The 144,179-nt window shown below is 38.1% G+C and overlaps 4 protein-coding genes across 4 annotated transcripts; 2 read left to right on the top strand and 2 right to left on the bottom strand.

Annotated features, from left to right (window-relative positions):
- Positions 1 to 18,192: 18,192 nt before the first annotated feature.
- On the bottom strand, positions 18,193 to 34,101 carry EXO1 (exonuclease 1). The gene is made up of 14 exons (XM_088524165.1): positions 34,086 to 34,101; positions 33,726 to 33,887; positions 32,111 to 32,230; positions 31,179 to 31,302; positions 30,311 to 30,448; positions 29,863 to 30,075; positions 28,650 to 28,837; positions 27,762 to 27,858; positions 25,963 to 26,170; positions 24,702 to 24,957; positions 23,053 to 23,533; positions 22,627 to 22,731; positions 20,127 to 20,320; positions 18,193 to 18,343 (listed from the first exon to the last, which is right to left on the bottom strand). Exons 2-14 carry the CDS (start codon positions 33,884 to 33,886, stop codon positions 18,202 to 18,204), a joined length of 2,427 nt encoding a protein of 808 aa, XP_088380291.1. The 5' UTR covers position 33,887; positions 34,086 to 34,101; the 3' UTR covers positions 18,193 to 18,201.
- A 5,348-nt stretch (positions 34,102 to 39,449) lies between these two features.
- Positions 39,450 to 44,324, top strand: LOC148594743 (uncharacterized). Its single transcript, XM_088524286.1, has 2 exons — positions 39,450 to 39,466; positions 43,286 to 44,324. Exon 2 carries the CDS (start codon positions 43,338 to 43,340, stop codon positions 44,322 to 44,324), a length of 987 nt encoding a protein of 328 aa, XP_088380412.1. The 5' UTR covers positions 39,450 to 39,466; positions 43,286 to 43,337.
- Positions 44,325 to 48,958: 4,634 nt separating this feature from the next.
- On the bottom strand, positions 48,959 to 112,028 carry WDR64 (WD repeat domain 64). Its single transcript, XM_088524285.1, has 28 exons — positions 111,881 to 112,028; positions 111,050 to 111,180; positions 106,450 to 106,552; positions 105,835 to 105,938; positions 102,986 to 103,015; positions 97,118 to 97,225; positions 95,317 to 95,531; positions 94,666 to 94,800; positions 91,857 to 91,936; positions 86,302 to 86,441; positions 72,989 to 73,115; positions 70,660 to 70,808; positions 68,013 to 68,136; positions 65,811 to 65,983; positions 64,917 to 65,093; positions 63,562 to 63,692; positions 60,930 to 61,022; positions 58,718 to 58,793; positions 58,364 to 58,406; positions 57,461 to 57,597; positions 55,348 to 55,453; positions 54,804 to 54,865; positions 54,315 to 54,424; positions 53,340 to 53,528; positions 52,300 to 52,399; positions 50,169 to 50,249; positions 49,960 to 49,993; positions 48,959 to 49,196 (listed from the first exon to the last, which is right to left on the bottom strand). Exons 1-28 carry the CDS (start codon positions 112,026 to 112,028, stop codon positions 49,108 to 49,110), a joined length of 3,195 nt encoding a protein of 1,064 aa, XP_088380411.1. The 3' UTR covers positions 48,959 to 49,107.
- A 10,753-nt stretch (positions 112,029 to 122,781) lies between these two features.
- OPN3 (opsin 3) lies at positions 122,782 to 141,116 on the top strand. Its single transcript, XM_088524284.1, has 4 exons — positions 122,782 to 123,139; positions 136,496 to 136,815; positions 138,290 to 138,541; positions 140,641 to 141,116. The coding sequence occupies exons 1-4, from the start codon at positions 122,782 to 122,784 to the stop codon at positions 140,902 to 140,904; spliced, it is 1,194 nt and encodes a 397-aa protein (XP_088380410.1). The 3' UTR covers positions 140,905 to 141,116.
- Positions 141,117 to 144,179: the final 3,063 nt, after the last annotated feature.

Genomic DNA, 144,179 nt, shown 5'->3' with positions numbered 1-144,179 from the left:
TCAACAGAAGAAGGTATTGAAATGCTGGAAAGCTGTGAAGTGCCCATCATGACGAAGATGAGTCTAAATTAACCCTGTTATGAGGTAGGACTTATGGAGATACTCTCCAGTCCTTTTTTTCTCTTAATTCTTTTTTTTGTTAAAACATATTTGTTTCTTAGGCATGAAGACATTTTTGTTGCTAATGAAAGTTCTCAGATTACAGCGCTGAACCCCATGAACTCGTGTAATCACAATGGAAGGGATGCAGGACTGCATAGGGCATATGGGATTTTCTTATATGTGTATATACATATATATTTCTTTCCTTCCCTAAAGAAAGATAAGCACATGAGATCAGTCTAACACAAGAGAATTTTTGTTCTGAGAAAGCGTCTTCAGTACTGAGAAGCAACGAACAATTCCTGCCATCCCAAACTGAGACTTCAAAGCTGGTGACAGAGGGGTTTAGCTGCCCTAGCCCCACCGATTCACCCTTCCTGCCACGTGCGGCAATAGAGAGGGATTCAGGGGACCAGTCAGCAAAAAAAAAATAATGTTACTTTTCACTTGGAACAGCTGCCCAGTTCAGTTTCTCACTCAAATACCTTTGCGTGTGCATGTGGAGCAGTTGCTCCTAGGAGGTACGTAAGTGTTCATGACATGATGATCTCAGCTCCTTCCATCATGTCCAACCCCTTTGTGTTAAACTGAGGAAACGGCTTTAAAACTGAATCCCAATGCCTATGTGCCAGAGATTACTCACCTAGCCATAAGGAGCTTCCTAGTTCCTTCCCACCTCCCCGTACGGTGATTCATCTGAAACATGGAACCTCTTTATCTGAATTACAAAAATCTTTAAAAAGAAGCACAACTGCAATCAGAATATTATTGGCTGAAATATAGCAGATTCTTAATCTTTTACCTAGCAACATAAAGGGAGTGACTTCATGAACACTACAGGTTATCTAAACTATGTCCATCATTTCCATCACACACACATACACAAACACACACTCACAAAAAAAAAAAAAAAATCTGCAGTGTGGTTAACGTTCTATATCCTATCTCTTTTTTTTTTTTTTAACCAATTTAATATTTCTGCTCCAAGGGAGGTTTTCATCTATTTTCATCTATTATTTGTCATGAAATAGAGCTACCATTGGTCAAGTTTTATTGCTACATGTGTTTGCGTGTGTGTGCACTTTCAAGATACCTAAAATCTCTTTACAGTTCTTAGGCTGATAACGCACAGGTTAACCAAATCCAGCTTTTCTTTACACGTCACCTACTTGTCACACAGAAAAGACACACAGGCTACCTTGCTTTTATGCAGTTACTTTTATAAAATTGCTTTCAAAAAGTTTGTATTGATGCAAAGACATGGGTGCAGTTTTAAAACAGCATGGAGAAGAGAAGATTGCGAGGGGATCAGCTCAATATGTGTAAATACCTGAGGAGAGAATGTAAAAAAGATGGGGTCAAACTCTTCTTGGTCATGGCTAGTGACAAGACAAGGGGTAATGGGTATAAATTAAAGCACAGGAAGTTTCATCTCCACGTGAGGAAGAACTTTGCTGTTAGGGTGGCAGTGCCCTGGAACAGATTGCCCGGAGAGGTTGTGGAGTCTCCTTCTCTGGAGATCTTCCAAACCTGCCTGAATGCCACCCTGCGCCCCGTGGTCCGGGTGTCCCTGCGTGTGCAGGGGGGTTGGACTAGATGATCTCTAGGGGTCCCTTCCAACCTCAACCACTCTGTGATTCTGCAATTCTGTGTGATATGATTTAAATGCATGTTGCTGCTGAAATTGTTAATGCTGGAAACTAACCTGGCAAAATGGCCTCATGGCATGTGATGTTGTCACTGTGCAAGTCCCTGGGGATAGAGAGCCCCCTGGGACAGGGGAAAGGTCTTGGATCACTCAGCTACTCATACAAGAGCATTTTAAGAGCAAGTCAAGTATTATCTCCATATTACAAAAGCCAATATGAATTGTGTAGATACAATCTGACTTTCCCAGGGTCATATGGCAGTTACCGCTGGTGGACTGCCTTTGAGGTGGCACACAATTTTGATACCGTTTAAGGCACTTGACAGCCCCAGAAAACTAGCTGAAAGGTAATACTGAGACAGTATTTTTAAAAAGTAAATAAGTTAGTACTGTGAAGTCAGGCCTTCCAGCCTGCCACCAGTACCTGCATCAAGCACCTGACTGAGAGCTTAAAGGGAGATGAACGCTGATGCTGATAAGAGCTAATATGCTGTTATTGAAATCAGGTCTTGTCAAACAAATTCTTAAGTGAGATTACAGCTTAGGGTTAAACAGGCATTGATATTAACATGTAAGACTTCCATTTTATTCCACAGATGTCTGACTTGGGCCCACACAGCATTTTGACTAAAGAAGCTAAAAAAACACACCAGCCTAGAAGCAGGACTCCATAAACATCTGAAAACAGGGAAATCATCCCCATATTTCTCAGGTGATTATATTTCTATACAGTCTTATATGGCCGTATTACCGGGCCTGTGCTATTAAGCTATTTTACCAATAATCCAGGAGAAAAACAAACACAAATATTCCCCACCATAAACTTATCAGTGACGAAGCCTGCCTGTGTCCCAAAGAACAGAATAGTGATAAAAACTGAAGGGCAGGTCACAGCTACTGGGTGATAGACGACTAGATGAGCGCACGCAGTCGTCTTAGAACAGCCACATGCAAAGTTAAAGATAGGCTCTGTTTGCAGGACATGGGACAAGGCCTCATCTTCCAATAACCATATTTTCCTAGCCACAGCCTAGTTCTCCTTACGTAAGATAGGGAGTTTAGAATAAAGATTAACCTAATAATTGTGGATTAATAAGGTAAAGCTTAGGCAACAAAGTCTTTTTCTAGATCCTCCCTCATATGCCATGCATGCAAGATGGCATTAGTTGAATATTTACCTGATCTGTTACGTTACCCAGGAGATGTCACCTTTCCTAAACTTTTTGTGAAATTTCCAAACCTAATACTAGTTGTTCAAAGCAAAATTTCTTGTGAATATCAAACATAGCACAATAAGAAACAATGTGATTTTGCTTGAAAATATAATCACAAAGCGAAAATATAATCACAAAGGGAAAACAAATCAAAACAAAAAACAGTACATTTGTTTCCAACTAGAAACAAATTTGTCAGATCCAACAATTGGGTCTACTATCAGTGGACCACACATATACGCAAAAAAAAGACTAGTTAAATAACCTTAAATATTACTCTTACAGTGCTTCTCTAAGATTACTTTACCTGCAGATAGTTGTGAGAGATGCCTTCTAAGGCAATCTCTAAGACGTTTTTCTGAGAATCTCCGCTCCAGAAAAGTGAGGTTCAAGGGAAGCCTAATGAGCAAAGCCAAAGTAGCTCTAAGTCCCCAGGTGCTGCAGATGTTCAGGTTACAGGCCAGGCCCTGGATGAAAGCAGAACAGCTGGCTGCTCTAAGTGATGTCTGGCTTCTGCAGTCCTCAAGTACAAATACTTCATCTGTCCTGGGGAAAAGAAAGCAGTGTGCATTTTAATTTTATTTATTTATTTTTTTAAGAAGAAATCTGTAAGTAATGGATTCTCCTGCAACACAACCAGAATAGACCTTTCAATGCTGAATGCCACATCTATTTTTGGAAAAGCAACAAAATGGAGCCAATTGCGTGAGCTCACTGGTTATTCATTTCTTTGAAATAGTTTATCACATTCATCAAAATATACTGCATTACATCACTTCAGAAGTCATCTTTGTTTTCTTTATAATTAAGTTACAGGATTTTTCTTGATGTTCAGACACTTTACTGTGTGAAGTCATTGGAAATCAATTCTCCTTTTACCTGTATAATAGTGTAGTTGTTCAGTGGAGATGACATTCATATCTAGAGGCTGTTTCATAGGTGTTTAAGAAAATCTAGCATATAGAAGACGTCATCTGTTTAGAGCTCCCAGCTCTGTACACACATACTCATCCACATCTAAAATACTTATGTAAAATACAGACAGAGGAGACATCCATTTTCCAATGTTTGAGTACTAGCATTAAAATAAAAAATAATTCACAAATGCTGGCTGCTAAAGAGTGCCAGGATTTCACAACAGATATAAATGTGGGATGCTAAACTTATTTTGTGCTCCTTCTCCTACAGGCACAGCTGAGGAATGCTCAGACCGTAGTTTGAGTTTGACCATACCCATATTAGGACAGCATTAGGTATATGTCTCAATTGCAGAAGCAGTTTTGTAAATTATATTTCAGACAGTGTAGGCTTAGACATATAACTCACTGGACTGACGCATTCTTGTGTGTCACCCATTGACCTGTATTGCACAGAATAAACATGCATCTTTGGGCTTTTACTGAAATGCAACTGTTGTTCAAGAACATTGTTTTATCTCCTAAACTTATATACAAACAAAACTGCCAAGGGCAGTAGAGAGGAGTAAAAAGAGATACATGTTTATTCCTGAGTTAGCGCTAGGTTTGAGTTGAGTTTAATTGGATGGATAGCCCCTGTGCTTCCTTTTACACATGTGTTTTATTCTTTTTTTTTTTTCTTTGTTCTCCTATTTTTTTATGTCAAAACTAAAATACAAGAGAGGTATTTGCCATCATTCTTTTTCAGACCTTCCAAAATGTGAGCAATGATGAATTCATAAAGACCTTCCTTCTTATGAAACAAAGGTTTGGGGTTTGTATATATCCTTTCCCTCTGACCGTACCTGACATATTGCAGAGTGGTCACATTGATTTTGCTACAAGCAAGTTCCAGTACTGATATAATTACCAGGGTGCTTTCAGGATTGTTGCCTCCTGGTTACAGAGAAAGGCTGAGATTCACTTGAGGTACTTGAGTTCGCTTTTTGACTCTGCCCTTGGTTAGGCACCCTCCCAGCCCCAGTCCTTTCCTTTCTCCATTTTTTAAAAATGAGGACAATACTGCTGACTGCTGCTTGACTGAAAGGTCTCTCTATAAAAACTAGACTTCAGTTATCCTCCATGTGATTGTATGCATCATGGTTAGCTTATTCTGCCAGGCAGGTCAATACTCCAAGAGACTTGCAATTCTTAGGAAGGTAAGAAAATACAGCACAGTGCAACACACAAGGTGAAATGTGAGTGCAGTTGGGTAGATTTCTTTGCTGGCACGTCTGAAGAGTTTATGATGAGGGCTCTGTAGAGAAGCCTAGCTCGTTTTTTTTCTCTAATCAGGATGCATTTTTACATTCCAGATAAATGATCCCCTTCTAGATACCAGGCATCTAAAATGATAAACCAGTTAATGTGAATACTACAGATATCATAAACTCTTCTTCACATTGTAAGTGAAACCTCCCACAGTTTCAGTTTAGAAGATCGTAAGTTTCGATCTCTTCCCCCAGTATTTACACCTTGTGAGATTAGTCTTGATGATATGGAAGTTCACACACACGTCTCCTGTGTTGGACAGGAGTCCCCAGTGAATTCATTTTTTATTTGTCTAGGAAAAAATGGAACTGGAGCAGAACGACAAAGCTGAAGAAGATAACTCCAAAACTCAAGATTACCTAAAGATTAATATAAAAAGAAAAAAAAAAATCGGTTTACTGGATAAACATAGGAAAAAATCAGAACAAGAGAAAACTAGGGTTCAGAAATCCCTAAAGCCACATGTCAATTTTGGAAGTATTAAAAGAATAGGAATAGAAAGAGGCCCAGATCTTACATAGAATTAATAATTATAGCTTTAAGCATAACCCAAGATTTCTGTTCAGCAGCTCACACAAAGAAAATTCAATCGAAAATAGAGATTGAACCATTAAATCATTATTCTCGACAGGGTAAGCAAGGATACGAAAGTCCAAAGAAAGATAGAACACTGCCACTTTTAATCTTAACACAAATTATGCTCAGTTTCACCTCAGCATTCAGAAACTAGCATCTCATCATCCCTAATGGGCATGAACAATTGCAGAAATAAGTCCAATAGAATAAAATCATCAAGAGAATCTACGTTTTTTTTTCTTTTTGAATGAGACCAAGAAATTCTAGCTCACATCTTTGTCAGATACTAGCATCTAATTTTGAAATTGGAAACCATACTTAGCCAGAAAGTTTTCCTAAGCCTTTGACTACTCTATTCAGGAAATTTCTTTTAGCAAGTATATTGAATCTCCCTTGCTACGGTATCTTCCTTGATTCTTTTCTTATCTAGCTTATACTTTTGTTGTTGTTGTTTTGCAGTAACATATTTCATAGTTGTAGGCCGCCATCCTATCTTTCCCTACTCTTCTCTAGACTAAACAACACCAAGTCCTTCCACCCTCCCTAACGCTATCTAGACTTATTCTTCTTATACTCTCCTGGATTTTTTCCAGCATGTCCACATATTTTTCTTGAAGGAAAGTGTCCAAAACAGTATGCCAAGCCTTACCTGCCACCTTTCAGAGCTGGTCTACCACATATCTGGACTATTAAATAAATATATATTACTCAGCTTAGCAGAATTCTAGACAGAGGTAGAAAGCTGAATCTAGGAAGAGCTTTGCTTGCAAGGAACATCACAGCCCTGATACCTTCTGAGATACTCACATTATTACAAAGAGTTAGGCCTTACGTAACTTTTTTGTACTTTTCGGTTGAAACACTGTCTCATTAAAGGCAATGAAAACACCATCATTAACTCGGATTTTATCATTAACTTTAAGAACTTAGGGATAGCAATTTATTGTTTACTATTCATAATAGGTCTAGTGGAATAGTTTTTCTTAATGCACTATAAAGACTAACAGGGCAAATATTAAAAAAAATGATAAGCTATTATTACTTCATTTTGTTGCCTTAAATTACATAATACTTGCAAAGAAAATTGGGAGAGATTTTAATGCTTTTTGCCTACTAAAACATATTTTTTCTTTTTTAAGTGATGGTGAAAGTACCAAATAAGAGGATTGTTCTTTGGCAAGAGACAGTAGGAAGGATATCAAACATCAATAAAGGTGTTCTAATTCTCAGGCAACTTGGCTTACGGCTTCTTCTATCAAATATTTCCTCTCTGGAATGGGCAAGTGACCTATGCTGTGTCTCTTCTTCATGAACTATTTCAGAGAAAAAAAAAAAAAATCTTGTTCTTCTCTTAAGGCAAGTCAGCTTTTTTCTGTTTATTGTTGAACAATTTTTTGCATAGAAAGATGAAGACCTTGTCAGTTATCCTCACATTGAAATGGGTTACACCACTGATTTCAGGGCACTCCTAGCTTTTACAGTACAAATATTCTACTTCCTATTTTCTGTTTAGTTTTCTCAAGCCAAATTTCAGTTTGTCTTAAAAGAAAAAAAATAAACACATAGCAGTTATCTTTAAAAATTTAAATACACAGCAGTGTCTATCAAAAGCTAGGTAGATTCCTCCATATTTTACCACATGCCTATATACCAGTGCAGTTTTCACCTATTCACAGAAGAACAATTTTGTATTTTAAACAATTGCTTAACACCCATAAAAGTTTTGGGCAACTCAGATTAAACTTTGGCTGCCACAACTTAAAACAAGCATAGATAAAATATTTCATATTTGGCTGCCATTCTGGTATTTCCTCAGCGGGAAAGCTGCTGCAAGACTCCCCTTCTTTATCCCAACTGCCACAGTTTATTTATATGTTAGATCAACAATTCACCCCCATGTATTTTTAAGCCAACAGTGACAATGATGAAAAAAAATTCATGAATTTTTTTAAAAAGTTATAATCTGTAGTAGTGATTTCCCTGATGTGAATGATGAGTCTTTGATACAGAACACTGAACCCTTTTGTAATTCCCTAGAATTTTTTGTTTATTTTAATCTAATTTACCATTTTATTTTAATATTTATCTCCATGGCAAAAAAATAGTCTCTTGAAATCCACACCTCTTAGTTTCCATTTTAATTCTTTTTTTTTTTTTTTTTTTGCTTTTTAGGTTAGCATCATCATTATCAAAGTGAAATAATAATTTCAAATACACTTATTGAAGCTTTCATCTGCTGTAATGAGGAGAAAGGCTTGAGCCTACAGATTCAGATTTATTCTGCTGTTTAAAATAGAGAGCTGTAATAATCACTAAGAGCCTGTGAGAATAAATGACAAGAAACTTCCATCTCACTAAAGGCTCATCGACTTTTGTGACTCTAAAGAGGACTCTCAGAAAACAGGCCCCAAACACTGAATTTGTTTGTATAGTATCAAGTGCAGTAGACCTTTGACCCCTGGACAATATCTAAGCAACAAAACTAAATGGTTAATAAATAATAAATATTTTGTTTGAAATACTGCATGTAACATCTTGGCAATAGGAAAGTCAATGTTAAATTTTTAATACACATTTATTTTTGACATTGTATTTGAAATATTTCAGAGGAATACAGAAGGGGAGAACACCGGAAGGCACCCAGAATAAGTCATGGAGACAGAACTCTGCCTGATAATGATTTCTGGAGGATGCTGACTGGAGAAGTTCATAGATTCTCAGTCATAAGCAACTTGGTTACAGAGGCTAAGCAGTCTATTGAGTCTATTTCAGCATTTCCTGTGTTCCAGTCCAAGAAGTTTTCCTAGTTCCTAATGAAAGCTCTTCGTGCTCGCTGCCATTTAAAATCATTGCTTTTTATCTTATCTCAATGGACATCAATAAGACTATTTCATTCTCGTTGCTATCTTTCTGCACCTGAATGAATGTGCATTAGGATACACATTTCCTTAGGATGAAGTAGAACTGCCTTGGGCTGCTATAGCACATGACCATACAGACCTGCCATTCAGCTGGCCTGCTGCATCCCCACAACTCTGTTTACTTGTGCAAACTTTTAATTTGTACCAATACCATTTAACAAAGGGCTTTTTTTTTGTATTTAATTCCAGCCATTCCTTTTTATGTAAACATTCTTGATGCATACATACGTATTTCCTTTTATGTAAATATTCTGTATGAAAATATATATGAAAATGTGCGTTCAGTATTGTAACACAAGCAAATTCAGATAGAAATTGTAGAGGAACCAGGTAAAACACACCACCGCTCAGCTACTGCCACCCCTTAGTCTGCAGTCTGTACCGTACTAAGCTGAACCTGATTTTCTCTCTCTGCACACCTGAGCACAGATTAGTTGGTCTGTATGAATTAACTGGACATTTTAGGTCTGTGTAGTTCCATTTCGAGAAGGAGAGTCACACCATACAGAAGATGGCTGGTTGCTATAGAGCACGCAACAGCAGGAATCACACGGTCGAATCCCACGTTTAGCCATGTGGTTCTGACAGGGAGGTTGGCAATGATCCCGTGGAATTCCAGCAGCAGCACCTGCCCGTGACACCTGCTCCAGCCTCCTGGGCATGCACCTTCCCGCTGGAGGAAGGATCACAGGTGCCCAGTTTCACTCAAGTTCGTCTCTCATCATGATGCAGCTCAACACTACGTTCACACTGGGAAAATGGCAGAGACTGCAGCTCTCTAATCCTGGAATACTGAAAATAGAGAGAGTACTTGGCCTTTAGAATAGGTAATTTGAATTAGCAATCAAAACCGGACACAAGGCATTCCAAAACAAAGTTCATCTGCTTTTAGAGCCTAAGTACTGTATTTTGAATCTGAAACTGCTTTGACACGAATTCCTGTCTCTCACAGGAAAGGAAACTGTTCCACCTATGGTAACATTTAACACTTGCAGACTTTGAATTGACAAGAATTCAAAGCTATTCCAAATCAAATCTCTGGAAACAGGTTCTGCTTTCTTTCAAATTTCCCTTTATATGAAATAGTGAAACAGAAGTTTAGTCACTTGATTAGCAGGCTCCAGCTGGGATTTCTAAATGGACATGAGAAGGAATGTGGTCACTGAATTTCATTCCAACTAGCTCTAGGAGACACAGAAATTCCCCTCTAGAATCCTCCTTGGCTATTAATTGCAGACTTGCAAAAGGAAGAGGGGGAGAAGAAAGTCACAAAATATTACTGAGCTACTCTGAAAAATAATGTGGTCAAGCTAATTGAGACCATCTGGAGCAAAAGTACAAAAAAAAAAAAAAAAAAAGGACTAGAGCTCTAAAACTCACCGAAATGAACATTAGACATTAGAGAGTGTAAGGAGGGTGGAGAGTCAGAGTGATGGTCTTTGTGAACAACCCTGTTCATTTACAGAGGAAGAAAAACATAGACTTAGGTCCACAGACATCTGCTTTTCTAAAACTAAGTAGAAGAGAAGCCTTCTGTTTCTACCACAGAATAGTCTCTTCTTGAAAGTTCGGTATGTTTTTTTTTTTCACCTTATTTCTCACCTATCCATCCTTGACTGGATCATAACTGGAGTGATTTTGATAGCAACACAAGGATCATGTCATTGCAGTGGTCATGGTTTGATCCACTGAAATTATGCCAGGCCTTTTCCTCCTACATCTTGGCAGTGCTTAAGAGGTCAGAGGAAAACAATCTACTGAGTCACTGGGTCTGTGGCGCCCTGATCAGGAAACTGAAGATAATAGTCGAGCATTAACGGAGGAGTCAGGTTTACGTTACTTAGAAAGCAAGTAGCATAGTGAAAGCATAAAAAAAAAAAAAAAAAAAAAAAAAAAAAAAAAGGTAAAAAGAAACACCCCTCCACCTCAACCACACTTTCTCTCCAGATAGTGGATAGTATAGAAAAAAAAAAAAAAAGTACTCAAATTGTACAACACAGCAGGTGGTAGACAATTCTCATAGTTCCCAAAAGGTAAAAGATACAAGACTCCTTTTTTTTTAAATCTTTTTTCTTCTGGCTTTATCTATTTTATCTGTTACAATTGTGAAATTTATATAGATGTCAATTGTACACTGATAGATGTAAGTGTTTACCTGCAATCAGTGATTCTGTGAACCCCAGAATATTCACTTCACTGATACACCACAAGTTGCAGTGGTCCCATCCAGACCAAATTCTGCTCTCACATCTGCAAGAAATCACTCAGGAAGGTGTAAAAGAGAAGAGAAGTCAGCCTACTGTGAGCATACATCTTCCAATGGTAAGTCATGGATGATATCATTTCATAACTCTGGCATTGGCAAAATGTGCATCCCAGACACAGGAAACCAAGAGAAAATAAGAAAACCCACAGCAACCTCCAAAATTATATCATTTTTATAGTTTAGTGAGGAGATGGATGTTCTCACTGTGACTGACCTCCAAGAACTAATTCTTTAAGCCAATGAAAATATTAGTTTATTTTCTGAAGTCTCTCATATTCGACACAGGACAATTCAGCTGAGTTTTGATTAATTTTTAGACCATTAACCAATTTTGACTTTGCAAGCAATGCTAGATCAGGAGAACAGTTTCTTTACTGACTACCTTTAAGGAAATAAAACGGTCCTACCTGGTTTCTTGCACATAACATCCTCAATTTTAGAAGTTAGTGCTGTCTATTCTAGAAGCAGTTTAGGAATCTATAATGAAGTCATGTTATTTAGTTGCAAGTGGAATTTTTTAAAAGTGTCCATTGCAATTCAAACGAACGCTGAGGATCAGTGAATATGCTAATAAAAATATTTTAATATACTAAAGTTATGATCAACTAATTTTAAAAAGTTTTGATTGGAGAAAATAAAGAGAGAAGAGAGAGGAACTAGCCAAAATCAATGATTTATTATAATCAGTGCCACATGTGACATCTATAACAGCATCTAGTCTAAGCAAAACACCCTAGCTAAAATGAATAGCTATTTAAATATATACATATATATATATATATGCACACATATATGCTGATGATGCAAGCCTCCTCCCTGGCTGCCACTTGAGCACAAAGCCTCCTAATTCACATGCATTCACTGAATGCCTTGAATGAGCAATTATCAGCTGAAATCATATTTGCCAACTATTGTACTCAAAACTATTTCTAATTGTGGTACAAGATTGGTTTGTATGACAGACAGCATATTTTCCAGTTTGGTCATAAACAAGACAGCTAGGTTGTGCATTTTCAGTCACATGACTTTCTGCACCAAAATCGCTGTTATTGTTAGCATGTACTACCAGCCCATATACAGCACCAGAGCAGACTTGCCACGCTGTTGCAGCAGTTCTGTAAGCAACACGATAATGTCAGTTAACCAAATGAAGAACTCGATACTGCATTCCTGGCTTCCAGATTTTCCTAATCAAAGCACTACGTATCTACACCCAGCAAGTGCATTAATTTGGGCTCAGAAATGTGCCCTCTTTCTCTGATGCACTGTAAAAGTACCTGTCTAATCAAGGGGAAAACCACCCCAAAAATCCAATCACTAACTGGACAATCCTTGCACAATAAATGGGTGGGCAATCTTCAGCTGAATTAATTGTAGGCAAGCAATGCTAGAAGGTGCTGAACTTTCCTGGGATGTTAAGTTTCTAGCCCACAGCTTTCTCCAAATAGCAGGATTCTAAATTGGGGCAACAACATAATACCTGTTATGTAGGAAACACTGCCCTCATTTAAACAGCCAAATCCTTAATACAATGACATCAAAAGGCTCCAGATATTACTTGATTCTATCTTTGTCCATTGAAGAAAATAGTAATCAATTTACTAGATGCTGGCTCTCAATCCATGAGCCACTGGGTAAGAAAATGACGAGAAAGTGGGAAGAGGGAATTATTCTCATGCTGAGAGCGTAAGGGAATCCTAAGCAGACCCTCTGAAATACCCTTCTCCTTCGAGAGGCTGCACTGAGTTACCTTGCGTGTTCTAAGCTTGTGGGGGGCAGGATTCAGTAGTCGCTTTAGTTTCCACTGTGCAGAGCTCATCCCAGCCTTCAATCACACAACTAGAGTAGCATTTCATATTTTGTCATCAGTCCTGATCTACTACTCTTACAGTTATGCAATTTGTACATTAAACATATTTCACATGTATTTATCCTAATTCTTTTGGTTTCTCTTTGAGCTAAATAAATCAGACTAACCCTGTGGATGAAGATCATTCCTCTCCTCTTCTTTGTATGCCAGCGACCCAGCTGCCTGCACAGTAAACACAGAAAACCCACCTGCCAGGACACGGCACTTCCACTGAACATTGGCTCCCTGGTGGCCTGCAAAGTAGGCTCAGTATTAGAGAGTTACAGAGCAAGTAACTTCCTAAATAATCATAGTAGGATGTGGAAACACCTCAACTTCACTGCTGTCTCACCAGCCACAATTTTCAAAGCTCAGCAGACTCATCCCTAAAGCCAAAAGTACAACTGAAACATTTCCTATTCCCACCACACAAATTGCAGAGTGAAGTGCAGGCAATGAAGTAGTTTGCACAGACGACAAACTTCAGTAGACACGCGACTGACTTGAAGATGCTGGTGCACAAAACTCTTCTAATTTACCCACTTTGAAGAGCAGCAGCAAGCGTTTGGGTAAGTATTTCTGAAAAAATGTCCTAGGCCATGCTAAAAAATGACAACCTGAATAATTAACTCCTAAGTACCGTTAAAAGGTAATTTATTATCTCCATATACTATTTGCATTTCTCAGCCTGGATTATTAGGAAAGGAAATCCTCTACTTACCATCTTACCTAAAAATAAGGAAACTAAACAAAACAAACAAAAACAAAACAAATCACATGGCACAGATTTTTTTTAAAGTATCATAGTGCCCTACCTGTTAACTGCAAACCTGCAAGAAAGAAGAAGAAGAAAAAAAAAAAGACAAACAAACAAAAACAAAAAAAATCCCTACCATACACACAGCTCTGGCTTTCTAGATTTCCTGGAAATATTTAAATATTCTAGTTGGTCCTAAATTTAAAAGCTCTCTTAAAAATATGATCACATCACATGTATTTTCAAGTAAAATCCAACTTTTCAGCTTCTACTGACTTAAATTTCTTAACTGTTCTTTGCAAACTGCTAGCTAAGCTTCTAGTAAGAATGTGGTAACAAAATATTTTAAATTGTTGGAAAGTTTACTTAGAAAATGAAAAAAATAGAATTTTATTGGCCAATAACAGTCACTAAATATAGCAGTCTGCATAAAAAGAATTGATGAATTAATCTCACATGTAACCAGCTTTGAACCAATGTGAAAATTTACAGTGAAAAACTAAAGGACAAGTTGTGGGTTTGTTTGTTTGTTTCTACTTTTAAATAAACATAAACAAACTCATAAAAGATGTACTGTAGGAGGAGGTGAGCCATGGTTTTTTCTCTTGCTACCATGGAGGTACTGACACCTTCTAAAAGTATCTGAAAAGGCCAAACAATAGTCTCTAATCTATTTTCAGCTGTGAAGAACTGCCAAAAAAAAGAAATACTTGTTAATTGTATTATTAAATCCAGTTAGTATGAGCTAAACAACAACAAAAAATAGTCACAGTGTTTTTTTTTTTTTTTAAATATTGTAGGGCAGACATTTAATATAGCAAAGAAATAACACAAGCCATCGGATGAAAGACAAACTAGGCTTAAAACTAGAGAGTCATTTGAGCAGTTGTGCTATTGCCAGTGTTGCAATGAATGCTCCATCACTGGGAGTCCTTAAACTACTTTATGTTTTTTGAAAAATAAACTCTGGTTCTTCCTCAGATACTGGACCTGAAACCAGTTAAAGAAAACGCTGCAGGAATTTAGAGCAGTTCCTAACTCCTCTCTTATTTATTTGAATTGAAACAAAGAATAAAACTTCTAATCTTTCCAGTCTTATCCATCTTTAGCAGCACACTCTCCATGTGTCTCAAACCATTTAGAGTGCTCCTGTTCATAGGTATAATTTTAACACCAAAAGTAAAAGGAATTTAAAAAGCCTCCCCAAAACAGGACCTCACATAGACATGTGTCATGTTCCAAATCCAGAATTTTACATCTGTTAGGAGTAAAATTTTGCCTGAAGCACTAGAGTCTGGGGAGAATATGAGCTGTTAGAACAGAAAATAATCCTTTGCACAGGGAAAGCTTCCATGATAAGCATTGCCATTCTACTGACCTAATGTTTCCTACAGCCTCCTAAATGAAGCAGGGAAATATGTATAGTCCTAGTTTCAACTGAAAAGAATTAGAGAACAACAGTAATTTTGAGCTGTCTACTGCGGGAACCCATAAGCTGAACCCAACAATGAAAAATCAAGGAAGAGATCCTGTTCCAACAGGGTGTAACGCTCGTTATTCACCACAGAATGTTATTCTTCCCTCTGGAAAGAAAATAAATTTAAGGACTTATCCTGGATGATCAGAAATCATAAAAAACAGAGTATCCATAAAGCACCCAATTTCATACAGACAGTTGTAAACGTACATCTATTACATTATAGAAGCTATGCAGGACACAGAAGAACTGTCCCAATCATTTTTAATAGGTGCCAATCATTGCACCTGAAATTAATTTAACTGATATTCTTGCAAAGCCTAGCAAAATTTATTCCATGCCGAGATTATGAATTCTGCAAATGTGAAGAGTGTATGGCATTCTCCATACAAAAGGCTCAGACTTTTAAATACCTCTTAAGAATGGAGCTCCTGCATCTCTAATGGAATGTTACCGAAAGACAAAATTTGCAATATAAATAAAAAATATTTACTAAATATTCCTCCGTCATTAGTAGCATAGGAATGCTACCTACGCTTATGGCCTTGCTGTGCAAACAGGTAAAGAGGGGCAATCCTTTCACAAGCATGTCTTTCACTCAAAGCAAATACCAAACAGGCTGTCCGAAGAGAAGCAGAAGTCTTAAGCAATTCCTCAGAAGTATTCAGAGATTTATCTACCCAAGCATGGAAGAATTTAACCACCATCTCATTTCCAACACTATCTCAACCCAACTCCACAGAGCACTTTATATTTTGGTACCAACTCTCCTTTACTGTTTTCTTTGAGGCAAATTCTGCTCTCACAGCTTTCCTTGTCTCGTCCCTGTTGCCTTTAAGTTTTCACTACCCAGGACTACTTTGACGCACGCTCTGCCCTGCATTGCGCTCCCTGCCCACGCTGGGCGATAGCTTTGAGATGCTCTGTGCCACATGGATGAGAAAGTAGGTGCAACTTGCCAAATGTCACTGAGAAAATAAGATGGAGGCCTCTATCTAGCATCTCATCACCTGGAGTTGTTTCCCAGGACTTTAGACATGACTTATTTTTTCCACCTTGTGTCAAATCCTTAATTTCTAAAGCAAATCACCAAGATTTTACAAGAGAGATCACTGAGGCATATATTTGTGAAAGTTGTCCTTTATGGGAACTTAGATCTATCCACCTTGGCAAGAAACGTGGCAATTCAAGAGGAGTACAAGCTATAACTGAAGTCACATAGTGCTTTCGAGATAACAAATTCAGGGATTGTTTTAAGCTTCACTTCCTTCCTTCCTTCTCTCCATCTCTTGCCACCACTTTAAAGCTCTTTGGAAGTCTCTTGAAACCATACTTCTGCAATATTTATCCAAATCTAATGAAACCTTCTGACACTCCCTCACTTCATTTCAATACTCAAACGTACTCAACAACGAAAAAGGCCACAGGGCAGCTATAGGATAGTCATTTCCAGACAAATTCTAGGTTACTGCAGCCAAATGCAAGTCTCTCATCGGTATAAAGTGACCTCTACTGTTCAGAGAGAGATTTCCCTCCTTTTCCTCCCTCCTCCACCAATGATTTTAAATTTAGTACTCTATCGCTTCTACACAAAAGCACTCTAGAAGAAATCATCATACAAAGATAGAAGGACAAAAAACCACCACAGAAATAAAACCAAAAACAAATATATGTATAAATATATATATAATATATAGCTATACTGATAAGAATGCCATGTAATGAAAAAGGAGATGGTAGCTGATCTTTAATGTCAGTGAACAAAGAACTGTCCCAGAGCTTCAGAACCTCAGAATCCAGCGACCTTTTGTTAACAAAAAACTCCAAACCCCACTAATTGCTATATAAAACCTGAATACCATGGTCTCCTGATACCTCAAAGAAACATTATCAGCTAATATCTTAAAAATCCACAACACTGCAAATTGCATAAAAAACGCTCTTTTTGAAATATGACTATTTACAACCTATTCGCAAAGCCCTGTACAACTACATTGATGCACAAGAGAGGAATAAGCATAGTATCAGCTTGCTGTAATGAGAGCCAAGATTCAAGTAGGACTCAGTGGAATTTGGGCAAATTACTTACCTGCTTTCAAGAACACCACTTGATTTCGGTGATTAGAGACTGATACTCATTCTCTGCTTCTGAATATTTGTAGAATATTTATAGATTAGAATATTTATAGATTAGATCACTGTTAGTAGAATCAACTTTTCCAGGCTAGATTCATAATTTTAATAACAAGCTATTATATAATACCATCTGTCTTGTAAGAACTCTTTAAAATCCTATTGATAGAATATTAATTATATGCATTATTATCTATTAACATATGCACAGAATTAGAATATTAAAAAGCATGTTCTGCTGAAAGAACAGAGATATGCCCAAGGGTGTTGTTTCCTTCCTACCTACTCATTCCACATACCCTCATAACCTCCCACTTTAAAATTCCTGCTTTCTAACTAAACTCTCTCTCTTCATGTCCAAAGTCTCCCTCTCCTAGGACTTCTTTTTTCCTCCTCTATTTTTTTTATGCTTGTGCCCTGTAGAAGAAAATAGAAAGCTAGCGGTTGAGAGAGAATCATAGAATCATAGAATGCTTAGGGTTGGAAGGGACCTCTAGAGATCATCTAGGATCTTACCTTAAAAAAATAAAATGTTACAAAAGTGCAGGAAGAATAAAGAAGACAGGAAGAGCCACCTACAGTTTTTCTTGTGTGTTGGAGATGGTCTCGGAGACAGAAGATCATTTTCCTGCCCCTTTTTTTCCCCTCCTCTTGGACTTGATAACTCCTTAACAGTTAAAATATTTTAAAAACTTATTTTAGTGTTGTTATGCAAAGGCAAAGCCATTTTAATGAAAGTTGTTTCACAAATAAACTTATATAAAACTGTCAGGAGCAACTTAGAAAAAAGTTTGGATAGAAGATTAGTATAGGACTTGGAATGAGAGAATGCAGGCATCAGAAGGTTTTTATTCCAGGTCATACAAAACTGTACTTTTGGTTCACAGTTTCATAAAAAAAGAGACAAATAAGTCAGTCTAAAATATACAGGTGATTTTCAAAGCATCTTTTCTACACTGATGAGAGATACGGAAGGTAAATTTTGATACTGATTAAAATACAGCCTATTGTTCCAATAGCTGCACACAGTTCATTGGAAAATAGCTCTCTGAATATGACTACGTTCAAGATGATTGAAGATTTCTTCCTCTGTTTCTGGAGTGAGCTGAATGTTATCTTTGATTGGAGACAACGGGTCTGACTTTTTACAGGATGGAAGTCTTTCATAATCTCTGCACACACAGACACACAAAAAAAAAAACAAAAAACCCCCCAGGAATATGTCAGTTTTATGTTTCTAATCACAGACCTGTAAGAATGCATGGGTTAAAACTGAACAAAACCCCCCACCTAACAACCCACTCCTCTGCATAAGCCCCAAATAGACTTCATGATGGTGAGTTCCAAACCCAGCTTCGCTAGTGCTAAATAACTTGGAAAATTACTTCAACTCCGTTCCAGTTGTCCTGTGAACAACTGGGAGCTAATAGCTTTGCATCAGAAATGCAGGAGGTGGGGACTGCACAGCAGAACACTCAGAGCTAAGCGAGACTTTGCAATAGGAAAAATCCTTTTGTGAAACCAATCAAGGAAAAAATCCCCTAAGAGCTAATTAGCAACTACATTAATTATGTAAAAATAAGTATATTCAACAATCATAGTGCAGCAAAAATTGGATGGATTTGCTCCCATCATTGTTGGGAGAAAAACCTTGCAGGCATCGGCAGAGAAAAGGAATGTGGTACCAACTCCCCTCTGTCCTGTCTGCCTGTGCTTGCATGAATCAAAACACATGGGTGGCCTCCTTCTGCACAACCCTGCTCAGGCACTCCTAACTTGACACCAAGAGAGAGAGATACTCAAACACTGTTACTTGCTCTTTGAAAGGGCTTTTCTCTGAGAAAGCTTTGCCACCATGTACTTTCACTCGAGCCCAAGTAGAAGCAGTGTAAGTTAAAATACATATACACGTATTTCTTTGAAATAAAAAGCAGATCATTGGCTAACTTGAAGTTTTCTGAAAAATTCTTCAAGGTTTAAACTTGAAGGATTATCTGTACGCACAATAGTAAACAATGGCATTTTATGATATGCAAAAAGATCTCTCAAAGACTTTAGCTAACAAATATTCCATCAATTAATTCTCATTTCTGGAAGCAGAACATATCCGATAATCTGTCACCCACAAATGTGGAAAGCATGTAAATTCAAAAAAAAAATCTTGTATGCAATGTAAAAATGTAATGACAATCATTTTTATATGAATTATGTTAAAAATAAATACTTAAATATATTTTAGCTGAGAGTATTTCCTGGTTAGAAAGATAAAAGTAACTAGAAGGGAGGAGTATATTTGTCACAAAACATATTTGGTTATGTCAAACAATGAAAAAAGTGAAATTCCTTATGATATTAAAGAAGGGTATGCAGAAAAAATGATATTTAAGGCTGTTAGTTGTGCGCAGGAAACATGTAAAGAACCTGCTTTGAAATAGACCCTATTTACAGGGTGCTCGTATTCGTCAGGCCAGATAGAGTAATTCAGTAATTTGGTACTTAGCTAAATTATGTAAAGATCTATTTTCAACACAGTTGGGGCCTGTACAGACTAGTTTAATATTTTAGGGATAAAAGTGTTTTAGAGTAGCGCTGACAGTGGGAAAATGGGACATTATGTGAACAGCCTCATCGCTTTCACAGGGCAACTCAGCACAGCACACAACACGGAAAACGCAAAACTAAGCTATTAGTTAAGAGGCTCTTCCAGCTCACAGGAATTAAAGTTTAAATTATATATATAAAAAGAGATCACAAAGTTTTTCTTTCTCTGCGAAGGGAAAACTCTGTTTTGTGTTCATCTTTTTTCCCTAAACTGGTACGGAAGGAATAGTAAGGAAAGGGGAAAAACCCAGCTGCACTTCCCAGATCAGACAAAGAAGGAGGGAGGAAGCAATGGGGAGGGGTGACGGAGAGGAAGAAGCAAATAGCTTAATACAAGAGGTTAAAGCAACTCACCTTTTAAACTGGAAGTTCTTCCAGAGCTCACTAATGGTGGCTTGCAGTCCCACCTTATTTTCAATATCACAGAGATTTCTCTTCTGCACAGGTGATAGTTTCTTGCTTAATCCACTTACTTTAGCTGGTATCAGTGGCTTAAGCTTTGTCACAATACGTGACCCTACAGAACTGGATTTGCGTAAACCAGGAACCTGCGGGATTTTAATATTACATCAGAAACTGGCTAAAGTGACAAACTGCAAGTAACAGAAATGCTGCTGCTGGAAAGCATACGATGAAAAATAAATTTCTATAATAAGTAAGAACTGCTACATCAGTTTCCGTGTGTCATTGCAATCAGAGGTGATTATAAAAGCACTTGTCTCTTGAAAGTAATTTTTTAATCTCTTGAATATTTTTCCTCATTTGTTCATGTGATGGAGTACAATAAAGCAAACTTCAGTGTCAGTTTCCAAATATTTTAGAGAAGCTGCTATGGCACAAAGGACTCCATTTTTCCAAAATCTAAACAGAATCAAGAAAATACCAGTACTGTCACCTGAAGGATCAGTCACCCGGATCTCTGTCTGGAACTTCTTATCAAGCAATATCTTTCTGGAAGCCAAAGCAGTTGCAAACAGACTTCTAGAAGGGCAACCAGTCTTAAATTTGAAGACATCAACTGAAGCAAAACACACTGATTCACTAAATTTATTCCAGCTATTAACTATCTCTACAACTAAAAATGTCTGACAATTTGCATAGCGGTTTCCCAGCACTGCATGTTTGACATCGACAAGCACACAAAAGTATTCCGAGATGACTTAATCCCCGTAATTAATCTAGCCAGTGTGATTTTTATACTTCATGCTCTCATCCCTAACCCGACTCTCCCTAGAGTCTTATAGGGTCAGCATCAGACTAACTGGCATATAGCTGCCCAGATCAATATTCTCGCCCCTTCCAATACCGATATATGACGGATGCCTTCTTGCCTCTGGAATTTCTTCCTGAAATTTCTTCCTTTTTCCTTTTTGCCCCCAGCCACACACATTCAGTGCTGACTATTTGCTCCCATGGTTTCTCTGGTGCCAGAATTAAGAGAACTCGTGAGTCTGGGTAGGCTGAGTTATGTATCATAACTGAGTTGTATATATGCCATCTGAGTTATGATATAGCCAAGGCACTTGCTGCTGTTGCCAAGTTAGTTTAGCCAGACGACTTCCCTGGTCCAGCCTGTCAGGAGTATTACTGCCGGCACGTGAAGGATTCCCAGGGGATGCATGGCCAAAGAAGTAACTGTGCAGGATCCTCCCGCCAGCAGCCCCTTTAAGCAAACCCTGTTTTTACAACCCTTTGTTGCTGGTGGATTTTCAGCGCATTTGTATACTCTGAAGAGCCCCAAGCATCCTGAAGATTTGTTTATATAAGATGCCTACGTTGCCTTCATATTGTTTATTCCCCCATGTTTCATATGTACTTTCACCCAAAATACATTTGAGGTGAGAAATTATTTTTAAACCAAAATGTATTAAACAAATTCTTAAATAGGAAGTCATACAGTTCTGAACGAACACTTTGACTTCATTTCATTGCCTAGTCTTGTTGAGGAGCACTACACAAAATGTAGTTCTAATGAAAAAGCAGACTTGCATATAGGTAGCAATAGTTCAGTTATTAAAGAATAAAGTTAGAAATTCCAGCTTCTTAACATGAAAGTTAAAACAACCAGAAGAGGTCACTATTGTTCTATAGCACACACAGAGTTCTATTCTGACAAAAAAGCTTTAGCTTTTTAAGCTTCCTCCTCTTAAACCAAGCTAGCAAGGGCATCCGTGCAAGGAATAGGCAATAGGAATACTCCTTTAGGTATGAATCTTTTAGCCAGTACAAGGAAGTCAGAGGACTCCATATGTTAAGGCCTTAGAAGTTTGGTGAATTGGACAGATTGTTAGAGCTCTTACCAATGTCACAGTGACAGGGAACACGACATGAGTTTAGCCACTCTTAGACATCTAAGAAAGCACGTAGAAGACAGGCCCTACCCACAGGAAGGGGGGTCTGACTAAGAGGTGAGCTCTGAAGAAAACAGACAGCTCTTCCATGCAGCTCTAGTGCCTAACAAAGCTAGCAACTTAAATGAAAGACTGATTAAAACTGTTCTCATTTTAGAAGTTTAAATGCCGTTTCTCCATTCAAAGAGGAAAAGACAGCAAAACTGGTGGAGAAAAATTAAAAGACGTTTTTGGCTTTAGCTTTACTTCATGAATTGACATTGAACATACAAAATCCCAAAGCAATTTGCAACCTTGCCAGCCATAGGGGGCTAAGGTCCATCTTGGTTTCGAAGCAGATGGCAAGAAAGAAAATTACTTTCCTGTTCAACATATGCACATGCTTAAAAATTTTCCACTGTAAGTTTAGAGCGAAGTAGCATACTAAACAAAACCAAAGAAAACACAAATACTGATTTTCATTGTTCAGTAGATCTCGGACTTAGTATTAAAGGAAATCTTACCTTGGTCTTTGGAAGCATATTCTTCTTCTCGATGTGTACAGCAGAAAATATCGGAGAGTTCTGAGTGCACGGACTATCAGCTGGCTTCAGACTGAAGTCAGATTCCTTCATCAAGGAAAAAAGAAGTCAATTGATTTTAAAACAGTTTATACAATATAATTTTATATATTTATAACACAGTATTCTCAATATTTCTGTAAGCATATCCAAGAAGAATGAGAACAAAAGTTAGGCTACCAGTTTTGATGTAATCCTTTTTTTTTTTTTCCTCCAGTCTTTCCACTGCTGTCAGTAGAAACTGGAAGGCTTGATTTTAAGCTAGTAAATCAATTCATGCTACACAGCTATATTAAACACAGCTATGTTTTGTTAGAAGTTCTATTATCTGCAGGATATCATTTTAACATCATTTTATCATTTTCTTACTTCTGCAGGCGAATTGTTAGATACTGGTGACATTTCTGAAGACTCCAAACTGCTTTCTGAGAGCTTGCAAGACACCTGAGACTGTGAGGAACATTCCAGGTCTGCTATAGGAGAAGATTCTTCATCTGATTCACCACATGGTGCCCCACTATCTGTTTGCATCTTATTTATCTTATCTTCCTGGGATGCCACGTAGTTGCCCTGCTGCTGGGGGAGCTGCTGTGACAATGCGGTATGAGATGGACCAGGGTTTGCTGAACCATTTTCAAAGCTGCCAGACCACTGGAAACAACTTTTCTGTGTTTCTCCAGGAAGGGATAGGGTAGTCTGTGGAGGTTTTTCAGTTTCTGAAAACTGAGAAACATTTTCTACTACATGTTTTATTTCATCTTTCTGGCAATCCCTCTCCACATTTTGAGAGAATTGGCCATCATCTGTCTTTGATCGAAAATCAAGTGTATCTGTAGCATTGCAGAAAAACCTAAAAAAAAAAAAAAAAAAAAGCAAAGTATGATATACGTGAAGGCAAGAGAGAAGAAAGTGCGAGTATTTCATCTCCAAAATCCAATAATAGTTTTGTACCCATCAGATAGATTTTTGAACTACTCTTGCAGACACAAATTGTTTTGACAATGGCCAAGCCACTAAGGTCTTAATCCTCTAGACTGTCATGGAGGCATTTAACTTTAAAACAAAATAACAGCAAAGCCATTTTATATTTCAATATATGGGAAAACCATCGGTAAATACTAGCATTGTCAGTCAATGGCTGATGTAAGTTTTTCACTGAAAAACAGAAGTATCTAGGAATCCTACAGAATGCAAGGGTGGATTCATTAATTGTCAAAAAACTATATTGCTATGGAACCCTTCAGTGTTCTCAGCAAGGAAAATAACATTACAGCAGCAGCCCCTAGGAGCAATTACGAGAAAGTTTTTTTTATGAAACCGTGCACTGCTTTGCAGAAAATGCAACCATCACTGACAACTCTTAATTTCTGATGCAGCATAACCCACTCTCAGCTTTCACTTGTACCTTCCTGAGCTAAACAACATCAAAGATTTTCCAGGAAAATGATAGCTCTCAAAAGACTTCTAATATTCAGGATGCTTATGATAAAAAGTATACTACAGAAGACATAGTAGTGTAATAATAATTTGTAAAACTAAATTAACTAGTTGTGGCCATAACATCCTGCTTCCCAAAGTGCTGATTGCAGACATCAAGTGCAAAAATTGAATGAAATGGGTTAAGAAAAAGAAAATAGATATTTGGCATACTGTATGACCACGGTTTGGCTTTACCAGAAACAAGCTTTATCTGACTTTGGCAGGTTTTGTTTAAGTGTTGCATTTTCACAAATATCCACAAGTAAACAAACTCAGCAACAGCTCAGTAATATAACCTTAGTCAGTGCAAAGCTCGTGCTTACGAGGAGAAATGATTGACCTCAGGGAAAACAAAGCAAAACCCAAGCTTAAATTGTTAAATCACAAGATAAAATATCACCTAAATTGTTTTGCAAATTATTTGTTGCCCCATCGTATACTTTTATACTATAAACCACTAGTGAAAATAAATTATTGCACACTCACTATGATATATTTAATATTATCTTGGTACTTAGAAGAAAGTGGTGCAAACATACCTGCTTCTTGTTCCTGGAACAACAACTGCATCTCGCTCTTTGTTTTTTCTTTGCAGAAAGGAAGCAAATTTATTTCTAACTCCGGGCAGGGAGTTGGAGCTTTCCTTACTGACAGGAGTCTCTGAGGACTCGATGCTTTGCATTGCAGAGACAGATTTTTGTGGTTCACAATCTTCAACACTCTCCTTCCTGGCTTTTTTGGCTTTTGAAAATGAATATTGGCTCAGCAGGTCTCCATCTGAGAGTTCTTCTAAATCTAAGGAAGATTCAGACATCAAGGTAGAAGTATGCGCTAGACTTACTGGTCATGAAAGAACTGAATATTTCATGCTTATCCTCACAGGCTTAAAAATATTAGTAGGATCTAATAGGGACATTCTAAATGTTACAGCTCAAATCTTTAACACAATTCTTTTCTAGTACATAGCCTGAAAGTTACTTTCTATGAAGAGGTAGGTCAAGTGAAAACATAACAGATCAGAATTAAAAAGACAGAAAAAAAAAAAAGTGCAGAATCATGTTGCAACACTTTGAAAGCAAACTTAAATTTGAAGCATAAAAAAAATAGTAAATTAAATATTACTTTTGATAAATCAAGGACTAGGAATATACCAAAAACATCAAAGGCAAAAAAGGAAACCTGGTAGCTTAGTCAGAAAGAGAGGAAGCAGAGAAAGTGCTTATCAGATAGAACATAATATGAACAAAGAAATGCCCCTTATATTAGAAGCCTACATGTTATTGCAGCACATAATTTAGGTCACGTAGCAGATGCAGGATAGCACATAGATCTTGAGATCTATTAGATCTATTAGATCTCAAGAAAGTCAGACTGAGGAGTACCAGGCATGGGACACACGCAGCAGAAGAGTACAGAAAATATTTTTCAAAATTTGTCTGTCCAAGTCTTATTCTATAGAGGATAGACTATTTTTGATTCTTCACAAGCCATTGCAAAATAGGTATCAAAACCAAAAAATTCTAAAAATAGAACAAATTATATTAAAAATATCCACCATCAAAAAGGATAAGTTTTCATAACCAACAAAAGAAAGTAAACAAACATTGCTGTAAGTTTGCTGACAAACATGAAGTTGTTACATAGGCTTTAATCGTGGCTCTGCAGCCTTGCAGCTTGTTGAGAACAGATACATAAAGACACAGATGAGAGGTTTAGAAGCCTAACTCTATTTCTATTAAGTCAAAGACAAGCGCTTTCCCATTGCCCTCTTCGATGTTAATTCTCTTTAGACAAACATACCGTTTCTTGGCCGTTTTGCTGAGAGCTCTTTGCCTGAAAATTTCAGCCCTTTGATACTAATTATCTTCTCGGTGCCTTTGGTTGTTACTTTCTCTGGCAAATGCATTTTGTGAGGAACAGTATCTGTATTACTGCCAAATCTGTAGTCTCTACTCCAAATACTATTTTTTTGGCTAGAAACATCGTCACTCCAGCCACGACTTCTCCGCTGTGTAAGCTACAGATGAAATAAAGGCAAGACATCAGTTGAACTATTTTGCCTTCTACCTAGTTTCACATATTAGCATGTAAGGACATTTTTGCATTTGCACAATAAGGGCTGATACAACTACTCAACATGAACGTTTTCTTCTACTTCCCACATTTCTTGTGCTTTCCATACAAATTACTTCTGCCATGAGTTTATTCCAATAAAACTGGTAATCCCAGACAAGTTTAAAACTTTAATTTTTATCTCTTCAAAGCCCCCTAATTCGGAGAAATACTTTCTTCAGCTATATACAAGAACTGAATAAACCCAGTCACTTTTTTTTGTTTATATTTAGTTATTTCTGTAAATAGTCTTAAGTACTTTTCAAGAAAGTCTGAACATAAACAAAACATCAAAAGGCAAGTGACTTGAAAAATAACGTTTTTACTTGCGCAGAGAAATATGTTTTTGTAAGCCACAGGTCACCTATTTTACAGTAATCCTCTTTGGATATGTAGATACCAACACTCAGCTAAGATATGTCAGTTCAAGTCTTTTATTAAAGGAAGGGAAGGAAAAAAAAAATACCCCAAGCCTCATATTATATCATGTAAGTATCTCAATATTTTTTTTCCAACACTGGAAAAAGAAAAAATAAAGGACCTTCAAACCGATGTAGAAGAATTTAATTGAAGATTTAATTCTACAAATCCCCAATCTATGTGGTGCACCTGATACACTTGAAAACATTGTTTCCTCATATTTGGTCAAAAGAGATCAGAATTACTCTAATGACTACCAAATTATTTATTTCTGTTCATCACCTGCATGCAAAGAGCCCTTCCTTGGGGCTCGAAGACTACTTGGGTCACAGTGCTTAACTGCTTACATTTCTAAGAAACTGCAGAGAATTTAAAGCAAAGTGAAAAGCTATAAGAACCAGGATTTAAATGCTACTATACTCAGTCTTGTCCTGTTGTCAAAATTAACACAGCAATCCAAAGACCAACATCCCTTATTTCAGTTAATATGCAGAACTATAGCTATGGAAGCAATTAAAAGGCAGGTATAATAAAAACTCTGATAGTAACTGATTCTAAAAGCTCACCCTTGTATTTACATTTTTCAGTATCCTTTAAATGACAATTAAAAAAAGTTTTATTGATTATATCTGTCAGGAGCTTACTTAAAAATACAGTTTTTGAATTCCTTTGGGACAATTCACTTAATGTGCAATCGTTTTCCTGGACAAGAGCTTGCAGAACTGCCAGAATGAAACCTCATCTGGCATTCTCTCTTTAATAAGCCAAAAATTCACAATCTTTTAAAAGGCATTTCAATTAATACTTAGAGAGTCTTAAAGATGCTGCAAAATTTAATAGGCTAGGTGTCACATATTTCAGGACACAAGAATGCTTTTTTAAGTATTAATTCTTTACTCATGATCAGAATAAAAAGTTTTTACCTTGGGTTTATCTCTGATCTTCTTTATATTTATTTGTAGGTATACAATTGCCAATTTACTTTAGGAGAATATGTAGCAATGTTTTCCTATAAACCTTTCAGATATGTCATGTCTTGCTATATTATTTTAGAAAAAAAAACCTACCTGGGCAGTGTCAGGATTATAATCATCAATTTGTTCCATTGTGTTGATATCAACATTACCAATAGCAATTTGAAGAGCAGTGACATCACCAAAATGTCTGTATCCATCATGTTAAAGGAAAATATCTGATTACAGACTAAATTGCAAGAACAGCTTGAAAATGTCATTTCCCATTTTTGGGTGAAAAGGCACCACTAGAATATCAACCAAAAGAAGAGATGCATACTACTACTCATGGAGTGAGAATTACAATGGAATAAGAATTATACTAGATTTGTAGGATTTGGCATATCACAGAAGTTTCATGGAAAATTTCAGTCATCAGCAGGAAGATGTACCCTCTTTCTCCTTCCTAGCTTGTGAAAATGCCATAGCTTGAAAAACATAGAGACAAGTGTCTATTTCAATAGTCCTCTCTCTTTCTTCATTTTGCTTGTCTTCCATGCTGATATTAGGCTACACAAACATGTGAGAATATTACATGTTCTACTGGAAAAAGTTCTGGTAAAAAAAAAAAAAAAAAAAAAAAAAAACAAACAAACAGGGAGTGCTTAGGTTAAGCAATGAGCTGAGCGCCGACTGTAAGAATCAAACTGGCTGAGATCACGACATATACGATGTAGCCATAAATTTTAAAAGTTTTAAAATAATTCGGTAGTTATATAACCTGCACTTGAAAGGTTGTTTTCTAAAAATAAACAAGTATTTCTACTTAAGTGGTAGTTCTTTTGTATTATTCTGTTCCACCTACCTTTTTTAAAATGAATTGGAAAGGACTTTCTAGTCTGCAGGAAAGCCAAATTTTAACCAATAACAGAGATGAACAGGGTAAAGCACTACAGCTGCTCACCCATATTTTCCCCTATTATTTTAATACAGAAAGGATACCGTCCTGCATAAATTAGTGTTTCTGGATCAATATCATCATCATAGGCATTCAGAGGAACTAGTTTTCTGTTGACTGGATCAAAAACCAACTGATAAAGGAACGTATTATTAGCTCGTGTAAAACCTTTTATGTATTCTTCTGATACTGTTATATTCATCTTCAAGTACTGACCCATTTTCTTAATAACCTGTTCAAGGACAAAAGATACACTTAATTGCTGTAATTGTTGCATGTAAACAGATAAAAAACAATACTTCGCCTGTCTTCAGAAGCCTCACTCCAAAATCTTCAGATTTTTAATCATACAAAATTTGCTTTTAGCAGAATATACAGAAGAGTAGGAATACACAACAGCATTTCCAGAAAAGCAACATAAAAACTTGACTTTTTTGTTTAATTCTTAAGCATTTTTGTCATAAATCTTAACCATTTGTCATATGATGCAGAATGTGCATCCTGTCAGGGGCAGAGAAAGTAGAAAGGGAAGAGAAGTCCTGTGCATTATTTTCCCACCTTCAAATTGTTTAATATCACATCAGTAGTATAATTCAACTATTCACATGGAGTTTTTGCACAACAAATAAATACAAAATCTGAATAGAAATAAGGAGCATCTGCTTTTGATGAATAAGCCTGTTATACTGCGGGACACAGTGTGCCCTCTTCTCAAAATAAGGCACTAGTTGCTAAAAGATCAGTTGTATTTCAGCAATGTGCCCTACCTCCAAGTCAATTTACTTCTCTCAGAAGTAGAAATTCTGACTGGCACTGTTGGACTAGTTTTTACTTTTTGACTCATGACTTTCTAACACTTGCATAGTAATTGTCATGTGATTCATCACTGCTAAGTGATAATCTTTTCAAATAATGCAATCTTGGAGCTTTGCTTAAAGTTAGCTAAAAATATGGGTAGAATGAAAAAAAAAGTTTTTCTTTTTACTTTCATGGATTCTAACTGAACTTATTGGGTTGGAGGGTTAATTGCTTACCTACTTCAGTATATTTTATTAAGCATATAATAACTTCAACATGTGGATAAGTTTAGCTCAGCAACTTTCTCAAGCACAGTAAAATACAAAAAAAAAAAAGTTTTCCCCGCTTCAAGGAGATGCTAAAAATTGTTCAGATGTTTTCAAATAAAATGTTAATGTCACATAGATAAATAGATAGACGCTCCTAAAAAGGCAATACACCAGGCTGAATGAAGATTACCTTTATAATATCTGGGTTGTTAGCTAGCTTGAGTAACTTGCATGCTTTAGCTAACCCAATCCCATGAATTGATGGGAGGTAGTCACAGCCAGAGAGAATGCACATGTAGCGGAATTTCTCTTCTGTAAACACATTTCCAAGCTGCTTGCAGTTTCCTAGTCGAGATTGATCTATTTCTAGTCCATTCCCAAACTTGTCAATTTTCAGAAACACCTGGAAAAAAGTAAAAACGATCATTTTCACCCACACTTAAAACTCCTTTTTTCATTTATGCACGTTAATTTGCTGCACTTTGCAGAGGCTACTTCACAGAGGCTGTCACTCTTCCCCATTTTCCTTATTTATTGGAAAAGAGTAAATCCATCTATGACAAAGCATTTAGCAACTGTGAAATCTGCTTTTAAGATATCAATAGGAGGTAGGGGACATTTGTATTTTTTTTTCATACCTTTTTACATCCAAAAGCTAAAAGATCAGAATCTTCTGTAATTATGGCTTGAACCATGCCAGTCTTATTAAGATAAGCCAACTGAGCATCAGCTTCGTAAGGAGCAACAATACAATCAATTCCTTGGGCTCGTGCAGCCTGCATATGACCAAGAAGCATAAAAACTTTATTTTTTAAAAAACTGTTATCTTAAGACATGTGGAAAGAACTTCTACCTCAAAACAGTTCAACTTAATTTTGTGGTGAAAAGCACAGAGTTTATCAAAAAGGTTAATAAGGTTCCCCTTAAACAACTTCATATTCATGGCCAAAAGTTTGTAGCAGTGTAAATCTACAAATATTTTCTTACAAAAAACACCTTTTCTGTGCTAGTCTAAATCTATAGACACTGCATCTGACTACAATTGCCAGCTTCAGAATCCTGTCAGTTATACGCTGAACAAAGAAAATCACACTGGAACAAATGTAATTTTGTATTTTCAGAGACCCTATGACAGCAGCAGAAAGATAGGGAAGAACTGCTGGAAGAGCTTTTAAGCAGCCAGTAATCTTTCTACAGTCTATTCTCAGGAACCACCTTATGGAAGAGAAGGTGCTGCATTTTATTTTTCAATGGGGTAACTCCAGAAGATATTTAAAAAGTGAGTTTATGGTTTTATTTGGCAAGTGATCATCATTTACACAATTGGGCATAACAAATCTGTAGAAAAGTTGACTTTAGTGAACCGTGCTTAACATAATTCATGGTGAGCAATACATTTTTAAGTTAAGCAAGTGGAGACAATGCTACTTTTTCAAGGAGTAAAGAAAGGAATCCTACTTACTGCATATTTTCTTAAAACTGTCGATCTGAACATTAGCAACTTACTTTAATAACTTCACGAGCCATATCATGGGTAACATTGACACTGCGCCCAAAACATTCCCTAGCTTCTGACAGTTTTCCCTCACGAAGTAGCTGTTTCCCCTTCAGAAGATTGGCTTGACGCTTCCTGCGGGATTAACAAAAATAAAGAAAAGAAAGTGTTTAACCAGCGAGCACTTCAAACACTTCACAAACTTGTTCTACTACTGCCTAATACTCCAAATATAAGAATAACTGTAAATCCAGAAAAAGGCTTGGACGGGCATGTTGAAATAGATAATCAGAAAAGAATGACAATTCAGGAAAAGAAATCAGCAATGAAAAAAAGAGATGTGTATTCTCAGGATAGAGGAAAAGAGATTTAAATTAATCTGGGAGCATTTGACATCAAATATTGGCTTGGGGGTAAAAAGGCATTATTTACCTCATTTTAAATATCAGAAATTGTTCTGACTGAAGAAGACATGTCTCATGAGATTTATAAATAAAAACCACTTTAATAAAAAAATCAGCAGACAGCTTCATGAGATGTCCCATTGTAAATGAGTCCTATACCAAAGGAGATGGTGTTAAATTAACTATAATGAGAAGAAATATTCTTTGTGTCCAGAAAAGACACAAGAGCTCAGAGAAAGAAGAGGATCATGAGGACATGTCAGCTGAAAACCTTTAACTCTACACATTACAGGAACTAATGCTCAGAGCTTTACTTCCTTCCTCTTCCTTTCATTTGAGAAGTACTGTTCTATTTTTGGAATAAAACCTCTAAGAACAGTCTGAATGATTTAAATGTAAATGAAATAACACAGCAGTACATTGTAAGAAAGTTTAACAAAGATTATTGCCTCACTGAAGCTTTGAGTTTTTCAACATTTTGAAATTGAGTTGAGGTGTTAAACACGCTGCCTTGCAAATTAATACATTTCAGTACTTACTCTCTACGGGCCTTTTCCACTTCCTTTTTAGAAGGTAGGGTGCATCCATCAAACACCAAAATTGGCTTAATTCCAAATGACAGGAGCATATCAACAAGTTTCATGCAGAAAGTTACATAACTGTATTGGCAACAATAAAAAGAAGTGTTTAGCAGTAATATTTATTTTTGAAGTCTGTTGCATACGCTCTATTTGCAGGAAGGACAAATGGGACATATTATGAGGTGCTGACTCCAGCAGCACAAAAAGAATTAAAAATGAATTATTATTAAGAAGGAAATGTTTCATTTCTGAATTCAAATATTTGACACCCTTCTACACAAGATGAAATAAGAACAAGTAGAATTCAGTTGGACTTTGCTACACAGCTTAGGAATCAAAGTTTCTTTCAAAAGCCAAAATGTTCATTTTCATTAAAAAAAAAGAAACAAGAGCTCATGTCATTTTTTAAAACTTACACAAGCCTCACCTAAGCTCTAGAGCTGGAAGTGAAATACGACCACAGTTTGTGTTCATATCCATCCCAAAATAACAATATTGTTAAGTGAAATTATAGAATGAGTTAGAGAAAAGGAAAATACTGTTACTAAAAAATATCATAAATCGATTATGCAAGGCACAATATGTAGAGCCCTGTGTATCAGGGCTTTGTGCTTTGTGGCACAGCAGTATACACAGGCTAGCATTAGGTACAAAGCAGTTGCTACAAATATTGCATTTGGAACATGGGAGCTTTGGCTACGGAATCTCAGCAGAGAGATTAGGTTATCATTGGGATAGTGACATACTGGGGGAAAAAAAAAAGCCTGCAAACCGCTGGTGGGTTAATGGGAAAAAAAAGATAGTGTAGACTTCTCCAGCAATTTCTTGAACATCTTCTTTGCACAGTTGGCAATTTGTTTATTTAGTCAATACATTCATTTCCAAACAGCACAAGACCTAGAAGAATGAATGCAGAGACAACAGCTAACACATGGGAGGGACGGAGGGACGGAGGGACGGAGGGACGGAGGGAAGGAGGGACGGAGGGAAGGAGGGACGGAGGGAAGGAGGGACGGAGGGAAGGAGGGACGGAGGGAAGGAGGGACGGAGGGAAGGAGGGACGGAGGGAAGGAGGGACGGAGGGAAGGAGGGACGGAGGGACGGAGGGACGGAGGGACGGAGGGACGGAGGGAAGGAGGGACGGAGGGAAGGAGGGACGGAGGGAAGGAGGGACGGAGGGACGGAGGGACGGAGGGAAGGAGGGACGGAGGGAAGGAGGGACGGAGGGAAGGAGGGACGGAGGGAAGGAGGGACGGAGGGACGGAGGGACGGAGGGACGGAGGGACGGAGGGACGGAGGGACGGAGGGAAGGAGGGACGGAGGGACGGAGGGAAGGAGGGACGGAGGGAAGGAGGGACGGAGGGAAGGAGGGACGGAGGGAAGGAGGGACGGAGGGAAGGAGGGACGGAGGGAAGGAGGGACGGAGGGAAGGAGGGACGGAGGGACGGAGGGACGGAGGGACGGAGGGAAGGAGGGACGGAGGGAAGGAGGGACGGAGGGACGGAGGGACGGAGGGACGTTCAAGCAAACAAAGCCGCGATCCGCCGCGGGCCCGGGCCCCGGCGCCACTCACAGGTCGGTGGGCTCTCCCCGCGCCAGCCGCTCGGCGCACGCGTACGCTCCTTTGTGCAGCCAGCAGTAGGTGTCCACGGCCACCGCCTGCCCGCGGTACTTCCGCACGTGGCAGGGCTCGGCGGCCTCCTTGAGGAAGGGCAGCAGCCCCGCGATCCCCATCCTGCGCCGGCAGAGGAGCGCGTGAGCCCCGCGCCAGGCCGCGGAGGCGCCCGGGCCCGGCCCGGCTCCCCCCGCCGCCCGAGCGGGGCGCCGCGACCCCGCAACCGCCCCCGCCAACGGCCGCCGGGCGCCCTCCCTCCCCAGGGATAACGGGTCTGGGGGGAGCAGGGTCGCCCCGCCGCGGTGACCGCGCCCCTACCTCGCTCCGGGGAAGGGGAGGCGGCGGCAGCGCCCGCTCCGTCTGGCCCGGCCCGGCGCGGCTCGGCTCGGGCGCGGGGCGCGTTCAAGCCGCGCGCGCTCCGGCCCTGGCCCCGCCCCCGCCCGGCGGACTACGAGTCCCGGGAGGCGCCGCGCGGCGCGGCCGGGGCGGGGCGGGGGCTTCTCCCGGGTGGAGGCGGTGCCGGCGCCGGAAGGAGGCGGTGGCGGCCGTGGCCGGCGGAGCGGAGGAGGGAGGAGGGAGGAGGGAGGAGGGAGGAGGGAGGAGGGAGGAGGGAGGAGGGAGGAGGGAGGAGGGAGGAGGGAGGAGAGAGCCGGGGCGGCGGCCTTGGGGGGTGAAGGGGCCTGAGAGGATCGCGCTGCTCCCCGCCCAGCGCAAGGGCTGAAACGGCGCCGCGGCCGGGAAGCGCCGCGTGCCACCGGCTGGCTCAGCCCTGCTGTCTCGGCAGCGCATGGAAAGAATAAAATCCCGTTCCCTTGTGGCTAATACGTGCCTTTTTGTGTCGTGTTTGTGTCCGCAGGGCCCCATGGTGCAAATTCGCTATAACCACTAACCCTCATGGTCAGCATCCTGGAAGAGGGTGTCATCACTGTACTTAGCATTTATTTTCAGTTCTTTCTGTCCGGGCTGGCTGGTCACATCTGTACCCTGGTAGTTTTTCTGGCGGTTGTGAACTAGATAAAGAAAACAGGACCTCCCACACGACTGAATATGTTTGGTGCTTATCACAGTGCTTACATGTAAAGAAGCCAAACACCTGTATGTAAAAATTCTGGAGATCTAAGTAGAGATAAGAACAGGGAACATAAATGTCACTTCTGTACTCTTGTCAGTAAAGAATGATAAACTGTGAGCCCTTTCTGAAATTACTCTTCATAGTGATGACTTCAGGGAGTTGATCAGTCTATCCCAGCAACGTATCCATGACATGCTGCAAAGGCAGGTATATGTAATAATGGACATAAAAACTATAAATGTTAAAATGTATTGGAATCAAAAGGTGCCATCGGATTTTGGATGCTACAAACTGTTGGATGCACCTCACCCAGTGGCACAGGGAGAGTGGGAATAGGTCACGGGCTGCAAAGGCAGAGGTGAGGGATAGATGTGGTAGCAGTGAAGGCCTGGGGCTAATGTAAGCATTTGTGCCCAAAGTATTTACATGTTTTTGTAATTATTTATATTTTTAAAAGCCCTGAATGTCCATACAGAAATTTGAAGTGGTGCACAAAAGACTTTTTAAAAACAGTCTGCACAAAATAGAGGTACTAGTAACACTTCTGTTGTGCAGATCTAGTTATATGTCATGAATGGGATCAAGTGCAACTTAACTGCTGTTAGTGAGCTCCCTGTTTGACACATAAGCCACAGGAAACTGCAATTTGGTAACCAGCTGCAGGCACCACAGACTAAGAGAACAAGGGATCATTACAAGGCCAACCTTAATAGTAACACACACACTGCAACCTAGAGGAGTCCCAGGTTGATCTTTGTTCTGATTTTTCTTACCCTCACGACATCCAGTCTTTCCTAATGAGAAACGTGGTAAATAATGGTAAGAGATAAAGAAAGACAGCAAAGGAGAGACTATGCATGCAGTACTAGATTATGCAAAATTTTATTCTCTCTGCAAAAACCTGCATGGCTATTTTATTTTTTGAGCTAGTGTTCAGATCAGCTTGGAGGCTCCTGGAATGGATGCATGTTTCTAGCTGCAAGTATTGGGGTCATTGGACCAGAGGGCTTGCCAGCACTCTAGAACAGATTTATCACTGCACTGCAATAAAAATTATTTATTTTCTGAAATAATAATTTGAAAAAGCATTAACTTTAACTGCTTTATTCAGCTGCTGCTAGTAGAGGTCTGGCAAGCTGGTGATTGAATCCTGACTAGACACACGTTGTCTCCATTTTAAAAGAGATGGAGAAACCTTGACCCTGGCTTGAAGGGAAAACGTGATAGGGATGCAGAAGGATCAAACAGTGCTTTCCTTAATTGAAATTTCACATAGGTTGAAATTTTGGTTCATTTGTAGTTACAGGCAGGAAATCAGTCATTCCTGTGTATAAGACCATTCCTAAGCAACATGAAAATCTGTGAACTGAATATACAGTTTTCCTTGTTTCTATCCATACGGTAGATGTCCATTTCGACCTCATGAAGTAGCATTTAATTCCCCATTTCCCACCACAAGTAGAAACTATCAGACTGGCTCATCCTCAGGTGACGGATCGATGGATCCTCAGGCTTCTGACAGAGCCAGCCTGCTGTGGGAATGAAGAAAACAGGAATAATACCAGCCTGGGGCTGGCCAAAGCACACTGCCTTCCCCGCATGAGGGCCTCTGCCAGTCGAGTTAACCACAACACAAGCCAACCTGAGGTCTTTGCTGGAAAGATTTCAAGCTAGAACTGAGAAGTAGAATGTGTGGAATAAAATGATGAGCAATTGACTAGACTTTTTACTTTGAAACATGTTATAAAGTTTCTTTTTCTTGTTAGTTAGCAAGAAGTTATGCTTGCTTTAGTTGAAAATAAAATTAACAGTGAAAATTATATCTAGGATGATATCTACCAGACAAGAGTTTGTTTTATGGTTTGCCAGTGTGAAGTCTGTATAGTTATTTCAATATTTTGGTTTTGTTACATGGATGACTCAGTCAGCAGGGCAAAAAAACAATGTTTCCAAACAGTGGACAACCTTGATTTAAAACCAAATTTTGAAAAAGAAGTATATTTGAATTATACCTTCTTAAGAAAAGTGTGTGTGTGCTGAAAAATGCATAGAAATAATTTAGTGAGAGTGACAACATAAGCGGTCTTAAAGCTAAAAATGTTCATTAAATTCCTCCTCACTTTCTTTTCCACTCCATGATTCTGTCTGTATTTGACATGCTCCAGAAGTTTTAAATTCAATTGCAATTACAATTCCATTTGAATTATGATCATTTCTCTTAAAGAATGTTTTTTTACATCAGTTCTGATATTTCTCGTTCCCTCAAACTGTTCTGTTCATGGTGAAAACAATAACCAAAGTAGACAATATAATATATCAGTATCATTTAAAATGTCATGTGCAATTCAATTACATCTGCTTTTGACCATTTTGTGTAGATTACATTAAAAATAGTTGTAAGGTAAACCTCAGACTCAGAAGCACCGGAGCCAAGGAACATTAATGAAAGAAAGCCAGAAACACAGAATTATTGTCCAGCTCAGGTTTTCCTCTCCAGTTCCTCATTCCTGATAGCTTGGAATTGAAGATGTGACATGATTTATGTCAAATCTTTGAAAGCTGGAAGTAGATTTTACAGTAGATTTATGAGGCATCTGAGATCATCACACTCATACAACCTGATCCCTGTGTTTTGGGTCTTTTACAAATAAATGATGCAAAGTTGTTCACCTTTTTAGATTTTCCCCTAAACATCTCCAAGTATATTTGTTGTATCTATTAACATTCAGTTTATAACAAATGGCTTTAATGAAATTATCTGTGACATCTTTCATTATGTTTCATAATTTCTGTGAAATGTGAAGTTACATACAACAAGTTAAAGGATTTGTTTTTTTCAGAGTTATTTTGACTAATATAGGCAAGAGATACAGCTCTTCAAGCTCAACAATGTCTCCTGGAAGGAAGAGGTAAGATTATAATATCGTGAGTTATTTAAAGAACAGTAAAATATGTAAGTATAAGCATGTAAATATGTTGTGCAAGCATACACCTTTCCTTTAACGAACAATGGAGCATACCTGTATAATTTCCTGAAATACCAGCTGAAGCCTGGAAGCATCGTGTCCCTATAGTTAGGAACAACATGATGTATTGTTTTCTGTAATATGTACAAACTTTTCTTTAACAAGTACCTTGTGTGCCTGGAGGATTTCATAAATCAGAAATGACTGTACTCAATCCCTATCATGTTTAACTTCCTTGAGCAGTTTCGTAATAGTGACTGGCAGAATACCTTACGAATAGATCTGGAAAAACGAAGTAGGAGCAGAAACATCCCAGTCATTTCATTTTAACTTCAAGTTGACAGTATTCTGCACTATAAATGAGAAATGACATTCTCTTGGAGAAGACAGTAGAAGCTATTCTTACACTGAGCTGCTAATAAGCTGTTTATATCCTAAAAGAATTTTGGAAACAGGAGCTAAATTATCATCCCCTTTCTTTTTTTGAGACTACTGGGATTACCAGGTACATTTTTGCTTTTGTTTTTCTCCAGGTTGCATTGGTTAAATTCCTCCTCCAATTCATCAGGTCGGCTGTGATTCTGACTGTATAAATTGCAATTTGAAACTTTCTGCTACAGATAGATGTCAGGGAAATAAATGTGTGGAAAAACAATCACAGGTGTTTAAAGTAGGGTATCTAGCTGGTAGCTCGAGTTTCTCTGTCATTCAGATATCCTGATAAATATATCATAGGCGATTCTTAGATATTTGAGGGCAGTTTGCATTTATGAGTACAGGACACAACTTAAATGCAAGAGTGCATCACTTTTCCTACAGAAGAGCAAACTGAAGCCTACAGGGCAGGCATTTCTCATGACAGTAAGATTTCAGTAAGATCACAGAAAGATTTCAACAGCTGAGATTGTACTGGAACTCCACTGTTACATGCCTCTCTCCTCTCTGCCAATCAGTTTCTCTGGACAAGCACCAAAGCTGATCAGAGGAAGATTTTGCTAAATTTTGAGAGCCTATGTAGGGAATCTGCTATTCCTTGGACAAGTACAGCAGCAGTAGCTGGTGTGAATAATGTGATCTTTAAGTTTTGGATGGCTTTGTATTGTCATAGCTTCATACTGAATTTGGTGACATCAGGGTGCGGTTATGCTGAAATCATTAGCATTTCTACCAGAACCATTCCACTTCTGGAGCCCAAGACCTTTATGTCTCTTCCCTTGTTTATGAAGATGCTCCTGTTTATGGAGATGCTCCCTTGCTACCACAGATAGTGACTGTAATTCTCTACACCTGCAGGGCTCTTGCAGCACAAGCAGAAGCAGGACAGTTCCCACTTGGTGAATTTGCACAGGAATGACTCCCTGCCTTTGGCTCTGAGAATTGGCATGGGAGCAGCCGCAGCTCAGACAGGGAGGCTACACAGCTTCCTCACTGCTCCCTTGGCATATTCATATTTCATTCACCGAACTAAAATGAATAGTCAAAGTCTCAGTGGAATCTCAGTAGAGTCTCTTTATAACTAAAAAAGACCCCTGTAGATTCCCGACAGAAAGGATAGCTGGCCAAATGAGCTAAATGACTCTAGAGGTACCTTTTTCTCAACACAGACTATAGACAAGGAATGGGCTCACTGGACTTAGACAACTAATCTTTGCACAGCTAAGGTAAAGCAAAATTAATTTTGTCCCACTATGCACCACAATGGACTAGGACTTCTTATAGACTTTTAGGAAATTTCCTTCCTTACAGAAAGTTTTCTGGAATTGTCTTCATGATATAGATTAAAGTACTCAAAATCTTGCACTTTGCTGAAGCTCCCAGTCAGATCATCAGCTATCATGGTAACTTAATGACAAAGACCAGAAAATAGTATTACCAGGTTCCTGGTTTATATTATTTTTTACCCAGAATTTCAAGGAATTCCTTACTGTACTTATTTTAGTATCAGCACTTGATAACTTTCGATAACTTCTACTTCAGAGTATGACTGTCAGTTCATGTCAGTTCATTAAATTGATTTAATAAATTTTTTAGAAAAGCAAAATTTGATTACTGTCCGGTAGGTGGCAGTGTTACATTTGCTGCACCCTTGATCTGCCCTTTTATCGAACCTTGCATTTACAGACAGTGGATTTTCACTTTTCACTTTTTTTTTTTTTTTAAAGCTCACCTAAAAAGAGGAGCTTGAATACATATGCACAAGCAAACTCATATACACACACATACTTACAGGAAGTATAGAGGAAGATATCCTTAAAACTATATTTAGTTGCACAGGAAATGCTTTTCGAAAGGTCTTCATATGAATATACCTCACTGTTAGTAAAGTCATTACAAACCTGGATTATATACTTAATATTTTAAGTGCTATATTCTTTAGTCAGTCCAGGCTGAGAGCAAGATTTGAGTGGTATCTCACTTAGGAGCTAGGTCTGTAAAACTCCTTTTGCTATTCAGATCTCTGTCACTACTAGAAAACAGAAGAGAAGCCACATTAATTTCCTGTGTTACAACTGTGTGTACCTTGATTTCCAGAGGGTTAGCATCTCCAGTTCCCAACTGTTTCCAACAGGGCAAACCCAGTTCTTACAATCACATTCCAGTGAAGATAAGTGTGAGTACAATTCTGCCATCTCCTTCCTGTGCAAAGGATAATATACTTGCCTGAAATATTTGGTAAGATATGTAACCATTAGCTTCTTCCTGAGAATGTGGTAATTAATAAATAACACACACACACACATATACATACATATAAAATCCAGAAGTGTGTATCTATAAATCTATCTATATTTATATCTATATTATATAAAGATAGCTGTCATATAATACCTTGTGAAACTTTTTTTCATTCAACTGAAAAGGAACAAAAAACTAGTTAAGCAATGTTTGAAGTGAATTGGTTGAGGTTGAGGTTGAATTGAAGTGAGTGGTTGAGTGAGTTGAAGTGAGTGAGTTGAAGTTGAAGTGAGTGAGTATTGAAGTGAGTGGTTGAGGTTGGAAGGGGCCATTAGAGATCATCTAGTTCAACACCTTGGCTCAAGCAGGGTCACCTACAGCACACGGCCCAGTATTGTATCCAGACAACTGTTGAATATCTCCAAGGAAGGAGGCTCTACAGCTTCTCTGGTCAACCTGTTCTGGTGCTCAATCACCCTCACAGTAAAGTTGTTTTTCCTCATGTTCAGATGGAACTTCTTGTGTTTTAGGTTTTATACCCATCCTTTTTACATCCTCCTTTTCAGATACCTATATACATTGATAAGATCCCCCATCAGTCTTCTCTTCTGCAGGTTGAACAGGTCCAGCTCTCTCAGCCTGTCCTCATAAGAGAGGTGCAATCATCTTAGTTGCCCTCTGCTGGACTCCATGTACCTTTTGTACTGAGGAGCCCAACTGGACACAGTATTCCAGACGTGGCCTCACCAGGACTGAATGGAGCGGGAGCATCCCCTCCCTCAACCTCCTAGCAATGCTCTTCCTAATGCAACCCAGGATACCACTGGTCTTCTTGACCACAGGGACACGTTGGTGGCTCATGGTCTGCTTGTCCAACAGGACTCCTAGGTGCTTGGATGATACCTGCAGTGTATCCATTGTTTCCGGCAAATTCGTTTGTATTTCTGTGTGTTTGCACTGAATGGGGAGAGTCTTTGCACAAAACACATTTCTGTGGTAAAGCACCATAAAATCTGACCTTCTCTATAACATACTCTTGCAGAAACCCAAGAGTCTCGGCATCCTCAGAAGGTTTGTGTGAAATAATAAATGCAAATAATAAAAATCATGCTATTTGCTGTGTTCAATGCCAAGATGTCTACAGAAAAACCTTAAACACAGGAGGGTGTTTGCCCAGAAGCGTTGGTAAATCTCCATCTCTGGAGATATTCAAAGCTCAGCTGGACAATGTCCTGAGCAAACTGAGTTGGCTCTGCCCTAAACAGGCCATTGGACGTGATGACCCCCAGCGGTTCCTGCATATCTGCCTTATTTTATGATTCTATATGTGATATGTCTTAATAGAAACATAACCAATTATGCAGTTTGTGAGTTATATACAGCTCTGTCTCCAAATATCTTTAAAAGATGGTCGGGCAGTTTTAACAGACTGATTTAATCATTAACAAGAAATTGCAAAAAGACAAGCAAACTATCACAAATGACAAGAAACATTTGTCAGGGGGTGGGAAAGAAACAGCTGTGTCATCATATTTAAGCCAGAGCCCTGAGGCAAAGGAAACCCAAGTCCTTCTGGGGCAGCTGAACCTGCGAGTGGCTGCTGTTGATTTATTTAATGTAGTGCCGGGCCCCACGCTACCTGAGGTAAGTTGTTCCGAAGCTCCACAGGCAGCCTGTGGTGTGTCTCATGCACAGCCTGTACTGACAAAAGGGCATTTGAACAGTTCTTGCAAACAAGCCTTTGTGTCAACGCTTCTGCTCATGTGGTGAGCTAGCAGGGAAAGGCCTGTATTTTAGGCTAGCCTGGAGAAGCAGGAACTATGTGGGAGCTTGGATAAAAGCTATTTTAAACCTGAAGCTCAAGTAATGGGGATGTGAAAGGCATGAAGATGCTTCTGGAAAGCCTAAAGGTTGATCATGCCCTGTGGGAAAACTGCAGAGCTGATTTCCAGGCAGCTGATTCAGCCAACAAACTTTGAGACCCCAAAACCAGAGGAGAGACGCAGGCTTTTCACACACAGACTCCTCAGTGTGGAGCAGCCCTGTGGATCAAGGTTGTCTTTAAAATCCAGCAGGATGTTGATGTCTGGCCTCACAGAGCAGAAGGATTTTTTTTTTTCAGCATTATTGGATGAAATTGTCCTCTTAGAGTAGAAAACTAATCAAATGTGTTTGGCACTCACTGTGCTTGCTGGTACGAGGAAAATCAGTTTAGGTCTCCATTTCCCTCAGTCCTACTTCCATTTTCTTTGAAAACCATAATACTAGAGTTTTGTTACTACTTTGTGAGTAGCTTGCATACCAGCAGGTACAGAAGCGCTGACTTCATTTATGCAGATGGATAGGTGGGGCAGTAAACAAGCTGGGATAAAGTAAATTGGCTCTTGTACAGGAGACAATCACCTGTGAAGAAGCAGCTTCCAGGCAGCTCCCTGCCCTGCCACATGCTGTCCTGGTTGTGAGAGCCTGTAAGAGGGGTTACAGCAGGGAGCAGAGAGAAACCACCCTTCAGGCTGTCCTTACGGCAGCATTGCGAGGATAGGGGCTAAGGTAGCTCCCTTCCCAGCTCCTTTAGGTTTGAAGACAAACACCTTACAGATTTGTAACACTGCGTTAGCTCTGTATAGCTTCACTAAGCACTAAGTTCATGTTTTTGCTGCTCATGTAAGTACTTCTCTTCTTTGCACTACATGGAGTTAAATTAAAATAGGTTAATCAATAACGGTGCTCAGCATCAGCTCAGCACTCTCATATCTATTTGCAACTGTAAATCCTCTAAAAATCTGTCTTTTGCTTTTGTGTAGGTACTGAGATATTTCATATTGCTGAGTTCTCCAGTGGAAAGCAGAAAACAAAATGTATCTGTTCTTCCTGTGCATTTTATATTTGCCTTTGAAACCCACTGACACTGAGGAGATTATTTTTGGTCAAAATAATTTTATAGAGTATCAAGTGGGCAACATGAGCATGATTCTTTCTGTCCCACATGGTGGGTCAATGGAACCTGAAGACATCCCTGATCGAGATGCTGGCTGTTGGGACGCAAAGACATCCTCTTGTATTTTCTCTCATGACTGCCCCTCTGGAAGCATTCAAGATTTTAATAAGTGCAAGGTACTTACCAATCAAGACAGGTATACCATAGAGGTGGCTCAAGCCCTTGCTGAAGAAATCAGCAAAATAACTGACGGCTTTTATCCCCATATCATTGTAAACCATCTCCAGAGATTCAAGATGGATGCAAACAGGGAAAAAGAAGAAGCCACTTTTGGAGTTCCCCAAGCAGAAAAGGCCTGGGAGGAATACATGGGATTTTTAAGCAATGCAAAATCACAGATGACTGGGGGCCTGATTCTGGATATCCATGGACAAGCACATCCTGAACAGTGGATAGAACTAGGTTACACACTTTCAAAAACTTCCCTCAACTTGGGAGTGTTTTCTGCATCAAATTCCTCTGTTAGACATCTGGCCGATCAGCTTGTCAATGTGTCTTTTGAGACTTTGCTCATGGGGAACAGAAGTTTGGGCAGCTACATTGAAGAACAAAATAAGAGTTACATCTGTGTACCTTCTCCATCCAATCCTAGTCCTAACAGTGGTAACTATTATAGTGGTGGATACATCACAAAGACTTTTGGCTCCCGTACTTCTGGCACTACTGATGCCATTCAGATTGAACTACCCCAGTGGGTTAGGGCAGCTGAAGAACGTCCCAAATTTTGTAAAGCACTAGCACATGCCATAATGAAATTCTGGCAAGCTAACTACTGCAACCAGTACAGCCATGAGGTTCTGCCTGGAAAGAGGATGTCTTTACTGAAGTTGCTTTCTGCAAAATAGCAGTGATCTGGAACAACAGAAGAACCAATACAGCTGGAACATTTATACCTGCAATTGCTTATGGATACTAAAGAAAGATGCTAACCTGCAAAGAAATACAGGAGCATCAACAGACAGAGGAAATCCACAGCTATTACCAACAAACCAGATAACAAACAACTTTGTACTAGATCCAACAGTTAAGAGACTGCCTGAAGATGCGTGCGTATCTCTGGAAATACCACATCTGATATGCTTCTCTGTTCTCAGTTTCTTTCCAGTAGCAACCCTGGTTCTGTAGGATACAATAAACAACTATGCTTATCCTAAACAATTCTGTGTGTTGCAGTGCATTAATACATTATCTACTCACTAAAATGGACTGTCTCTGCTTTTCCTGAGACACTTTGGGGGAAAAAAAGTCAACTGGATAATATGACTGTGTAAAATATTTGGAACTGGGAGCAATTTTTATTTGGTATTTATAAAGCACTAGGATTTGGAGCTCTTCAAGGAAATAATGACACACAATCTGAATTACTTCATGGTTCCCTCCTGAGAGCTTGTACACTGGCTACGTTCAGCATAGGATTGAATACTTAATTTGTTACAGGGAAATATATTACATTAGAGATGTAGCATTCTGCACAGTGAAGAATAAGGTGCCAAGAGTAGAAATGAGTACAAATCAAGTCTTGGAAAATATATACATTTCATAAGGAAAGCCAAAGACAGCTACTAGCAACACTGAAAACAGTGTAACTAGAAAATGAGGATATACAAAGTTCTAGCAGGATACAGGATAAAGAGAAGAATGACTCACTGTCTATTGTAGAGAGTATTCATAAACTGTAATAAAGTGAGATGATCTTACAGTCAGAGTTAATACTTTTGTTCCAACCGTAAGTAGGGGCAATAACAAAAAGAACCTCTTACACAATTTTAAGATATCACACATGGATTTTTTATAGGCGCTCTCTGAACCCAGACTGTTCATTTTTAATGAATCTCTGAGGACGAGGTAGGCTTCAGTAACTGGAAGAAACCTGATGTGACTGTCTTTCAAAGGAAAACAGGACTCAGGGAATTGCAGGAATATTAGCTTTTGTATGTTACTGGTAAATCCTGGGAAGGATGAAGAAGATGCAAATAGTAAATAGTTAACAGATTGTGGTTTATCTGCTGTCACTTGGTTTGTCAGACAAATTTGGTCATATCAAACCTGATAATTATCAGCTGGTTAGGGCGAAAAAACACCAGAAAAAAAGATACTGAACTTTTTCTCCACAGAACAGTGGAGCTGTTCTGCTCCACTTCACCAGTTACATGGATTACTCTGTGTATTACTAAGGTGATGCACTTGAGAAACAACTTGTACCTTTAGCCACAGGAAGATGACAGGAGCTCTCCAATATGTGTCATGCCATGTCAGAGAGTGGGACGCTGTTTGGGAATGCTGAAATGCTAGAAGGAAGATGGGAAGTCATGATAGATAATTAATCGAACATAAGCTCAGCCCATACTCTTCGAGCTAAGAAAATGGACATACTCTTTGAAATCATAAGCAAGGAACTAACAAGCAAAAAACAAAGGGCATTTTAACTCTGTTTTTTATCTGTTATAGGACTGTGAGTATAAAATTGAGTTCTGAGGCAGACACTTCAGAAAAGATACCTGCTGTGAGAGAAAGATCTCAGAAAGTTATATAATCATTAAAGTAAAAAAGTAAACAGAGCCTGATCATTCTGCAATTTCTTATACATATACATAAAATATATGTATATCAGTAATCCGTAAGGCGTTTTTTTAGTGCTTCAAGAAGCAGCATGCTTGTTATCTTTAATACTGAAAACCTTCTTTATCCACAGCAGCAGTACAGCATTCATGCAAGCATCGGTTTACATCTGTATCCCTTAAAGCTGATTTGGTCACTTGAAGAGGCCCAGGAATCAGGCGCTGCTCCATTCCAAACTGGCACTTGCTCATTCTTGATGGGAGAAGTATGCAACAAGGTTGTCATTTAAAGGAGTCTACCCCAGGTTATCATCCTTAGTAGTAACACTGAAGAACACCGCAGATGTATATTATCATCTGCGATACAGCGTTTACTGGGCCAGGAACGGAAGATCTGCATATGTTTTGGTAAGCAGTCTCTGTGACTGCCTCAGCGGAGCCTTTTCACAGCCTCAGATCTCCTCAGAGCATTTCCCTTTGGTAGTTTGAGTGTCTCCTTGCTCAGTGTATTTGAATTTATAACTATTATACTGAAGTCTCACCAAGCACGGCATGGGCAGCCCTAGTATCACAGCAAGTCTAAGGCTTCTTCTAAGCGACTCGAGCATCATGATATCATAATTTAGGTCACAAAGGACCCAAAGGATCTCTGAAAATCACCAAATTCAGTGCCCTTCTCAAAATAGGTCCAATAGGATTCAGTTGCTCAGGCCTGCGTCCAGTTAAGTCTTGAACTCCTTCAAGGACAGAGATTCCACAGCCATTCTGGGCAACAATATTTGACTAGCCTCAGGGTAAAAAAAACAGACTAAAAACCTAATACCTAATCATAATATTCCATATTCCAACTTGAGTCTGTTACCTCCTGTCCTACCACATCTCGAAGAAGACACTATCTCCATCTTCTTTGCATCCTCCTCCTCTCAGGTAGTTGTAGAAACCAATGAGGTCTCCCCTCACCCTTCTCTTCTCTAAGCTGGACTGGACAAGTTCTCACCACCTCATCTTATGCATCATGTTCTTAAGTCCCCTGACCCTTTGGGCGGCCCTCTGTCTAGCATGCCAATATCCTTCTTGTGCTGGGGAACACAAAACTGAACACAGTACTCCAGGTGCAGTCTTACAAGTGCCAAATCATTTCACTGGATATGCTGGCAATATTCTTACTAATGCAGCCCAGGCTGCATCTGGCCTTCTTTGCTGCAAGGGCATATGTTCAACTTGTTCACAAGGACCCTCAGACCCCCTTCTGCAGAGCTGCTTCCTATGTTTTAATGGATTTGCTAGAAGCAAACATTCCCTAGATGTTAGTCTATGCCATCTGTGAAGTCTAACAAATGTCCCCTCTGTCCTTGGAACGGAAAATAATAGATATTCAGGATACTAAAAGAACTGGTATGTGAATTAAACGGTGTTGCTGAAGTTCTAAAAACAGAGCAATTCAGAACAGAAATAGCACCTGCCTGAATGCTTGTGACTATTACTTTCAGTACATGCAATTTTCCTTGACTGCAGTAACTGCAGATACTTGGAGGATTTCACATGGCAGAAAAAAAAAGCAGCCAAAGGTGCTGAATGGGACCACAATTGTTGCTGGTGTCTGACTATGTCTTGTGATTCTTTTCTTAAACAAATGCAATTGCTGCAAAACACAAGACAACATTTAGTTGCAAAAATAACATTTACTAATATAAATAACTACTAACTGAACACCACACTTCTTGTCATAGGTATTTCTTTCTTAGGGAAGAAGCATTAGAGAAGACAGAAAAAAGATTTTCAAACTTTTTCCATCCTTTGCTTATTTAGGAAGAAAAAGACACATTTTTTTTTTCTGGTCCCTTAGTGCAATACATTTGTAATCTATATTACAAATATATTCTAGTTGCCTCTTGTCCTATCACTGTGCACCTCTGAGAAGAGTCTGGCTGTGTCATCTTATACTCAAGTGAGTATATGAAGTCCTGCAACAGGGAGCTTAGAACTGGACACAGTACTATAGATACTCAAATATGTTGATGCAGATTTCACATGCTAGCAGGTATGGTTTCTGGCAACAACTATGTCATGGGAAACTTTTTTTTTGACTTGAGTGTATCAAAGCATACCTCTCTACCAAAACCTTGTAGATCAACACATGTTGGTCCTTACCTATAAGAGTTCATGTGTAGAATTCCTTTTGATCCAAATTTTTTAGTGGTAATTTCCCATTTGGATTAAAAAGTCCATGGCAAAGTAGCCAGAAAGAATAGACAAAAATTCTGGGGAATTTCTCTCCTGAAGTTTCATAAACTGTCTTCTTGCAGGTAACTGGCTTTGGGAAGTCACTAAGTGTATTTATATATGTATATGTATGTATATGTATATGTATGTATATGTATATACATGTATTTATAGTGTCATCCAGAACTACCCCTTCCTGCAGTTTCTCCTGGATCTAGACTGTCCTTCTGAGCAGAAAATGCATAATGTGTTTTGTTGAAAGATGTCACTTGTTCCTGCTCTGTGCATTCCTGCAAATATGGGGACAGAAGGCAGATTGCTCCAGTAAGCCCCTCCACATTTAATATCCCAAACAGATTTTTTCCACATTCTTTTGGTGGCCTGTCAAGCATACTTAACAAAAAAATCTAAATGTATTCAAGAAGAAGACATTTGTCTTCCCGGCCCATGTCCAAGGACACCAGAGCTCGTGAAACATGAAGAAAGGTTAGAGCAGTAGCTCTGGAATAACATTTCTTATTCATTAGAGAAGTCTGCATGGCTAGCAAGACAAGCATTTTTGCAGGCTTATAAATCTGAATCTTTAAGTAGTTAATAGGAGCAAGATGCTTTTCTTTCTTATTAAACAAAATTGTTAAAAAAGAGCTGTTGTGTGAGTATCTTTTGTTATAACATACATAAGCCTTATTAGATTTTTTTTTTCTGCACGAAAGACTGGAATATAGGTAAACAGTCATGTTCTGCATGTTGTGCTTACTAATGAAATGTTAAATATGAGATAAAAAATCAGGAAAATTTTTGAAAAGAGGAAACTGCTAATCTACTTGCCTGAAGAGGGATATTATGTTTATTTATCTTGATGCTGTTCTTCAATGAGCTCTGGCTCCATTTTCCATTCAGTGCGACTGGAGCTTTCAGTGTTGTTCCACTCATAACCTTAACAAAACAAATTATGAAATTTCATGACATAATGGTTCAAGTATATAACCGTTTTGTAACAATACAGACAACAACTGTTTTTCATGTATGTATCCCACAGCAAAGAATAAAGTCTGATCTCCTTTTACTGTAAATCCACTGCAGTGCCATTCATGGCTTCAGTTCAGTTGCTCCCAATTTGCCAAGGCACAAGACCCCTGCATTTTGCTTTTTTTCTTCGAGGAAGAACAAAACACAGATTTCCAAGACACATTAATGGCAGAAGAATATCGTATGTGCTGATTATTTGAACGCTAACAGGATATAATAAATCCTGAGTTCTCTTTCATTGGGTTATTATGAATGAGATACTCTGCTTCTACTCTGCTGCTTACACAAGCACTGTCACATACTTTTGAATATATAGTATCCTATTCATCCTGCCTGTCTTCAACATCTAAAAATTAGAAATCTCATCCAAGCTAACCATCCAGATTCTCTCTATAGGGAGAAATCAGAACCTCTGCAAGGGGTGATTCTTTCCATTCTATAATAGGCAGGGTACTCTAAGCTGTGGATGTGCTGATCTATTTCCATGGCAGGAACCTAAAATCCCAGCTAGACTGTTCACAATAAATCATATCAATATCATAAATGATATGCACTTACAGTAACCAAAACTTTGGGCAGTTAAGAATCAATATTCTTTGGACTGAAAAGAGTAAGCAAAAAGGTAATGATACGTAGTTCAGCAGAATAAGTAAATGGTTGCAGTACTCACTGGGTAGAATACTCTCTTCAGCTGGGCTTCCCAGCTATTGCCAAAAGGGGAATGGAGTTGGGTAGGTAGCAACACAAGCCATGTCAAAAAAACAAATTGAGCAGCAGAGAGTTAACAGTAGAAAGTCAAAGCATGTGACTTTAAACATTTGCTAATGCTAATGGCGTTTGCTTTATCAATGCCACTGCTAAAGATAGACTTGTGTTTACCTCATATATAGGAATAGATCCAAACACCACACCAGCCTCTTTTTTTCCAGTCTTGAAACTTTCCAAAGGTTGTCTAAGAATCTGAACACAGGAAAAAAAAGTCAGTTCATTACTAGCTAAAAATTAATTCAGAAATGTTGACAAATATTACTTCTATTATTGAACTATATGATAACACTCATGTTATCTGAAGAAATGTATGTATTATGTATGTAAATGATTATGTAGAGAGATTGAGGTTTATGCACAGGTTTCCTTTGTATCACATAAAGACTGGAAAATTTTAATCAAAAATTAGAAGGGGATCAGTCTTCTGCTATAAAAAATGTGCAATTAGCAAAATTTAAACTTTCCAAGGAACACAAAATCAAGGTAGTTAATAGCAAAATGATTTTTATCACCTATGTTGCATCTAGTTTTAAACACTTGCATAGGTTTGTCAACTATTAGCACCTTGCATAAGCTCAATATAGGAATCACTTTCAGGGAACTTGTCAGATTTGGTGGATGCATGCTGTTAGAGGACAGTGGAGTCTAGCCAAGGATAATAGAGTAGACACTCCTTTGCAGATGACAACTTCATCTTAGGGCAGTCAGTCATTCTCTTGGGCTATGCAAATCAAGAATGCTTCAGTTCATGCTTCAGCTGCCAGTTAGGAAAGAAATAGATGAATTAAAAGGCATTTCTGCTGTAAGGTGTAGAAAACCTTGAAGCTGTGAAAATTCTTCAAATACTTTGATAGTTCATTCATTCTCACATGAAATAGGAGACTTAATAAGGTAATAGGTACCTGCCCTTATAGACAGGGCAGGAAAGGTAACTGTCCTAAGATGATGTAGCAATGCTTTCACCTGGGAGGGCAATTCATAATCCACTGCAAGCAAAAAAAAAAAAAAAAAAAAAAAAAAACTCCTCAAGCATTAAATACTGCAAAGAATTCTTGTTTTCATCAATGCTGTAAATACAAGTTTTGTCGGAAACAGTACATTGTAAAGAAATTTTCTAGTTAATTTTTTTTCACATTCATTCTAAATACACAGCTGAGTGTACTGCAATATTTTAAGAAACACCACATCTTCTGTAATGTAAAACATTCCTCAGTGAACCCATCGCAGTTTCTGTCAGTTTTGAGCATGCTGGCTTCAGCATGATATGCCAACTGAATTACACTGAATTAGTGAGATGCTCCAGATATTTACAGAGCTACCGAAAATCACACCTCTAGGCAGAACTACAAACTAAAGTCTATGGATTTGTTCCTCTTTAAGGGAAATGGAAGCAAATCAATCCTTTTTTGTTGTTGTTTTCTCATTGACAGCCTAATCAGAAAGGAATCCACCACTAATGTGTCTGAACATGCAAGTATTTTGTATTCTGATGTTTTCAGTGAGTCCTCTTTTCAAATGACTAGGAAAAGTAAAACCTGAAGTACAACCCAACTCTACTGACTTTCCCCACAGTGTGCTGAACCACCTCATTTTACCAGAAGAACACGGAGAGAAGTAACCTGTCACACAGAGTAATATCTTTTGCTGACTGTTTGGCCTTTATCTTGTCTCATTAGGCTAACATACTGGGATATAAAGAAGTCTCATAGTAATGCAAAGTTTAGGTGAGGATGTTAATTCACCCCCATCACTTTGTTGGTCACGGGGGAATAATGGTTGGGAAGGTGTTAAGGGAAGTTTTTTGGCAAGCAGCCACAGGATTAGTATTTTTTATTTTTTCTTTTCTTGTTCAACTTCCACAAAGAAGCCTTGTTTGAATCCATGACTTCTGAATGCTAAGCCAGGTGAAAAAAAAAAAAAAGAGCTGCACCATTTTTCAGTCAGAGCTTTAGGAGCCGTACCATTAATCAGTTAGCGCTGTAGAAAATATTTGTAGCGACACCTGAACGGACTCAGAACCCCCTGAAGTCCAGTTTCATGGGAACCCTGAAAAAACTGTTGCATATAACCAGGGATCCATTGATGTTATCATATTTTCACATTTCCAACAGCTAAGCCTATGGTATTTAGAATTTCTGTTGGAGGATATGTTCTAGCTTTTTCTTGAATGAGAAGGACATAGAGGATTATTATGGTTGTTTCCTAGTATGTTGCATAGAACTGATGCATATATATCAGTAACCTTTGGAGAAGCCAAAGCTCTGAAAAACTTGAAGTCCTGAAGTATATCTTCATGTTCAGGCTTATTTAAAACCAAAGATGATCTGGTCAGTGACTTCCACCTGTAAAAAAGACAGAAGACAACAGAAAAAAATCATCCCATCAAAACGTCAATATCCAAAAGTGAACACATACACATTCATATCTGGCTTTAAAATAAAATTATTTTAAAGTATAAAATATTCCTTAAAACATAATTTATATTAGGAGTTTCATAGGTGTCATGAAGAGCTTCACTAACATCTCATCAATCCAGATACTGGCTTGTCAACTGTAGGAGGCTGGATATGTTAACTTAAGAAATACTAGTTATTACAACTGAGTACTAACTTGCTCAATGTCTAATAATGACTCTTAACATTTTTATCAGTTCTGACTACAGTTCCTCTATACCACCTTCATAACACAGTTTCCTCTGTTCATATACCTAGCTTCCAAAGTTGATCACAAGACAAAAAGATCTAGAGGAGAGTGTCTATTGGTGCAGCTTAACACGGTTTCATTTATAGTCAGAAAAAATACGTCACATCAGACAAGCTAAAGACGTGGAAACTATGGTGAAAAATTTAGATCCTTTTTCTGCATAGCACTGCTGAAATTTTTCAGTAGGTCACCTGAGTCACTAAGACTATTAACTAGAAGGCTTTTCATTAAAAATTTGGAAGTGCCATTATCAACTTGTGGAAACACAATGAAAACAGGCTCCTAACCTGAACATATACATATACATATACATATACAACGCAGTCTAATTAAGCTAAAATTTGGGGCAATTATCTAGCCATCACTATTACTATAGTCAAATCCTGATCATTACCCAATCCATAACAACTAAGAGATTTCTCCAAAGTTCATAAAATCATTACAAAAGGGTTATACTTCATAATTAATAGGAAATATTGATGTTTTTCTGACCAACAGGTTGACAGGTGTTTTGTGAAATCTAATATTTTCAGATATGTTCCACAAATCACACACGTATGTAAATATTTGAAATCTTACTTTTCCCTGTCCAGTATTAGAGGATATTCAGATTTCTTCTTCTTTTCCATGTATTTGCTTTCCTCTTTAATTATTGTTGGAAATTTATTAATATCACAAGGCAAAATCAGCTCACTGATCTCTGATAATTCAAACTTCCTGGGCTGTCCAAAGTAACCAAGATAGTATCCATTCGTGGCATGCCAGAGCCTACATACAGAGTAGAAGCAGTGTCAAAGGAGAGAAGAGAAAAATGGATACTTTTAGAAGTGAAAAAAAAGAAATCTCTCTATTTGATAAAGTTCCACAGAACTGCTCCAGAGTACAGTATGTGAGCCATAAAACATTATCAACTGAAACTGAAGTTGAATGTTAAAATGTAACTTGAGAGTAGAAAAAAATCAAAAGGATGTTGTAAAAATCGGAAAACAAGCAAACAGGTCAGTTCTATAATTAATAAATAGAAGAGTAGAGACACAAACATCCTGAACTGTCCTGCAATAAGTTGCTGCCACCACAGCAGGATGCTCTGTATCAGAAATTCCTGAGTGTTACTGATTGCCAAAAACATCCTAAAATATCTCTTCAAATCTACTTGCTAGCCAAGAACGAACTGCGCAGTTGTCTATAAAGCAACTTTAGGCTGAAATTATTTACTTTGCCAGACAAAATATTTAGAAAACGTGCTAACTTAACAGGTTTTGAAATCTAAAACTGAATCAGGCAGAGCAGGAGCTTATTTCCAAGGGCTTGTTAGTCATGCATTCAAAATCAACTCACTGAAAGAAAATGACAGTTTATAAGAGGTGTAACTTCCTGGGAAGAGTAGGAATGTTTCCTTAAAAAATCAGTTCTTACATGTGCAGGAAACAAAGTTTACCCAATGTTATATCTTATTTAAGTTCTGAGTTATACGTAAGTCCAGTAAGAACAGGAACTTTGGAGACAGTTCAATTCACTGGACACAACAGTAAGAAATAGTAGCAATTTTTGTACCTGACTGAACCATCAATAGATGCAGTCGCTACCACATTTTTCTCTTCTTCATGAAATAAATCAACCACTTTGGTAGAGTGTGCCCTCCAGCAGAGCTCCTCCTTTACTTGCTGAGGGGGAAAAACACCACAACCACATTTCAGGCAGTCGTGTGTGCTACCACATTTACTATCCGAGTAGGTTATTAAAAGAGATAAAATAATACATCTGCAAACAGGTTGCAGGTGGCATATGGCAGAAACACTGTTTGGGGGATGTGGATAGATTTTTTAAATAGCCTCTTTCAACACAATGGAATAATTCTAGCAGCACTTTAAGTACATTTTTCTGTTTTTTCACAGGACCAAGTTATTATGCCAAGCAGAAGATATGACCTTTATGGGCAGGAAACATTTTAAGGCCCTCTAGAGCTCTGCATCCATTTTTCACTATTTGTCTTACCAGAACAGAATACTGGTCAGGTTAAGAAAATGTAAATTTTTTCCTTACATTTTTACTGTCCTGTAGATCTTTGAAGAATGAGCCAATGCTCCAGCGCATAATATAACCTTCTGTTTAAGACAGGAAAAAGCAAAGCATGAACAGATTTCATTAGTGCTATATAAACTATTAGTGCAGATAAACTCTTGGATTTTCTGCCAGATGAAAGCCAAATTCAGTGTGAAATTAATAGTTGGACAATGAGCAGAGACCACTAGTGCTTTCCTTCCTGATATTGCTGTGCACTTTTGAGGCCATTACTGTGCAGTATATGCACATCAGTGACTGAAATGTGTCTCTCGGTACAGCCATAGCAGCAGTTTTTAGTTATGGGAACCTGTTCTCAGGGATGTGAAAATGTTATTATCATTAAGCTTTAACCTACTATCCATGCATACAGAAAACATTCTTCTTGATTATTTTAATGATGGCTTTGATAGAGAAAGGATGGCAGTCTTAGTACCTTCTCTTCTGTATTTCTGGCACATTTACAAAATAATCTTTTGTGGTCCTATAAACTGTCTTGACAAGAATGACTGACGTATTCACTCACCTTTACTGCCTGCCAGAAGAATGTTAGTAGAGATATCTGTGCACAGTGCTGTCAGAGAAACTGAAGGATATTTCGAAAAGGGCAAAATTTCTTTCAGCAAGTTTCCCTAAAATACAGTAATTAAATAAACACACATAACATCTTTATAACATCTGCAGGAAAAAAAAAAAACAGTGTAGTAGCTGAATGTTGTTAAATATACGCAGCCTTATCCAACCCATTCAGAAAGTTGCTGGAGAGTTTTTTCTATAATCTACTGAATGACTAAGATAACTGGAGTGTACTCTGTTAGATTGCCATCTTTTTTACATCAATATCACAGACTGTTTCACTTTAGAGCCAATCCACAGCTCATGTGCACCCATCCCTACGTCCCTGGTCACTTCTCATTTGCTATGAAATATCATCACTATGTATCACATTTGCTACTGAAATGTCTGTTCTTCCTTCAAACAGACCCATAACGCCTCCTTCACCTCCTTGTTATATACTCAAAAGGACCTTCTCCCTTTCTATTCCTTCAGTCTTTGGTGGAGGTGAGGAAGAATATCTTGCCGATAAGTAGACTCTTGCCTGGCATCCAAGAGATGATGATGGTGACTTTGACGTACCAATAATGAAGACAACAAAACCAAACATATTTCACACTTACTGTACTTGTGAAGATTTATTATTGTATTCTATTTCTGCATAAAATGTTTCTGAAAGTTTCTCCCTATGACTTGCCTTTGCTGGTATACGTTTTAAAGCCTGATGTGGCTGAGGTATGATGATCACTGTCTACTGTGGTAGCCCATATTATCTGACCATATCATGGTACTCCATTCTCTTTCTGTATTACTTTTTTCTTTCTTGTTTAGAGTGATGCTTTCTGGAGCTGAGCCTGAGGTGATAACAATACCTAAGCCATTGGCAGCCTATTGAGTGACTGACTTTACAGTCTGAATGAACCTACAGGTCCCATGCGTCATGATAATATTATTTTCTGATTGTAACTCTGTTAGTCTCATTTGACTAGCTGACTTGCGCAATGCTGCACTCATCACAGCATCAGGATAATTGAAGTTGGAAGGCAAGTCTGGAGATCACATAGTATGATCATGCTTCTCAAAGCAAAGTCAGGCTGAGCAGGTTGTTCAGGATCATGTCCAGTTGGCTTTGAATATTCCCAAGAATGGAAACTCCACACACCCTTACACCCTTATAATAAAAAAAGTTTTCTTACATTCAAACTGAATTTCCTGTATTTCAGTTTGCGCCCATTGCCTCTTGTCCTGTTACTGGATGCCACAGAGAAGTCTGGCTCAGTCGTCTTTACTCCCTCCCATTGGTATTTACACACAGTGATAAGGTCTCCTCAAGCCATCTCTTCTTGAGGCTGCACATTCTGAGCTTTCTTAGCCTCTCTTCATATGACAGATGTTTCAATACCTTAATCACCTCTGAGGCCCTTCAACCCTTTGCTGGACTTGAATGGACCACTCTGGATGTGGAGGTAGAGAAACACCTCCCCCGACATGCTGGTCTTCCTAATGCAGTCTGGGATACTGTCATCCTTTGTGGTGCTGTCACAACTTGTTGTACTTCAGAACCCACGGATCATTTTCTGCCAAGCTGCTTTCCGACTGACCAGTCCCCAGCATGTACTGGTACATGGAGTTACTCTTCCCCAGATGCAGATGCAGGTCATCATTGATTATCATTACAGGGGACAGGGTGCATTATGTCCAAATAGTTTCTGAGAAAGTTTGCTAGCTAGACATATTTCTCCTGTCCTAAAAGCAGGATACGACACCTTGCCTATCAACCCCCTTAGAAAGTAAATGAAATGGGTGAAAATTTGACTATTGGAGTTTACACAGACACTAGACACAACTCTACAGTCAGTTTTTCCATAATTGTTCCTTGTCATGTGTTTCCTCATTTTTCATTTGTCATTACTCTCTACCACAGTTGAAAAAGCAGAAGTAATTTGTGCTCATGGAAGAACTATGAACCAGAAAATGCAAGCTATTGCAAGTTACTGCTAGTTACTGGAAAGCATGTTACAAAAACTGGCAGAATTACCTTCTCCTTTTATCCAATCTCATCCCAAAGCCATTCAGATAGCTACCTGAATACTCCATAAGTAGATACAGCCATTTTCATGAGCAGAAGCCAGTACTGGTGAGTATCCCATTACAGCTTTGGAGAATAATACGTTCTTCTCCCAGTGCTGCACATTCTGATAGGCTGTTGTGTCTTTTTCTGCTTTGGAACACAAATGGCAATACATGATCTCAACACATTTCTTTTTTGCACTGGTTTCCAATATACAAAAATTACATGATAGGAAAAAGCAACTTTGGAAAGAAACTTCCTTTGCAGGATGACATCACTTTCAAAATGTGTTACAGATATGTAAACTGAAAAGAAATGAGAACAGTCTCCATGATCACATCTAAACTATCCATCACTATTCCCCCATGAGGTGGAGAAACCTTATTCATAGCATAGCAACAGATTTTACAAAAGCTGACACACCAATGAGAATGGAAGAGCTATGCAGGACAGTGCATGACACTTTATATACATAGATAGATACATATATATATGCATATACATATATATAGAGAGAAGACTTTTCCTTTTAAATTTCCATTTGATTTTGAAGATTTTTTTCTGAGAAGTCATTCATTCATACTTGACTTAAGCTCACTCTTGGTTTACCATTTCACTAATTAACTGCTCAAATGTTTATGTGAAAGGAGATGCTGTATAATTGGTGGTCCCAATTGCAGCATCACATCTACTTAGCAAAATCAGTATTTGAGCCTTTGGAAAGCCTGCATTTTGGGCTGGCTTTTGGGAAATAACTGGAGGTAAGCAAAAGGCAGAGAGGTGTGTCATCCACATGCCAACTACTCTCCTGGTTATTGAAAAGCTCAAAAGAAGTTTGCCAGGCAAATTGGCCGTTAATATAGCAGAACAATCATGGGTCAGCAACAAAGAGAATGAAAACAATGTATTTCCATACCTGTTGCTTCTTGAGTATTAGTTTCATCACTTTTTATATTTTCCTAAAAGCAAGGAATAAAATGTAACAGAATTAGAAAATGGAACTGATGTGTGATGAGAATAGTTACTCATCTGAAATTCCTTGTAGCCATTCTACTTCGTAGAGAGATGGCTGCTTGACAGATATTCCCCATCTCGTTCCTACTCCACGATTAGAAGAACAAAGTTAATTCCTGGGTTATCCTTGACCTCTAGTTTTCTGCAAGGCTATATGGAGGTGTTTTTTTTTTTAATAACTTACTGGATTTGAAAATAAGAACAAAAGAGAAATTTGCTTTGGGTGCTACAGAATCAATGAAGCCACTACAGTTACCTTATTTAGATTTTCTGGTCCTGGAATGACATCACTCCCTACAGTATCAGTAGTAGAGGACAGGGAATCAATTTTCCTGTGTGAAAAAACAACATTCAGAGAGAGATGGCTAACAGTACAAAATACAGTATTAGAGATCACTAGCATTCTTGAAAGTACTGTTTGCTATCTGGAAATCAACACTGTCCGGTGTAATAAAGCATAATAAGTAATGAGGCAAGATTTGCTTATGACACAGTCACCCTATCCTGTCAGAACTTCAATCCACAGTAAATCAAAACATTGGTTTTCATGCTGCTATAAAATGAAAGGGGAAAAAGGCAGCACTTGCTCATGACTCGTTCCATTTAATTTTATGCAGTACTTTGTTCCGCAAATAGCTTTCCATTAATTTAACTTCCTTTCAATTTTTTACAACAGTGCTCAGAAAAGGGAAAGAAAAGGGGGAGAAAATCAAGGAAAGAAAGGAGGATGTGTTTTGCAATGTTTGCATTTTTAAGTCAGTAAAAATTCTAACAGGCAACAGACAACTTACACTGACATTACAATTGTTCTGTTTTTGACAAGACTATCTGAATAACTGGGATAACGTGAAGAATACACAAAAAGTATGCAGCCAATAGGCTGCCACACAGGTCTGCATAGGTGGTTCTGATTTTTTAGTTTTTCAGTGCTTGATTTTACAAACTTGCTAACATTCTTTAACCTATGTGTATGAGGGATAACCATCAAATTCTCTCAGATATCTTTACAGAACATACAAAATACAAATATGTATGATTCAAAGTCATTGCAGGAACTACGTGCTTACACACTATCAGATTTTTTTCCTGATCTATAAAAAATCTATTTGGGAATCATAATTACTGCATTTAAGTTACCTAGCGCTTTTTAAATTAATCATTAAGTTGTAACGGCAAAAAGCAGATCTAAGAACTAAGCGACAAAGTCACATTTAAGGGTGACCTTAAGGCATATTTCCATATATGAGGGATACTCTAGTCCTGTTAACCATCTTAGCAGCTCTCTGCTGAACTCACTCCAGCAACTCCATGTCCCTCTTGTACTGAAGATACTCCAGATGTGGCCTCACCAGAAGTAGGTAGAGGAAGAGGCTCACTTCCCTCAGTCTGCTGGCAACACTCCTCCTAACACAGCCCAGGACACCACTGGCCTTCTTGGCCACAAGGGTACATGGCAGGCTCATGATCTGCTTGTTGTCCAACAGGACTCCCAGCTCCTTCTCAGCAGAGCTGCTTTCCAGCAGGTCAATCCCCAATCTGTGCTGGTAAAGGGGCTATTCCTGCCCAGGCGCAGGAACCCACACTTGCCTTTGTTGAACTTCACAAGGTTCCCTTCTGCCCATCTGTCCAGGCCCCTCTGAAAGGCAGCAGAGCCCTCTGTTGTATTGGTTACTCCTCACAGCTTGGTACCACCAGCAAAGGCTGAGGGTGCACTCTCTCCCTTCATCCCAGTGATTGATGAGTAAGTTGAAGAATACTGGACCGTATTGATCGCAGTATTGACCGCAGTGGACAGCAGTACCTACACAACTCCAACTAGACTCTGCATTATTGATCACAACCCTTCGAGCTCTGCCTTCCAGCCAATTCTCAGTTCACCTCACTGCCTGCTCATCTATCCCACACTTCCTGAGATTGCCTTAAAAGGGCATCATCTTTGGCTGAAATTCTACTCCCTGTGCAACACCTCCAGCATACACTAGCCTCTAGCTTGATTTGAGACTTCAGGCTGCACACTCAATTCCCTCTGTTTGAATTGTAATGACTTGAGGACTGTACCAGATTTGAAAAAAAGAAAAAAAAAAAAAACCTGCTGCCACAGAGGACTCAAAGAGTTAACTCACAGAAGCAGGAGTCAAAGAAGTTACAGCACACAGGAGATCTAAAAACAGACAAAAGTTGGCTTCATCTGGAACAGAACTGAGACTTTGGAAGTCACTTTGATCATAACAGGATAGCTTAGTGGAGTGGTTAAAAAAACATAATATGCACTGATAAACATATCAAAACATCAAGAATGAGAAAACTAATTACCTGCTTGGACTTAACAATGAATTGATTAGATACAAAAATAAAAACAAAACTTCAATTTTAAACAGCTGTCTTGGATAAAAATTAGATTAGTTTTATACAGCAAAATTACAAATGAATGCCCCATCCTTGGTAAAAGACACAATGCATACAGTTACCCAGAGAAGAAAGCACAGGGAACAAGGAACAACAGAGCATTGACTCCAGATGTTTGAGGGACTGAAGCCTGGCTGTCTTCATTAATTTTATACCTGAAAATACAGAAAAAAAGTAAAAATTTATAAAAGCAAAATATCTCACAATGAAGTTATAGCTAAGTTAATATTAGAAAAAACATCTTGTTCCTGGATTTCAATACAGTCATAAAACTCCTGGGCATAATACCCTGCTTGCAAAGTATTGACCTCCCTTTCTTCCATCCACATGAACTGGCCTCCAGGTATATGGGGAGGCAAAAGCAAGTGAAGAGGGGATAGCACCAGAACTGCAGCTGAGCTTTTATTTACTGTTGTGCAGATATATTCAGCTCACTTTTTTACAGGCATGTCAACACATGAAGGATGTTGAGAAACTTGGGTAGTGCATCTAAATCTTGACTTCAGATGGTCTTGAAAAGGCCTGTGTTCCATATCCAGCCTCTCCACTCAGTCTAACCTAACATGTTGTCATTGTTCACGTTCCTGATTTGGCAACTTACTCCAGAGGGGAATTTCTGGAATTATCCTGCACCATTTTGTCCCTTTCTGTGAACTGTTGTATTTTCTGAAGCATCTTATGTACAACTAGGAGAAGATAGAAAGATCATTACCAGATTTTCAAAATCATTTCCAGATTTTTCCATGTTGGACATGAGACTTGTGGCTTTCTTGTTGCTGACAGTTTTGAACTTAAAACTAATATCAAAATGAATACTAATACTAACTAATACTAAAAACTAATACCAATGCTGACACTGGAATGCACATCTTCCATCTGCCAAAGAACTGCCATGCATTATGACGAACCAATGGTATGGATCTTTCTTACACTACCCTGTATCCCACAGCCTTGTAGGCTCAAAACCATCCAGATGTAAGTAGGAACTGAGCCTACCTATGTCTCAGAAGAACTAAGAACTACCTTAGTCTTCTTGAGTTGCGAGGACTCTCAACATTTCCTCTTTCTTCCAAGTGACTGACAGCTAAACATTTCAAGTTGAAGTAAACATTTCTCCTAGATGATTTTTGTACTCTTTTAAAGTGAAGGAAATGAAATAAATTTTCAACTTGTGCCAGTCTAAAACACCTCTCCTCAGTTTGATTGCCCAAAAGCCAATCTAACCAATGAGTTTTATATTAATTACTAATGGTCTTGTTAAAAGTTTTTGCTAGAACCTGGAAAAATTGGTCAGAGGTTATTTCTAATTGGTGATCTGATCTAGGCAGTAAGCCAAATGGAAACATAGCCAGCTGTGGCTCAACAAAATGCCTCTATTCCTTAGTGGGTAGAATATGAGAAGGTAAGGTAAAACATTACTCAAAGCTCTTGTTGTATCTCTCCCCAGTTCCTTCACATTGCCTGAATTTCCCTAAGTTATCTTTGAGAAAGAATATCTATTTCAAAGGGAAATTATCTTCATCAGACTTGAAGAATAAGAAGACATTTAAAATGTGCAAGGCACAACAGAGGCTCAACCACAAATATAGGTCAAGGAGAAAAACAGAGAATTGGAGAAAGGCACAGTAATATTAGAATAGTACAAAGGTTAAAAAAACAGAACAGAGGATAACACAAAAATAGTAATCCCGAAAAAACTAGCTGTTGCAAAAACAGTACTTTCCTCTGCAAAAGAATTTAATCTCTTTCATTTAAGACAGAGCAGACTGTGCAGTTTTTCACTGGTCATATCTTTTTATTTTCTTGTTGCTTATTGAATCATCCCTTTTTCTCCTTTGACATCTTACTCTTCCAGGCTGTCAGTGATGGCTGTCCTTCCCCTTCACCTCTTGGAATGAAATGTCTTTCCATTACTCCATCTTTCTCACTTTCAAGTACAAAATGACTGCTTAATCCCACAGCCCTATCTCAATAGACTATGACACTCTTTTTTCTGTTTGTCTGCTTTAAAAAAAAAAAATGTTAATGCCTTTATCACCCAAAAATCGAGGTTAAGGGATCTTCTAATGGAAAGACAGCTGAATTTCCCATCAGAAATTACATCTAAATATAATTAAATCCCGATCTGAAGGCCAGAAGCAATGACTGTTAATAGTTTAGCAGGCACTTCAATCCCTATTTTCAGTGGATGGCTGGGATATTCAGCTACACATCTATAAAAGGCATCTCCTTACTACTGAGGGAAGGATCTGACTAAACTTCTCTAGCCAAACACAAACAGTGGATCTAGCAAACAGCCTATCCAATGCAGTGTCAAGGCATATTGAAACATCCAAAATGACGTGGTTCCACAGCTCTGTAGCAGCCACTAATCAATGACAGAGAGACTAAGGGACAGTTTCCTCAGTGATGGTGTTGAATTATATCAAAACCCTATTCTTGATTACATCACCCCTTCCACAAATGGCCAGCATACTGACTAGAAGAATCATCTTGAAGGAGGGAGGTGGTGCAGCAGATAATTTGCTATTTTTAATCCTACTTCTCAGTCACCCTTGACAGATGGGTCACACATCAGGAATGACACTTTTAGTAGAGAATGCTGAAAACTGTCTTAGAATATACAATATGTTGTTTGAAAGGTTAAGAGTGAAATACTGGAGATCAAAATGCCTCCATGAAAATACTACTTACAGACATCTGACAGAGGCAGCTTCAAAGTCCCACAAAATTATTGCACCGTTTGCATTTCCTGTAGCTATCAAACTGCATCCTTCTACTTTTAACACATCAAAGCACTTCATTTCCCTGGAATGTACAAAATTCTACAAAAGCATTAAAAGGAGTTTTAGTATCAGTAATGCAGACACTAGAGAATTAAATGTTTTAGCTGTTTATTTAATGGATACATTGACAGTATCTATGAGAGCCATAATTTCAAAACATTTTATTCTAAAGCTACTGTATTTCAAAACATTTTATTCAAATACTACTGTATTTGAGACATCCAGCAGCATCAGGAGGAAGCAGTGAATGTTCAGTGAGTTGAAGACTCACTGCTGCTGAGGATGGAAGCCAACTCAACACATTGTCAAGGGAGGTTTGCTGCTTGCTGAGGGCTCAGATGATCTCCAGGACACTGCAAAGAGGCTGATAAGGTTCATCTGGCCCTCAGACCTGCCTCTCTGCTTCTCTTCCATGTGGGTGCCAATGACAGTGCTAGAGGAGTCCCCACATGAATCAAATGTGACTGCATGACTCTGAGGGTAATGGTCAAGGGCATGGGGGGCCAGATGGCATTCTCCTCAATCCTGCCAGTAAGGAGGAAGAGTTTGAGGAGGAGTAGACAGGTTCTTTACGTCAAAAACTGTTTGGACACCTGGCGTCAGCAAACTTTTTTTTGTTCTTTTGACTGTGGGAGCCTTTTTGAGGATTGAAGACTCCTAGAAAGATATAGAATCCACATGATGAAGTAGGCAAATCATCTTTGCCAACAGGCTGGCCAACTTGTCAAGGACACGAGAAACACGTACCCTGAGTGGAGAAGGATTACCCTAGGAGATATGTTAACATATAAAAGTCCATGGGCTCTAATGCACATATGAGTGCTGAGAAAGCTGGTTGATATCATTATGAGGCCACTCTCAATTTGAAAGGTGATGGTGTTTGTGAAAGATTTCTGAGGACTAGAAGAAAGCAGATGTCATTTCTGTCTTCAAGAAGCTATAGGCCTGTTGGCTTTACCTTGGACCCTGAGATGGAGATGGAGCAAGTACCTGGAAACTATTTTGAGGCAAATGAAGGACAGGAAGGTTAATAGGAATAGTCAGCAAGGATTTATGAAATAGAAATGGAAATGCCTGACCAATCTAATAGTCCTTTATGACTACTCTCTGATGACTAGTTCATTGCATAAGGGAGATCAATGGACTAGATTTTAATTAAGTATTAAGAACTGTTGTTAAAACATGCATTTCTCAGTTGCATAGTAAGCCTTTTACTTTCTGATCTTTTCTAAAAAAAATGTTGAATTTTGAAGTGTTTCTCACCTCTTTTTCACTGCTTAGAGAATTGGTGTCAGGCAGCGGCTGAATGTCTGGAAAAAAATCATGTGTTTGTAAGTCATCAGGCTTCAGTGACAGAGACAAAACTGGATTTTTCAGTGGAAATGCCACAGCCTCAGGAAGCTCCCATGTTACATTTAGATGTGTTTGACTTTCATTACCCTATTAAAGTAAAAGTAAAAAATCTGTATGTACTACGCCAAACTACAAAAAAAATTACATACTTCACCCAGCATATGCCTAGAGTGCAAATGGAAGTACCAGTTAGAGATATTTCAGGTCCTTTTGAATTACCTGCTGGTATATTAGAAGTTGACTAGCTGGGGAGTTCGGAGTTTTTCATTGTTTGCAGTTTAGCTACCCACTTAACCTGAGTTTTCACTTCAGTTACAGCTGCTTGGTTTATTAATTTTTGTAATCTCCAATTCACAGTTAGCATACCAGCAAAGCTGGTGATTTTCCCACTTGTGTAAAAAGATCAAGGTCTTTGGTTCACCATGGTTCTCAGTTACTGATCTTTCCCCATTGTGCCTAGAGTTAGCAGGAGTCTGTCCAGCAAACAGAGATTTATTTAACACCTGTGACAATGTATTCAGAAATTGAATCAAGAAAAGCTCAATCACAAAAAATGTGCATGTCCTGTTATACGAAAGAAATGCATGGAAAGAAATAATCATCAGAATGTTGAAAAAGAGCAACAGATTCAGAAGCATATTAATACTTAGCCAGAAATGCAGAAAACTGATGATATGCAGAAAATGGATTGTCAGTTTTTCTACCGACTAAGGAAAATAAAGTCTGTTTACCTTTGAAATTGGGAGCTACCAAATGAAATTAGAAAAAACCCACATATGTATATATGTACATATGAAAAAAAACCTGAATGATTTTCATCTTCCCACTCTGCTCCAAAACAAGAAGCACATGTTTGCTCTGACCAGCTTTCAGATAAACTACTTGAAGCAGATGATGTCTCTCCTCTTTGCTGTGCTCAGCCAAAGGCAAGGCTTTCATTTCCTGCCCGCTTCCAAAATCCCAGACTTTCACTGTTCCTAGATAGGGATAAAGAAGATGTATGAAAGTGAATGAACTATGAAGAATAATACATTTCAAACTCAGAAACTTCAAATGGATCAGACAAGGAGAGAGAGGAAAAAAATATGAACCAGTTGAATGTTCAGAGCTAGGTCATTCATGTTTTAAAAGTAATATTTTTGTGTATGTGTTTCTTAGGAAAGCACACTTAGGGAGGCAAACTTTACCAGAAAACACCTTTGCTGCTAGCCCTACTACTTTTTCATCTTTTTTCCAAATTTGTTTTATGTTGCAGCCCAGGATGGAAGTCCACTATCTCATTTTTGTTTCTGGACTAAAGCCATCAGAGAATAAGTGGTCGGCAGGAACAGTGTGACCCAGATCACTAGACCTATCTCACATTGCTACTGAGGAGAAAGACCGGAACATTATTTAAGTGAAGCAGTTAAAGCACTCAGTTTCTGTCATGGTCTTAAGACTCATGAGGGACGCATTCTCTGCTCTTAAGCATAAATAAAACATATTAGTCACCATGCGGTGTGGAAAAGACTCCCTCTGTGTGAGGGAACTTTCATATACTTCATATATTTTAATACTTCAGGTGAGCATTCCTGAACATTTAAATGTGAGAAGAAATCAAGAATTATTCATCCATGTTAACAGATAACAAAATTATTTAAGTTTGCAGCAAAGTGCAGTGTAGTACTTGTGAATAAACTGGAAAGGTTTTGTCACATTACCTAAAATTAATCCGTCCTAAATAACACAGGGGAAACATATATATATATATATACACTCTACTGTTCATTGTTTGCAAGACACTATTAAATTCCCCTCAGACACTATAAAATCCAGAAAATGACTTTTCTCCAGTATCTTAATACAAAATTACTGAAATATCTTTCTGTCTTTCCACCTTGGCTAGTTCCATATAACTATTTTTTAAAAATTGAAAAAAAAAGAAGTCCTTTGTCTTATAAATGTCACTATATTCATTATGTACCCATTGTAACCAGATCTATTTTATATGAACACCATTTTAAACTAAAATGGAAACTGTGGCTCAGTATGGCAAAGAATGAAACAGTGCATAGTGACTAATGTCAGTGCGGTATTTTTGAAATGACAAACATTTAACTTTGAAGGGCAGACCCATTTTGGCATATTTTACATTCCTTTTAATGCAACTTTCTTGAGCTACAGGGTTATAAAATGCTAATGAAAACAATATGAAAAATAACTGAACTGTAGTCTTATGAATTTATGAAAGCTGAGTTAAATCATCTCAGGCAGAAAAGTGAGTTTTAGTAAGACCACATAGGGATGCTGAGAGCCCAAAATATGCCATCATTACTAGAGTTAATATTGTAATGATGGCATATTTTACTCTATTAGAGATAATATTGTATACCCAGTGTAAGGGATTATCAAATGTTTTCTAATGTAAAGTTAGCAAAGAAAATTCATATATATGGATTATTTTCCTTAGGAAAAGAAGGAAATACTTTTTACAGCTCAATTTACATTGAATTATCTAAGTGTTATTATTCTGGAAAGATTGCAGAGCTCTAAGTTTTTTAGAGCTTGCATAACAAAGGTGGATGCTCATAGCTATTGTGCACAGTTTAATCCTAGACATTTTGGAATAATTATTAAAATTTCTCTGAATTTTTCTGCAGAGAGATTTCTCTGCAGAATCTGGAGTCATCCAGCTACACTGGTACCCATTTATAGCTCAAAGTTCTTATGAGGAAACACTTTTTCAGATCAAGAGCTATGCAGTACTAGAGTTCAAGCAGCCTAAAATCACCTTTCAATGAATCACCTATCAAAAGAATACACAAACAAGATCAAAAGAAATCACCTCTTTCTCCCCAGACGTAAAGCTTTGTGTTCCTTTCTCTGCCTACTTCCTCTCCATTTTGAAGGATAACCAAAAATCACTCCCATCACTTAGAGCGCTTCAACTAAAGTTTTCGGACTGCTCATACTGTACATAATTTTAAATGACATTAATGAAGAGGTGGTAATTATTAATTGCTTTACCATCACATGCTCCAGTAGCAAAATGAAAACCTTTTTCTTCAATGGCTGCACAGGTTACTTCAATATTCAGCCCATGTGCATCTTCAATCTGATATATTTGATACCCTGTTTCTAGTTCCCACACCTAAAAAAAAAAAAGATTTTAATTATTTGAACTCCATCTTTCAAAAAAAATATCACACAGTCTATTCCTGTGTAATTGCAGAAAGAGGAATACTTCCAAAGGCAAATTTTCACATGCCATGAAAAAGACTCTCTGATAGTTCATCAGATTCACTATCACAATACTATGCTAGTTCACTGAAATGATTGTGTCATTTCTCTGAAAATGTTCCATTCTGCAGTGAAGTCACTGCAGCATGGAGAGGCCTATTTGACATGCTAGGAGAAAGACTGCTGTTAAGTCAGAGAGGTTGATTAAAAATACGAATATTTGCAATGCAAAGATCAAGGAAATCTATCTAGAAAGAATGGTTAGGTCTATAATTTTTATGCTGAATATCCAAATGGGACTCTTCATAAGTATTTGGTCTGAAAGTGTAGGAATTACTGTATCTGACTATTATCTAAGTCTTTTTAGATTTTAAACAGTGTCTCTTAATGAAATACCAGGACAAAGTAGGTCCCTGTAAAGGAATAGCTGGAATTTAACTGTAATGAAGTAGCTACAATATCAGATGCACTGTTTGGATCTGATTTTCTATATCACTGAATGGCCATAATTATTTTGCAATTGTAATGTTTTTGTAGGTACCATGTAATCTTCTGTATGGAAGAGAAGATTTACAGTGAGAAATAATATCTTCATTAGGTGTAGAAAATACACAAACATTTACAGAAACAAGCCTTTCTTCAAAGGAATGGCATAGATCACCAGCTGGCCCCAAAATGGATACTGACCCTATCTACATCTTGCCACGTAAGTCCATCAGCAATTAATGACTAGTGCAGATCTTTAGTACCCTGCTAATCAGTGTCAAACTATTAATGACACCAGGAATGATTGGTTGTGTTTGCTGTAAGTCTTCTGACACTTGTGTGGTGACTTTTTCAGTTGATTCAAATGTAACTAGCAGAATTAATAGGCATACCCATTTTTTTTTCATGAATGTTTCAGTACAAATAAATATAGCCAGAGAATGCATTTCTAGTTTGGCATGGTGGGAAGAGACTGAAGAAGCTGGAGGAAATGGATGATGATAATAAGAATATGAAAGTGTTTCGACACAGTTCACATTTTGATATGGAAGAACAAACACTCGTGAGCAACACATTTTTACGGTCATTATCATTATGTGTCTAATAGCCCACCAAAATCAATGGGTACTAGATATCTAGGAGTTCTCTGAATATCTATTGAGTGACTAAGTTCATTTCTAGAACAGTGTCCAAACAATTGTCCAAACTGAGGCAGGATGAAATGAAATTAATAAATTGAAATGAATGGATATTAAATGAATGGATAATCCTGAAGCCAAATCCCTGAAATGTATTTAAGTTTTTAGCTTTTATTTACTTGAATGGGAACTAGAGACCTACAAATGCTTGTGATCTATATATAAGTGTTTTAAAAAACTGCATTTCACTCATTTCCTCTATTTCAAAAGCCTCACAAGTTCTTCTGAACAAAGTCTGTAGACAGGGAATAGGCGTGAGCTGTAATAAGGAGTAACAACTGAGAGAGGTTTCTTTTGCTTTCTTTTTCTTGCTATTTGGCTATTCTTTTTAACATTTTAAACATTTATCTTAGGACCGAAAATCCCAAAGGCTCAGGAAAATGTGTTCTAAGAAACCATTTGTAAGAGAAAAGGATCTACAGAAGGTCAGCAGATTGGCTGCAAGAACTGCTAGCCAAATAGATTCAGAAAAAAAAAGAATAGGAAACACAGCAGAAGGATGAAACTCAGGCTGTGTAGGTTAGGCACATGCATGTTTTACATGAACTCTCCAATTTTAGTCAAGGAATCTTTTTTTTTGGAGAGCAGAATCTTTTACATTATCCCGTTTATACAAAAGTGGATTTATTTGGTTGGTTGGTTGGTTTTGCATTATAATGATTCAAAGAGTGTTTTACATACACATGCATATTCCACTGAGTTGGCTGGGACTTAAGCACTTACTGAACTGTAAAGAGATGCTTGCCAGATACACCTTCTGAACTGAGGAATAATATGTTTCCATAAATTATTGACTGCGTGTGCAGTTTGTCATCATGGATTTAAAATTTCACTCTGTAGATACCATACAGTCAGTGGACTTTGACTGCTTCTGTTACACTTGCAAGAATCCATTGCAGTAAGATGTGAAGTGTACCAAAACGCAGCTAGAGGAAATAAAACCCCTAGTAAATCAACCAAATCCAGGGCCTCCAAAACCTACTGCATCTGACTGGGGCTTACAGTGATAAAAGAAGCTAATTGTGTCAATACAGTTTTCTAAGAGAAATAATGATGTAGAAGCCAAATAGCTTCAAGACTTCGTGGCATCTTGGCTTATCACTTCCCCGAAGAATGAGAGCATAAAAGAGCCACAAAACCGACGCTTTGAAAAATAAACAACAATCACTCTTACTTAATTTCCCAACAACTTACATGCAGTGAAAATAGCTGAAACTTTTTAAGTTTAATAGTTGACAATTTACACTCACCTTCAATATTGATTCAGAGCAGACAGTGAGAATTTGGTGAAAAGCCCTGTTGTAAACCAGAACATTGATGCTTTTCTCATGTGTCTGTGGAACTTGTTTTGTATCTTGAATCACATGAGTCAATGGATAAATATCAATGACAGATGAACCTGCACATGGTGAGAGGACTGAGAATACATGCATTTTATATAAAGTACCAGTTATATTCCATGGATACAGAAAGGCTTTATATAAGCCATAAGGTTCATCTAAGTTCTTCCAAACAGCATAAGGAATTTCTGCTGTTTATCGAGTATATCTGTTCCATAAAACAGAAAATGTTCACACACGTTCCCCAGCAAGGCACCAGTTAAAAAACTCTGAAGTATTCCGTGCCTTAAACCACCATGTTTCCACCTTTATGGGACTGATACCCTGACTCAAAACGCCATTAGGAGCTGTAAATCCCCTAGTCCCAGTGTGCCTTGGAGTGGAATGGAAGGAACGCAAATATGAGGCTCTGACTGGCAGATACCTCACTAAAAACAATTCTGCCATCCAAATTCTTAGAGATAAAGCAATTCTATCAGCAGGCAATAAAGGCTTTTCAGTAGCTTCCTTTATACAGCACTGCGGGTCTGAATAGCATTTGCAGATACCGTCCAGTGGTCTCTGACCAAGGAAAGAAAAGAAGGCAGACGGGGCAGACAGGACAAAGGAAAGAACAAGGTTTCCATAACAGAGGCTCACAAGCCGGCCTCCTATTTCCATTCTGAAATACTGCACTTCTACCAGCAGAGGAGCAGCAGTCAGCAGCACATCTGTAGCGAAGGAGGAATTTGCATAATACTTGGCACGAGCCCAGGCATACAGGCCAGCTTGGAAAAAGACGCAGAAGGATTGCTGTGGTAATATGCAAACGAAGCATGAAGGTTAGCCGAAATCATCCATAAGCACCGTCTCTTGTGATTTATGAATGTAGTAGCCTAATTGAAAATCTCCTCTGGAAAGTCAGGTACATCACTATGAGGATTAATTCTCCCACATATAGCCTCAGTCTCTGACTTCTTCAGGGACAAGGAGACATTCATTTAGCCTTTCAATGGAATCATTAACAGAGTCCAGGCCCAGATTTTTGGAGATATTTGGGCACTGATCCAATCAGTGTTTATAAGGGCATAGTCACCTAATTTTCACAAGGATTTAGCTATGTAAAATAACTACATTACTGAGTTCTCACTGATGTAAAGTTGAACTGAAAATGCTACCTGTATCTTAGATCAATTAATTATCCTTAAAAATTGGTCTGATTAGTACTCTGGGCATTTTTAAGTAAGACCAACTGGTTGAAGTTCCTTATGGTCTGCTCTACTGAGCAAATCTTGAATTTGTTTAATATTTTGTGGTTTGGAGTCCAAAGCATATTCAGGCTTCTAAAGCTGGGGTTTATTGGCAAACTGCGTTTTTCAGATCACTGAAAAAAAATGTTCATCTTCTCAGATCTGACAAGCTTTGTGCTTTTATTCCTGAAACAGGACAGAAAAATTTCTCTTCAAAGACAATGACCTTATTTGCCTGGTATATCTCAGGCCTCTATGGCCCCAGGAGGAGACGTTTAAAACTCGTGACTTGGGGGTGTCGGTGACTACTTCTCTGTGGCAGACAAACCTTGCCAGTCTCCAGATTCTCTGCCTTAGACCTAGAAGATTACAGTGACTTAGAATACAGCCAGAAAAAAATGAAATCAACTACTAAGTTCTAGGCCATTAGAGCTTCCAGGCTCCCTGCAGCAGATTCAAGAGGCAGAGCACAGAAATTGTAGGATGAGCTCCTGCAATACTTAATTTCTGATAAGTCTTACAGTGCAGCTATGCTGAAACTACAGATTGTGGGGTTCTCTCTAACTACTCAGTTAAACAAAGTGCTTGAACCCACCTCCAAGGGCTATGTAGAGAGCTGCTTTAATATCCAAACGGGCCAAAGGGAGGGAGTGGGAGGTGAGGCCAAGGAAGATCAGTAGTTGAGTAGCTTTTCACAAATGACAAGGCTGCAGAAGGGCATGTGTAGCTTAGTTTTTCTTAAGAGGCTCACCTTGGCTTCAGGGAAGAATTTCTTATTTATTTTGGTTTTTGCTTTTAGATTTCTTGATAAATATTTTCATGCATAATTGCCCTTCGAAACTAGCACCATGTATAGCAAGAATGACTTCAAAATGACCTTAGCATGCGCTAATACTCTTCCCAAATTTGGTGCACCCGTATACCTTCTTCCTATCCTCAACTTCAGTAGCCATAAAGGAAGCTAAATTCAACCATGGGGATGCATTCACACATTATCTGCAGCAACATACCTGTGATAAGTGTGTGGTGGTTATTGTCAAATACCATGGCAAAGATCTCTGTTTCTCCAGGGCTCTCCTGATTATCATGGAAGACCTGTAGCAGTGTTAGGGTCTGTATATCCCACACTCTAAAAATCTAGAGAGAGAGAAAGGAAAAGTCTAGTACTATAACACGATTGGATTTTCAACTACTTTTGAAAGGGAATATAGCCTTCATTCAAAATCATGCAGTTATGTGTGGTACTTCCCCAGAGCAGCAAACAGAGGCATCTTCACTCCCATTTTACTGAGGCACAAAAAGGCTGAGTTTCTCATAAATTGACAAGTCCACAAAAGAATCACACTTCCTGAGAATCAGCTCTACTCCGTAATGGCAAGATGACTCCATTGTCTCCTGCTTCTTTGGCATGTACAATTAAATGAAAATATTTCAAAAGCTTGTATTTTGAATTGGTCCATTGAACAGAGCATACACTATTTGAACTACTGGCAATATAAAAGTTATTTTCTGAAGCCTCCAGATTAGGAATTTCTGAAATCTTTGACTGACAGCAGCTGCTGGAGCAAATCAGGAACAGGACATATTGCAGAAGAATGATTTCTATGTCCACATAGTTCTTGGTGTTCTCCATAAGCAACTACAACCAACCACAATGAGGGTAGTATCCTATAAGGAAAACAATGCTCAATATGTTTGTTCTTACTTCCAGTTCCAACAGAGAACACAAAAGTTGTCTCAAACTCTAGAACTTACTGATAAGTATGTTATGTTATATGTTAGTAACACACATTTATCCCAATCAAAACTGGCACTGTAGGTGCTGTAGGTTTGCTGTTCAAATGGTTTTGAATCTTGCAACAAACCATGATGTAATTTCCCAGATTCCAAGGTTTTTAGTGTGGTAAATTTTCTGTCAAGATAATCTTATGCTCTCACAAGTTATTATCATCACCAATACCTTCCATGTGCAACTCTCACTCAGTTACCAAAACTGTGGTGAATTTTGTATGGACATTTCTGCAAGTTATTTGTAATTTTTCATCTATGTTTTTAAAAGTGCAAGGCTGCACTCTGTTTTTAATGCACAGACACATGCTGTTCTGTGCTCCCATCAATACTGGACCCATCAATGCTGGGAGTGTTCAGGGCTTTGACAAAGGTGCTTGAAGCTTTGGATGAAATATTCTGTAAAATGTTAGTCTACAAAACACGTCAGCACAAACCACAGCAAATATTCAACTGAATTTAGTGGCTTAGCTGTGTCTCAACCAGAAGTAGACCATAAATGCTACTGCTTGCTGTGCTATAGTCCCTGGAGATCTTCCTCTCTCAGCTGTTGCTTATTCATTGTGACCTATCATTCAACTGATAATGCAGTGGATTTTAAAGATGATCTTGAAGCAATTAGTCAACTTCCAGCTTCATAGTCCTGGCCAGGAGGCAGGAAGCAACCAGCCAGCCATGAGCAGGCCTGGGCTTCTGTTTCTCCAAGAGAACAATAATTTTTGGAGTTATGATAAGGTAAATAAATATCAGGACATATCACAGAAGAATGATTTATATGCACACATAGTTCTTAGTGCTCTCCATAAGCAACTACTACCAACCACAATGGATTTTGTTTTATCAAAGCAGTAAAAAGAGCAAGGAATTTCATAGCACACATGAACAAAATTCAGAACTATGCTTTGCTGCTTGATCTGCCATTATTTTCAGCACCATATTAAGAAAATGCAGGCACTTAAAGAGACAGATCTTTTCTTTTCGTCCTTTTCTAGTCTGTGGGTGCAGGATGGAGATACTAAACGAGTCACTCTTTCACATGAGTAACTTCAACACAAGGCCTCACCAGCATGACCGTGAGATATAATGTCACTGCTGTTCATCTGCATCAACACACATGGCTGTGCATGAATTCATGCAAAAAGAGTGGCAATGACAGGAATGCTTGTTTTGAACTTAGGAGGTGACTAGTGGGAGTTGCCTCAGGAATATTACATTAATAGTTACTTTATTGTTCTATTTATTTACAGAAGAATATCTGATGGCAGCCTGACTAATTCCAGGAATCCCTGAAACCCTCTGAAAAGATATTCCTTATGGTGAAATACTTCTAGACTGTGTCTTCTGAAACTTGCAGACTGTATTCAAGCAAACAAAACACAATAGGAAAGAGTGGGGGTGCAAAAAGGAGCTTCAACTACTTTTGGAAGCAGCTTTTTTCTTTTTTTTCCAGTTGTCTCTAACTAGCACAAAAAGCTGGTCTACAGTTACAGTAAGTATCTCTACAGCAAGTAGAGATCCTCATGAGGAGATCATTGTGGACTAAAGATAGCCAGTGGTTGTCAATCAAAAAAAAATCTTTTTGATTAAAATTATTAGTAGTAAAGAATAATAAAAAAGTGACCTTAAAACACTTCTCTAAAGAAAATATGTCAAAAACTCTCAAGAGAATTAAATATTTCTTTTTAATGATTGCAAATTCTCACATCTCTGTCAGTATTTTTTATGTGTTAGGGAATGTTTTTTTCGTGAAATGGACTGGCGAGTTCCCTCAGTTTTATAGATGAATGATTCTGCAAAGCTTTAAAACAGCTGTATGAAAAAAGAACTTCTGCAGGATTCACCAAAATCCAGCAACAATTAAAGCTGATTTTAGACTCACATGCTTAGTTATTCTGCCCCGGTTTACTATACTGTTCAACTCTCAAAACGCCATCAAGGGCTCCATGTTCCACATATAAAAAGTTACAAATTCATCCAGAAGGTCTGAGTCCTTAAAGACAAAAATTGCAAGACATAGCAGAGATCAAACAGCAGTTCTGTTTAATAGAGAAATTATCTGCAGAGAGTGCAGTTGCATGTCTTGTGATCCCTTAAGGTGATCCTGTGAGGTATGACAACTCCCTGTAATTATTAGAAGACTTAAGGACAAATTGATGTCAATGGGATTAGCTGTGAGGCTAAAGCAAGGAGGATTTAGCTCTAAGCATATTAATGCAATGTAGTGTAGCAGCTGGCACTACTGCTACTACATCATGAGACAAAAATTTGATGATCAAGACTGTGCATATTTCAAATAACTTTTTCAAATAGTATAGTAATAAGCCTACAAGATATGTATCGGGTTCTATACCATGACTGAACATGTATAAAGGCTTTAGTCTGCTCGGTCTTTAAAGACCTTAATGTCACTGGCATTAAAAGAGCTACAAGATGAGCTACAAGCTACAATGCAAAGATGAAGTGACCCTCAACAGCTTCTGTGGAGCAGTTTCAGTAGGAGTCAGATGCTTTTTAGGAGATAAGCAGGAGGCTAAAAGTGGAGGAAATGACTGCCCATGAACATCTGCATCAGAAGTGCTTGAAAAGCAGTCAACTTCTTCCTATCAGTCTTCAGGCAGTCTTTGAATGTGATGACTGTGCATTTCTCACACTTTAGACATGGCATTTGAAGTAATTTTCAGGTATATAGCTCTTCATTTACATGTTGAAGCTCCCGTATTTCTTCCTTGCTCAGTAGAAAATTCAGTCTGGTCGAAACACTATATATATAGGAATCAGCATGGGCTGAGTAAAGATATAGGTCTGTTTCGGTCTGTAGCAAATACATATTATTTAATATAGTAATCCTCAAATACTTGATCAAATACAGAATAGCTACTGGATCATTTTAGACATTTACGCTGAGAAAAAAAAATTTCCAAAGACACCTCAGTATAGTAATATTTCCCCCAAGCACTCCAGCTACCCACCGTCTGTATGCATGAGTGTTTGTTATAAGAAATGTAGACCACAGAGAAATAAATTATAAGTATGAACTAGAAAAGTATATTTTTAATTAGTTCTTATCCATCTTACATTTTGGACTTTTTATTTGCAGACTATCTAAGGGACTAGGTAATCTGAATAAAGGAAAGGAGGGCAGAAAATAACAAAATTGATTAAGTTACATTAAAAGCCCAAAGAAGAATATTCAATGTTCTTGAAGGATCATGTAACAAAAGAAGAGAATAAAATTCTTAATTTCTAGAAAAAGCAAAAAAAAACAGAAGAATATCTCTTAATAAGAACTCAGCAGCAAGGGAAGGATTAACTTCGACTTGCAAAGTAGCATGTAAAGAAATATATCTGATAAATATGTGGCCACATAATTTCTGTGAAAGGATGACTGAAGCAGATTTCCCAAATGCCTTTTGTTCAAATTATCTTGATTAAATTTAATGATGCTGATATACAGTACACTTCAGTAACAGCCCCGATTAGTAATGGTTTGACATAAGTTAAACATTGTGCTTCCAGCTCATCTGGCCTCATTTTTAAGGAAGACCACTGACTGCATTATAAATGCATCCTGAAAAAATGTAATTTGATTTCAAAATAGGTTAGATAAACAACCATATTAACCCATACAGATGTTAATACAATCACCTATTCAATTCTGAGCAGGTAAGAAACATTTATGACTCCCAGCTAGAATACCTCAAAACAAGCTTGCTATCCAGGAGACCTGGAGAGAAAGGACTGAGACAGATAGCATTAAGGTTTGAGTAAATTTGCAAAAGATAGAAAATGCAAAAATTAATGACATATCTTAACCTCCCTCTGTGCTCTCAGAAACCCATTTTCTGGTTTTCATCAATGGGTTTAATTAGACAAGTTCAGCTAGGTTCAGTAAGTTCTGTCCATGGGTTCAGTAAGGATAAGAAACATATCTAACAGCATCAACTTATTATGGACAGATTTCAATATAGAAGCGTTTGTGTGCTTAAAACAAGATGTCTGCACAGGATTTTCATGAAATTCTGAATCAAATAAAACTCTGCATGCCCCACAACAGAAATGCAAGAAATCAACTATTTATTGCACTTCTCTACTAACATGTGTACATATATGCATCCCTCTTTTGGTATTAGCTGTCAGAAGTGTCATTACCTTGAAAAAGAGAAAGGTCAAAGAACATTCTCTCCACTGATCTGAACCATGGCTCTGTAATGTTTATAAACAATATTGCATAGTGTTTTAAAGGATGGGAAACTACTCCTTACCTTTGCCCCCTCTGATGAGCAAACAAAACTGCAATTGATTTCAGGCATTCAAGCCCATAGATCAGATCTTGCTCACCTGACTTTCAAGCAGCCTCATTCAACCAAACCATCACTGGAGTAGTTCAGTAAAAGACATGGAATCACTAGTGCAGCAAATTTTGGCTTGCTGACTTCCATCAACAACTCAGGTAAGCAAAACTGGAAGTTTTAACATCCACTGTTCTAGTCATGAATAAGAAACTCCACCAGGCAGGTTGTTGCTGCCTTTCAGCCCTTGAAGCCTCTACATGGAATGTGCAGTCTGGCCTCTGCCACTGGCCTTAACCTTTTTGTTTCAATAGAGCATTTTGTAATAAAATTTATCTCTCAGATAATGATCTTCCTCCTACCACATCTCAGGATTTACATCCCTTATCCCTATGATTGTTCGTTATCTGAGTGGTTCCTGAATGCACTTGACGATCTCTGTAATATGAAAAACAAGTAAATAAACAAATGTAGGGGACAGCTCCAAGCTGCAGGAGGAGAATAATGAGCAAAGTAACCATCGCGAGAAAGGGGCAATGAAGGCCCCAGATGTCAGGAAGGAGGGAAAGCTCTTGTCTAGCCTGGGGTGTCAGTTCAGTTTTCCTTTATTTCTCATTGAAAATTGCTCTCACCTTGCATTCCCTAGAACTAATGGTCCATGTTTTGGAAAATAAATTTCTTCCTATACCCACCTGCAATATATGCCTGTTCCTGAAAACATGAGGGACTGAGCTACAGCAGCCCATGAGGCAACTGCAGCAAAGAACCACAGACTGTACCAAGGGCAGGAGCCTTGCCAGGGCAGAGAGGGAAATTTACTTATGGTCAGGCATCCCCATGAATAGAGTTTCTGGACAGACTTTCAAAACTTTTCTGAAACTTCTCATAATCTTTGCTTCTGGAAACTAAATTTTATGGGAACCTCTCTTTGCTCTTCTTGTTCCTCTCTCAAGCTTCTGATAGACTAGTAAGATGCAAATACATTCCAGAATCCAAGCTCAAATGATGGCATGTATTTTTCCTCTAAGTATTGTCCAGTCCACCTGGATTGTCATTGAAGTCTATGGGTGATATCTGATAGACTTACAGGCTAAAGGACTGAGACTGTTTCTTTAAAAAAGGCCAGCAATTTCTATTCAATTAAAGCATTGATATTTGTAGAAAAACACTGTAGTACTGAGAGAAACCACTCAGATCAAGGACCTTTGTACAGGACATTCTTACAATACCAGGCACTTATTAAAATTCCTTGGATTTTTGCTTTAAAGCATTTTACATATTATTAATATCAAAAATGAATGCTATTCACAAAACATACCAAAGCAGACTGATTACCAGACTGACTAGTTGAATTTCTTAAAGACACACAGGAAGAATATGCTGGCTAACTTGATACTAACTTGATACTAACTTAACTACTAATTAGTCCCCAAGAATATAGTTTACATTATATCTTAAAAGCTATCTACCCAAGATAAAGTCTACCTATTCTTTAAAGAGTCATATGTAAAGGAATATAGAAAATTACATGTTGCTGAGTAGGAAATAAACATTTCTCATTCAAAGCAAGATAATTAGCATGTTACATTACCTTAATCTCCGTTACAATTATATTTTGATTACAAGGAATATTTTCAGATTTTTCACATCATAATTTTTAATTTATGTTCATGGACTAAGGTGTAATGGGAATAGTGCTAAGCCAATCTCCCAAATCTTTATTAGTTACACTCTGAAGAATATCCATAGTCTTAAAGTTTTTGTTTGTTGGTAATTACTTACTCAAATTCCAAGACCTCTTCCCTGCTAAAACATATAAAATCTATTTAAAGAGTGAAAAGAGAGAAATCTACTATCATTCCAACTACACTGGAGGAAAAAATATCCCCAGAATTATAGTCATCAATAGACAGATAACTTCAAATCACTTTTAAAATTATTTTGGGGTTACATGGAAGAGGACATAATCATTTCCCTGAAGTTAAGAGATGATGGACTAATTCACCCAGCTATATTTGTGCTTAATGGGTATCATCTCAGTTGTGTGGAAGACACAGTTCCAGGAAAACAGTAGACATAAAAAATTGGTGAGAAAAAAAATATGTCTTTTTATTGTCAGGAACAATTTCAACATCAGACACTGCTTCGAGTTCCCTCTCAGGAGTATATAACATCCCAATTCTGCTATCAAAAAGTATCTTTAGCTGAAACCACCCTCATAACATTCTTAGGCATGGAGACATAAAGAGTATTATGAAGGAAAATAAAGATGCAAAGCTTTTTGTTTGCATTATTTCTTAGTATTATTATTGAAGATACTTCTAGGATACCCAAATATTGCTATACTGAGGGTTTGTTAACAGTACTTAGAACAGAGGCATCTATTTTTCATAAAACACAGTGAAACTACTCCCTTTAATACAGAATTATGCTTTATAATAGAGTAGCCTAAACCAGAACACTCAACTAAAACTGGAATATAATGCATAGGATTTGTAGTATCTATTGAATATTTCTCCATATTAAAAATAGAAATAGATGCAAAAACATCCTAAAACTTCAGGTTCCATGGTTCTCCTTTAGCCATTCATAAGCTGCCTTGCTACAGATCCCAATTAGTGAGCTGGAACCATACTGTAGAAAGCATTTGTGTTTTATGAAAACAAACAAACGTTATAGAGTAATGCATAAAAGAACAGCCTAGAGGATATGGGAAGTCCTTTCATTTTACTCAGAATCTACAAGAGCTCAAATGAGTACTGGCTGCAGTTCTTGTCCATGCATTTAAGAAATTATATGGATGAAGTGGAAGAAATAGAGGGAGAAAAAATAGAAACTGTCAGAGATCTAAAATCATGACCTATAAGGAAAGAACTGTAGTCATTCAACCTTCAAAAGAAAAGAGAAACAAGTTAACAGTTTCCAAATAAAGTAAGAGAAAGGAATAAACTATTCCCTGCAAAGAGAAATGGAACAAGCTGTTCTCTGAATTCACTGTGGCTAGTACAAGAAGAATTGGACTTAAAATTACAGCTCAGGAAATTCAGGCAAAACATTAGGAAAAGTTGCTGATTTTTTTTTTTCACTGGAAAAAAGTTTTTTTACACTGGAAATAATGGAACGCTGGGAAAGATCATTTAAAGAGTATATGGTGCCTATTTACTGAGGATCATTTAGGTTAGATAAACATCTTTCAGGAATGATGCAAGTGTAGCTGATGCTACAGGGGTATAGAAAATAGGTTATATGATCTCCTAGGGTCCCTTCTAGACTTAAACTTTCTCTTTGATTCTTAGTTTGCCCTGTTAAAAAAAAAAGTAAAATGGCTTAATAGTATTTTTAGATAATTAAACTACTGAGAATAATGTCCACTTTCCTGGTCTTAGTATGGATGCTTATCTTTTTAAATAGATCATTTGTGTATCATTCATTTCTCAAATCCTCTAAAGAACAGCTAAAAATAGTGAGACATCCATCTGCTGTATTATAAAAGTTTTTTCTTCATACTGTTCTTCTATGACATAAAAAATTCCCTTCTTTATCTTGCCCTTGCCTCTCCTCACTGGAATCTATGGTCAACCACCTGTGCAACTATAACAGTCTCATTACAATCACTTATTTCAGAAAATAAGGACAATTTTTGCCTGGTGAGAATTAAGATACCGGCTTTGACTGGGAAGAAGCTCCTATTGTCATTCACATCTCATCAGTTCTCAAAGGAAATGGAAAAATTCTGCTCACAGAAATTTACAGCATTTCTGAGAGGTCTAGACAGTACAAGAAGTAACTTGCATTTAAGGTTTCTAATGCTTCTGAAATCCACACAGGTGTCCAGCCCATAAAATTAAGCAAAGAAAACTTTACTACTTTCTGAACAAAAGATCCACGGGAATTAACTTTGGCAAATGGAGCAAAATATTGATTAAAAACCACAATGTTTTTGTCTAGTTTTATATACTATTATAAAAGAAAATCTACTAGAATACTGAGAGTATTTGACTTAGCTTTGCTGTCTGATGTCAGTGAGCTCATTGACTTTAGAGAGAACAAGGACACTTTCATGTTGATTTTTAGTAAAATGACCTGAAGTCAGACAAAAGGGGTTTCAATATTAAAACTTTTTATGAGTTAAATTGTTATTCTGTGAACAATAACAATTGTCAACATAAGAGCATATCAGGATCAAAGAAAACTCATTATATTCCTGCATCAAAAGCAAATGAGGTTCAGCATGAAGTAGCCTCTGTACTAAAAAAAGAAAAATTAATTTTCAAGGTGTTTATTTTTTTTTCTGGACCAATTTCACTGCCTATTCCCTTCTAAAGCATTCACAATATATCCTTAGACTTTTATCAAAATACTTCTCTTCCTGAAAAAAAAAGAGCTATCTTCATTTTTAAAGTGAGCTATCTAAAAGGTTAGCTATCAGGATACAGCAGAAGGCACTTTAAAATTCCATGTAAATGGATGCGCTTCTCTAAACACGTTTTCTAAATATACCTTTTTAAAAAGAAAATCATCCTTGATCTAAAATATGATACTATTTTTCTTTCAACAAGTAAAGATGAGAAGTCATTTGTCTATGAAATATAGGAAGCTTCAGACCTCATGAGGGAGGTAGCGATTTTCTTCCTTTTTGGTAAAGCAATTTTGTCACTCAAAATTATATTCCAACTACTGTTTTATTAATTCATTCTTCCTGGGGGTGACCCTACCTACACGGTGAATATTAGCATCTTATTTTTATAATATTATATGAGCCTTGCCTACTCTAAGTAGACCCCACTGCATGTAGTGTTTGTTGCATGAGGACACAGATACATTAATCATTCTTTGCCTTCTTCACCATAAGTTTACATACTACCTCTAGCTAATAGCAATCTAGTATTTTTAAAATGCTTGGTGAAATCTTGGCCTCACTCATATGGCAACAAAATTGATTTTTTTCCAGTGAGTCCAAAAGAGCACTCTTGGAGTTGGTGGACATGCTGAATTTCATGCAGAATTCTACATATTTAATTTGTAAGTGGTTGTAAAAGGATACATATATATAGGATACATTAAAATTACACAAGAGTGTAGGTTAATCTGAACTGTGAGTCAGATTTAACTCATCCAATTTTAGTCATATGGGTTTGGTGGAAAGAAACAGAAACATCTATAGGCTGATTTCTTCTCCCTCCTAACTGAGGGCCAAGTAAGGGGCCCTAGAGTTATGTATCTCTTTTCATTATTCATAGGGGGAGCTTTACCACTAGGTAAGAATGAATGCCTAACCTAAAGTTAGGGTGAGATAGACTTCTTTCTGTGCATGTATGTATCCTTTCCTGAATAACAGAGTATTAAACTTGGAAGTGACAGGGAAAACCCCACAGTCTTTCTTCTGTCAAAGAAGAAAGGTTAAGGAATTGTCAAAAAACGTTAAGGAACAGAGATTTCCTTAGTGCACTGGGCTTAAGCTTGCCTTTTAGATGTAGTTTAGAAGCTAGGCATTTTTTGCAACATAAAAATCTTTATACTAAGTCAAGAAAAAAATTTAAAATAGTTCAAGAAAAATAGCCAGAAAAAACCAAAATTAGTCTGAGCCTTCAAATGTGGCAATGTAACAAGATTTTAGGTTATATTTAATTGGAGAATATCCAGAAAATATTTTAATTTAATTTTTCCAAGTATTTCTCTAGTTGTGCTACGTCATCAAAGGTGAAGCAAAATCTGTTGAACACAAAAAAAGATTTTTTTCCCTTGGCTGCAACTCTTCCTTGGAAATACTCTTTTTTTTTTTTTTTAACCTTTCAGTCATATATAGGCTCTCCCTGTTACACCTTCTACACTACAGCTATTGAAAGATGAAAACGTAATAGAGAAACTTTTTTGATTTCCCTTTTGCTAGGTAGCTTAAAAAGCAAGTTGGCCTCAGTTACTTTGTAGGAAACAAAGGATGTTTTTAACTTATGTTGAAAGTTTTCTGAGAGGCTATGCACTTTTGTATAGTATTTTTCTATATGGACAAGGACAAATGTGTTTTAACTGTATTGGAAGCAGGCACATTATAGAAGACCTTTCTTCACATAAATCATCTATAAATTGTAAATTGCTTGAGGCTCAGAGAGATACCTACTTTATTAATAAAGTCCTCTAGTCTTTCCTGTGAGGGCTTCTTTTTTCTTTTAGTTTTCAATTATGACCACAAAATACACCTGACTTTTAAAAGCTTCATCATTTATCAGATTTTTAATTTGTTATTGTCATATCTCTTTTTTTCTTTTTATGTTTTAATATCCGCCTTATAACTAACAGTGCTGCCTAAAGACACATAGCTAGCTTTCAATTAGAACATACCTTCACAGATTCAGTTTCATGTACAACTGTTGTTACTGATGCCGTTTATAGTTAAGATCAGATATGAGCAAGCATGTACTTGTAAAATAGATTTTGTTTCCTTCTTAAGCTAGCCTCTTGCATCATAGGCAGGCCCAGCAAGGTACTCAAAAGATCTTATGATCATTTATCTACCCCGGGCTCTTCATTCATAATAATTTTTCTATAAATATCTTTAGGTATGTTCATTCCCCTTAAGTCATGTTTAATGTCTTATGCTATTTTTTCCTATATGCACAGCTTGTAGGCTATCTGTCAAAAACCTCCTTAATTCAGCAGCAATGTACGCCTGCAGGGAAAGTGCAGGTAAGGATTTATGGGAGGGAGAGGGGGCTCCAGGATGATCTGCAGATGTGAGACTTAGGACTTCTTTTCAGATAGTAGCACTTTTAGCAGGGTGTAGGCTATTTTAAAAATACAGGTAAAGACATGAAAGTATAATCCTTATTAGCAACAAAAGGAGCAGTTGTAAGCAATTATGGGCAGAGGAGCAGAAGCAACACATTACATAGAGTTTTATAACACTCCCTACAAAACAAAAAGCGGGAAACCTTTTATCTTGAGACAGATAGTTATCTCAGTAGACTGATTTTTTTTGTGAACTGCACATATCTATAAAAACACTCTCTTCTTTCCCACAGTTCTCAGTCTTCTGTTTGCTAGACTATACATATTTATCTCTTTCTACCTCACGTTTGAGACTTCTGATCTGAAATGCTTCCTGTTTGCCCTCCTATTTCACTAAATGCAGTGCCTGAAACAGCTCGCCACAGTTTCTATATCTTTCTACAGCTCACTTTGTATATACTGTAAGCTATACATCTGTTGATACCTCCCTGTATTGCACTTGCCTTTTCACTCCAGGATCTGACTGACTCATTCTAATGCTCCACTGCAATCCTCGGTAACCCTCAGGTTCTTCCCTTGCAGCACTGTTGCTTAGAGAGTTTTGTTCAACATAGGCTCGTTCAGCTATGTCTTACATCTAAATATATAACTTATTAGGTCCTTATTGCCTTATAAGGGACAATTCACTTTTTCCATACATTGTATCTCCAATTTTAATGAGCATTGGGAATTCTAATACTTCTGCCCACTGTCTGCAACCCTTTTCCAGTTCAGGTCAACTGGTTCATTTAGTATGCATACTCTCTAATCCATCATTGTAGATGTTAATGAAAATATTGAATAATACTGCATATTGAAAATATTGCATAGGACCATTCTTGGAAGAGCCCCACAGCCTTTAAGAACTCTTCCTTTGGCTACTTTTCTACCGGGTTTTGCAATTTTTCATAGAAGTTTTTATTCTCTCCCAGGTAGATTCAATTTGCCAAATACAATAAATCATTGATGTCAAGATTCCACCAATGAAATAAAAGAAACACATTCATTTCCAGAAGAACCTTGTGGCACTTTTGGAACACATTTTATTATTGATTTTATTAATTTTCTTGTTCATGGACAAAGTTTCGAATTAGTAAACATCGTAGTAGACATTGTTCCTACACAGGTCAAGACTTGAACATGGTCTATAGAATGGTCAGTGTAAGAAAAACTCCCCTATGGATTTAGTAGGATGACAGGGATAAAGAAGAGTAGATGAACCTGTAGGAAGTTACAGATAATCACTACTGAATGAGTAATTCATGTACATTATGGCTTAATTTTGAGATATCAAAGTAACACAGAAATTATCAGAATGTTAATATCTGCTATTCATATTCTTTTTTAATGAAATCAACAGATAAACAGTGAGATTAGGACCAGACACCAACTCAGGTAATAACTTGAGTTGTAAATCAAGTGCACATTGCTACAAGCATTGGCACATTGATTTTCATGAAGTCAAGGGCAAAGCATCTTACCTTTGCAGAGGAAAGGCTGATGACATGCTGATCTTTTTCATTTGTTACGATTTCCACGACACTATGTAGGTGTCCTGATAACTTTCCTATAGGCTTAGTATTAATGTTAGGATGCCATATACGAAGGAGTCTATCATCACCTGACAGAAAAAAATATTTTTTTGCAAAAGACTGAATAGTCACAGATATAAATTAGCTTCTTAATGGAGAGCCTAGTTGCCACAAATCTCTACTTTCACTACGTAGGCAACTCCCATGCAAGGATGAGAATTTTTCATTCTAAGGGCTTCATTCCAGCTTACAGTTGGACCTTTTTCACCACTTATTTCCCATACTTGCATTAAAACACACAGAACTCATTTGTACTTCAAAAACATTTAACTTTATCAGAGGAGTGCCTAAGGGCACAGGCTGTGATAACATGCTCTATTCCCATAAAAACAGAATGTTTCCATTAAACATAGATTTGAGGATCTGATTTTTTTCCTCCAAAGATTTGATTTAGAAAAGGATCAAAATAATAATGATGTCCAATAATGATTTGTGTAACCAAGTAAATAAGGAGTGGCAGCCTCCAATGGAAGGAGGTTCTTGCGAAGAACAGGAAGGGATGAACACGTGAAAGCTGAGGGCAAAATGCACACAGTAACTGCCGGTGATGGCTTTTAACTTCTGCTGAGAGATTTTGTGTCTCATGGTAAATATGAATTTGATCTTCCATATCTGTTTGTTTCTGAAACTTTTTTTTTTTAATTTATGGTATCACCTTTAATTGCATTATAGGGGAGACCTTTGGTACTATTTTCATAATAATTTTCATATTTTTTAATTTTGTTAAACAAAAATATTGTAAAAATGTATCAGTAAACTCCTTACATACTGGTGCACTCACAGCTATAATGGTATACTGAAAAATGTGCTGTTATAAGAGAATTTGAGCCCATTTTAAATTACATATTTTAACACCAGATTCCAGGCAAATATTGCAATTCTATTATTCATGTTTAAGTACTGTACAAGTTCAGCCTTGCATTAGCTGAGCAGTTTAAAACCTAACTACTTTGACACACAACAGATAAAACAGCTACATTTAACGTAGCTTTTGCTTTGAGGCATTCAGCTTAAAGTGAAGTACAGAAGCCAGAATGTATAAACTGGGAAGTACACACGTCAGAAGAACATTCACAGCACATAGCACTCAGACTCATGACCACGAACCTCAATTCAGTTTTGTTAACAAGGAGAGCAGTTAAAGGTCAGCTCTTTCAGTCTGCTCTTCATAGACCTTCCTTAGGCTTGCTCAACCCTCTCTCTGCAGAGATATATCTAGCCATTTCCTTCTTAATATAGCAAGATGTGATTCACTTAGGAGCACCCCATCTCCCCTTTCCTCCATCAACCATTACCGTCCTCTCAGTTAATTCTATTGTTCATGTAGTCTCTCTCTAAATTAAAAGAGAAATTAGCTGCTCTTAAAGTAAGCAACTGATTGGCAGTATCTTCAAAGGGAATTAATTGCCTTCAGGAGCACTTTGAGGCAAAACTGTTTCAGATTATCTGTCTATCCTGTTAGTATGGCAATAATTCTCTTTAATAGGCCATAATCACACAAGGAGTTTGTGAAGCCCTTTTGGGTGGTCGTATCTGTGGCACAACAGGTCCCTGCTCACTTCCCCAGATACTGTGCCAGGCTGTTGTAGACATGCCCTGCAAGTTAGCAGAACCCTTGTGACCAGAATAGATTACATTACTGAAAAAATAGATCATGGGAGGAAACTCAGCTTGCAGATCTTCCAGGAAGACAACATGAAAAGAAGATATAAGGTGGACAGGAGCCACCAGTGAGACTGGTGAGATGAGTTATAGCGTCAGAGAGAACAAAGAGTGCCTCAACAGTGTGCTCTTTGACAGGCCCAAAAGGAAAATGTAATGTCTTAAAATGATGCTGTCCTGGGGGCTGTTGATTGTGTCTGGTCAATTTAACTGTCTCCTTGCTGTGTTTCTGGGGTACAGGATCTTCCTTAGCCTTTCTAATTGGTATGTTCTTTACTTCCTCAAGGTGATGGCAGATAAAGGAAGGAGAGGATATTGCCCTTTAACTATAGGACAGAGATTTTATTTAAGAATAGAATCACTAATACAAGTTATTTACTTAAGATATAATCATGCAGAACAACTGTCATTAGGAAAGAAAATGCAGCAAAGGTCAGATTAAAAAGGCAGGCCATATTGTTGCCCTTCTGCTTGCTGCTTTTGTGAAATGGTCGATTAGTTTGTTCCTTTTCCTGATGCTGAGATAATAGCGCAGTTGGTTATAGTTGGAGTGTTCTCTCTTTTCTGTCTGAACTAATGCCAGATTGGCCCTGGCACTGCAAGGCCATGTGTTCATCCTGCCCTAAGAGCTGTTAAGACAGACATTCACTGCTTTACTGCTTCACTGGAACATGTGCTGGAACATTTATTTTCTCTGTGCTCCAAGTATGCCTCTGGCATTGAAAATCCTGACATGGAATGGGCATTAAGCACATTCAAGAAAAGCTTGAAGAAGATGCATTAACTGTCTAAATAACAAACAGCTAATACTTAAGATTTTGTGAAACCAGTTCTTTGAATCACGGTGGGCTCCATTCAGTGTACTCCCTTCCAAGAGAAACAAAAATGAAAGCATGTACTTTGTTTTTTTTAAAGACAGATTTTATGACCACAGCTCAGCTCTAGCTAGATGTTAAGGATTCCATAACTTTCTTAGAAAGCGTGATCCTTCATCCTTTGTTAAATTGTCTCCCTTGCTGAATAGTTTTGTAATTTGTGCAGTACAGTTCTACTGACATGTCTGCATTTTCATGGTTTTAAAAGACCATACAGACCAACGAGATTTTTGGACTGAAAACTCAGGCTTAATTTAGCCTTCACTGATAAACTAAAAGTGAAAAATACATCTCCAGTTATCTTTCCATGCTACTTCTCACACACAGTAGGACCTCTTACTGAGGACCTCCTTACCTCCTTAATGAAGACCTCACTCTCATTCCTCCAAGCCTGACTTAAAAATATCCTTTGTTACTGATGTCTGCAAAACCACTTCAGAACAGATAGACATCTGGCAAGCTAACACAAGTTTATGTCCTTATCATACTGACTGATGTCTCTGTTGTTTTCTTTGGGCTCCCTTGTCTGCATTCATGTGTTCTTCTTAAATTTAGAATGCACCATAGAAAAGACTTTCTCCTATGCTTATGCAGGTGAGCGTTATTGGAGACCTTGGATGACTAGGACATCTAGGAACCAAGGAACTAGGATTCCTGGAAATATAGGAATCCATCATTGCTAATTTTCAGTGCCAGTAAAGGAAAAAAAAAAAAAAAGAAGAAGAGTATGAGCTACTTCACTTATGACTTATGCTGGGATTACACAAAGGTTACTGAATGAGCACAGCATTTGCTTTTATCAGTCCTAAACCACTACTGCTAGATTTAGAAATCACTTATAGCTTTGGTTCTGTATTTTTCACAGGAGAACAATAGCTGGAATCTGAAAAATTAATGATGTTAGAAGTTGATTTATTATATATTTTAAAACTGATCACCTCTCCTTTTATATGCCTATATAATTTGTATCTAGATGTAGCTATTCCCTGAAGTGATGATTAATATACACTGGAATTCAAATGGGAATAGAGTAAGAGGATAATCATATCACTTCAACATTAGTATTAATACTAATACAAAACTTTACACAGAAAATTTGCTCTAAACTACTGTGGGGTGCATATTTTATGTCACAAAAGGCATAAGCTTTCATCATGAAAAATAAACTCTGTCTTGAGTTTACTTCTTATTCATGATTATAAATGTCAAATGGCTAGAAGGCAAAATTAAGCTGTGTCACAGTAGTTCAGTCCCCTGTTCTGACAGAAACTCATGAGTTTTTTCAAATGCAACTAAATAAATGTGATGGAAGAGTAGGGGAGTTAGAACTTGCACTTTTTCTCATAGGCAATTCCCAGTGTAAAAATATGTTGTAGCATGCAGTATTTTGCATACCATTTGTGATTTACCATATGTGGGTAAATAAGAAATATTGGGGCTCAGAAAAAGCCAATAGCAAATGAATCCTTGTTGAATACATGAGAAGTAGTCCTGCTTTTTTTTTGTCTTTTTGCAGAATGTGATGTGTAAACACAGTTTTTACAAATCTTTGCCCATGCCATCAAGAAATCTACATACTGTGATTCCTAGATCACTTAAGTGCTCCTGTTTTTAGTATACATTACAGATAATGTAAGTTGCAGGTTTGCTAATTAGGATGGCTGCAATGACTCAGTCACCTATGATCATTTGAAACAGTTTAATCCACTCTTTGACTAGATCATCACCAGTTAGACAAGAGAGAGAGAGAGGGACAGGTTTTAAGATACAGAGCCAGGAACAGTTTACACTAGTCCTGCTGATTGTTATGTCATTCTGATCAGTGTATTTTTTTCATAAAGCAGTGAACTCTAAAGCTAAATTTCTGAATGAGTAGAGTTGGTCACTGGCTTCCTGAAAAGTTAAATGTTTGTATCCTACCAGATACATCCTTGGAGGATGGATGTCTCAAAAGCTGAAGGATTAGATTCTTAATTCATGGTACAGCTTCTTGAAAGACATCACTTGACCTAAACTCCACAGTGATCTTGAAAAGGATGTTTCTGCCCTTTCACAGTCTTTGGCCATGTCTTCCATCTCTCTCCTGTGACACATTAATCCAGCTCAGAAATAATTTCCTTCTGTGTTCAAGGGAAGCAGCAGGACTGAGCAGTGCAAATGAGGGTGAGAGGTAGGAGGATGCCTAATTATGTCAAGATGATAACTAGGGGTTGAACAAGCCAGACAGAAACCCAATTCAAAATTCGGAATTCCAAATTTACCCAATGTAAATGTTATTCTTCAGGAATAGACTGGAAAATTGATAATTCGAGTTGGGCAGAGAGGAACCTCATGAGGTTCAACAAGAACAAGTGCAGGGTCCTGCATCTGGGGAGGAATAAACCCAGGCACCAGTACAGATTAGAGGTTGACCTGCTGTTAAGCAGCTCCGTGGAGAGGGATTCAGGAGTCCTGGTTGACAACAAGTTAACCAGGAGGCAGCAATGTGACTTCATGACCAAGAAGGCCAATACGATCCTGGCCTGCATCAGGAGGAGCGTTGCCAGCAGGTCGAGGGAGGGGATCCTGCCCCTCTACTCAGCTCTGGTGTGGCTGGGAATGGTGTCTTAGAGTAGTCCATCATCCTGTTTCTCTTGGTATATTATACATATTGTGTGACACTTAAATTGAATCCAGACTACAGTAGAGCAAACTGTTGACAGACTCCAGTCAGGAGTCATACCACTTCAAAGCCTAGATTTCAGCACAAGACCTCTGTTCCCTATCATTTAAGACTGAAGCCATTAAATTGCTAACATACTAACCCAGCTTTTACTTGAGCTTATCTAACTGAAAAAGAAATCACAACACAAAAATCTCTCGCAAAAAAAAAACTTTCTTCATAGATTGTGTAAGCCTGGTACTTACCCCCAGTGACGATGACATTTGATTTTCCACAGAATGTGAAGGCATTGACCCCTTTAGGGACAGAAAATTCCTTTACAGGCCTGTAATCATTAATAAAGTAGTTAATCGGGTAGAAAGTGTTAAGAAATACAGTCTACAATCCTTGCACTTTACTTCTCTGTGATATATAGACTATATTATGCATATATACAATATATACTGTTATATTAGAATACTGTTATGTTTGTATAATATATACAGTATAATGTTAAAAGCAAATTGACTTATAACAGTGACTTAGATACTAGCATCAATAAAATAGAACATGGTACACTTTCCATTAAAATAATAAATCTCTGAAATGAACAGATGAATCTTTTATCAGTCATACTCCAGACAGACTCCTAAAATGGTAGCTATTGTCAAAGTAAGCCTTCACACAAGTCATTTGATGCATATGTAAAGCAGTTCATCACTGCTTTAAAACCAACTGCCTGTGCATATTTCTGACACTAAAGTCTATTCTGGCCTCTATCTTACATAAAACAAATGCGATTAGTTTTCTGCTGCTTCTGTATAATACATGGTATAATGCATAGCCTTAATTTTATCTACTTTGTGTTGGATAGTAACATGAAGAAACTGCATATTTCTGAAACTTAAAGAGAATTATTGAGAAAATACTGCAAAAGAAACAGCATTCAAACTAAGCAAACATAGATTAAGATTGACTCAGTGTCCCTTCCAAATTCATCCTTTGTGCAATCTCTGCTTGTTTCTCCACATTTCTCCATTGCTACTAGAAGGTAAATATTTGTTTTTGAGTTCTGGATTCAGCACTTACATGGCTAAGGGCCATCTCAGCCAGGAAACAGAGACTGTCGGTGTACTTAAATTATACAAAGTAAAATGGGTGAAAATTAAAAAATAGTTTTTTTTTTTTTTTCCTTAAAATCCAGACAAGCAGGTATTTCATTCACTCTGGGCTAGAGAGTAACCATGAATCATGCAAACTGTAACTGGGAATGAGCGTAAGTTTGACAAAAGACTCTGGAAACTTGGGGACCTCAGTGTTTAAGTAAAAGGCTTGTTCTTTGTAGGCAGGAATAAATAAAAGGCTGTTCGCTCCTTATTACTAAGAGGCGGCAAAGTCTTCTTTCTAAGAAGACTTCCTCTGACAGAGGAACTTCAGTATTTCGATGATGTAAAATAGCAAGTAACAGTCTTCAACATGTAAGTATCAGATTCTGTTAGTATTTGCAATCTTTTTCCTTTAATTCTTAAATCAAATAATTTTGTATAACTTTCTACTTGCTCCTTAATTAATGACTGTGAATAATGGCTTCCAGCAAGGGGAAGCCCTGCTCAAGTCACAGCCTTGCAGAGAAGCCCCTTACAATCACAGCCTGGCTTCCCCCTTTTTCAACACTTTAATAGGAAAGATTATAAGTGCTTGCCAGCCATCATCCACAGAGAAACTTAACATTTGCGCAGGAGACAAAATACATTGACTACATTTCCAATCAAAATAATAATTGCTTGCTGCATAGCTAATTGAGGAAACATATTTTGTTTTCATCAGTTAATCATATATTTGAACCACAATTACTTATGCAATGGGCATACTGAAGTCGATTTGATGAATAGATATTTTTAGGGCTACTAATTTCATTTTAACAACAGTGTGATTCATCAGTTGTCTAAATGTAACTTTATTTAATTTCAGTAAGAAACTCCTTAGAGAAATGTGTTTACTGTAACTGGAGACACAATTATAATCAGCGTTAAATGACAAAGATCTACCAAAATATTTTCAGTTAATGTATTAATGTCTAGCAAACAGTGTGTGCTGGTAGCATATAACCTTTTGACTATAATTTTAGCTCTCTGGTCTTTGCTTTCCTTCTCCTCAGATTAAATCTGTTCTTCCAAAATCCACAGGAAATTCAGATAGGATTTCTCAGCTTTTCTCCTGACTTTGACCAAGCTATAACTGCTTCATATTTCACTTCCCCTGTCCACAACAGATATACAATATTCATAAAATCTGAAGTTCCTGGATTGATACAAGAATTACAATGTGAACATTTATGGCTCATGTTATACAAAATATAAGAAAAGTGATCATAATTGTTGCCACTAACCTTAAAAAACTATTAATTTCTGGGCACACCTTGCAAAGAAACTGTCAAGTTGATCTACTGCTGAAAATGCCCTGAGATCTTTGAATGAAAAGGGCTACATAAATATTATTTATAGTTCCTTTTTACATAACACAGTGTTTGTATGTATTATTTATTTCTTTATGGGCTACATACTTCAGTCACATGCTGGCAAGACTTGAAGTCAGCTACAGCACAGAGCTATATGAACAAGAATATGGCGCAGATAAGGAGGCCACAGCCTGATGCATGGTAAATTCAGCTTTGCAGACCTCAGGAGAAGTTGCTATTTTGATTTAAGTTTGTTTAACTTGAAACTTATTTGAATATATATAGACATAATTTTAAAATAATTCTATACATAGTATACATGTACAAAAGCAATATATTGACTAAAATGTGCCTGATGATGAAACAGTAAAGCAGACTACCCTGACAGCATAATTTATTCTTAAGACCTGTGAGAAATGAACACAAGGACAGTCCTTTCCTGCATCAAAAGCTAACAAAGTACAAATATTGTAGTATTTAAGTAGTTGTATCTTAGTTCATATTAGCAATGCTTTACAAAAGACAACTTCAGTACAACAGGATGGATTGGCAAGGTGCTAATCTCATGAAGCATTATAAAGCAGAAAGTCTTTTCTCAGAACACTCCATATACTTACATGCTGTCCTCTAGTCGCTTTATGTCACCCAAAACAAACGAATGTATGCTGTCTATAGAGCAGGATCCAAAACAATTCAGGTCAGAAATATACTTAACCTTCATAACCCAGTCATCATGCAGCTTGCGTTTAACACTAGGGATATAAATTGAGAGGTTATTAGGATATATTGCATTCTGTGTAATATGTCCATAGCTGGGTAGGGATTTTGTCGGTGAGATTATATACAACAAATGCTTGCAATTAACATCCAGGGCAGATGCAGAACTGTTCTTGCGCTTTAAAAGCCAACAGATCTTAGAGCACACATAAGGTTAGGGTTGTATCATGCCCCATTATAATAGCAATTATGCTTCCATTTGATAAGACACAGTAGAGCTGTGCCTATGCCAAACTGGACAAGCACAATTGTGAACTCTTCCTTGGAATCCTAATCTGCAGTCTCCCTGTACTAAAATCTCTCATTAAAAATGATGCTTTTTTCCACACAACAATAAGCAAATTATACTCACTGCAGCCTTAAAAACTATTTTCTTTGTTTATTAGATGGGCTTAATTTATAAGCAAACACTTATCCTCCATTCAGGTCAGAGAAAACCCAAATCTAACAAAAACTGCCAGACTGATAATATTTTATCATAAGCCACCTACATCTTAAAATTTTTGGAGTCCAAGACGTGAAATTGCGATTTTTTTTTAGATTTAGATTGTTTCAATCCAAAGTCATCACTGGTCACTGTAAGCAGGTTGACATAACCCCCATCATCTCCCATTAGGATGTTATCCTTAGCCAGATGATCTGATGCAGTCACCGTGCAAACACAGAGCAGACCGTTTTCCATTGGTTTGATGACAAAACAATTACTCTGTGAAATACAGGAAATAAGTTTATCGGATATTGCACACAAGCCCTTAAATAGACTGAAAATATCATACTTATCTACTTTCAGCAGCATCCAAATCTTATCTTTGGCTTTTCAAAATGCCTCTATAATAGTTGTTTTCTGGTATTAGAAATTCATGGAAGAAGATCACTGAGTTAAGTTAAAAGTTAAAAGCAAACAAATTCAAGGATTTAAGTTGGCTTTATTTCATACACAGCCTATTGTATTTGAGTGAGGAAAAAAATAAACACAAATTTTAGGGAAGATTTCACCACATTAAGTGGAACTATATTTTTTGTTAAGACAGTAGGATCCATCCTGCTCAAAATAAAATGCTGTCTAAGCACGCGCATAAAAGTTATACCAGAGTCCTGGTTAGTAGCAGAGTACTCACATGGGCAGGTGTCTGGGTTTACAGGAACTGAGATAGAGAGAATGAATGTAAGTACAAGCCATTGGGTGTTGTACTACATGGAGAAGGTCGGGAATGGAATTCGGGGTCATTTGTATTCCACTGCATTGCTTTTACTGCCTGACTCCATCTGTTATGTGACTAAAGCATCCTTGCCAGCCTAACCTGGCAGCATTTCAGATGACATAGGCATTAATTGCTTCATGGTTCTCTGCGTACCACAACTCAGCAAGTAAAACAACAGGATGCAGGAGAGCAGATAGATCAGAAATGGTGAAAAGAATCAGCACAGATATAGGGCTGTCTATGTATTATTCTTGTTGTCTTGAAACATAACTGCTCCTATTCAGCCACAGGGCAGGCTCAGCTCTCATTGATATAATAACTGGGAGAAACCTCCATAATGACGCATTTTTGAGCCTTCCTTTTGAGGTTTCATAGAATTAACAAAAAGATTTCCATTGATTTATATAAATTTGGGAACAGGTCTTCAAATGTTAAGACAACAAAGAAAAAGATGTTAGGCTCAATTTTATCCTTTAAAGTGCATATTTTGCTTCATCTCATCTTCTCAGCTGGGAAAACAAAACAAAACAAAAACAAAACAAAACAAAAAAGCAGAACACAAGGGAAAAGCCAAGGTATGAATCAGAAATTCTTGGCTTTCAAGAAAACTTCAACTGCTAGAACATACACCTAAACATCAAGATGCTTTTGCTTTTGGAAAGCTCTGAGCATAATGCAGGATGTGAAGAAGGAAGATTTTCTTTACATTGGGAAGTTACCCCAAAGGACTGTATGTTAAATTCTTTTTGAAGACCTGTCCCCTGACTCTCAAATAATAGATTCTTATATATGTATACAGATATGCACACATTAGATATACATTCTCACACAGATGCATTAGATATACATAGACACACAAATTGCTCTACGGATTTGTTTACAAAACAAGACAAGCTTTCCATCTTTCCAGAAAGCTTTTACATCGTCTAAAAAAAACTTCCATTGTATTAATTCCCCTGTTTCACTGAGTTCCTGTAAAGACAAATTTAAGAGCTTCATCCCATTGGACAAAAGGCGTTAGATTGTATGCTGAAAACAAAGAGAAATCTTTTTCAGGTTTCCTTAATCTTTGCCTGATCCAACATACTACCTGATTCCCTTTTGATTTATAGTCCCAGACGATGACGGTTCTTTCAGTAACAGCCACGACGCGTTTCAGCTGAGTTAAGAAGTCACATCCAGTCACCCAAGCAGTATCCTGAAGAAAAATTTAAAAAAGGCTAGCTAAAGAAAGCCCTCCTATGTAAATTTATATCCTTCTCCATTATTAAAACACCATTTTAATACCAACTTAGTACCAATGTAAACCATTTAGAGTCAGAATTCCATGTATTCTTCATTAGTGGTTGCTCAGTCCCCAGTTAAGATGAATATAGTAGTTGTAGCAGAAGTATTTAGTAAGCAGCTAAAACAGGGATCTGTTACCAGAGAAATAATCTTCACCCATGAAGAAAGTTAAGAAGCAAAAAGCAGAAGACTAGAACCACAGTAAACTGAGGGCAGCTGCTGCTGATCCTACTGTTATTTCCATTGTTATATATAATATTAAATTGCTGTTAGTTTAAAGGTTCTGGAATCCTGGCAGAGTGATGTAAGCCCTATTTATTGCATGAGAAAACTTCATTTCATCCTAATGGCCTGTAGGCAAGAATTAATCCATTTATAATAATTTCTTGTGTTGCTTTCTGTGGTAGACAAGTAGAAAATATCAGTCCTGCAGAAGCTATCAGGATTGCTCAGAAATTCTCACAAAGACCTTTGTACCTTTTAGGGCTTTTAGGGTCCTTACAATAATGCCAGATAACAGTGACTAAGCAAAAAAAGCTTCTTTTACATTTGTAATTAAATTCTTGTTTTGTAGTATTGGTTTGAAATTCCTAACTGCTCACAGAGGAAGTCAAGTTCACTTGCCTTTTTTTTTATGTTGTATTTGAATACTAGACAATAAAACAAACCCTGATGAAAGCACTTTAAACACTGGTATTTAAGGCTTTATTTCATATCTTTACCTAGAAATACAGGCAAAAATCTCAGGTGTTATTTTGAAAGAGCAAAACAAAATAAATCACATTACAGGACAGTGATTTGCAAAGACACATCTAGCCATTATTTACAGATTAAATGTCTTGCTCCCCTGAGAAGTTTTGTCTCCCATAAATGCTCTCATGGTACCTGAACCTTCCTAAATCAGTCAGTATATGCCTGGGAAGGTGACTCACCTCACCTGTATGTCAAGTATTTCTCATCCAGTTAGGAGAAGTAACTCAGCTCAAGTGTGAGAACAGGATAAGGTTGTAGGGCAAGCTGTCTGTTAACAGTTAAGGAAGAATAAATGGGAAAGGCGAGGGACTGGCCTGGCAGCTCAAGAGAAATGCCTTCATGATACTTACACTTCTTTTAAGCATTTTAGCAAAGGGCTACCGTTCTGATTTCCCATACAGAAGGTCAAATTCAAACACTTTTAGGCATAGGACTGAATGAAAAGCTGTATTATTCTGAGTGTGCATGGGATCTTATTGTGCAATTGTAAATCGTGCAGGACACAATTTACTAATTCTGACAGGAAGAAAGCAGTGTAAGAATAATGCTGCTTATGTCTACAACAGTGAGCTACCATTTTTTTCCAACATTTTTTTTCCTTAAATATCTTATAAGGCAAACATTTCCCTTTAATCTTTCTGCCTCAAAGCCTACCATCTGAAGCCTACTCTCCTGAAACCTGCCTGTAATGAAGCTCTGGGTCACCCCTTTGACAATCGGTGAAGGTGTATTTGCCAAGTCCTTGTACCTGACACATGTTCATAGTTAGTTCTGGAGACGAATTTTCAGACCTACACAAGTAATATAGCAGAACAAGTTCTAAAATCAACATATCTTTTAAGTCTTATAGATGACTTCATAAATGTTTCTAGTACTTTCTGGAATGCTAAGGGCTTTGGACAGTCAGAAATAATTTCCTCCTGCAATAAAAAGAATCATGAAACATTCAAATTCTACCTTTTCTTCTCTTGTTTATGCAAAAATGGAATATGCTTAGTAAAAATGGTATGTATATATTCTGTCACTGCTCAAAAATGAATATTTTAGCTGGCACAATAAAACTGAAGGTCATTTTTCTGGAGCAAAAATATTAGCTATGCAAGACTTTACTCCATCCAGTAAATAGTAAAATACATGAAATTCCACTTTCCACTCATTTGGATTTAGGCAAATTTCAAATGGCTTTCTATCTGCTGACACGATTTAAGCAATTATGCTGCTTTTCTTAAATAATCCCAACTATCCCATGAAATTTTATACTATTATGATGTAAACAGTGATGAAATTATGCGTAGTGTGTATTCAGATAAGCTAGAAAAGTAAATTGTTGTATATCCTGAGATATATAGGAGATAAGAACACAAAAGGAAAACTCACAAGGAAAAAGGACAGAGTTTTATTTTTGACATCCCCTCTATACCTGTACTAAAATCCCATAGGCAAGTACCCTTCAACCCTCTATAAATGTATACTGAAAACACAAAAAGATAAACTGAGGACTTGATCTCAGTTAAATGAGGACTCAGTCTCACATTTCATTTCTCTATGTAGCCTTCGTACAGACCTTTGGCATCCTGAATCACACCAGCTTATATATAAACCTGCATGAAAACAAATTCACATGGTATATTCAAACTATTTTCCTCACAGCTTCTGAACTTCAATGAGTTTTGAGTGAAAGGAGAAAGACCTTAATAGAGAAATAACGAATGCTACAACAGCAGAAAAACACTGGCCAAAGACCTTGACCAAGACAAGATTTCTGTTGTAAGATTCTCCTCTACAGAGAAAATAAGTGTTTCTAATTACTGACTGGCAATTAAAAAAAAGTCTGAAAAAAATAGGTTGCAACACATGGTATCTGCTGTTTGTATATGATAGCAGAAAGAAAGAATAAATAAAACTAACTCCTGATTTATCCTCTTATTTCCTTTAGCATTATTTATATGCACAATCATATTGCACAATGTGACTGCAAAAATAGAAACAAAAGACATATATTGCACAAGTCTATTTGAATTTGTCATTCGGAGAAAAGTCCAGCATGGAGAATTAAAGTTTTCTGGAACAGGCAGCAGCAGAATTGTTTTCAGGTGTATAAGGGAAAGAGGGACATCTTAAGACAGATGGCGCTGAATTTGTTTTTGATAATTCCAGTGAAATTACTTAAATTAGATCAAAGATCATGGATACAAGGTTCAGGAGAGACCACTATAATAACCCAGTCTGACTTCCTGCATATCATGTTCTGGAGAACACCACAGAGATGTCCTCAAGCTAACAGAGACAGGGAGGTTGTTAATGCTGGCTTATGCTACCTTTAAGGAAGGTTTTATGCTCAGGGACCTCAGCCTGTGGAATAAAAGGGCTGTGCACGCAGCAGAGCATGGTACTGTATCCTTACTATCCAAAATGAAAGCTCTTCGCAAAAATAAACTCCTTTTAAGGCTTGAGAGTGCTCAGAAACTAATAGTGTGTATGGAGCCCTGAAGAGAGCAACGTGTATATTAACAGATTAGCTTGACACACTGAGAAGTAGCTCACGCAAGAAAGAGTCTGCCAGAGGCTATAAGCAGAATGTGCTCTCTAATTACAGCTTTAGAGCAAAGGCTATAAGCATCCTTCCTCTTGGCTCTGCAGTATTTAGTGGACAGGCAAACCAGGCAGCTGTATCAGTGCAACCCTTTTACTATTTCCTTGTTCTCCTCTTACTCGTGGCCCTCTGTTCACTCCCTCATTTCCAGTACAATTTCAGATTTCAGCTTTCTGGCTCAACACCTCACCAAAGGGCTAAGACCTCGGTCACTCTGGCTGAGTGAACAACGAATGCAGGAAGGTACGGGAACCTATGGAGTGTTCTGCAATTCCTTAGCCACCCACTCGGTTGTGGGTAATGGTCGATCAACAGACAGCGTATTTGCAGTCTGAAAACTTCTCCATGAATTCATTGATTGATTAGTTACTGCCAGGACTGGTTGTGATATTAAAGCAGATGAAAGTAGCTAATGGCATTGAGAAAAAAATGGACTGCTATTCCTACAGATCTGAGGAAGAGAAACGCAAGCCCTGCAAGGCAAAGGCAGGCTTCTCTCACTATCTATTTTAAAAATAATTATGAGGTAAAAGAATGCATTATTAATAGTTCTACATTACAATAATTTAGTGCTTACATTTACAACTAGTACACTTTACCAAAGCCTTAATAAGTCAATAATGATGACTTACTTAAGATACTTCACTTAAAATACTGGCTCTTGATTTTTAGTAAGTGTTTATAGAAAAGCTATTGAATGAAAACTGCAGGTTGAATAAAAGCACTTAAAAAATGTTTTCAAGGCTCATTCTAGAGATATATCTTGGAAAGAATGACCAAGTGAGTAAATTTAATAGCATCATGGATTTCAGCTACCTCAAAAAAGCAAATCGATTCTCTCAAAACAATTCAGAATTGTATTTCATAATAATTGGGAATAAGGAGACTGTTTTAACAACAGTCAAAAAGCTCAGGAACCTCAAGCCCGGTAATAGCCATTGCAGTTATATACTCAGGGCAATAATTAGGGGAAGTATGAGAGAGAACAATACCAGCTAAGGAGGGGACTGTTCCATGCAGACACCTAAACAGGAATGCTAAATAAAATAGCCTATTTCTTGTAGTGAGAACACCTGGGGAAGATCTGGCACAGAGCCAGTGCCTGGCAGAGTACGTGGTAGCAGGCCCAGTGTGTGCCACTACACACCCGCTGAACCCCCATCAGGGCCAGGCAGCCATGTTCCATTTTGTCAATGTCTAGCTGCTTTTCAGGCAGTAGTTGGTCAAGGTTAGCAGGGTTTCTGATACAAGGAAATAATTCTAGTAGACTTAGGTCTTTAGTGAAGGAGGAGGAACAAAAACTGTTTCTAACTTCCTTTTCTCTTGGCCAGAGAGAAGACTGAAAAAGTGAAAGCACCTCAGCTGGGAAAGGATGAGAGACAGGCAAGTGTTTGGTCAGTCATTTATTGACAGATGTGTTATAAACAGTGTGACCACTTTTTTCTGAGCTTACTTTAATACCTGCCTCAAATGGGAAACAACATAGGAACACAGCATATGAAGTTATGAAGGTGCCAGAGTTCAAAATAGCAGATGGTGCAAACTATAAGTATTTTTTTCACAGTTTAACCTAACCAGGTCACAGAGATCAGATTGTTTTTACTTACCCTTTAGCCATGTAGTTTTAGTTCACTCCCTAGGTACCTCTCTGCATTGATTTCAGATCAGATCAGCCCTTGCAATACCATAAATGCAAACTCTACGTTGAGGTTGTTGGGCCTGTGACTTTGGTATTTTCTCTTTCCTTTTGCAGCGTTCATAACACCTGAGACAACAATCAGCAAAATGCACTGCCATGGCACAAGACACGAGCACTGGCTTTTAAGGCAACAGGCCGCATGACTTTTTAAGACTTACGACAGTTCTCTTGTCTGCAGCTTGCCTGAAGGAGGCATGTAACCTAAAATCTGCAGTGATATTCCCAGGGTAAAGATGAACTTTATAGACCATGCAGTTCGCCAATCTAACTTGCAACATGTAGAAATGTTTTTCCACTAGCGAACTTACAATCTTTTTTTCCCTTATTTGAATTTCACAGTCACAAATTGTTACATCTCACCTGGGAGAAAAAGATCTCAAAAGGTGATGGGTGAAGGTCAAGTCAGTAGCAAAGCAACATTTACCAGAGAAAAGAAGTCAAGTTATCCAAATGTTTCTATAATTGAAAGGAAACAATTGAACTTGTCTGACTTACGGCACCCTATGCAAAATTATGCAGCAGTCTCAAGGATGGAAGTAACATTAGAATAATGTTCAGTTGCTAATTAATACTTACTGTTTTTTAATTCAAGTCATTATTTAATAGAAGCAGGAAAATGAACTTACTTTTACATGAGTGGTTGCCAGAACCCTCATCTGCAAAAGGAAAAAAATAAATGTAGCAATAACTAGTTGATAATTTAAAAGTCTAAACACAGTCAGATCTCCTGTTATCACCAGCAGAATGGAACAATAACAGGCAGCAGAAAGAATTGGCTGTTGAGATCTTCCAGGAAAGACCTTCCAGAAAGCAACAGTTCGAACTCTTCAAGAGGAGACAGCACCAGTTTTGAGATGTAGTTAATTTTTTAGTCTGCTGACTACACATTCCCCTATTTTTATTTCCTTAGACGTAAAATTAGGAACTTCAACCATCTCATTCTCTCATGGCTGCTGTTTCTTTTCTTTTTTTCTTTTTTCTTTTTTTTTTTTTTTTTTTTCATTTGGAGATGTTGGAGTGAGCAAAGTACAAAATACACATTTTTATGGTGGAGTACAGGATCAAGGTTCTCTTGATGGAAGTGAGTTTCTAATATTCCTCCACAGGGAGAACAACTCCACCTCCTATGGATGTGGGATAAACAAACCCAAGCTGCAGCTGGCCAAAATGCCCTGTCAAATAGTTCCAGGAAAACACCGGGTACAGACAACATCTTAGGTTCAAAAGAGGAGTGCCTGTGTTGGTATGCCAGCTAATATAGTGGATACTAATTATTTGCTGGAAATAATCTGATTAATTCCTATTTAACTGAAGTATAACAGTTACACTGTGTGATGGCCTGATTCTTCTTTATTGTTCACATTCTTATTTGTAATTTTTTTTTTAAATATTATCAGTTTCTAGTGCAATGTAACCCTGTATCCAAACAAACAAACAAAAAAACCCACCTGATGAGAGTACGCAACTGAGATGATTACAGGGATATAACTTAGACATTAAGAAGACTGTCGGGTTAGATTTGCTTCCCGAAGAGAATACCTAGCTGATGTTGTGGAAAGCTCGGTCAAACTGAGCATCCAGTTTATACGAGGGTGAATGAACTGAATTTGGCCCATTCTCTTCCCCCACATTTATGCTTTTCACTAGCCAAATGCCCCCAAATGGGCAAAATTAAAAACTGTATTATGCTATACTTACTAATTATATCAGGAAAAAAATCTACTCATGTAAATGGAACACATTAACTTCTGTGTGATGTATGTGCATCCAAGAACACCATATGTATAGCTATCTTTAAAAACGCTTTAAAAATGCAAAAATTACACAAAAATAAGCATCTTGGTCTAACAGGCAATGCACATGAATTCATATTTTGGTCTTTCTACCTAGAGCACAAGTTCTACCAAGAATCTGCTTCAGAGCAGGTATCTTCACATTCCCTTACCGATACGCTGCAAAGGTGGAAAGAGGAAAAAACAGCCTGAAATTTTAACCTCAGGTCTCTTTAAATCCTTGGACTCTGAGAGAAGGATGATGTAAAAGAGGCCAGCTCTATATTTGGCTGTGGGATGTGAAGTCATTTGCTAGTAACAGGATTCGAGAGCCTGCAGTGCTCAAGAACGAGATTTTGCTCCTGCATGCATCAGGGTACATCAAAGCAACTCTACGCAAGTCAACGGCCCCTCACTGAGACGAGCTGAGCTCAGAGGCCACAGCATGATTAAACGACTGCTGTCAGGCCGCAGCCATTTCCAGAACATACAGTTTTAGCTGTGGGATTGGAGGTCTCGAATGCACTGCCTCAAGCAGCCTGCAGTCACTGATGTCAGAGTGACATCAGCCTGGGCTGCGAGGAGGCAGCAACTCGGAACTTCAACACGGCAGCGGGGACAGGGGGAGGTGGAGAGCTATTTTTAGCGTTATACTTTGTGGAATTATTTCTCCTAGCTCCCTAAGAGGGATAACGCTCTGCAGGACAGGGAACCAGGCTTTCAAATAAATTATTTCATTCGGTATGAAAGCTGTATTGTTGTTTGCAAAGAACCAGGCTTTCAAATAAATTATTTCAGTCGTTACCAAAGCCTAGGTATTGTTGGTGTTTTTTAATCATCCACAGGAGTCCTTTTTTGACATATACACTCCTGTCATGAGCATTATGGCCTAATTAGTCCAAAACCCTGGTGAGCATCACTGCTGCTTTAGAGCATATCTTCATTGTTTAAAAGAATTTTAATAAACTGGCTGCATTAAAATTGTAGAAATTTGAAGTGCCAATGAGCATAAATGCATGATGTACCTCATATAAGATGTAGAAGTATATACCCCTAAACAGTAATATAAAAATCTGAGCGACTCATATAGAAATTCTACTTTAATAGCATCTGTGTATGAATTCCTGCTTAAAGTGGCACAGCTCTCCTTATGGTTTGTTGATGACAGGAGTGACTGCAAAGCAGTTGTGACCTGCCAAAGTGAAGACCTGCCAAAAATCTGAGATTGGCAAGCTCAAAGATTGTATTGTATTAAATACAACTGCTCTTTGCAAACCTCTGAAAAATATGCTTTTACATTCTATACATCCTCAGCAGCTGTATAAAACAGTTAATGCTCTAGTTTCCACTGTATATACAAGAGTTAATCCTACAGGCCAAAAGCATACTTTGCATTAAAGAAAAGTTTTTAGAAAAAGAAATATCAATATTTTTTATTAAATTGTCTTCTAATCATTTATTTTTAATAAGGCTTTTCTTCTATTTTCTAGCAAGTTTTATGGACTGTTCGACAGGTTTCTAATTTAAATTAACAATATATATTTTTCTCCATATGTAAACATACAAAGTTACCCCATTTTTAAAAAAATATACATATTTGTATATTTAATAAGGTAAAGTTTGCACTCTAGATCTCTATTCACTCACTTTACATATATACTATCTAGTAGAATAACAAAAATGTTAGTATGAATCAGAAATACCTGGTTGTTAAAAACAGTTAGCACTCCTTTTTGAGATGATGTTACTGTGAAATCCAGATGGGGAACCTTCACTATACCCTTAATCACATCTCGTCTCTTGACACCTGCCAATGACACAATATTCCTGTTCATCTCACAATACAGGAAAAAAAAAAAATTAATAAAACCAAAATGTTCAAACCCATTTCTCTTCCTAAAATATGCATTGATACCAACCCCAGGGCAGTAACACACCATGTTGTAGATTATACTATCCTTGATTTAAATAATCGTATTATATTTGAAATATAACTAATACATTGAAGGTGTGCTAGTTCTTTCTACAGTTCTTAAGAACAACAGAGAAAGGCAAAGAAAAACTGCATAAATAAATAGTCTGACAACTCCATAATTCCAAGATAATCTAAGAAAATGTAGAAGTGGGCAAGGCAGCAGTGGAATGTTCAGACACAAAGAGGTTTGTAGAAAAGATATATTATGCAGCACATAAGAAGTATTGTGAATAATAAGCTTAGGCAGCACAAGATCTTATCAGTGCGCTTCCAATAAAATGTGCATTGCATAGCATTAAACAGACCGGAATTGCTGTTTTAGGTAGGAGATGAAATATGTCACCTGCATGAGTAATCTGTTGTTTTTGGGACACAAGGAAAACTGTGTTTTCTTCAATCAGCTGGGAAGAAATGGCATCATTTTCTACTATGAAATGGCCAAAAATCTAAAAAAAAGAGAACAGAGCAAAACTTACAGCAGAAGTACTTTGGAATATATGTTTACATGTATAAAATCAAATATTTATCTGACATTTTTATTAGTATTTCATATTCTTTGTATCAATTTTCTAGTGTAATTGCCCTTAATCATTAGCTATCAATATGACTTTAGATGAAGAGATCTGGTCAGGCACAATCTTCCTTCAGTGTTTGGAAAGAAGTCCATTTTAACATGAAGTTCTAGAAAAATATCTAACTCCTAAAGCTGCTAGTACAAACTTGGTTTGTCATCATCTTTTGTAAACCATCATCTTGAATTTCTTTTTTAGAGTTTTACCTATTTGTGCTTCCTATTAAGGACCTTAGCTGGAAGGAAAACCAGTAAATGGCAGACAAGGCAGATTACACTATGTTTATAAACTAAGAGATTCAATGCAGCATAGAGGATAGCCCGCACAGCAGAAGAACATTTTCTTTAAGGTATCTAGATTCCTTTTCGCCTGAACAAGAAGCTAAAAACAAATTCCATTCTTAAAATTCTTTTTGAACATTCTCCCTAAGCCTTGATTATACTTTATGATCTCAAGAAGGCAGATTCAGATGGGCATCTCTTTTCCAATCCAGGGTATTGAAGTACTTTAACTAAAATGCTCTCCAGTCTTCAAGCCCTGGGCCCAAGAGTAGGATAGACATTTCCTGAGGAAATGAGTTCAGTCCTACACAGCTGCACAGTTATCTCCTCTCTCATACTGCAGACATTAGAAGTATCCACTTCTTAAGCTCTGAAAACAAAGTCCAATTGGATGCAAAAGAAAACTTTGCTCTTTTTTTTTTCTGCTTGGATGTTTTTCATGTTTTACAACAGAATTCCCTTTTCCTCTTCTATTGGTAACTCAGATGCATAACTCATAGTGTTCTGGGGAGCCAGTACAGTTAAAGAGAAGACTGAAAATTACTTCTATGTTTTTTAACAAAAAGAAAGTGTCATTTGAGTATGGGTAGAGTGTTGCAAAGACTACCAGAAATTTAGGAAATCCTTGAAAATGGAAACAAAGGATGCCAATATCTGCAAAAGAGAAGCATCAGAGAGAGAGTGGAATAGAAACACATCAAGCCATGATCTTTCAGGTTATGGAAGCATATCCTGGAACTATTGTCAAGCTAAAAGAGGCCAGAAAGAGAAAAGAGGTAGATTTGAAAATTGTACTTTTGTGACAGCATGAAGAGAAGAACAAAGGGTCAAGGATGGAGTTCTGGGAAAAGCTGCATAACTGGGCTTTTGCTGCCCCCTTCAACAGCTGCGTCCAAGCTGTGGTCAGCCAACATCCCTGGCCTATCACCAAAAGGAGAAACTATATCCTACCTTCTTTCATTTGCAATGGACTATTGACTGTATTGTTCTATAGATGCTGAAATAGAGTCATCCAGATGAGCATTTCTGTATAACACAGTCCTTTCTTGAAGAGAATCAGATCTGCTCCAATTTGTCCTAGACAAGAACTGCATGAGAACACTCAAACCGCAGGTGCTGTTTCAAGATTTTTCCAAGAATCATAATGGATCTCCTGTACATCCTGGAGACATGCAGAGTGCTGTATCATACAGAACTCCATACCCTGGTGAATGGAAATGCCTGCCAGCATGCAGCAGGTTTAGGGTCCTCTTTGCCTTTTTCTATTGGGTTGTGCTCTCTTATCGGCCATCATAATTCTTTCAGGAATTTCAGAGAGAACTTTGATAAAGCTACTTGCAGTTACAGATGCTTTAAATAAAATAAAACAAAAAAAAATCAAAAAGTTACACTTTCAGGGTAGCTTAGAATGAAATTTTTAATTTTTGATTTTCCTACAAATGTTTTGATTAAAAAAGTCTTTAAAATGAAACCAAATTCTGAGTATAACCTTTTGAAACAGAGAGAAAAACACTTTTTTCAAAATTTTTGTTTGGTCTAAAAGCTATTTTGGAAGGTGGATGAAGCAATTTGACCAAAGTATTTCAATTGCATCATTCAAATATTCAATTGAATAATTTTCCTTTTCATTAACTCAGCTATTGTTTCTAGAAATTAGAAATAATCTTCATGCTCAGATATCTAGGATGATTGCCTTGGAAACTCAGGTAAAGTTAGTTTGGAGTGAAAGCTATTCACTCCACCCATAAACACACTGTCCTTCACTTTTAGCCTATTAGCTAGTGGATCTAAACATAATTTGCTACTGATCTACTTTCTTGAATAAGGGGAGGGCTCAGCTGTCAAGAATTCAGTAGCCAAGAATTCAGGAGCAGTTTTCCCAGTGAGTCCCTTCTTCATACCTATAGAGCATATGTGATGCCTGAGGATGGATGGCAAGCTTGCCACATCTACACAAGAGATTATGTCACTTCTCTCTCCTCTTCCGTACAAGAAGTTTGAAATAGAGTATTTTGAATTGTACAAGAATTTGACTAGTGTTACAATGAAAACAGAGCATCAGCACTTCTAATAGTAACTAGCTGTTCCCGAGAAGGAAGCATGAGTATCATGCACCAGCAATTCTGGAAAGGACTTTTTTCTTTTTGCTTAGAAACTTTTGAGGAAAAAACGAACAGTCAGTAACAACAGGATTTCACATTTAAGGAAGAAAGGTGACATGCAAAGATACAGATTTCAGATTTAGCTCTCCAAAGGTGAATTTAGTAACAAAGGGATTAAATGTGGCCTGAAGTTTTATCTGATATTCACTAACAGATAATTATGTGATGTTCAAGTCCTGTTCAGATAACTTAATCACAGATTTCCTCAAGGCCTTCTTAGAAGAAAATCTTTAAAGTCTGACCAAAGCGAGTGTGGAGGCAATATGATATCACAAGTAAAAACCTAAGAGAGGTAATAGCCAAAAATACTACTATATAGAAACTTATTAAACTGAATGGATTGAACATATTCCTCTTAGGGTACCAAGGAATTTACTTGATATTAATCTTGCTAATGTTTAAAGAACAGGAGATAAGGATCTTCAAGCAATGTGATGGTACACTGTAAAGTTCAATGCAAATATGAATTTATATTTTATGTATGTCAGTTGGTAATACCTTGCCTTTTGTCTATACTGTTAGTGTATCAAGGACTTGCCATACATGCAATGCCACCTATGCCATCACAAGGAAGTCACCATGTTCTAGAATTTATAACTTATCTGTACAATTCTACATAATTCTGTATGTTGCCAAAAGCTGAGAGGGGTAAACCAGAGAGACTTTATGTTTTCATTTTTCCTCGTTCTTGCATGCTTTTCCAAAAATAGCAAGTCTGTTTACCATCATTAGAGACAGAAAAATGGATAACATGGATCTCACACAGCTACAGAGTCAAAAAAATACCTGTGTAATTCTCCGGTTACAAAACTCTACTAAAATGCTGCCATGCCTATAATGTTTTGCATTTAAAGGACAAATTTATCTTTAATACATATTTAAAGACAGAAAGAATTTCTCATAACCAAGCTAAAGATAGACTCATCCTCAAGGCACCAATTGCATTCTGCAGTCATAAGAGAATTTTCATTTTGTCAGGATGCCTGAGGCCAGTGTATACCAACGAAGCAATTCAGGAGGAGACTTGGACATGCTGACTTTGGCCCTCAGGCTCCCACCTCCAGATCCAGCTGCCCTGTCGAGTATCTAATATATCAAACTTTGCTTGAGGATAAGCTGTTCTGGTAGAAAACTCAGTGCTCTTTCACAAAACTCACAGGAATATGATCTTATTCAGGTGCAATGTTCTTTAATATGAATCCAAGTGTATCCAGATAATAGGCTCACAGAACTTGGTTGAGAGAGAACAAAGGCCAAGTTCCTCAAAGCACATAAAACCATGTAGCCTAATTAAATGCTTAAGACTTTTGTTTTGCAAGCTCAGCTGATATACCGCACAGATAGGGGTAGGAAGGGAAAGAAACGTATGTCCTCTACAAATAAAAAATGCATTTTACTAGCACGATACAAGCAAAACTTACTCTTAGAAACCTGCCAGAATTAGCAGCATGGATTGTTCTATGTATTAAGCTATTTTCCATGATCCATTTAGAAGTCTGAAATTAATCAGGGATAGTCAGCAGAAAATCCAGTACAGAATGCTTGTAGAGACAACTCTGTCATTTTCAAAATTTATTTCTCACATGAAGAAAGAGAAAAAAGGCAGGTCTCAGCAAAACTCTGCCGTACTTAATCTGTCCCTGACATGATGCCCTGGATGAGCTAGTGAATAGGGATCACTATAAGAATAGTGGGATATTTTCATATTTACAAGTTTCAGTTGTATGCAAGACACACCTTCTGATGCTCAAACTTCACATATCAGATTTCTTCCCTAGGAGTACAATGTTTTCCTTATTTAAAATAACATTAATAATAGCTAGAAAGAGCTAAATTTTGCAGCTTTAATTCCTTCAGCTCTCAACTCACTGAAAATAAATTAAAATTAGTTAAAATTAAAGATAAAATAAAATTAAGTAAATCCTTACCTCACACCATTCTGTCTTTGCATCAAGGTTGCTGCTAATCTTCCTGAAAAAGGCCTTAACATTACAATCTTTTATTTCTGGACCAAAAAGTGCTTGAACGGTTTCATAGAACTTATCATAGTCTATCTCGTCTGTATGGAAGAAACAATATCCACAGAGTCAAAAAATGGCAAACTATAGCTTCTTTTTTAATCCTCCCCCCTTATCTCCTGTTCTATTTCTCCTTATACATCAATAGCATGCAAGTTCCATCTCCCCACACTGTATTAATTAAAACAGTTTGTCAATAAATTACTTAGTCTTATTTTCAAGATCACCTAATATGCAATGAAAGGCAAGAAATGGAGATAAAACAAAAGCCAGAAAAACACCAGCTCTTCTTTCTTTTACTCCCATTCCACAGCTCTGCTTTGCTGATCTCAAGTCCAAAGATGCCCTGCAATTCAGTTGACCCTTTCATGCAGTAAAGGCACTTGTATTAAAAAGAGCAAAACCGACACTGTTTATTTACAACTGAAAAGCTTGATTTACAGAATTCATTGGCTTTGTCCTTCTTCAGATGATTGAAAACAAAAAGCATCCTAGAGGTGATTACATGTATATGTGGCAACTCTGCTAACCATGATTTTGTGAGCAATTAGCACAGCATTAAAATTTGACCAGAAGTCCTAGCAGCAGGTGAAAAGCACTCTCATAGAGTAATCTACCTATTTCCTGTAAAAGTGCCTTGTTTGAACATTAATTTGAGATCTTTCTTATGGTCTTGTCTCCATGACACCCTCTCTCAGTTTGAAAATTACACATTCTTCCCATGTGACAGAGTACTCTTACCATCATCTTTAACGTACAGTCCTAATCTCTCCTCTGTCTTCTGGGCTACTTTTTTTTCAACTAGTTTCTGGAACTGCTTCAAAGCATTCTTGAAGTGTGCCACAGCAAGCGCAGAGCAACTCTCCTTATCACAATCCTTATCAGACATCTTTCATTAACAGACAAAAAAGAAGGTAAAAGAGGGAGAGCTCTTCTCCTTATAGCCTGGTCCAAGCCTTGTTTTCTGCCCTAAGTCTTAAGTTCACACATGAGTTTCTACAAGGTGCAACTGCATGACAGGAATACCAGGTGTAACGCAATAAGAAGGAGGCGACTCTTGTGTAGTATCTCTGACCGTCAAACCTTCCAGAGAACTGATGTCACAACCCGCAGTTACATAAGGGAATTCCAACTTGCTGCAGAGCAAACCAGGATCAGCGCTAACCTGTCAAATGAGCATTTCCCTGTGTGTGTGCAGCAAGCGGCAATTAACAGACATGAACTTTTTCACCCCAGAGCCAGACAAGTAAAGAGCCCCAGACCCAGACAAGTAAAGAGTCTCAGAGATTAAGTGGTGGTCTAGGCAAAAGTCAGCTATATTCATGCATCTCTTCAATGGTTTCTGTTGTGAAAAGGACCAGCATGTAACTTACACCAGCTTCAGTCACAGTCTTAAAGCCTGATATTTCTATAACAAAGTACCCCAAGAAGCTCGGTCTAGTAAATGTTCTGAGAGCATACTTAAACACCTGCAGGACTGGCTATACATAAAACAAAACTGCATCTATGACTTTATTCTAAAATTGTCTGATAAGCTAATCAATGTCTTAAGATCAAAAAAAAAAAAAAAAAAAAAAGCCTTGTAAGAGCACCAGTTCCTGAGTTAGACAGGATTCCTTTCTACTCCACCACATCCTAAATCATTTACTGGGTGCTAGGGTATCCTACTGTAGGGCTGGAGAAGTGCATTTACTTTCTCCTCGGGTTTGAATATAAATCTGTTTCCTCAATGAATAGTACAGTGACTATTGAAGAAGGGGCAAATATCACTTCTAGCAGGAATATTTTAAAGAATAAAACTTCATTTATTCTTTGGAAAAGAATGCTGTAAGAAGCTTGAAATAATGCTTCAGTATTTTAAATGGTTGGATGCATTTTTCTGAAAAATAATATATTTGAAAGGTTTAAAAGTTTCCCCTGTGATCAGTAATTTTCTATTGACTAAACATCCACAGTTAAAAAATGTCTGTTAAAAAATATGACTGTCTATTTATGTTAACTATTTTGGCTTGTGTTTTGATCATAGATTCTTTATATACGGAAGCAAATTACATTGCTCAGGATTCTGGAATTTACAACTCAGATGTTCAACTTTCAGCTTCTATGACCATCTATTGAGTCTGACTCCTTATGCTTGACTGTATTTTTGTAAACTGTAAACACTTATCATTTGCTGACGTGGCAGAGTAAGGTAGTGTGTTCTACTGTCTAAGCCAAAGAGCTCTGTTCTCTTGGTTTTGCCATTGTTTTTTTGAAGACCATACCAAGTTACTAAAACAGTCACTAAAATATACCTGTTAAACAGGAATAACATCCCAACCCCAAATTAGTTTCATTAAAGTATTACAAATCCCTATTCTCCACATTTAATAATGTGCGCCATACACACAGTTGCTTTCGTATCACTACAATATGCTGACATTAAACTCTGGTGCCTTTCCCATTACCACACTTCTCCACTGTACCCTGTCATGAATATTACTGGCATAATAAATATTACTGAGCAATAATGGAAGGTGAACAAAAATTGTTCAAGGCATAAACGGCATTTGAACAAACATGCATTTACATTTGTTCATTGATCTTCAGTTAAGTGAAGCCATCTTGGTGTCCCACTTTTTATTTCCTTTATCCCAGCCAACTTGCATAATCCTACATCCTTTTTAGTTCTTATTCTAGTACTGCTTTATATGATGACTAAATTGTGGATGAGAAAATTGAACTAGAACAGGCAGGCCAAAAATACCTGCAAGATCACCTCTGACTCTAATTCATGTGCTTGTTCCCAAATTTAACAGAGGTACCATGAATCAATTCATAGAGCTTAAATCTAGAAGAAACCACTAGTATCTTCTACTTTAACCTCCTCTGCAGATCATTAAGTTCCAGACATTAATCACTATAATGAGCCCAACAATTTGTTCTAAAGCATAACTTGCAGAAAGGCAAGTTTTGATTTGCACACAAGGAGAGATGGAAAATCAATCATGTTAGCTCCAAAGGGTAATTGCTGTCTTTGTTAAAAGTTAAGCCTCACATTTGAATTTGTGTGGTTTTAGCTACTATTCAGCAGTTCTTGGCATGTCTTCACTAGTGTAGAAAATAACACAAGGTATATTCACCCAGTAAGGACATTTCTACCTGAATTACCTCTCCATTCTTCTCTTGTTTATTAAAGCAGATTGAACTCTATGCCTCCTACTGCAAGGTTTTTCTTCAGGCATCAGAATAATGTATGCAATTCTTTCCACATTTTTCAACTTTTCAATACCTTTAAGAATGCTGATACCACATAATTGTGCAATACCTTAATAAGCAAATTGGTATTCTGATCAAGTAATGAATTTCAATATATTTGTTAAACCTATTTTTTTATTAGACTATACCAAACAATTTCTTAGACTTGTTTCTATAGCTATTGATTTCCAGATCCACTTCATCACTTCTTCACCCCAGACTGATGACAAGCTCACTGGTCAAGAATTACTTGAATTGCTGTGTTTGGAACCTCTGCTCTGTGGGGATGCTGTGACCAGACAAAATTGAGAAATAATACTTTACATCTTTTGTAGCTATCTAAAGGATTGATTCTAACCAGTATTTTTCAAGATTATCAAAAGTGTTCCTTCAAAACCAAATAAATATCATACTTATCACATATACTTGGGAAAACCAGCTGAGCAGCAGTTTTGAGATATACTGGGAAAACAACAATCTGACAACAAACAAAGTTACTAAAAATAATGTATACAAGTCTGCATGAAATAACTAGTCTTTGGGGAAAGTGGTGTTTCAAGATATGCTTACCTCTTTTATTCACATGATCAATCTGACTACTTTCAGTGAGATCACATAGATTTTGCCTCCTGAATCCAAACTGAATTTTTCTCAATTTGATTCATTGTAGCTTGTAGCTGCTGTTTTTTTTTCCTGCAAAATAGTTAATACTCTGTACAGTGCTTCAGTTGAAGAGTATTATCAGAGAATCATAGAATGCTTAAGGTTGGAAGGGACCTCTAGAAATCATCATGCAGGGTCACCTAGAGCACATGGCACGGGACTACATCCAAGCGGGTTTTGAAGATCTCCAGAGAAGGAGACTCCACAACCTCTCTGGGCAGCCTGTTCCAGTGCTCTGTCACTCTCACTGTTAAGAAATTTTTCCTTAAGTTCCTGTGGAACTTTCGGTGCTTCAGTTTGTGGCCATTTCCTCTAGTTCTGTCAGCGGCCACCAAAGAAAAGAGGCCAGCACCATCCTCCTCACTGCCTCTCTTGAGGTACTTATAGACACTGATTAGGTCCCCTCTCAGCCTTCCTTTCTCCAGGCTGAACAGGCCCAGCTCCTTCAGCCTTTCCTCATAGGGCAGATATTCCAGGCCCCTGATCATCCTATACTACACATCTGACAAATTCATGTTTCATATCCCTTCCCTCCTATTCATAACCTTGGTAAAATTGACTAAACATAATAGTTATTTCATAAAGGGGAAGTATTTAAAACTACTTTGTATCCTGTTCTTAAAAAACACCTGAGAGAGAGAATATGCGCAAAACATTTTAACTGCAGTATGACCTGTCTACCTTACTGAAAAATTTTAAATGGTCCGTGCCACTCAACACTGGGGGATACGAGGCTATCTTCTCATTTCCCTAATAGGAATAGCGTTTTAAGGTATTTACCTTTATAAAGTAAAATAGCATCCTTGGAATGGAAAGGTAATTTGTAGAAATACAACTTTTGTTTTCTTGCATTCACCTTGCTACACAGCAAAATGAAAATGCACATAAGCCCCTATATGGACCTATTATTTTCAGTGCTGGGAAGACAGCCTTGTCTTGGATGTTTAAAGTCCAGAACACGCACAATCCAATTTAAAAATAAGATGTGGTAACTGAGTGGTATGACAAACAAAGCAGAGAAGACAGGAATTGCATTAGAAGATAAGCTAAGACTAAAACGGAAATTCAATATTAAATTGATGGGCAACAGCCAGGAAGTCCTTGCATTAGGAAGTCTGCAGTAGCATTAACTAAATGAAAAGCATTTCCTTTCATGTCTCCCTTGCTGATACTGTGAAGAGCTTTTGATGCAGAATATGGCTATAGAGTTAATATTTGTTCACAAGTGTCAGCCTGAAACTCCTAACTCTTATCTTCTTAATGCATAATCATATTAGGCTTAATTATTGATGAATTCTTGGACCAGCGCAAAGTTAATATTGCTCTATATAGCCACAGCAAAAATCACTGCAGGATTGGCAGCTTATTTGAAAAATCAATCATTTTCAATCTCTTTCTCAAGAACTACCGTAAGTCTGTGAGATTCTATGCTATCTTTAAAATTCTGACCATGTAGCTTGACAGATTACAACAAATAACTCTAGGCTACCGCAGGAGCAAACCAGCAAAGGGTGATAGATCTTACATCCTGCCTTCTACTGGGTTGCCAGATGCCACTTTTAGTAGTTTCATTCAAGATAAATTAGCCCCAAGTAAAATGACAGATAGAAGAGCCCATGAAAACACAGTAGTCCTAAACGGTCCCGGCCACCCTGAAGGAGGCCCTGGCACACAGCAGACTTGGCTTTTGATGATGGCTTTGGTCCACATCAAGACCACCCACAAAATAATCAGTCCCTGAAGCTGCCTTCTCTCGATGAACTAAGCTCCTATTCCCTTTGCTATTTCATCCTTTTAAACATTTCCGTAAGCCTGACTGCCTTTGCTAGTCAGCACAGAGATGCTTGAGTTCAGTGTGGCTGAGCTGTTTTCTGTCCAGTATGGGTTGGGTGAGTCAAATTTTACCAAACTGTAGAAATACAAAAATGGAGGATCTCACATTAAACTGTGTTGAAGGGGTCTATCAATCTTTTCTAGTCACTTCCTCCTCCACTTCCTTTTGCCATATCATTGCCAGAGGAGCAGTATCACACTCCTTGCTATGAAAGTGCATTTGCTTCTCTGCCACTAACAAAAGCTGGGATGATGAAGTGACAATTTTAAAAATTGTGCTTTCTATTCATTTGCATGTAGGACTCTGGACAATGAAAATAGGTCAGTCAGTTTGATATCACCTTCACTTCCTGCCTGCCACACTAACAAGAAGCTGCAGCATGGGGATTAGGTCCTATGGAAGGCTATTCCTTGAAAATAAACAATTTTTATTGTTTATTTTGCAGCCAGTATGCATTACTTACTTTATCTAGCAAGAAAGAAGACACCACATAGGCATCAATACGCACCTGCCACCTGAGCAGGCAACATAGTCCCATGTCACTTTGTATAACCATGAGTCAGCAACGTGCCCTCATGGCTAAGAACGCCAAAGGGATCCTGGCCTGCATCAAGACGAGCGTTGCCAGCAGGTCAAGGGAGGTGATCCTGCTCCTCTGCTCAGCTCTGGTGAGGCCACACCTCGAGTACTGGGTGCAGTTCTGGGCTCCCGAGGGCAAGAAGGACCTTGAGCTTCTATAGAAGGGTCCAGTGGAAAGCTACAAAGATGATTAAGGGCCTGGAGCATCTATCTTATGAGGAAAGACTAAGCAAGCTGGGCCTGTTTAGTCTGGAGAAGAGAAGGCTGAGAGGAGATTTGATCAACATGTTCAAGTACCTGAGAGGTGATTGTAGGGAGGATGGGTTCAGGCTCTTCTCCATGGTGGCCAGTGACAGGACAAGGGGTAGTGGGTGTAAACTGAAACATAGGAAGTTTAATCTCCATATGAGGAAGAGCTTCTTCACTGTGAGGGTGAGAGAGCCCTGGAACAGGCTGCCCAGAGAGGTAGTGGAGTCTCCTTCTCTGGAGATCTTCAAAACCCACCTGGATGCCACCCTGTGCCACGTGCTCCAGGTGTCCCTGCTGGAGCAGGGCGGGTGAATTAGTCTCTGGAGGTCGCTTTCAACCTTAACCATTCTGATTCTGTGATTCTGTATAGCCAAGACGAAGTCCATCTCACGTAACCGAGGCATCTAAAAATTAGTCATCCAAGTCATCTTCTACTCCAGTCCACGGTGAAAAATATAAGTATTTTTGGAGACTGATTCATCCTAGGTGATTTGGGTGAGCTGAATTACACCGAGTACAGTTATTTGTGCACGTCAGGTATACTAGAGCTATCCCAGATGTCACTCAATATGTTACAGTCAACTTCCACTGTAGCACAAATGTTCCCAGAACATTTGTCCATCTCCCAGGACTGCCTGTTTGGATTCTCTCTCTGGTGCAAGTACTTGTGCTTTCCTTCAGTAAATTGTGTTTGAGCCAAAGGTCTCTCAGCTCACAGTGTTCTCAGGTTCTTTCAACTTTTCCATCTTTATGATTTAAAGTTCATATCCCAAAATGGACTACGTTATATACCTATGATTACAAATTCTGCAAGGTCAAACCCTAATTTTGAACTTTGCCATTAGGCTCATGGATATTTTATACTGGACCATCAATAGGTGTGCATCTATTCTAAAAGCCTTGTTTTAATGTCTAGTGGTTGGGAACAGATGAAAGATTTCTTCTATCCATAAACTCTCCTTCGGTTTATAGATATATACTATAGCTATATAAAAATATAGTGAATAATTGCTTGGCTTTCACCTGCCTCTAAGGCTACAGAATGGCAAAGAGAACAGGTAATAAATGCCAAGAGAAGGCTATAAAACTCCTAATTAAAACACCGAGGCAAGGTAATTTTTTTTTGAAAGCATATTGCAGTCTGGCTGTCTAACACACCCTTTGAAATATGAAGCTCCTCTCCTTGCTTTTCAGAGTTCAAAACAATTTGATTATGCTGGCACCATCTGATTCCTCAAGTTAATGTACTGAGTATTGACACAAGTCTCTGGTTATTCCTCAGTTGGTAAAGAGACTGAGAAATGCACCTTAGGTGGGAGACAGCCATGGCAAAGGTATGCTGAAGAAAATAAAGGAGAGAGAAGAGAAAAAATGAGCAAAAGCAAAGTGTAGGCGAAAGAATAAATGGGAAAAGAGGTCTCCTAAGTGCCTTAAAAAATTCTCTCCTCCAGCCCAAGATGTTCTCACCATGGAAGCCCGGACGCTCCATGCTATAGTTAGAACACAGAGGCTTGTGTTTTTAATTCTACACAAAGCTAGAGAATAGCAGAAACTTTGGCACCTTATTTACTCTGCCTCAGATTCCTCACTTATAAAACACACTCAACGCAATAAAGCAACACTCAATGCTCTGAAACATTCAATGTCCTGAAACATTGCAAAGGGACAAGTATAGCAAGTCATTTACAGACATTCCAGTTTTGAAATATTATTTCCATAGCTCTCTTTTTTAATGCATATTTAAGTATATATATATACACGCATACTTGTCAAGCCAAGGGATTCTGCCATCCCATGGTCATTGTGCATAGCTAATAACATATTTAAAGCACAGTGGCAGAAGTGATCCAGGAAATGCCAGAGCGTTTCAAGGCCTGTTTTTATCCTGGAGGTCTGGGGAGCTTGTATTCTAGCTTGTTGTTCTACTGCTTTAATCCCATAAACTAAGATATGCATATATTTAGTTCTCTGAGTTTAAATATGCTTCCAATAACCCCCACACATCCAGAAGCTTGCTTCCAGAAGTGCAAATAATGGGTTGTGGTTTCTCCTTTCATGCAACAACACAAGTAAAGGTAAAATCTTGTTTGCAACATTACCATTAATACATATGCATCTTTGATGAGCAGCATCTGATCCAGATATAAGCATGACACATGGCAAAGTAGAGGCCTGTTTCTTACCAAATATTGCAGCTTTTTAATAGGCTGAAAATTTAGAAAAGGATTGACTAATAAATTAATTAGATGATCCAAACTGCATTGGCTGTAGACTCTGATAAATAAGACAGATGCTGGATTGGAAGTTAGGAGTTTGGGCTCTGTGTCTAGTTTTGCCTTTGGCCTGGTATGATTCAGAAACAGCATTTCTTTTTATTCTGCCTCATGGGAATAGTCATACTGCATTTCACTGAAAGATACATAGAAGTGTCCTTGTGAAATATTCAAGATCATTTAAACAATGTTAGCACTTTGACTACATTAATAACGTGGCCATTTTCAAATCAAGCACTGAGCAGACTGCATATTTATAGATCTATTGAATCTATTTTGCAATGAAAATTCAAAATCAGGAATTCTGAGATATGATCTTTTTCAAATAAAATTCACAGTTTCTGTTATTTTCTAGAAAGCCAGGTGTCTAGTGGGAATCCTTTTGGTCAGGTGCTATAGTGAAAAACTACTTAGAAATCCCAAGTGCATCGCAGAATCTGCCACTGGGCAGAACCTGGTCTTATATATACTGTTTTGCTCACTAAATTACATTGCCCCCCAGGTCCTCCTTAGCTGCTTTTCTCTCTTTTAATTTTGGAGGAAAATAAGAGGTACACATTAGTTTAACATTACCCTTCAAGGGCAAAAGATAGACATGACTTCTTCTCAATAAAGTTCAGCATTAATTTGGTCAAACCATGTCTTAATATTGTTAGGTTTTTATTAGGCAGTAGTCCTAAAGGAATGATTGTGTATTGAAGTATTTTTGCACATGATTTGCATGAATAGGTAAGTTACTGATGAGGAAAGCTGCAGAATTCCGTAAAGACCCTACTGAAGTGCTTCTCAGGTCTTACTGGAAAAACTGGAAGGAGGTCATGCATTGTTATAGTAACCCAGCTTTAAGGGGGGGAAAATGTAACTGACCTGAGAAAGGCAGTGACGCTGCCTTTGCAAACAGGGAGGACAGAAGATCAGTGATGAAGAAGTAGACTGAACTGGATGTTTTAAGTAGCTTTCACTTACTTATTAAATCATATTTGATGGATTCGAAAAAAAATTGTAAATAAAAGTTTGTGTTGATGAAAACAGTTACTTTTAGCAATGTTTCATTTTCCTGACTCACGACTTTCTTAGCTTCTTGTTACGGATGGGCTCTGGAATCAGCAACAATCACATAAAACAAAGTGGCTACATCAAGCATTTATTCAGGTGAAAACACATAAAAGAAGCAAAGTACGGATAATAACTCACAAGGTAATACTTGCCAGCAGGATACTGAGACCGAACATCCCCTCGAGCTGGGAGGTGAGAGGGTTGCTGACAGGCTCCTAACTCGGCGGGCATCCCCGCGGACACAACGTAGGCCTCGGTGTTAGCAGTCTCTCCCCGTCTCGAGTTGGCCACAGGCCTGGTCGAGCAGCCGCCTTCCCCCGGTTTTTGGAGGAGGTCGGCTGCGCACCTGGCTGAGCAACCCTCTCTGTGTTCCTTATCGCTCCACCCAGGCGGGCAAACATCTTCTTTCTCAAGGTCTGGATTCTGTTTCCAACAGTAGTCATATGACCTTACAGATCATAAAAGTTCCTCCTCCTAGACAATCCTAACACCTGTTTCCCAACAGGAGTTTGTCATATAATTGCCACAAGCCCATAATTTGTATATACGCATTTTGAAAAACATCAAAACAGTTTTATCTACTCATGTTTCCAGTCTCAATGCACAAGGAATCACACTTTCAGACCAGTCTTCTTCATACCACTCTTAATATAAAGAAATGGAAAAAAAAAAAAACCAAAAAACAGTTGTTTACCAGGCCACATTTCCAAGAAAATTTTGCTGCTTCCATAGCTGACATTACCTGAAATATTTTTTTCACCTAACCTAAGAGAAGATCTAACCTGAAAGGGGTTTTACTTTGCCCCAGGGAAGGCAAGCACCCATCAGCATATAGCATCTTCTGTGCACCCTTCAACCAGGCAGCTAGCAAAGAACAAAAACTAGAGTCTTGTGAGGAAGACTCACATGTGTATTAGGACAAGGTGTATTAGGCCCCATTTTGCACACTGTACAAAAATCAACGCATGTATTCAGAGCTGGAGACAGTACAACTGCACCAGTACAGTCAAGGGCCAGTGCAACATCCTGCCTGATGAGAGCAAGAGCTGTGCAGAGCCAGCTGGCATGTCCCTGTACCATTTTTACCTGCACTGGAAACAGAGATGTAGAAATAGATGGCTTCATGGAATGAGCTTCAGTGTCTAACACACCTTATTTGCTCCTGCTCTGATACAAATATATACATATATGTGTATATATATGTGTGTTTTCACCTGCACCACATATTTCTCTGGGACTGGATGCTGCTAGGTGTTTTGTGAGGACAAAGCTGAGCCACCTGGGAGAACTACAGGGAGACACCTCACTCCTTGGGAAGGAAAAAACCTGCTCCAATGCAAGCCCAGTAACTACTCTCTCAAACTCACTAAAAAGCAAGCAAAAACCAATGTTAGAAGAAACTAGGTCCAAAGTAAGAGTTTTCATTGCTGGGATGAGCAGCCTAGCTCTCGATTGGGCAGTTTCCAGCCCCTCCTGAAGCACGGCCCCACGGCCACCTGCCCCCAAGGTCGCCGCGGGGCTGGAAGCGCCGCTGGAGGCAGCCTCGCCGCGGCAGAGCCGCCCGAGGCTCCCAGGGACGGGAGCGCGGGCCGGGCCGGGCCGGGCCGGGCCGGGCCGCAGGGGCAGCCGCGGGGCGCGCGGCGGCCCCGGCCCCGGCAGGGCGGCACCTCCGCGCCGCGGGGCGGCGGCTCCTCCTCCCGCGCCGCCTCGGCCGCTGCGCCGGGGCCGCCGCGCTCGGGCGGGCGCCGGCCATGCAGGGCGCCAACGGCAGCGGCACGGGCACGGCGAGCCGCCCGCAGCCCGCGGCGCCCGAGCAGGAGGCGCCCGGCGAGCGGCCCCTCTTCAGCGCGGGCACCTACGAGCTGCTGGCGCTGCTCATCGCCACCATCGGCGTGCTCGGCTTGTGCAACAACTTGCTGGTGCTGGTGCTCTACTACAAGTTCAAGCGGCTCCGCACGCCCACCAACCTCTTCCTCGTCAACATCAGCCTCAGCGACCTGCTCGTGTCCGTCTTCGGCGTGAGCCTCACCTTCATGTCCTGCCTGCGCAGCCGCTGGGTGTGGGACGCGGCCGGCTGCGTCTGGGACGGCTTCAGCAACAGCCTCTTCGGTGCGTGCCGGGCCGCGGCTCCCGCCTCCCTTCCCCTTTGCACCGGCTCCCTCCTCGGCGCTCCCCGCTCGCCCCTTTGCGGTCCGCGGTGTCCCCCAGCCGCGCCGTGCCCCGTCCCCTCGGATCCGCGCCGCCGCCGGCTCCCTCCCGGCCTCGCCGCGCCGGCGTCTCCCCGTTATCGCCCTCGCTCCCAGCGCACGGGCTCCTTGCCGGGGAGGAGGCCCCTTCCCCGCGAGGGAGCCCGGGTCTTCCCGGCGCGGCGCCCCGACGAGAGCCCTGCGCGGCCGGGGCTGCGGGCGGCCACGAGCCGGAGCCCAGGGCGCCCTGAGCCGGGAGGAGCTTCCCGGCCCCTCGCCCTGCCGGGGCTGCGTCTGCCCAGGAAACTCCCGAGGCTCGCGTTTTGTTTTTGTTTATTTATTTGCTTGTTTTTAAGCGGTGCAGAAGGAGTGTTCTTCTAATGTTGCTACCTGTGAAAAACTACGGAATCTTTTGTCTGAAAAACTACATAAAACTGTACTACAAAATCTAAAACTACAAAATCTACAGTGTCTTCTCTTCTGAAGTTCTTACACATCTTTCACAGAAATCTGAAAAAAAGGACAGTATACATCCAGATATATGCGTGCAGTCTGTTGAAGGGTATATAGATTTATTTTAATGACAAATCATGTAAAAATGTTACTTTTTTTTCCCCCGTAATGGTGAAAGTTTTGCAGGTCGGTAGCCAGACTTAAAGTTTGAGTCAGACTTTTTTTTTTTTTTGGGCACAGCCTTGTAAATTAAAGGCAAATGGATCACTGCACATGCAAAATTAAAAATGTGTGTGCACTAGAAGTTGTCTTTGCTAAGGTAATTCAAGGTAAGCCCTCTGTAAGCTTTGCAGCTTTCCTGCATATTTTTTTATTATTTTTGTTTCTTTTATGTGGCACTAATGTGCGTTTGGGCAGCTGGTAGAAAGCTGCATGATTCCTCATGATAGATTTGGCTGCTGCTGAACAGTGCAGCAAAGTGTCTTTGGAAGGCATGGTGGATGCAGGATGTATTTAGACTTTTGTGCAAGGTTTAGTGTAGCATTTATGGTGCATAGTTCTCTAATTGCCTAGTGTTAGCAGGGAAGATACTAGAGAACTGGTCTCAAATAACACTATATTAGTCATCCAAGTCAAAAATTTAAGAAACTCAAGCATCTGCCAACATCTGTCTTGCACCCAGATTTTTCTGGACAATTGAGTGTTAAGCTTACATTCAAGTTCCCATTTTTAAAGTATGGTTCTGCTCCTGCGTTCTCTGATAAACTATTGTCTTTGAAAAAGGTGTTTTATACAGGGTCAAAACAAATGGTGGATAGCAGGGTCATATGAAAAGAAGACTGTATTCTCCAGAGATGAAAAAAATGGAAATAATGAGATATGAATTGCCAAGTGAAATGCATGATCATACACTACTTTCATTTTTTGCTTAGGGAGTATCACATACTTTGTCGTTATAGATATGTTCAGTATTTATTAAATATAGCTTATTTCCAAAGAAATATAGGCAATTTGTGAGTCTTATTTACAAAATGATACAAAAAGATCCAATCTCCAGAGAGCATCACTGGTTCACAGCATTGCATCCTCTGGTGCTTGGTGCCGTAATTTCCGATTCCACAGTGTTTCAGTGAGAAGAATTTTCCATGAGATATTAGAGGAGTACATGTTTGTACGTAAAAATTGACACCTGAACATAGAGATTCAAATGTACCACCCTACTGTTCAGGAATATCTGATCCCTGAGTTTACTTTCTTCAGCAGCTACATAAAGTAATTGAAATTATCTCACTTTGTTAATATGCTGTGAAGGTAACCTAAAAAGTTACTTGTCATTTTTAATTTTTCCTTTTGTAGAGACTATTGTTTCCACCTTTTCAATAGTAAATAAAAAGATTGTTCTTTTTTCTGCACGTGAGGAAAAGTATTTCCCTACCAGGACACACTGGTACAGGAAGAAAATAGTGGTCTATAGGCAGCATTATACTCTTTGTCATTTGGACCATTGCCACCTTGGTTTCTACTTTGATTTTTTTAATGTCTACGAAGGGACTAGTTTTTCTTGACTTCAGACTTCAGTTTTTTTTTTTTTTTCTTTTTAAGAGGGCAACAGGGAGGGTCAGAGACCACCGATTGAGATTTTATTTGGAGTAACACCAGATACTATATTCACAACTACTCTTCTCCTATATTATAAAAGCTGATGTCAGCTGTTAAGGCAGGAAAAAAAAAGAAATATAATGAAGTCTCATATGCATGTTGCTTGGTAGTGACTAAACATGCACTCACTTACTTAGCCTTTGAGAACTTTGGGAAATAAAATACTCATGCAGCAATCACAAGTACAAAATGGACAGCTCTTAAAAGTAATCAGCTTATTAACCCTGTGGAATAGGTACAGCTCTGCAGACCTCAGTCTCTCAGTATAGCACAGTGACCTAATAAAGATATTTCTAGAATAAAACGGATGTAGTTCTGTCACCACGGATATGGAGTCTATTGAATCCTAACATTTACTGCTGTGGATATTTGTCTGCTGGAATCGGACTCAGTCCCACTCATTTTGTACTGAGTGACCCAAAGTTGTTTCGTTGCAGCTATGTAATTACATTCTTGAGTATGAGCGTGGGCATTGCTCTGTGACTTTTCCTTCCTGGCCCTTCAGCCCTGAAGGCTGTTTGAGTTCAAGTGTGATAATCCTGATGCATTTTGGATGAAAGAACAACACCTACCCCCAGTGTACAGCCTTCCTCAGTTGTTGATCTTTGCCCAGAGCTAATGTGTAAGTGAGGTATCGGAGTAAATCTATTGAATTTGAGGTGTATAAGGTTGAAGAGCATCACTCTGCTTTGTGCCTGCGCTGCAGCTTATGCCAAGAACTTGATTTCCTGTTGACTTGCTTACAGATGTATTCCTGTCATGACCTAAGACTGCCTGCATGTCCATGATGGATGGAGACCATTTTAAACAGTAGATTTGTAGTCATCTTTGATATCTTCTCAGAACTTGACTCTTGGGCAGGATAGCTTTGTATCTATAGCCTTTCCCCCTCCCCTCAATTTCAAGAATAAATACCAGAACTCAGTAGACCAATAGGTGTTCTATCCTGATGAAATAAAACAATTACTTTAATTAAGAGCATTTTTAAGCTATGGAGTTATATTTCCATGTTACTGTGAGGTCAACTCTATACTGGTCTCGCTGAGCCTACCACCCGTTCTTTATGTAACATCTTTTACCTCTTTTCCTGTCTGTAGTAGTTGATCTGGTTGCAGGTAATAAAGATAACTATGCAATGCCTTTATCTGATTTACAACTTGCATTGAATACAACTTCCTCCAGAAAACCTGGAGGGTTTTCTGTGTATCCCATAGGTTTCGGTCACAAGTGCTAGAGAAGATGCCTGACAGCTAAACACACCCAACTAATCTTTATTAACAGATAAAGATAGGAGAGAGAGATAAACTTCTCTGAAACAAGGATTTGTTTGATTATGGGCTAGAGGCTCAGAACATAATAACCCATATGTGCATCTGCTAGCTTTTTGCAGAGGAAGAAGATTTTTAAATCACAGTGACTGTCATAGAGTTTGACATCTGCAAAAGAAGCATATGTCTTTGATCATGCATAGGCAGATCCTTAGCTGTTGGCCTTAATGCCTTCTATACGTTGTAATCGGTCCTAAGGGTTCAGAAGTAAGCTCATCTGATCCTGAAGAACATATATACCCCTTAAGCATAAATCACTTCAGCTACAAGTAATGGCAATTACATCATCTGCCAGCAGTGTTCCCCTAACATTTGCTGATGTGCTTAATCAAGCAAGGGATAAAACGAATGAAAAAGTGGTTGACGACAGGAAAGGTCTTGAAGAAGAGGTATCAAAATTGTTCATCAGAGGCCATCTCTTGACAGGAGGTTGCCTAGTAAGGATGTAGTCTGGGGTAGGCTTTACGTCATATTTACATTTACATTTGCTTAATTGTGATTGAAGGAATGGCATTACCAAACTGTGAATAGAGATCTCTGTCTTTCCTAACTGTGAGCTGTACTTGAAAAAGTAAATAAATTACCCCAACTGTTAATGCCAAATGATCAGAGGTATAATAGCACTTTTGAACAAGTCACAATCTCTATGCAGCAGATAGCTCTTGATGAACTACTAAGTAAATGTTAAGATCCAGAGACCTTAGGCTCCTTGCAGAAGTAAGAACTGGAGAAAGGCAACATTTGGAAGCTATTTTACAGATTTTTATTTCCTGTAGAATTCTTCAGAGTGCACAAATGTTAGAGCACCCGATTGCAATGGAAGAGCTTCATTTAATGCTGAGGAGAAAAATTCACAGAGGTGTTTTTTGTTGTTCTTGTTTTTAAACAAGATGAGTTTTTCCCAACAACACTATAGTAAGGATTAGTTGCCAAAGATTATCCCATGGTCCTGGCTTTCAGTCTAGGAAAACAAAAACACTTAACTATGTACAATTATTAGCTACTTTGTCTAAGACCCTTTTCTATACACGATGAAAGAATGATGCCCTTTACCATTCTCTTGCACTACCAGTGTATGTTATACACTGATTTAATCTCACTAAGAGCATTTACTAAGGTTACCCATCAGTTTTCGGATCTTGTTTTACCGATCGCAGGAGACTCTCTCACTGTGCTTCCAGCTTTAAGGGTTAATCCCCTGAAGGGTTGAACTTGTAAGAGGTACTTAATCCTACTGTAGCTCTACAGTAGAGCAGTGTTTATATATTTGAAGTTTGTTCTGTCTAGTAAAAATGATTCCCATCTCCCTGATTTGACTACAGATGCTAAAATTTGTTGAGAAATTAGAAGTGATACATAGCTGTATATTATAACCCTTCTCTGCTGAATTTAAATAGACTGGATATTTATTAATAAGGTAATATAAAACAGGATATAGTAGGACTTTGTTCTTTTGCTATTGACAAGACTTTACTTCTAGTAAATGTTTGTTATGTAGCTTTTCAAATGCGGAAGGGGTGATGAGGGATTGCAGAAGAGATTCTTTCCCTCTTTGTGATTCAATACGCAAAGTACTAGTACAGCACTTGGAAACAGGTCAAGGATCCACTGATATACCTGAAACCTATTTGGTACACTATGTTACAGTTTCTCTGCAGAGATATCCAGTTTTCAGAAAAATTTATTTCCACGAGTCCAAATTATAAGCCACGCTTAGGATAGAGTGTGGCAAATAGATGCCAACTAAGCAATATATTGCATGGAGAGAACTGAAGCAATTGTAGTTGTCGTTGTTACAACTGGTTGAAAGCTGTGTTCCAGAGGCTTTGCAATATGTTATTCTGTTAGGGATTATGAAATCAGAATGTGCGTGTGATGATTGGGACAATACAGCGTGGTTCAGATGTGGCTGGTGCTGCCTTCCTTGTTGACCTATACTCTGTGGTTGGAAGTAGTTCATAATGTATCAACACGCGTGTGACTTCTCTGTGAAAAAGCACAGGGTACAGAAAAAACAGTGCCACACCAGAGACATAATCTAATCTACCTCAGTTAAGTATTTTAATCAGAAAGTAATAAAAAATGACAAAAATGAGACTTTTTTTTTTTTTTAAAAAGAGACATTTCTTCAGCAAATAATACCCATTCCACTCTAATGTTGAGTGTTTGGCAGCAGGGAGGAAGAACTGCAACCTAAAAACAGAAGACATTTTTATTTTGCTTATTTTTGACCTACACAGTTTAATTCGGAATGACTCCATCCATGGTAGTGTAATTGCTGAAGCTTAAATCAGAGCTAAAATTAGCATCTGTATATCCTAAACAATAGAACCCCAAAAAACATTTATAATCAGTACTCTTGAAAGAAAGAAGATTCTCTGAGATGAAATTCTATAGATCAGATAAGCATTATCTGTAAATACAAATCAAGCAAGTCTTTCAAAAGGAGTTTGGAGGTCTTTGATTTGGTAATAGGTTAAAGCAGGCCTCAAAACTTCGGACCTATTCTTGAATCAAAATACCTGCATCTCAAGAGTGAAGAGCTTTAAATTTAACAACATCCATTTCAGCAAAAATACTAAAAAATCCATTTGAAATGCATATTTTTCCTAAGAGAAACAAAGTAATGAATTCCCATATTTGCCTCGCATTTATAAAGAGAAAAATATAGTTTGTCATATCAGGGGCTAATACTCAAACAATAACCATTATGGCTTTCTGTAACTGGTATTTTTTAAATCTCTACATATTTAATCATTCTAAAACACACAACTCATTCAGAATGAAATTTATATTATTTACAGAAAAAAAAAGTGCAAAATTGTGTGCTTTCCTCTGCCCTAAGCCAAACAAGACTGAGTCATATCCAGAAGATGAATGAAGTCGTTGATGTACCAAAACCTCATATGTAAGGCTATTGGAAGCAGCCCAAGAACACAGCTTACATGCATACCTACTGGCTAAAGCTGGCAGGGGTTTTGCAGGTTAGAGCTGCCACTGTTGATCCTGGCCAAAGCCTGGAATTACACAAAGCAGTGCATTTCTCTAGGGACAGCACAAGGAACCTCCTATCATTGTGTTCGTAGAAGGTCCTCGGCAAATCTCCACCAAGACTCAGCTTACCTCTAGTAACACCATCGGTCTCCTGGAATATGATTTCCTAACCTGCTGTTCACTGAACAACCAAGTTTGACCCCAAAATCTAGGTGTTTTGGTAGTGAAAGAAGGAAGAAAGGCAGAAGCATCTGCTTACCTTAAAATTGCTTGAAACCAAAGATTTGCGGTCTTCATAGAGGTGGTAATAGATTAATATATACAAAGGACTGGCCTCCAGAAAGTGGCATTTAGAAGTAGTGATAGAGTAGCAATAGAGTCTCAGTCAGCATATGTATCATTAGGTAGATGCTTTGGGGATTCATTATCCTTGGACAAACGGGTCGTATTCTTGCATATTTAACAGCAGGACAAAACACAGAAAAACTGTGACTTAAGACCCTCACAATCCTAGATTTGACTTCCAGTTTGATTTCTGAGCATGCAAACAAGAAAATTAGCAGATATACTTTTCTCACGGACAAGTAATTCCATGTCATAGTTCCCTGCAAAATGTGCAATATGAAAGAACATATTCATAGGCAGCAGGATTGAAAAAGAAACACAGAAGACAGGGAATGTAGAAGATGAGGCAGATTACATTTATTGAACTATGGAAAAAGGACATATATAGCACTGAGAACACGCTCTAGAGAATTTTTTGAGAAGGTGATAAATATTTCATGTTTTATGAGGTTTGCTGTTGTTGTCTAGTTTGAGGTACTCCAAGTCTAAGGTTCCTTATTTACCTGCGGTAAAATTTTAGGAGTTAATTGTCAACTCCTGCTGCCCTACAGAGATGTTGTTTCACCCAGAAAGTGCCTGCTCAGTACTTATGAGGGAATTATAGCATCAGAAGATTGACATCACAGCTATATTGAACAGAGAGGAATCAATATTAACTATCCCCATCAATATTAATCAGTATTACATAATCCCTACTACAAAATTATAACTATGTTTTTCTCTATGAGATCCATAGCAAGGAGGTTATCTTCTAATTCTTGTTAGCAGGGGGTTTTTTAATCCCTTGGCTTCTCTGTAGTACGGAGTTTAAACTGCTAATACAAGTTGTAACCTTGCCTTCACTTCTGTTTTAACATGAATTAGCTGAGATTAGCCATGCTGAATTCATTATAAATTTTACAGTAGAAGCAAACTTTCAACTCTCTGTGTAATCCTTGGATCTGAATATGCAACTGTGACTGTTGCAACTTTGTAATCCCATATCACTACTGCTCAAATTTGCCTAGAATTGAATTAATGAGGAAGCAATAGTAGGATTTGTTTATAAACCCTTGGGTAAAGTAAGTGATGCTGCTTTTAAGTGTTTTGTTTTGGCTTCCAAGTATAGCAGGGCATGCCAATTTTTCTCTAATTTAAAAATTTAAACAGCCTCTAAACTCGATTACGATCTTTATGGAGGTTCGCATTCTGTTCAAAAATCAAGGTGGCCACAATTAACAATTAATTATATTACCCTTAATTGTTTTGAAATAGGAGTTATTCCTATTAGACCAACAAAGTCTAATGGAAAGAAAAAAAACCCAAAACCCAGATTCTTTAATGCACAGGGTGGATTTCTCATCAGATCCACCATATGTACAGTTATTTGTTGGTTCCATTACTTAGTCCAGTGTCATATTTCAGAGATACTTCATTTCTCTTTACAATGAATTTAACAGGTTTCTCTGAACTACAAGTAACCAACATCTTTCATTGCTTTGTGCTATCCTGCATTTAAGCTTCTTAACTGTGACCTTCCGTCCCCTCTATCCATCCTTCCTGACATAAGGATTTAGTGGTAATATTGGGCAAAGATACAGAACTGCAAACTCACCATAAAGAGTGACTTCTTAGGATGCAAAATAACTCTTGTGGACAGGAAGAGTAGTAAATTTATATCAAGTCTTAACTGTACATATGAAACCCCTTTTACACTTTAGTTTATCATCTTGCACAAAAAAAAATCAAATCAAGTGGATTTATAGAAATTACTTTGATATAACAGCTTTGGATTCAAGGGCAAAATGTTAAGTGTACATATTGCAAGGTTTCTTAATAGTGATTGATTCGAAAATTGTTTTCTCTAAAGATGGAAAGCTTGCTGTCTGATTACAGACTGACTTGCAGACCTCTACGAATATATGTTTGGCATAGGAATTCATTAATAGCAGCTCCCTTAATAAAGTGAGAGCTTGAGTCCATTTGTGAGCTCTTTCAAAATGAGTGACTTCTTACTGAACTCCTCGAATTATACAGCTGAAGAATTCTTGAGAAAAGAAAATGATCTATTTGACAGAAGCTATGACTTTGTATATATGCAGAATTAGCAATTCATCTTTAGCTGCATCATATGCGTGTCATATTTTCCAGTTATCTTGTTCTTTGTATTAATAGGTTAGTAGTGTAGACTTGTAGGAGCCTAGATTAGCATGAGAAGAAGTCGTTAACTTGAAATATTGTCAGTAATTTAAAATCTCAAAAAGAAATAAAACTTTTATTATTATTATTATGCTCTTGCTGTGTATGGAAGTCCAATTTAATAATAAGGAATATCTCACAAAATGTGAACCAGTTTGGGCCTTATGACTCAATGGCTTTGAGTGACACATAAGCTCCAGAGTAGTTTTGATACTTCTGAAAATTGTACTCGTGGAACATTATTTATACTTTAGAGTTAGCCATAAAAGAAATATTTGAAATGTTTACAAGCTGGAAGACTATTGCCAAGAAGTAGTCATCATTCCTATAGAAAGGAAGAACTCCTGAGTTTGTGGTGTAACTGCGCGTTGTGCAGCTGCTTGTATTTAAAGAGATAAAGGTCTTGTGATAATAAAATCAGAAAACTTGGAATCATGGATCTAAACTTAAAATTGCTTAGACTTTACTTGACAAAAACAAAAAAAGTTGTGTTCTATGCAGATTTTTGTAAGCTTTATTTCTCTTGTGTGATGAAAATAGACTGATTAACTCATTAGCATATATGTTATATAGATATGGGAACAGTTCTGAAAAAAAGTATAAACAGATCTTTATAGAGTAATGGCTATTTAACTTAAGTCATAAAAGCGTTATAGTATTTTTATACAAAGTGTGGGCATGCAAATTTACAATTGTAATGAAGTTTTATACATTTTATGGGATTACATTAGTGTTTCATACACTTATAATCTTCTCCAGTCTGATGTAATTTATACTACAAATTTAGCAAACATTGCATAAGCTTAATGTTAGGAAGATAAAGATGATGGTCGTGTTTCAAACACGCCTTATCACTTTGAAGTCTCTTTATAACTTCTTTCTCCTTTAAGTTCAACTGGCTGAGGTAGATAGGCAGTGACTGACTGAGAGTTTCATTTTGGCCATCCAGATGGCAGTTGCTCTTAATTATGTTTACTTCTTAATTTTAAGTTGTGCTGACACCCACCCACTCTGTTCATCTACTGCTCTTAATGAAAAACGGAAATATCTCTTTTTTGTAACATTAAAAAGGAGAAAGGAAAACGGCAGTACATTGTAAAAAGGTTCCTGTGAGTTAAATTGCTTCTGAAATGCTCATGATATTACCCAGAAGTTGTCCCCTTGGCTGTTTTTGTTCCGCTCAGCAGTGTCTTAATGTTGAGAGAGGCTGCCTGTAGTTCAGTTAAGTTCAGTTCATTTGGTGGAACTAGTTTATTGGTATCCCTAATCTGAGAGTTAAAAACAGATCTTTTTAACTGTATAAAAAAACATTCACTTAGATGCAGTGCACACTCTTAAGGTAGCTTCTGCCCTTTGAACATGCTGAAAGTTTGTTTTCTTACAGGTTACAGGTTTTTACAGGTACTTCTGCATGTCATCTATCACAGGCAGGCAGCCATGGCTGCACAGCACCTAAGGGGCATTTTTTGGAAACCTCCCCACAGACACAGTTTGTATTATCTTGCAGTGTGTTTTGTATTTCTGCAGTTAACTACTACAACCTTGCCTCATAGAGTTATAGCCTAGTAACAGCAGAGAACCTGCATCCAGGAGAGGAATTCACTGTAATATGCTATCTGTGACCTTCATTTCTTGCCTCATGCCTGCTTGCTATCAGGCATTTCCTGGTTTTCAACAGAACAGGTATTTGCATTTCAATACAAACTGCCCAACCCGCCAACCAAGAGCCCTCTTACGAGTCAAGTAGAAAACCCAAGTATCTCTTTTAATCATTTTAATTGCAGCCTGTGAAGGACTGCAAATCTAGTTTATCAGTGTGTAAGTGCCAATATTTAGAGGTGCTGTGCTCCCACTGACTTTCCTGAGAAAGCCAGTGACTCAATCAACTGTTGGTTGTGCACACCTGTACTTTCAGACTGTTCATCCAAACATGTGCTTTTGATTAATTTGTACAGCCGGAACTCAGTACTCCGTGTGCAAAAATAGATGGGAAATACTAAGAGCACATGGAGATGTTATTCTTTAAATATAACTGCAGAACCTCATTTACAGAGTTAGTCCCACTGGGCTTCCAGCAGGAAGGAAAGAATTATCAAAAGGGTGGTAAGAGCAAGGGATCCACTTGAGAATTTTGACTCACTTTGCTGAGGAGCAATTCTTTCTCTCCACTGATCACAAAGGCTCAGTGCCCTACGTAAGTAAACTGAGCCTAGAACTGAGTGATGTAAATATGCTCTCCTAAACACATCTGTGGATGATTTTAATACCCATCAGGTAAAATTTTGTAATCACTTGTTTATTATAGACCAAGAAGAGGGAAATTTATCAACATACCTGATGTTTAGGAAGTAGATAGCCTTGAATTGCACAAAACATTTAGATGAACTAGTATAGCAGCACAGAATGCTATACATATGATTCTGTAATCCTCTTCTGGATCCTGCTAGGATCTTGCTTAGATCCAAGCTCTTCAATCTAATTTCAGCATATTAGGTTCTTAAAAAGGATGCTGCCTTGAAGAGCTTTCTGCCAGCTTGATATAAAAAGTCCTCAAGTCTTTTAGAAACTCTCAAGCCCTAATTTGTCAGTCCAGTTTCTTAGGCCATGAAAAATAAAGTCTTACAGCAGTGACTTATGACCCAAAAGAGAAAACTATACAGAACTCATTGTGAAAACAGTATGCCTTACTTTTTGCCTATCTAGCAATATCCACTTCTGTTGTGATGAACGATATAAGGTAACAAATGCCAAAAATGTACATATTAAAAAAGAAAGTTCATTGTTTCATTTCAAAGGGCCATGACGACAGAATGGCGCTTTGTCCTTCAGAGTGGGAAATCTTTCTGTTTGATAAAGTTAGTGAAGAAAGATTTATAAACTCATCTTCAAAGAAGATGCTCTTCTAATACTTGCAGGATGAAGCAACTTTTTTACAGTGATCCTAAAGCATATTCCCCTGTGAGGAACTCTGCTAATAATATGCTGACTTTGCTAATGAGTACATTGACACAGGGACTGAAGTACTGAAGTGATTCCTTAGATTTTGTTATTCTCAGTTGCCTCCCTAAAATTCTTGTTGCTGCTGCCTGAGGACAGTACCGTTAATTTGTCTTCCTTAATGCTTACCCTTTTTCAAAGTGAAACAGAGTTTCATTTATCTGTGGTATCCTTTGAGGGTTTCTGCCAGGTATAATGGATATTTTCTTTTTAAGAGTAAGATCTGCATGTTTAACATTCTCACAGCTGTATAAATGCAGGTTATGACAAATTCCTGAAGAAATGAAATGTCGTGTGTATATGATAAAATACCTGTGCTTCTTTTTAGCACTAATATACACTAATATAGAGACAGATATTTGCATAACTTCACAGAGTGCTGAGAAATAAATCCAATTGTATTTAGGATGTGTTATTTAAGAGATAATATATATGAGCTTGATTACTGAATCATAGCAGAGATTTTAGTTGACTGACACATGCATGATGGGCAGATTAGTTCTTGATCATTAGCTATCACAGACCATTGAACCCAAAATCCTATATCCTAATTAAGACAGAATTGCCATGACTTCATTAACTTATAAAAACATCTGGCTAGGGCAATGCTGAGAGCTGACAATAACCTGAAATTTCTGTCATGATATATTAAGTGTCAAGTGAGATTGAGATTAAAGGAAAAAAAAAGGAATACACAAGTAATTGAAATGAAGACTGTAGTATTGATATGATAGCAGGAAGATAAACAAAACGACAGCTGATCTCTTCCAGATGGGATTTGTTTAGCAATATAAAACATTGCTTTACCAGTCATTGTTTGAAGCACAAACCTTTCAGTAAATTGTAAGAGAAGTCAAAATTCTACTAGTCATTGTGTTTGTATTAAAGGTGCATTTCTTCACTTTTAATTGTTGAAGACTTTCTCTGACCTCAGTTTCAATTCTGAATTTCTTTGGTTCTTTAACAGGTTTGAACCATCTCATCTTTATATGGCAACTTGGAACACACACTCTCACTTAACTGAGTAATGCTTAGGAAGACGTATTAATTGGGTTATTCTTTCTTATCTACTTTTTGGCCATCATACACCATGGGTCACATTCCATTACCAAACTCTGAGTAGATCTGCAGTTAGTAGTACTGTCTGAGGTAGTACTTACTGAGCAGTGAGATATCTCCCAGGAAGCTCAACAGTATTAGATTCATAATGTGCTCTAGTTGTTTTTGAGTTGCTTCCTCTGCTGATAGATTATTAAGAGGACTTCTTCAGTCAGATATGCAGTGTTTGTGAATGATTAAATTAATTTTATTTATTTTCTTTGCAGGAATTGTTTCAATCATGACTCTCACTGTTCTTGCTTATGAGCGCTACATTCGAGTAGTCCATGCAAAAGTGATCAATTTCTCTTGGTCTTGGCGAGCTATCACATACATCTGGCTCTATTCATTAGCCTGGACTGGAGCACCTCTTTTGGGCTGGAACAGATACACGCTGGAAATCCATGGTCTAGGTTGTTCAATGGACTGGAAGTCAAAAGACCCCAACGATATCTCCTTCATTCTCTTTTTCTTCCTTGGTTGTCTAGTAGCACCTGTTGGGATCATGGCCTATTGCTATGGCCATATTCTATATGCAGTGAGGATGGTAAGTTGATGCAAGTAAAAGACTTCCCTTAATGAGTATTTTTTTCAGTGAAAAAGAAAATACATAATAGTCCTTGAATTTTGATGTAAGAGAGGATGATGCTGTATATTAAGCATGGATCAGAGCCTAAATTTGCACTCTCTCTTCCCATTCAAATTTTCAACCTTTAATATTCATCCATGCCTGGAGATACTAGAAAGGATGTAGGCTTGGAGGCAACACAGAGTTACCAAGATCTGTTTATTGTATAGTTTTACTGGGAGGTGAGTCACATATAAAAGGCAAGTTGGGGAGATGCCCCTACCCACTGCTCAACAGGGAGCAGAGCATCCTTAAATGCTTAAAAAAAGAAAACTGGTTGTAGTTGTCACTGGAAAAGAACTACTCCTTCCTGAGAAACAGAATTTTCTCACATCTGAGCAGTTGCATCTAATGGCACCCCTGATGTGATATGAGAAAAGTGGATACAGAAAACTCTTTAGTCAGGCTCCATTTCAGCTGGAGGGCATTGCTGTTCGCCTTGCTGAGATGTAGGCTTCCCTATGGACATGACAGCTGCCATCAGTTGGCCTCTTAGGCCAAAAACCAGTGCCTAATGTAAACACAGTCAGAACTGTAAAGATTGCATGATATTATATCCTTGAACTATCTGAAAGGCTAAGAGCTTCTTGGCTGGCTCCCACTGACTTTTAATGAAAACTAGACATCAGAATCCCTCGGGTGCTACTTACTATTTCAACCAAAATTAGTTATCCTTATTAATGCAATATCCTGTTTTCCTTTTATGTGACTCACTTTTGCCTCAGTATGTCTAGGAGAAGATGTCTTTGGAGAAATTATTTTGGTGATACTCATTCTGTAATGATTCACACTGTGATTATGTTTTTTTTTCAGTGTCAAAAAAGGCAATATAAAAATGCTTCATGCAACATAAAAAGTCTCCAGAAGTACAACTCTGATAACATGAAAAGTCAGTTATACATTTTTTTAGAACAATAGGAGGACACTGAATAGTGAAGCATGTATTCTGTATACTGTGTGTATTTTGTGAATTTCTCTTGAGAAAATAACCATGTAAAATTCTTCTGAAGGGAGATTAAGTCTAATTAAACCAGGATTGCCAACACATTCAGACAAAGTTTTTGAAAACAGGAACCACTGGATCAAATTTATTTATATTGATGGACAAGGGCAAACTAGTTTTCTAAAATATTTTGAGTGAAAGGGCCATATATTTTGATACATCACTGATTTCTAGTGAATTTCCTTCTCTGTTTCTCTTGAGATTATATTTTTACATTATTTACTGTATACAGTTAAAATTTGGGAAGCATGATACAAGCTTTCAGAAGAACTATAGTTCTTAAAATAAGGCGTCTGGTCTCTGTCCTAAAATTAAGTTAGGAAGTTAGTTATTTACAAATGAATTTAGAATTGTTTGACATTTACCCTTTTTGTCCCATTTCTTGTACAGCTCCGTTCTGTAGAAGATTTTCAGACTGTTCAAGTGATTAAACTTCTAAAATATGAAAAGAAGGTGGCTAAAATGTGTTTCTTAATGATTTCCACATTCCTTATTTGTTGGATGCCTTATGCAGTGGTCTCCCTGCTGGTAACATATGGCTATGGCAACCTCGTAACTCCAACAGTAGCTATCATCCCATCTTTCTTTGCCAAGTCAAGCACTGCTTATAATCCAGTCATCTACATCTTCATGAGTAGAAAGGTAGGTACATCACAGACTTTTTTATTTGAACAATTGTATTTGAACTGTGTTTATGGCAGAGTTTTTGAGTTTGGATCTATTAATTTAATCTTAATTGCCTGGATTTTTGTTTGAACATCTAGGATAAAGGGGAAAGATTTAGAAGTATTAAAATCCTATACAGTGGTTAAAGTACTGCCTTATCAGAAATTAACTTTTAGGTTTCTGAACGACTCAGTAGTACTCATGTGTACTCATGAGTACTCATGTGAAAAGGAAAGGACAGAGTGTCAAAAATTTAAGTGTCCTTTTTTGACACTTTACCAGTGAAGTGGGTTACAACGGGAGAATCTGATCTGAATCAGTCCCATACTACATGAGAAATTAGAAAAAAATCAGACTATCCTAAATCTGTTTTCAGTAAAATCTTGCCTCTCTGATTTTTCCATTGTGCCTCTCTGATTTTTCCATTGTGGCAACATGAGGATTGTACAGCTCAGCACAGTGTTTTAAATAAGCATGTTTGCTTACAAAATACATGGCAGACAACCTATTTAGGATTTTAGAAAGACTAGGGTTTTCCTAGGAAAAGATATACATAGGATGTTTCAGTATGTTAAAATAACAGCAAGGAATGAAACCATTGTACACATATTCTAGTTCTACTTAAGCCTGGAAAAATTATGTGAAGACACATTACTGATTATGTTAACTCTCAGAATCAAAACCATAGAAAGAAAGAACAATGCAAGCAAAAGGGTGTATCTGATCAGGTAGAAAGATTAAAAAAAAAAGTGGCATTTTGAAATTTTGCTTATTTACAGATGGAGACAAATGCTGCAGTGTAGCTCAAGCAAGGGCCAAGCCCAAGGTCTGAGGTTATATGCTGTTTCTGAGGGAAGGCAGGAGGCCACCGAGGTGCCTGCTCACAGCTTTGTCTCAGGCAGCTCATTTCACGGCAGCCTGATCCAATTATGGCTGTGCCATTTCAGAGCTCGCCTGGAGTATGGAGAGCTAAACCCCAGGGATGGAAGGAGAAGGAAGAGATTGCAAAGCCTCTGCACCTAAGCTAGGGCCCTGACAATGATCATATTCAAAAAGTGCATATTTTAACAGAGAGATTTAGATATGGTGGCTCTGACTTCGTCTTTAGATGTCAGACTGATTAGCTTAATCCTAAAAAGGTTTTGTAGGTTCTGATACCCAGAAGCAACTTGAACTGGTATCAGGTACAAGGCCAGTAAAGCCGTAGCCATGATAGGAATGGATCAGCTAAGTATGATGACCGGAGATGCATCATTAACTACTTTTTAGTCACTGCTTATTCCAGATGAAGACCAAAACATGAATATTTTTGCCTGCTTTCTGGATTATTTTGTCCTCAAAGGAAATCCTAAAGCTTATTCTTTAATACTATTCTAGCTGATGTGATGCTTCTATCTCTAGCCTATTCCAATGCTCATGCTTTCTCACCTTTACGTTCGTCAGAAATACCATATCATTTCTGAAATTTTCAAGGCTTCCTCTTGACCATTCTGTAGAGTTTTCACTTAGCATCAGATGACCTTTCTCTGTCATCTTGTAACTTTCTAGGTCCCCTTCCAATTGAACCTGCTGCCTCCCTGCTGTCAGAATAGGACTGATTTGTTATAATAAAACCAACCTTGCACAAACTGTCATTCTAGAGCTTCTTCTATAACAGCTAGAAACAGTCAGTGGCCATGCGGGATCAAAGTAATCCTTAAAATCACTAAATGTCAGGCTACCAGATTCTGTCCTTCTCAGATAAAAGTGTTTTGTTTCTGTTTTTCCTGTTTGTTTTTGAAGTGCTCGCAAACCATTCCAATCATCTTTTGTTTATATATTGTAAAACCTCTTGATAAAATACTAAAATTGCATTTTAATGCCCTCTACTGGTCAGGTGACCCTATTGAACTTTCCCAGTGAGGAAAAAAAATCACTCACTGAAAAGTCAGCACATTCATTATAGAACTGAGGTAACTCGGAACAAGTTGGACAAGTTGGTTATTTTGAGATATTTTCGGTACTGCTGTCTTCACTGAATCACACATGAGAGTGATCAAAAGTTGTAATTTGATTCTATTTATTCTGTTCTGCAGTTTCGACGATGCCTCTTGCAGCTCCTCTGCTTTCGCCTGATGAGATTCCAAAGGGCTGTGAAAGAGACACCAGCAACAGAGAGCGACAAACCAATAAGACCAATCGTCATGTCACAGAAAGTAGGGGACAGGCCAAAGAAGAAAGTGACTTTCAGCTCCTCCTCTATAATTTTTATTATCACCAGTGATGACACTCAACAAACAGATGACAACAGTAAACACAGTGGGACAAAAGTAAATGTCATCCAAGTAAAGCCGCTATAGAGATGAGCTAAAGAGACACTAGACTGATGCTCTTCAGCCAGTGGACTGTTTGGACTAAAACTGGTTTCAGATATAGTGACTGTAGGCTATCAGTGGAAACCATTTTGAAGAAGTTCTTCATCTGACGCCCTGCAGGCAGTTCAGCTGTGGTCAAAATACCAAAATCTTTACATCTGTACCTACCTTGTGGATGGATGTTTTTAACTGAAAATTCTGAATTTTCTGAAAGCATATCATAGTGGTTATTGGGTTGGGAGGCCAGTAATAAGTGGAGTACCACAGCAATCTATCTATCCTGAGGTAGATACTATCCTGAGACCTGCCCTGTTTAACATCTTTATCAATGACCTGGAGAAGCTGACAGTGCATAATTGTCAGTTTGAAGATGACACCAAGGTGGGATGGACCAGTTGGCAGGCTGGAGGTCAGGGCTGGTATTTAGAAGGATCCGAATGAACATGAATTGGCTAACCGAAACCTTATGAAATTCAACAAGGACAAGGTGAAGTTTTGCCGCTGGAAAGGAAACACCCTGTGCAACAATACAGCTTGGGGCCTTACTGCCTGGGACAACACTGTGGAAAAAGACCTCTGGCCATGTTAGACAGCAAGATGAGCATGAGCCTTGTGTGCCTCAGCAGCAAAGAAGGGTAAGAACAGCATCCTGGACTGCACTAACAAGAGTGTGCCAGCAGTGAGAGAAGTGATTATCCCCCTCGACTCAGCACTTGTTAGACCACATCTAGATAGTTCCTCCAGTTTTGGACTCCCCAGTACAGGGCAGACACTTAAAGACTGGAGTGGGTTCAGCAAAGGCCACCAAGATGCTGGAGGTGGGAGCACTTGCCGTGTGAAAAGAGGCTGGTGGAGCCAGGCTTGGTCAGCCTGGAGAACAGGAGCCTTCAGAAGAACCTAATGGCAGCCTTCCAGTACTATGAAGAGATTTTAAGATGATGGAACCAGGCTCTTGAGGGCACTGCATGGGAGGACGAGAGACAGCAGGCATAAACTGAAGCAAGAGAAGTTCAGACCAGATGTAAGGAAAAGCCTTTTTTCACCATGAGGACTGCCAAGCAGTGAAACAGGCTGCTCAGGGATGTTGTGCCATCATTCTATCTGTAGAGTTCCAAGACATGACGGAATAAAGCCCCGAGCACCCTTGTCCAACCTCAGAGGTGACCTTATTTTGAGGAATGGGTTAGACTAGAGATTCCTTGAGGTCCCTTCCAACCTACGTTATCCTATGATGCTCTGTTCTGCAAGCACTTCCAGTGCACAGAGTTACTAGGAAGGAGGGAGGAGTGTTTAGAATTGTCTGGGGTTTACTTAGTCTGAATCTGAGCTTTACAGAAAACAAACAAACAAACAAACAAAAAACATAAAAAGAGTGATGTCCACAATTACTAGGGTCATACTTAGAACCAGAAACCATGAGAAAGCTGTCCCCATGTACTCTGCACACCATTATCTTGGTGGGAACCCTCAGCTACGTTATGAGAAAAATCATACAAATCAAACCACCAATGGAAACTGATCAGCGGAAAGGGAGAATGATAATTTTTATATTACAATATGATGCTTTATGCACCTTCTTTTTACATCTTTTTTTTTTTTCTTTCTGTACATGCAGCAAGAGCCTTGTCTGATACTGATCATGGATATGTTAAATCTGCCATGGCATTTTGGCAAAAGTAACAGAGAAGAGCAGGGTAGCTTTTTCCTAACTTGCAGTATGAGTAATAATTGTCCTACTTGGAACTCAGTAGGCAGAAAAGATACTGAAGTTTTTTTTCACCTTTTTAAGTTTTCCTGTTAGAAAATGACAACACAATTCTGCCACAGACAGAGCTACCTGCCAGAGAACTACTTTGAATTAAGGTGCTTGATTCTCCTCCACATCCATTACACTGATGTTATTCCTCTGTCTGCTAACAGGGCTGTAACATACAGCTTTTCCATCTTGGTGGAAGCTGTGAGAAAAGCAACGAAAAATGATTTGCTTCCTCTGGAAAGAAATTTTCTAAGAGATACAGGGAGGATGTACTGAAAAACTACCAGCACCAACAATTGGCATAGTGGCCAAGAATAGTAAAAAAAAAAAAAAAAAACCAGCTCAAACACAGAAACTTTCAGCTAGTTCCTGGGAGTAGTGCGTGACTTCAGCTTAGAACAAGTAACTGACTGTATTTGTGCCTGTCCTTTTGAAGAGGCCAATTCCTTATACATGCCCCTGCCTAGAGCATCAGCATTGGTAACCTCGCTCCTTGGGTCATCTTTAAAAACCCATAGAGTCCAGTCTGTCTTCTAGATTGAATTATATTATCTGAGAGAAAACAGAAGATGAAGTGGTCTGTTTCTTTCATGTTTGTTATTTTTCTTTTCCTACAGATGGATAGCATAGATAAATTGTTCTGGGATTTCAAAGATCTGCCCTTACAAAGCTTATTCATTTCAATGTGAAGAACTACGTCTTCAACCATTTATCACTACATCTATGCATATTTATATTTACCAAAGGGAGAAGTGTGTATCATGTAACTGTGCAATTCCATGTAACAGTGCATCCTTTTAACAAATTGTGTGATTGACATTTTAGTGTTTAGCACTGACTCTTTGATGACAGATTACATCTAATTTATTTATATTGATGTGTTTTCAGTGTAATATTTTTTCCCACTGAGAAGGAGAAGATTTAGTATCACCTGCTGGAGACAGCTCAGAGGGTATCATTAGGTACTGGGAAAAAATAGCATTTCAAGGCTTGAGTTAATTTTTGTAAAGAAAATCGGAGAATATCTTTGCAAAAAAATCTGAGAAAATATGTTATTTTCTGGAAAGAAAAGTATAAATTAATACTTTAATGAAAAAGGCTCAAGAACATAGAACAGCAGATTTGGAGGCCTAGATGGTGTGGACAGAAGGGCAGAACATTGAAGTATCTGAGAATGACATGAATCCTGGGCAGCAAAATCTGTATAACAGGTTGAAACTCGAAGACGAATGGACAGGTTGGGCAATATAACTTGCATTAACGGTATTCTATGACTATTCTGTTTTTTTTAAAGTGTACTGAGAAGTAATGTATGCTATTTCTCTGCAGTTAAGGAGCCTATACAATGGAACACTGATTTTTTTTTTTAACTCCCATGAAGGGAAAGAGGAGGAGGAGGGGTTAGGCTGAAGCTGAGAAGAGTCCCAGATGGCAGGGATGACTGTTCCTGCAGCTATTAAAGGTTGTGAACTCGCTGCCCCTTTTTGAATTGGACGGTACTTCC

This window comes from Tinamus guttatus, unplaced genomic scaffold (genome assembly GCF_059628265.1).
Source record: "Tinamus guttatus ecotype Peru unplaced genomic scaffold, ASM5962826v1 Tinamus_guttatus_pri_ptg000208l, whole genome shotgun sequence".
Classification (NCBI taxonomy): Eukaryota; Metazoa; Chordata; class Aves; order Tinamiformes; family Tinamidae; genus Tinamus; species Tinamus guttatus.
Note: the sequence above shows the minus strand (reverse complement) of the source record. Positions and strands in the feature narration are given on the sequence as shown.

Excerpts from the sequence above, each read along its gene's own strand:
- LOC148594743 (XM_088524286.1), top strand. The coding sequence starts at position 43,338 with ATGTATCTGTTCTTCCTGTGCATTTTATATTTGCCTTTGAAACCCACT.
- OPN3 (XM_088524284.1), top strand. The coding sequence starts at position 122,782 with ATGCAGGGCGCCAACGGCAGCGGCACGGGCACGGCGAGCCGCCCGCAG. Across the intron at positions 123,140-136,495 it reads CTTCAGCAACAGCCTCTTCG|GAATTGTTTCAATCATGACT; the intron begins GTGCGTGCCGGG and ends TTTTCTTTGCAG. Across the intron at positions 138,542-140,640 it reads ACATCTTCATGAGTAGAAAG|TTTCGACGATGCCTCTTGCA; the intron begins GTAGGTACATCA and ends TCTGTTCTGCAG.
- WDR64 (XM_088524285.1), bottom strand. The coding sequence starts at position 112,028 with ATGTCTGATAAGGATTGTGATAAGGAGAGTTGCTCTGCGCTTGCTGTG. Across the intron at positions 54,425-54,803 it reads ATCTACAGGACAGTAAAAAT|CAAGTAAAGGAGGAGCTCTG; the intron begins GTAAGGAAAAAA and ends TTTCCCCCTCAG. Across the intron at positions 52,400-53,339 it reads CTAATACTGGACAGGGAAAA|GTGGAAGTCACTGACCAGAT; the intron begins GTAAGATTTCAA and ends TCTTTTTTACAG.
- EXO1 (XM_088524165.1), bottom strand. The coding sequence starts at position 33,886 with ATGGGGATCGCGGGGCTGCTGCCCTTCCTCAAGGAGGCCGCCGAGCCC. Across the intron at positions 30,449-31,178 it reads TGGCTCGTGAAGTTATTAAA|GCTGCACGAGCCCAAGGAAT; the intron begins GTAAGTTGCTAA and ends GGTCATATGCAG. Across the intron at positions 28,838-29,862 it reads ACAACCCAGATATTATAAAG|GTTATTAAGAAAATGGGTCA; the intron begins GTAATCTTCATT and ends GTCCTTGAACAG.